General features: G+C 46.0%; 12 protein-coding genes, 2 long non-coding RNA genes and 1 other non-coding gene across 16 annotated transcripts; 5 read left to right on the top strand and 10 right to left on the bottom strand.

Annotated features, from left to right (window-relative positions):
- Positions 1–2,232: 2,232 nt before the first annotated feature.
- On the top strand, positions 2,233–6,975 carry LOC117858492 (uncharacterized). The gene is made up of 16 exons (XM_034741565.2): positions 2,233–2,552; positions 2,669–2,865; positions 2,967–3,046; positions 3,135–3,239; positions 3,639–3,762; positions 3,868–3,926; positions 4,034–4,105; positions 4,888–4,955; positions 5,047–5,143; positions 5,227–5,301; positions 5,390–5,488; positions 6,008–6,145; positions 6,236–6,265; positions 6,337–6,399; positions 6,477–6,554; positions 6,646–6,975. Exons 1-16 carry the CDS (start codon positions 2,413–2,415, stop codon positions 6,700–6,702), a joined length of 1,482 nt encoding a protein of 493 aa, XP_034597456.1. The 5' UTR covers positions 2,233–2,412; the 3' UTR covers positions 6,703–6,975.
- Positions 6,976–8,624: 1,649 nt separating this feature from the next.
- LOC117855177 (uncharacterized) lies at positions 8,625–9,694 on the bottom strand. The gene has a single exon (XM_034737470.2). It carries the CDS (start codon positions 9,437–9,439, stop codon positions 8,888–8,890), a length of 552 nt encoding a protein of 183 aa, XP_034593361.1. The 5' UTR covers positions 9,440–9,694; the 3' UTR covers positions 8,625–8,887.
- A 3,955-nt stretch (positions 9,695–13,649) lies between these two features.
- LOC117854456 (large ribosomal subunit protein bL27c) lies at positions 13,650–15,412 on the bottom strand. Its single transcript, XM_034736646.1, has 3 exons — positions 15,059–15,412; positions 14,067–14,168; positions 13,650–13,967 (listed from the first exon to the last, which is right to left on the bottom strand). The coding sequence occupies exons 1-3, from the start codon at positions 15,353–15,355 to the stop codon at positions 13,791–13,793; spliced, it is 576 nt and encodes a 191-aa protein (XP_034592537.1). The 5' UTR covers positions 15,356–15,412; the 3' UTR covers positions 13,650–13,790.
- A 5,983-nt stretch (positions 15,413–21,395) lies between these two features.
- On the top strand, positions 21,396–25,018 carry LOC117857164 (F-box only protein 6). Its single transcript, XM_034739676.2, has 2 exons — positions 21,396–21,701; positions 23,391–25,018. Exons 1-2 carry the CDS (start codon positions 21,613–21,615, stop codon positions 24,631–24,633), a joined length of 1,332 nt encoding a protein of 443 aa, XP_034595567.1. The 5' UTR covers positions 21,396–21,612; the 3' UTR covers positions 24,634–25,018.
- A 641-nt stretch (positions 25,019–25,659) lies between these two features.
- Positions 25,660–29,112, bottom strand: LOC117857163 (uncharacterized). Its single transcript, XM_034739675.2, has 2 exons — positions 28,763–29,112; positions 25,660–28,269 (listed from the first exon to the last, which is right to left on the bottom strand). The coding sequence occupies exon 2, from the start codon at positions 28,265–28,267 to the stop codon at positions 25,898–25,900; it is 2,370 nt and encodes a 789-aa protein (XP_034595566.1). The 5' UTR covers positions 28,268–28,269; positions 28,763–29,112; the 3' UTR covers positions 25,660–25,897.
- An 11,158-nt stretch (positions 29,113–40,270) lies between these two features.
- On the top strand, positions 40,271–42,971 carry LOC117855893 (uncharacterized). Its single transcript, XR_011898270.1, has 2 exons — positions 40,271–41,215; positions 41,393–42,971. It is a non-coding gene; the product is annotated as an uncharacterized lncRNA (long non-coding RNA).
- Positions 42,972–49,352: 6,381 nt separating this feature from the next.
- Positions 49,353–55,369, top strand: LOC117856976 (probable histidine kinase 3). Of its 2 annotated transcripts, XM_072293961.1 has the most exons (12): positions 49,353–50,601; positions 50,701–50,967; positions 51,214–51,380; positions 51,453–51,662; positions 51,776–51,962; positions 52,089–52,140; positions 52,223–52,452; positions 52,565–52,663; positions 52,791–53,899; positions 54,038–54,392; positions 54,671–54,739; positions 55,019–55,369. In XM_072293961.1, exons 1-10 carry the CDS (start codon positions 50,161–50,163, stop codon positions 54,294–54,296), a joined length of 3,021 nt encoding a protein of 1,006 aa, XP_072150062.1. In that variant the 5' UTR covers positions 49,353–50,160; the 3' UTR covers positions 54,297–54,392; positions 54,671–54,739; positions 55,019–55,369. The 2 variants fall into 2 exon arrangements, with proteins under 2 accessions (XP_072150062.1, XP_072150063.1); XM_072293962.1 differs by lacking the exon at positions 54,671–54,739.
- Positions 55,370–55,968: 599 nt separating this feature from the next.
- LOC117856977 (calmodulin-binding transcription activator 4) lies at positions 55,969–62,529 on the bottom strand. The gene is made up of 11 exons (XM_034739436.2): positions 62,038–62,529; positions 61,265–61,390; positions 61,043–61,158; positions 60,716–60,804; positions 59,999–60,044; positions 59,341–59,803; positions 59,080–59,207; positions 57,877–58,580; positions 57,039–57,585; positions 56,601–56,937; positions 55,969–56,456 (listed from the first exon to the last, which is right to left on the bottom strand). The coding sequence occupies exons 1-11, from the start codon at positions 62,048–62,050 to the stop codon at positions 56,452–56,454; spliced, it is 2,574 nt and encodes an 857-aa protein (XP_034595327.1). The 5' UTR covers positions 62,051–62,529; the 3' UTR covers positions 55,969–56,451.
- Positions 62,530–68,630: 6,101 nt separating this feature from the next.
- Positions 68,631–72,712, bottom strand: LOC117858720 (CBS domain-containing protein CBSCBSPB1). Its single transcript, XM_034741846.2, has 14 exons — positions 72,341–72,712; positions 71,661–71,829; positions 71,432–71,564; positions 71,180–71,350; positions 70,911–70,989; positions 70,696–70,809; positions 70,542–70,608; positions 70,334–70,439; positions 70,180–70,238; positions 69,720–69,838; positions 69,511–69,644; positions 69,353–69,438; positions 69,168–69,257; positions 68,631–69,086 (listed from the first exon to the last, which is right to left on the bottom strand). Exons 1-14 carry the CDS (start codon positions 72,499–72,501, stop codon positions 68,910–68,912), a joined length of 1,665 nt encoding a protein of 554 aa, XP_034597737.1. The 5' UTR covers positions 72,502–72,712; the 3' UTR covers positions 68,631–68,909.
- A 1,243-nt stretch (positions 72,713–73,955) lies between these two features.
- Positions 73,956–76,667, bottom strand: LOC117854784 (uncharacterized). The gene is made up of 3 exons (XM_034737036.2): positions 76,050–76,667; positions 75,061–75,181; positions 73,956–74,964 (listed from the first exon to the last, which is right to left on the bottom strand). Exon 3 carries the CDS (start codon positions 74,455–74,457, stop codon positions 74,221–74,223), a length of 237 nt encoding a protein of 78 aa, XP_034592927.1. The 5' UTR covers positions 74,458–74,964; positions 75,061–75,181; positions 76,050–76,667; the 3' UTR covers positions 73,956–74,220.
- Positions 76,668–77,851: 1,184 nt separating this feature from the next.
- Positions 77,852–78,548, bottom strand: LOC117854783 (uncharacterized). Its single transcript, XM_034737035.2, has one exon. The coding sequence runs from the start codon at positions 78,407–78,409 to the stop codon at positions 78,032–78,034; it is 378 nt and encodes a 125-aa protein (XP_034592926.1). The 5' UTR covers positions 78,410–78,548; the 3' UTR covers positions 77,852–78,031.
- A 914-nt stretch (positions 78,549–79,462) lies between these two features.
- Positions 79,463–82,849, top strand: LOC117856113 (uncharacterized). The gene is made up of 2 exons (XR_004640613.2): positions 79,463–80,018; positions 80,147–82,849. It is a non-coding gene; the product is annotated as an uncharacterized lncRNA (long non-coding RNA).
- Positions 81,007–90,937, bottom strand: LOC117856112 (MADS-box transcription factor 51). The gene is made up of 5 exons (XM_034738548.2): positions 90,753–90,937; positions 82,840–82,921; positions 82,553–82,608; positions 82,374–82,470; positions 81,007–81,434 (listed from the first exon to the last, which is right to left on the bottom strand). The coding sequence occupies exons 1-5, from the start codon at positions 90,935–90,937 to the stop codon at positions 81,354–81,356; spliced, it is 501 nt and encodes a 166-aa protein (XP_034594439.1). The 3' UTR covers positions 81,007–81,353.
- Positions 90,938–93,856: 2,919 nt separating this feature from the next.
- TRNAT-GGU (transfer RNA threonine (anticodon GGU)) lies at positions 93,857–93,928 on the bottom strand. The gene has a single exon. It is a non-coding gene; the product is annotated as a tRNA-Thr (tRNA).
- Positions 93,929–96,524: 2,596 nt separating this feature from the next.
- LOC117857747 (squamosa promoter-binding-like protein 2) lies at positions 96,525–101,169 on the bottom strand. Its single transcript, XM_034740583.2, has 3 exons — positions 99,628–101,169; positions 98,118–98,248; positions 96,525–97,256 (listed from the first exon to the last, which is right to left on the bottom strand). The coding sequence occupies exons 1-3, from the start codon at positions 100,059–100,061 to the stop codon at positions 96,652–96,654; spliced, it is 1,170 nt and encodes a 389-aa protein (XP_034596474.1). The 5' UTR covers positions 100,062–101,169; the 3' UTR covers positions 96,525–96,651.
- Positions 101,170–120,656: the final 19,487 nt, after the last annotated feature.

Genomic DNA, 120,656 nt, shown 5'->3' with positions numbered 1-120,656 from the left:
CTCCGCGGCGCCTTGAGCTCAACATGTCCGGGTCAAGGACGATGGGTATGTTGGCTTCAGCTTATTCAGCCGGCTTATCAGCCACCAAACAGTATTTTTCTCTCATAATAAATCAGTCGTTTCAGCTTTTCAGCCGACTTATAAGCTGAAGCAAACAGCCCGGATGAAGGATCGGAAGCAGCAAACACAAGGGGATTGGTGATTGTGCGAGGCCACAGGCCAAGGTCTGAAGCACCAAGCACGGCCACGGCACGGCGGGGAGGGACGGACAGACGGCAGGGTAGCAGGGAGACCGACGTCGCCTTTGCTTTGGCGATCGACCGACGTGCCAGCATGCGAAGTGACTCAAAGCCCTCCAGCTACTCTGTGCAGTGCGGCGATCTTCATTGGGATCGTATCCACGTCGCGTGACCTGCTGCGTTTTCGCCTTTGGTTTGATGCGATGGATGAGAGGAGAGAGTCGCCGCGAGGCGCGGGGGAAGTGGGAGAATGGCACGCAGGAGCGGAGGAAAGAGGCGCCATCATACTGACCACCGCCACAAAGAAAGAGGCAAAAGTCACCGGCGGGTGATGGAACGGACGGAGGCACTGCATTGGAGCTTGCATCCAACTCTCGAGATTCGCGCCAAATTTATCGGAGAAGCGTGTCTGCGGCATCTACGACAGGGAAGGGAGCACGCCTGCAGCAGCAGCAGCAGCCAATAATAGAACTTGGCAGCATAATTGCCAGCCCGTGACTGACAGGGGCGATGCCCGACCTAGAAAGCGACCATGACGGTCCTGATTTTTTCCTCACCCCTGGCCTGAAAAATACATATAGCGAGATGAATTTATTAAGCCTAATTAGTTCATGATTTCACAGTGTGTTGCTCCAGTAAACATTTGCTAATGATAGATTAATTAGGCTTAATAGATTCGTCTCGCCATTTAGCCTCCACTTATGTAATGGGTTTTGTAAATTGTATACGTTTAATACTCCTAATAAGTATCTAAACATTTGATGTGACACGTGCTAAAAATAAGCAAAGGGAACCAAACGGCCCCTAAACTTTAGAGATGCTAATTAGATGGACTAAATACGAGCTAATTACAAAACTAATTGCACAGATGGAGTCTAATTCGCGTGACGAATCTATTAAAGCTAATTAATCCATCATTAGCAAATGGTTACTGTAGCACCACATTGTCAAATTATGGACTAATTAGGCTTAATAGATTCGTCTCGCGAATTAGACTCCATCGGTGCAATTAGTTTTGTAATTAGACTATGTTTAATACTTCTAATTAGTACCTAAACATCCGACATGACAGGTGCTAAAGTTTAGCGGGGTGTATCCAAACGGGCCCTTAGGCTTAGTAGATTCGTTTCGCGAATTAGACTCCATCTGTGCAATTAATTTTGTAATTAGACTAAATTTAATACTTCTAATTAACATCCAAATATCTGATGTAACATGTGCTAAAGTTTATTAGGGTGTATCAAACATCCCGTAGAGAAGAAGGAAAGCACTGATAGTGGCGTTGGTAAAGAAAGGGACAAGCATGCATGCAAATGCAATGCGGCATCTAATCACCTGAGCTCATCCGCAGCCGGGCTAAGCTGACAGGGACCTGAGCACCAGCGTGTGTCGAAGAAGGTAGCTGGGGTTAGCCAATCGAGTGGCCGACGATGATCACAAAACCACAAAAAGGTTCGGAGAGCAAATATGAGAGTCGCCATGCTCCAAGAATCCGCCTCGTGCTCGACGTCGACGCGGCTCGTCGATGCCATCTTTCGCTCGATTCCTTCGCGTCTCCGTCTCAATCCTGCCTCCATGTGCGGTGTGCGCCCTGCTTTGCCTGTGGCATCGTCTTGCTCCCGTGGTGTCCGGCGCTGCACCAACACCTGCCAGTCTGCCACTGCCCACCTCCGAGCTCCGGTAGCCGCCGGCGCCTCGTCCGCTTCCTTGGGCAGGGGTCCAAGGCTCCAAGCACTGCCTAGTACGGCGAGAGACACGGCCTGTGCTGAGCTTGTGCGCGGCCCGGAGCTCATCCTCGCCGTCGCCGGTGAAGCAACGTGAGCGTCGCGGCCAACAGTGGGCCACATACTACTCTTTCGTTCCTCCCAAACCGTCCAAAGAGTAGAATGGGCCCGCGTCGCGTGCTGTGTCCTTTCCAGCCCAGCCCGTCGGCGGCGGCGGCGGCACCCATCCTCAAGGCCCAGCCCAACCCAATAGAAGCAGCAACGCTCGGCCTCGGCGCGAACCAGCTAAACCCTAGCCCCCTTCATTCCTCCGTCGCCACCGCGCACAGGCACAGCCATCAATCAACCTCCTCGCTCGTCTCCCTCGCCGCCGGCCGCCTCGCCCCCACCGGTCTCCTCCTCGATTAACCCAATAGAAAGGCTGCGATTTTTTGCTGCGCCTCAGCCCGATGGAGGACTCGCTGAATGGGATGATCTCGGCGATTTCCTGGGTGCCCCGGGGCGCCGCCAAGAATGTACCGGTCGTCGCCGAGCCGCCCACGCAGGAGGAGATCGACGAGGCCATCAAAACCTTGGCCTTGGGCGGAGAGTAAGCCCGCCCGGCCCCTCTTCCTCCCCCACGCTTCCTTGCATTGCTCGCGTTGCTGTAAGTCTTGTGGTGCTGACGAACTTTGTTTGTTACCGCGAATGTAATTCTGTCCCCAGCGGCGGGAGCGATGTCGACGAGGATGATGATGCTGGCACCATGGAGCTTGACGGCGCCGAGGCCGAGGAGGAGCTTGATGAGGTCGCCCGGGCCAAGGCCGTCGCCAAGGCGCTCGCCAAGGGCTCCAGTCAGGCGGACGACGTCGCCGATGAGCTTCGCGAGCTCAACATGGATGCTTACGACGACGAGGAAGAAGGTGCGCGCTTTTCTTCTCTTATTACTTCTCATCCTCCTGCGGATTTTTTAATCGTACCAGGTGTGGGTGATTGCTGAATTGTGAGCTTGTGATTGTGTTAGGAATCGAGATTTTCAGCTCCGGAATGGGGGACCTGTACTATCCCAGCAATGACATGGACCCCTATCTCAACAACAATAACGTAATCGCGCTTTCTCCTCTATTTTGCTTTTGTTGTTTACTGATACAATAAATGGATGCAAATTGATCCCATTTTCCTATCTTATTAGGATGAGGATGACGATGACGATGATGAGATTGAAGATAAGATGATCAAGCCTACTGATTATCTTCTTGTGTGTGCACACAGCGATGAAGATGTCTTTTCTCTTCAGGCAAGTTTGTCAGTTTTAAACTTTTGTGATTTTGCTAGAGATGATAATGGTGGTACTGTTTTAGTTGATTTCATTTGTTGATAAGAATCTAAAGACATAATCTTTCTTGTAGTAACGATATGTTACCCACTGATTTATCACATTCACTCCTTGTTGCCTCCTTGTTGCCCACTGATTTATCACGGGTTACATTATGGCAATGCTGGCTGTAGCGAGTAAATCTGTGTTGGGAAATTGATCCCAGGACTTGCAGTGCTCTTTAGTGTTTACCAGTGTGTGAGCATGTGAAATATAGTCAATTCTTAATAGATTCTATTCTCACCCTGGCAGGCAACTTCTCTGGCTGTTTTAAATGCTATCAGTTTTGATACCTAGTGGTTAACTAATTATCAATCACAGGTCAACATACTTGAAGAAACAGAGGATGGTGAGCAAAATATGTTTGTGCATCATGATGTTCCTCTCCCTGCTTTTCCGCTCTGCACTGCTTGGATGGATTTTAATCTGAAGGGTGGTGACAAAGGTAAAACTGTGACTGTCACCTGAGCTACATGCGAGGAGTGCAAATCTATCTTTAGAAGAAACTTTATATCTCATTCTGTTTCTTTCTCTGTTTTTCATATTGCAGGGAATTTTATTGCTGTTGGAACCATGGATCCTGCTATTGAAATATGGGACCTAGATATGGTAATGTCTCTTGAAACGTATACGAATGTCATTCCATATAACCACGAAACATCTCATTGCTAAACATTTTACATATTCTTTGGTGGTTCTTTGATTTTTCTTAATAGGTTGATGAGGTGCAACCTCACATGGTTTTAGGAGGACTTTCAAAAAAGAAGAAGAAAGCAAAGGGCAAAAAGGTTTGCTTCCATTATTGAACTAGATTTGTAGTTTTCATATGTCTGTAGGTTATTTTACTAGTTGCAATATCGAACTAGCTTTGGAGTTGCCATTGCTTACATAGGTTATTTTACTGGTTTCTACACACATTCTCTTGCTCAATACTTCTAGCATTCTCCAAACTAACACAGTTTCTGTTCTAAAGCTGTTGATAAGTGCTGGTATTCTTGTTAATGTTGCTATTTACATGTTTCTTCTATTTATATTGCGACATGAGTTTAGCTTACCATGTGGTGCATCTTGCGTCTGGTTTATTGGCAGCTAAATTTTAGGTTAGATTCACAAACAATTTTGACTTATCATAACCCATTTAGCAGCAGGCTGTTATGCTCTCAGATATGCTAAAAGGAATGTACATGAATTTCTGGTTTGAGATCAGGCCTCAATTAATCTAAGTGAGTGCATGTGAATCAAGATGTTTTTTTTTCCATCTTATTGGTCGTCTCCTTAAATGCAAGTGAGACCGCACTGGATTCTTCTTAGGTTCAGTAAGGTTAGTGTTTGCTTGGTCTAGTTGCTTTCGGCTATCAGATTACAGTAGATCCAGTGGTTCCCATATGAATTCTTAACAGCACGATGCTAATTAGATGAATGTGCTTGGTCAGGACAATTGTTAGAATGTTTTTCTTTCATATTATTATGATGCGCGTATGGATGTATGCAAGTGGGCACCCATTTATACTTTTTGTTCAGTCTTTGTTAGCTATGCTTATATCCATGCTGCATGAATTTTCTCTTGCAGGGGAAAAAGTATAAGAAGGGAAGTCATAGAAATTCTGTGCTTGGTCTTGCATGGAACAAGGAAGTCAGGTGAGTTTTCATTTCAACTTAAGTGATGGCGCCTCTCTTCATCTTCACTTATTAGCCTCTCTGATGCATGACTTATTGTTATGAACTCCAGGAATGTTCTAGCTAGTGCAAGTGCGGACACAACTGTTAAAATTTGGGATTTAGCTGTTGGCAAATGTGCAGTTACACTTGAACATCATGATGACAAGGCAATGATTACTGATACCTGTTTTCTGTCATATTGGGCTATCATCTTGCTGTATAATCTTGATTTCCCTTCCTCGGTTTGCAGGTTCAATCAGTTGCTTGGTGCCCACAGTCACCTGAAGTTCTTCTCAGTGGATCATTTGATAAAACAGTTGCCATGGTAATGCATATGCCAGTTATAATGGATAATTGATTATTAACATTGAATTACTCTTTCTTGATAATTGATCCAACATTTTTATCTACAGAATGATATGAAAGATGGTGGACAGAGTTGCCATAAATGGTCTGTTGAAGCAGATGTGGAAAGTTTAGCTTGGGATCCACACAATGAACATTCATTTGTGGTTAGTACTTGAAACTCATGATTTGTTTTCTGCATACCTTAAAAGTTATGTCTAGTCCGAAACATGTGAATCAAGGACTACCTGAGGCCTTAGGCTATTCATTTAGTGAATCTTCTATCAGAAAACAGCTTAGTTGAAATCTAGATGGGTAGAGTCAGAGGGTCTCTTTGACATGTAGTTCTGTCTAGAGTCAAGTATACTGTAGAAAATAGTTGGTAATGTTAGCAGAGGAGGGCTAAGGTCTCAGAGCCATGATATTGTGAAAATTGTTTAGATTCATCTCTAGTGCTTTATGCTAATAACAATCCAGGCTACTTACTGTTTTTGGACCCTATAGGAATGACCCTAGTGTTGGTTTTGCGAAGGCATTTGATCTGCAGTTTTCTTGTTATATCTGGTGAATATGCTTTCTCGATATTATGAAATTAGCACTTGTCCTTTTTGAATGTTCTGTATGGTCTCTATTAACGTTTGAATCAGTCTGGGGCTCTCTAAGTCAAAAGCTTTTATATCTTCCAGGTAAGTCTTGAAAATGGGATGGTTCAAGCTTTCGATAAGCGAACAGCTTCATCAAGTTCTTCTGGCCGATCCACATATACTCTTCATGCACACGAAAAGGCTGTTTCATCCATCTCCTTCAACCCATCAGCCCCTAATGTACGTATTATTTTGGGTATAGTTGTGTACTAAAAAAGAAATAAACACATCCACATGAATAGATTGCTTATGGGGCTTCTTTTCTTGCAGTTTCTTGCAACAGGCTCGACTGATAAAATGGTAAGAACCTTGCAATATTTGGATGACATATAGATACTATTCAGCCAGTGACTAAGCTATTTGTAACACAGGTGAAACTCTGGGATCTATCAAACAACAAGCCATCATGCATTGCCTCTCTGAATCCAAAGCTTGTATGTTTTCAAATGAAATTGTTCTTTACTGGGAGTAATTGCTTTAGACATCTTGCTTATACATTTGGTTGTTCCAGGGAGCTATTTTCTCGGTATCATTTTCACATGACAACTCCTTCTGGTTAGCCTGTGGAGGATCAAAAGGCAAACTAAAGGTAATCCACCAGGCTCCTCTCTACAAGCTGTTGAAGCTCTGCTTGCTATGTATAGCTGTCTTTATTAAACATTGTTTTGCATGTTTGACAGGTCTGGGACACACTATCGGAGCCAGCGGTGGCTAATAAATTCGGCAGACAGAAATGAAGGAAATTTTATGGCACTGAAAAGCACTGCTTGTGGCGCCACAAACACAATAGAATTTGAAATCTGCTGGCACAAGTTTGTTCCCGGCGTACAAATGTTTGGGTAGATTGAAGTCGTAGGAGTTTTGTGCATGTGAGATGTATGCCCAATTTTGGTGAATAAATGAAATCAAAGCAATCACTTATGTATCCTAGAGCTTTTACAGCAAATGATGGTAGCCAAGGTTTTGGAGTGGAACTTTCAAGTTATAACCTGTTGTGAGTTGTGACCCCATTTTTACTCGAGTAAAAAAGGGCTACCTGTTAATATAGTCTTAAAACAGAGCGCTCTTACCCCATTTGAGCACAAGAAGGCATTACGTCGTGCGAAAACTAAGTCTCGCTGAATCTTTGCGTACGAGTATACTAATATCAGCTGCACAGCAACAAGACTAAAAAAAAGGATAATTGAAGTGTCTACTTCTGATTGTTGAAGGTTGAGCAAACTTGTTAACAATGTGTCTTGTTACCAGAGGCAGGTTGACGTTGGTGAATACGATAGGGAACAAATTTCTGTTAAAACCAACCTCCTCTTTTTTTAAAAAAAGAAAAGAAAATGGAGATGCTACAACGATATGGTGTAGGCTTTACTTTCCACGCTCTAAAGAAGTCCACTTGGAGTATTCTACGTACGCTAATCCGATCATCTCACCGTGGACATGCAGCCGTGCACTCCCTTTTGCCACCATTTTTTCACTTTTCAATGTTATTCTAAAATTACTTTTTCGCCGTCATGTCGTGTGCCTCAGAAAAGAATATGTGATCTCATCTCGAAACCGCCGGCAGGCAGAAGCATGCATCATGCATGGAACTGACGCCGATCCGATTCAGCAGCCGCAAAAGTAGCCGAGCCCGGGGACAAGTGGTTCCGATTGCTCGTGATGATCCACTTGGTTATTCAAATTAAATTGATCGAGTTATTTTTTGCAGTACGTATCATTTTTAAAATATTCCAGTGAGTGTATAAGTGTTTCTGCGTGTATTGGCATCATTTGGCAAATCTGAATAAGCACGGTGTGCGCGCGCACCGCTTTTCATCTTTTCGCCTTTTCGTTTTTATCAACATTCAGCATTGCGTGTGATTGATCCTACTTTATCTGATCCAACACATGCGGCGTTTTTCATCATATGCACGTATAGTGTGCAGTGACGAAGCTAGAAAAGCCCATCTGATTACATTGTCGGCTGAGAAAAACATTCCAAACAACACACGAATTGCAAATTTACAAGCTGTGTGTAGAATACATTAAAAACATTAACGTCATTAAACGCCAGAAGATATATCAAAGTTAAAGTGAATTGCTTCAAATGAAAGATTCAATAAATCTTAAAAAAAACTCTGTAAAATTTCAAATAAATCCATGTAGCACTTATCACGAAAATGAGAACATATTTTGTTGATTTTGCATTATGTAAAAACCTTGAGGACTCGAACTTGGGTGATGCCACACCTCCCAACATATTTCTTTCTAAAATCTTTGCAGTTCAACAAGTGTACATACATGTGTCAGTTTTTGAATTCCAGGTATTCGCTTCATATAACTAGGCTTGGTAAAGGGTCTAAAAAATTAGTCTCCAAATTTTAAGGATTGGGCTAAAAAAAGGCTAGGCTAAATTTTATATATTTGTGAGCTAAAAATAATTATAGACTGAGTACGATTGTGAAAAGGCATTTAGGGCCATGATCCAATACAACCCAAGTCGTCATCCAACACTCTTGATGAAACTATTTCTTTTCAGTTTTCAGTGAAGTTGTGGTAATCTGTTACTCGACAACTTTATAAACATCAGGTTGAGAGTACAGAATCTCTTTGTTCCCCAGTACAGAAGTGCTATAATTATCATCATGGCAGCATGCCAACTGAGCCTTGACACAAAGCAAGATAAGAGAAGCACACCATGCATCACTTTTCTTATTTTGTACTTTTCTCAAAGGTCACACACATTCCATGTCTCTCCTTTCCCTAATACTTGCCAAGGTTACACCTCAGTTACACTGCAATTCCTACAGTGGAATGGGTTCATCTCCAACTCCTCCTTACCCCTGACCTTTTAACCTAACAAGACAGAATCAAGGATAGCAGCACAAAACCTTACAAATCCTTTGTATGCAATCTTGCTTCTTGTTTGCACCTTCCAGATCATAGTTATCGATCAACATCGAAGAAGCTCTTGGCTTCCAGCTTCCTTTGCTTCTTCACCCTTGCAATGAAGTCCTCCACTCTCTTGTGCAGCTCCTCCTCTTCCCCTTCCTCTTCCTTCACCTCCACTTCCTCCCCCACCGCTCCAACAGAGGCACTGTGGTCAGACACCACCACCATTGAGGTTGTCACCTTTGTGACCATCGCCATGTTCCTCTTCACATGCTCCTCGTGTATCTCATTCACCAATAAAGGCTGATCGTCGTCCCTCCTTGGTGCCAGCCAAGACTCGCCGACCAGGAAGGCGACGATGAGGTTGCCGACGATGAAGAGGCACTTGGGGCTTAGCAGGAAGGCCGTGACCAAGTCAGGGAGGGTGGTGAGGAAGAAGAAGCTGAGGAGTGAGCACAGGCTAGGGAACCAAGCAGGGCTGGTAAGAAGCAAGCAGACGACAAAGGTGGTCACCAGGTAGATTGAAAGAGTAGGAAGCTTCTGCTGCCTCCTGCTCTTGCTAAACTTGTTCATGGCCCTGATCTTCTCTATAGTAATGGGATCCATTTGGACACCAGTTGAACAATCGGGTTCTTGCGATGAACAGCACAGGAACTGCTCACTACTCGGGATCTATACAAGATTGTATGTACAGAGAGACTTCAGGGGGCTCTAGAAGCCACGATGAGATGCGATGAAGGGGTGATAGGGTTTTATATGTGGAGGAGGGGATGGTAGGCCATGGAAAGCCAGGAGATGTGCAGTGTTAATGCATGAGGGTGAGAGGAACAAGACACAGATCTGCTATTGGTGGTAGAGAAGAGGTGCAATGCAGACACATGCTGCTTTTGCAAGGGGGCATCTGGGATTTGATAGTGCTTTGTGTGTTGTGGGTGGGGGCAGCTGGTTGTCAGAAAAAGATATGCTGCCTGCTTTTTACCTCAAATCCCTTCCTTTTGCTTTGGGTCTCTTTGCTCGTATGATCCTGATCCTTGACTCGATGCATGGTCTCCATTTTGGAATTTGGATGCCTACAGAGGGCAATGGATTCCATTTAGAAGCCTCAGCAGCTAGTGTTTGGCGCCTGCGCACTTGTCTAACTTGTTTGGCGGCAAATAGCTCATCTTCAAATCTACAGCTACAAACTGTGCCCATACCAAAGCAATGCCATGTTTTACACCTTAAGTTTAGCAACTTCTTCGTACTTGACCGCAAACCAAGAACTATGTTCTTAGCCTGGCATTGGCAACCTTGTGTGTAGCTTGTTCTGTTTTTATTCTTTTCCTTTTAAAAAACACATGAAAAGCATGACAATATTACTGTGACGCCTCCAAATTATGTGCATATGGTGGATTCACTATGAGAGAGAAAATTGTTGGGTGTGCGTGTGTGCTATGTAATGAAGCAGGTTTGGTTATTCATTCTCGTGGTAGACTGGTAGCCAGTGCAAGTGCGCCTGTAATCGATTTGTATTATGTTGAATAGGTCTTTGTGTCAGAGGCTGAAGTGGACATGAGCAGGTGCTCAACAGTACAATGGACTGACACATATGTTTCCTCTTAGAATGGTATAGTAATCTGGAACTTGATTACAGCAGGTGGGTACTTACTCTTCAGGCAATTTGCAACAAAAATAAATTGTAGCATCAAGTTCAAATATTCAATTCCTAGATACCTCCTTTGACTGTAAGGTTCAACAATAGGGTGATACCTTTTCATCGAGTAACAGTCTAAGGATTAAGAAGTCAAGATTAACACACAACGGTCTACACATTAAAAGTTCCTACCAGAATATATGTGTGCACTAGCTCGGGGGATCTGAACCATTGACTTCTAGAGTTACCAAGTTCCATTTTCCCCTCTTATAGGCTAATGTAGCATCAGAACTAAGTCTGATCTTGAAATCCAAATATTCTCTGAATTTTAAGAATAACCCATAAATTTATCACTGCATCAGCAGATGGTATCATCAATTCTCAACATTGATTCATCTTATAACAGGTGATCGTGCAACCATTGCAACATCAACTAGCCAAAGACTTAAGGACTAAGGAACTATGAGGTTAAACTCGGCCCAGTACGTCCAATCCAACAAAACCTAGTGCAGTAGTGGCCATTATCCTCTCCCAAGGACCCAGCTCCTCTCTTTAGCAAATCAACCGAGGAGCCTACCAATTGAGTGCAGTGTAGAACTTGTCAACCTTGAACAAGGCAAGCACAAAGGTCTCTCTATGTATCTGCAAATGGCCTGTCACGCAAATGTGACATGCATTGAAAAGACAAGGAGGGCTGTGGAATTATGGCTCAGACCAACAGAATATGCTTTAGGATAATAATTGAGCAGAGAAAAGAGATCACAATCGTTGATAAAAAGGGTTTCATTACCAGTTGGTTGCATCATAGCTTTACTATTATGTGGTGTGGACTGTGAAGTCTGCAAGCAAAAGCTTAACTTGTGATAAGCATGGCTGCATGGGTCATGGATGGATGATTCTATTGGTCTTTTCTTGGTCATGAACACAATTTTCTTTTAACTGCCCATTCATTTACACTTTGCTGTACATTAGGTTTGCACACTCTCAATGAATGAATGAAGCCATCTTTTTCCAAGGCAAAGATGTTCTCCACCAAAAGAGATTCTTAATAAAGATTTCACAAGCATCTTAGAAACTCTACTGCTCTTGTTTCACTAAACGGAACCTAATAGATGATTTTCCATGTGAGGTGTAACTGTTCGGGAGAGTCTGCAAACCTTATATATTTTTTTAGGTTTATGCTATATGAACATGCAAATTAGTGAAAAAGAAATTAGAGAGTTTTTAGGAAGTGACTACACCTCTAAAGTCTAAACAGCAAATAAAATGCGATTACTCATATGTACTTTTATGTTCAACATGTATTACTGTCGGCAAGCAATAACTGGGAAGTTTCTCTCAAATCTATATCCAAAAGATTGACAGGCAATAACTTTTACAGCACAAACAAATGCTGCACTTCATGAGAACAAGATTTCGCCCAGAAACAAATTAGAATAGCTCGAGCATGCTAGGTCAATTATGATCTTTGTGAAAAAAAGAGATATTCTTTGAGAAGATCTTAGCAATATTCTACTCAGCTAAGAGGGTTAACATTAATTAAGTTAAAGGCACCCGATGGCTATGACTTCCTTACAGCAATCAAAATCACATGAAAACAACAATTGGAAGGTTCCTAGAAATGTGAGAAGGGAAGAAAGATATATGACATAAAGTGCTCAGTGAGTCTGTGGTACAGCTATTTCAGACATTATGCACATGCTTAACCACCTTACCTACAGCTATTGGTCTCTTAAGGTTAGCGAGCAGATGTATGGCCTCGACTATTTAAGCTTCGTTACTTTAAATGAACTTTGCAGGTAATATTGATGGACTAGTATTTCTTACCCTGCAAGTTGTAAAAGATCATTATTGTAACGAAAATTGGAAAGTAAGTCCATTAGAAGATTAAAATGTTTAAGGTGACCCAAGGTCTGCAAAAAAACCTTATTGGCATAGTAAATACTTGATGTCAAAAAGAAACCACAACAAACGATTTTTCACTTCAAGTAGAATGAGATGAGCTGTGAATGTTGATCACTTTCAAAGATTCCACAGCACAAAACGATTCTGCTTCTTGGGAACATTGAAAGAGAAAATGTTCCAGTATCTGGTGTACTTTCTGCCCCTCTCCACGATTCCACTTGCACAAAGCTTGAGGAAAAACAAGGTGGGCACTCAATAATGCTTGACTTGGCACCATCATTCACCAGTGCTACCAGCTCCTCCGATGCAGGATGAGACATGGAAGAGAGAGCAAACAGGAATCATGCTTCCTGATCTTAATTGTTCTTTTCTTCATATTATGTTTTTGATGAAGACATGCTATTAGAGTTGAGAGCCAATGAAAGGTCCCAATTATCCTCCGATAGGCCAATTTTGGAAGAGAGAGCAAACAGGAATCATGCTTCCTGATCTTAATTGTTCTTTTCTTCATATTGTGTTTTTGATGAAGACATGTTGCATTAGAGTTAACAGCCAATGAAAGGTCCCAATTATCCTCCGATAGGCCAATTTTATATTGGACAAAGGCCAACCTGAGGCTCATGCCCCTCTTTGACCAGAACGGCAGAAATCACGAGAAAGAAAAACGGGCCAAAACACTATAGAAATGCTCATTTTCCTTTTCTTTTTGAAAGGATGAAATCAATACCTAATCCACAAGGTTCGTTAAGAAAAGGCATAAACTTTGTTCTTAGCTCCAATAATTAAGGATGTTATTCTCCTTGTTTAAGCTCAAGTGGTGTACACTACTATTTTCATAATCATTTTGGTGATACCAGAAAGTAATGGTATTATTTTGGTATGAGGAAATAGGATCTAGCATCCATAGGTTATAGCAAAATGACATCTTTTTTTCTTGTGCAAAAATTGTACTAGTTGCAAGAAAACTGTTTGGTCCCTCATGCATATAATACATGAAGAGTCTGATAGAAGGCCTGTGCCCACCAATTAAACCTAAATCCCTTTGCTGCCCTACCTGTCAAAAGGATCTTTTTTGCACAATTGCTTCTAATAAGATCTGACCACATAGCACACCCCTTGATGACATTGTTCATCAGTTGATGGCTTGATGAATCCCAACAATGCCGCCTCTCTTGGAAACCACTAATTTCAAGATTCAGGTCAGCTTGCAACAACATCCATCACAAAATTACGTGGATTTTGTGGTGGATAGACCCCACAATGACTCTAAAGCATAAGTGCCAGAAAAGGTGCAGCTGATAGAACATATCTAAACAACATCGTGTAATATGACCTTGTATGGATCATGTAGTCTTACAATTCAGGGAAAAAATATCAAACATGGATTATGAAAAAGAGAAATACTACACAGGAATCTTATCAGCAGTCTGCGCTGACCTCAGAGTTTTCATCTACAACAGCTAATACCAATTGAGGCTCAACGTATCCCTCTGCTCTTGCCTTCTTGCGTTCACGCTGCATGCGGAAGTACTCTCTCTTTCTTGCTCTGTAACTGTTTGGGTTTTCAGGCTGTTTCTCATATGGGTAAACACTTACCTGTAAAAGAAAAGGTAATTAGATTAACATACATTAGGTATTCCCCCAAACCTGCGGGTAAAAGTAGATCCTGAAAAGTAATAACCAAGATCCAGCTACCTTTTTCTTGTCTGGTCCATATTTCTCAAACTTGACTAGACCATCGATCAAAGAAAAGAGTGTATGATCCTTGCCCATTCCAACATTATTTCCAGGATAGACCTGAAATTTCCAAAACAAATGTAAGAGAAACTACAAAAATGAAGGCAGAACATGAACAGGTCAACCATAAAATGGGCTTCATAAATCAAAATGAAATCCTATAAAGGGCACGGTGGCATGCACCTCATATTAACCCTAATCTATAAATATAACATTGGCAGCAAGGTGCCAAGTGAATTAAGCTGCTTAACGAGATTGCATGGTCTGTAAGATTGTAAGAGGGACCTTATCAAACCTCAAGCCATTAGACGGTATTCAATTGTCAGCCATGTTAGTTCATGCATTTTCCTTCTTTTTACAAGACACACACAATTAAGCAACTTCCAACACACCTCATTTTGAGCAGCTATGTCTGCTTATATGTGTAGAGGAAGTTCATCACCGGTTGGCTCTCTAGTGCATTAAGGTAACACTGCAAATAATTTCGATGCAGCTAGATAGCATATATGAATAAAGGCTGGTTGTTCCCCTCCCACTATCCGAGATATGCAGAAATGACAACCTTTTACTTTGCATGGTGTTAGATTTGAGTTGGGAGGTGCGGTTATGCAAATTGCACAATTGCAACATCCCAGCACGTCAAATGATGTCCACACAGCCACTGGTCTGTGTTTCTAGGTCCATCATCAAACACCTACATAATTCATCATCCTTACAAAGCTAGGTAGCTAATTCAGGGTACCAGCCTTAGCGTGTATAATGCTTAATGCTCCAACATTTACAGTACAACTTGCCCCAATTCAACGGTAGTTAAACACTTAAGGAAATGAAGTTATCTGACTGAATGATAAAAAACACACGCATGCTCTAATCAGGCGAGAAATCAAGAGCTCAGCTCTCCCTGATCCAAGAAGCAGTAATGGGGAAGGAGAGCAAGAGGAGGGCAGGACCCTGGTGCCGCGCTGGCGGATGATGATGGCGCCGGGCTTGGCGACCTGGTCACCGTATATCTTGACTCCCAGCCGCTGCCCCTTGGAGTCACGGCCGTTCTTTGTGCTTCCAGCTCCCTTCTTGTGCGCCATTTGGATCGTCAGACGCCGCGCCGGCACCGGCACACCCACCGCGGCGCCGCCGACGGAGAGCGCGGCGCGGTCTCCGCCGAGGAAGGAGGGGCGCATGGAGGACGAGGGGGACGCGAGGGAGAGGCCCTTGAAGGCTCCCGCTAGTGAGAACGCCATGGACGCCATGAGCGGAGAGGGCTGGAGAGAGGCAACGGCAGTTTCAGGACTCGGAGGGGAAGGAGATGAGGCGGTGAGGTGATAACGAAGGAGTGGAAGGGGAGACTGGGGTTGGTGTCATGGGCTACTAGTGGGCTCAAAGTTTCGGGGTTCTGGATTTTTGGGCCTTTAAAGACGGGCCTTGTGGTGCTTTACAGAGTGACTGAAGAAAGAAATGCGCGGACCAGTTGGCATGGGCTCGTAGTACTAGGCATGTTGTTTTAGGCCCATTCCCCTCCTGTATGCCACCTGGTAATATTTTCCTTTTTCTGCGAGGGCGTAAATATTTTTCCTAATTTTTTTTCGACGATCTTGCGCACGAAGTGGGCTTCTGTCTCAAAAAATCAAAATTTATAAAAACTGAGATTACACTGGTTATTGTCCAGACAGGCAGCAGTCCAGTCAAATGGTGCCTCGCTTTGCCTAGAGATTGATCTTCTTCCTCCTCCGTCTGCAGTTTCTTCACAAACAAAGCTGATGGCAATCATAGCATGGCGATGCAAGGCAATCGCTGGTACTCATTAGCTTTGGATTTCGAAGGCGACAACAGGCGAATCGAAAGCTGGAACCGTGTGGTGCGAATCGATGTCTACTTCCAACTAGCTGAGGCGAAGTGACGGTGAATGTGAAGGCAAGGTGAGGAGGAGTGGAGTTTGGGCCACCGGCATGTGAGATGGCCGGGGAAGCTACACAGGCAGGCAGGCTACGGGCTCGGCTCTCGTCTCCTGTGGACGCGGAGGGGAGCAACAGCCAAGAACATGATGATGGCCTTGACCGGATTCGGGCAAAGGCGAAGCCGGAGGACCGATTCCTTGCATGGACCCGAAGCATCATTGAGATCCTTGACCAAAGCGTTAGGAGTCGAAATCATGCCCCCAAAGCCCCACCACCACCATCCCGTAATCTTCTGTTGCTGTTGGGACTCTTGATTCTTCACAGGAAATTTTCCCTCACGGCTTGTGCTCAGAAGCATGGCCTGGAAAGCCCGTACGTGTAGTTTAGTGCAAGCACTGCCTGATGGCGATTTTCAGTTGGCAGTCAGTCACTGAAAGCCGGGTCTGATGAACATTATTTTTCTATTGACACTTTTGACGGTCAGTCAGCCTGAATCATTCACCACTTCGGCGAGACCTGAAAGTGATCTCAGCAAAATTTTGCAGGCAAATAGGCAAATTTGGTGAGAATTGAGATCACTGAGATGACAATGCAGTGATCTCAATTCTCACCCTCATGAATCCTGATGGTGGATTCTTGAAAAAGGAAACCGGAGATTTCGAAACCGAGGCCTGCAGCAGCAGCCATCAGTCGTTGCCATCATCAAGATCTCGGTCGAAATGAGGCTGCGCCACCTCTCCTCAATCAGTCAGTCATGTCGATCCGTCCGTCCATCTGTTCGCGTCCGCCGTGCAGGGCCGCCCATCAGCTTTACGGTACACCCTCCCTCCCTCCCGCTGTTTTGACGGTGCCGCGCTGCCGGCGGTGGGTCTCGGACGCTCACAGCGACATTGACCGGGTGGGTATAGGTGATGCGACGGCGGCGATCATTGCCTCGTCGGACGATTAGCCGGCGAGGACCGACACGATCCGGCAAAGCGTCAGGTCCTTCTAGGACACGCGGTCGCCACCGACGCGTCCCCGCTCGGTAATTCTTCCGCCACGGAGTTTTTCTTTTTTTTTTCTTTTCTTTTTTTTTTCATTCAGCTCCAAGAGTTAGAACAGCAAAATAATGTTGTTGTTTTTTACAGAAACGTCGGTAAAAAAAATGAAGGATCAATCTTGCACGGTGGATGGGAAGAACAATGATCGTCAAAAGGCAATTAAAAGACGTGGGCGAAAAGGAAAAGGCTGTCTGGGTCTGAACGAGAATGATGGGGAATCCGATAATTGAAGCCCTGGCTGTAAAAAAAACAAAGAAAGAAAGATCAGGTAAACACACAATCGATGCGTGATGGGTTGCACTGCACCAGCCTTTATTTGGTCTCTCGGAGACATTAGTCACCAGCCATGATGGTCGATGTGATCCCTCCATCTTAATCACTGTCACTGAGGCTTGATAATTTCTCTGGAATGGCATTTCAACCTCTAGGTTGGTGTATCGGCACGGCCATTAATACCGACTTACCGAGTTGTTCGGTTATTTGTTAAACATTACCGTTCCTTCGTTCCAAACGAGCCATGGTTGAACATAATCGAACCTCGTCTCGGCCCAGCCCAGCCCGGCCCATGTCTTTGAATACCCCTGGCTAGTCACCAACAGTTCAATCTTTTTTTTTTCTTTAAGATAGTGACCAGCAGTTCAACCTGGCTTTGCTTATAAGCTTGAGAGATCCCTAGACCCTAGGACCTGTGGTGTCTGTACCAGAAAACATGTTTTCTGCATAGTCATGCTTTTCTTGTGCAGTATCCCTTATCCACACACGAAAATAGCTGTGGATGTGTCTGAAATAGTAGTGGTAGTTGGATGCAAAGGATTATGTTTCCCATGTCCTTCTAGATGCGACCGGATGCAATTTGAAACGTGACGCAAAGCAACGATTAACTACCAAAGAAGAAGGTAGGATGGATGGCCACCGGCATCAATTCCCCCAACCATACGACAAATTTACCTACCGAGACCACAACTCCACCATATGAGAAGAATGGTTGGGTTAGCTGCTGCCGCCGCCTTGGTTGGGTTAGAGAGAGCAGAGAAAATATAATGGAGGGTGCTTTTGTTGGCCTGGCCATCATGATTCTTCATCATCATCATATCCATGGTTAAGCTACTAGTAGGAGAATCCTGTGAGTTGCAACCACTGCTAAGTCCGGTTTGTGTTCTCAGCTGGTTGGGTTTTGCCCAACCCAACTTTTCTGGTTGGACTCAACCCACCACCAGTAGGAACTAAGAGTGTGTTTAGTTCCAAGGATGAAACAGGACGGGACAATCCCTTTTTTTTTGACATGTTTGGTTGGGAGAAAAGGGAGCAGGGTCATCCCTGGGGGGATATTCCCTCCAGATACGGCATGCCCCCGTCCCTCCAAATCGAGCGGACGGGGGCGTCCCACTTCGTCCCCGTCTCCCTCCGTCATGAGCTGGGGCCGGGAGGCTGCGGACAGCGACGTGGAGGAGGTTGGGGTCGCGCCGGGAGGCTGCGGACGGCGAGCTCTGGGCGTGGCGAGTTGCCTCCATGGTCGGGGGGGGGAGCTTCGGGCGTGGTGGCCTCCATGGCTGGCGGGGCGAGCAAGGTCCGGGTACGGTGGCCTCCATGGCCGGTGGGGCGGGTGAGCTCTGGGCGCGGCGCCCTCCATGGCCGGCAGGGCAAGCTCCGAGCGGGACACCCTCCATGGCCGGCGGGTTGAGCTCGGGTCCCCAGCGGCCACGGGCGCGAGCGGCGGCGTCTCCAGGAAGAAGATAGGCTGGCAAAAAATAAAGAAGAATGTGTACATATGATAGGTGGGACCTTAAATGATAGATCGGGTCCACAAAATACTGTAGTTAACGGTGTCAAAAATATCATCCATACCACCATCTCAACCCCATTCAACCAAACAGAACCGTTCCATTCCGCTTCAACCAAACATTAGATGGGACCATCCCATCCCACAAAATTAGAACCAAACGCACCCTAAGAGACTAGTATAGTGTACATATATAAGTATACGTAGCAGATGGACTTCAAGTTAAGTATGGTGGATGAAACATCTGAAGGGAGAAGAAACAAATGTGCAGCTAAAAAACACTACAAGCGACTGATTTGCCCAGAGTGTGGCTAGGAAGTGTGGAAAAAAGCAAGGCAAATTTGGGGGAAAGCTACATTTTTTTTAAAAAAAAATGTGTTTCTCCGGGAGGTAAAAGAGAATTATAGCTAGTCATGTTGTCGTCAATAGAATAATCAGTGGCTTTAATTGTCTTACCAATGACAATAATGTGTCATGAGGACATAGGCCTGTGAAAGAAGTACTTTAGTAAAAGCAGGAGGAGGAGAATTATCATTGCTAATTATTATTACCACAGGCTAGCTAGGGAGTGCCAGGCAAAACCTTCAAGAATGCAACGATCCAAGGCATCCATCCAGACAGGAGATGGCACAGTAGATCATCAAAGGGGAAAAAGGTAGTAGGGAAGAAAATTCCCAAGAAGAAAAAAGGGGAGAAAGAAAATGATAGCTGGCCATGAGAGTGAGAGTGAGAGAGTGCTGAGAGCGAGATTCAACAATGCAATGATCCCTACCATCCCAAAGGAAGCTGTATCAACCGTGTTAGATCCGAGAGCAAAAAGAAGTGCTAGCATTGAGCAACGAAAAGAAGAAGGCTTTAGGGAAAGTAATCTTTGGATCAGGCCCTAGTAATCAGCATCCCGGCCGTGGTTAAGGAAATCTACCGCCACGGGCAGGCGGGGGGCGTGTGAAAAGAATAAAGCAGGAAATAAAAGGGCTTGTACGTACTGTTCGCATCACAGCTATAGCTGATGCTGATGGCACCTCGGCATCGGCCTCCACACGTGTGAGGGCCACCGTGCGGAACTCCCTTTTGCTTTGTGATGTCTCGTCCTAAATTCCTCTTTAATTTGCACGAATCTATCGTAAAACTCTCTGGGGGCCATGGAGGAAATATGAAAGAATTCTGCTCCATGCAGTTTATCAATTAGCCTGAAAATTCAAGTGTCTGGGAGCCCACCAAAACACTTGAGAGAGCATTGGCTTCCTGTGCAAAACATATACAAAATTAAGAGGAAGGTTGTGAATCGAGTGAAAACTATTAGGAATAATTAGAATTATTGCACTTGATTATTATTGCGCAGCAGGAGAAACGTGACGAGACCAACACATTATGTATTATTATGGCAATGCCACGTACGTATCATTGTATCTTGGCTAGTACTGCATCTATCTGTACTGAGTCTGAGTGCATATGGATGGTCGACCTGCTTGCCGTCGTCGTTGCAGGTATCATTGTATATGCTGCATGCATGGCTCGTATTATACCCAGCTGGTGTTTTATTTGCACTAAGTAATTTGTACGCAGCTGGTGTTTGTTCGTTGCGTGGTCGATCATGTCGGATGGTGATGATGATCGCTTTGGGCTAGCGGGAAGTTACCGCTGCTGTTCCATTTCCAATCTGCCATGATGGCCAATGAGTAAAATCCGATCCATCCGCAACGACAAGGGGGTTTCCTTTAGCTGATGCCTGCCGCTTTCCTCATCATGGAAAGCTCCCTTGGACGCTAGAACTTGGCCATCAACCACCTCCTCTCTATGCAATATGCTCCTCTAATTTACCATTAGGCATAATTGCATCTGAAATCAAGGTACCACGGTACGGTAGGCGCGCGTAGAGAATCGGGCTGGATGGAGGTAAGTCTCTCACTCGATCGAAAGCACTCAAAGCTACGCAACAATAATCATTGTGTCCATCGATCCATACCCAGCATGAACAACAATAATCACGCTACTTGGCCATTTATTTATTTTCTCTCTTGTGAATCCATACCAATACATAAAAATGGTTAGCATGTATTAGCAGTTAAGTGGACATATCTCAAATTATATAAGATTATATTACGTAAGATTAGTATGATCAAGAAAATGACTAAATTAAAGAAACTTTATTTATTTGCTAAACAAATACTATTGATGTTTTCTCGTGAAGCCACATGTGTTGTTCACATTACCTATCATCTACACCATGGTCCAAACAAAACAAAAAATAAGCGGATAAAAATACCCCCGTCCATTGTACACAACGACACTCGACACCCACCATAAAGACAAAAAGGACCATGTCTATTGCCGTTTTCTATCAACCTACATGGCCAACCACACACACCCATTCTAATCCTAATCCTAATCCTAATCCTATCCCCCATTTCTAACTCCTCCACACAATCCATCATCCACGAAACAAAAAAGGCATCATGCTTACTTAAACCGCACCACACCCAACCCAACCCCAACCGATGCTACTAGTATAAACCCAAGCAAGCAAGCCAAACAGACCGACCCGACCCGACCCCGACCAACCACGACACGAGACGAGCATATAGGCAGGCGCACACGCGACGCACGCCCAGGGGGAGGAGGGTGCGTGATACGCGCACGGCGTCAGCTGCAGCCGCATTTAGCGAGGCGGAAGGGGAGGCGCGGCCGACCCGAGCGGAGCCCCAACCCCAACTCAACCCGGGAAGGGAGAGAGATAGAGGGGGCCGGCGGCGGCGGCGCGCTCGCGGCGGCGCCGGCGGCGGCCGGAGATGGGGGAGGTGGCCGCGCTGCGCCAGCTCGTCGGACAGGTCCAGGAGCTCTGGGACCTCTACGGCGCCAACGCCCACCCGCTCCCCAGGTGAGAAAAACCTACCTCCTCCTCCTCCTCTCTCTCTCTCTCTCTCTCTCTCTCTCTCTCTCTCGTTCCTTGGTTACTCCGCTCCTCCTCTCTCTTCCTCTCCTCCTCGCCCGCGTCCTCCCTCCCCCTCCCCCGCTTCCGCTTCGCTCGGATCTGCTTGCGGCGGGGTTTACCCGCGGGGAATTTCGCTGGCCTCGTCAGTTGTTTTTGTTTGTTGATCTACCAGGTAGCCAGATTAGTTCCGTTCCGACCAGAAAAAATTAGGCCGGGGTAGATCCTTGGATGGTATGTTCAGCACGCATGCTTTTTCTCCTGTCTCCACAACACACGCTTCCACACACGCGCACGCTTTACCTTTCCGATTCCACTGTCTCCACAAATTTGCCCACCCGTTTCACCCGCTTCGCTAGATTTGCCCCTCCTGCCAGCGTTACTCAGGCGGAGGGACATGCCGTGCGCCCCGTAGAAATGGAACATTCCGTGGCTTCTCCTATAGTTTTTTTTTTTGGAGCTGCTGCTACTAGTTTATTATCGCCCGGTTTTGCCGTTCCCGTGGCCACAGGTTTTGGCATTGCCCCGGGCATAGGGCAAGATAATTTACGCATACCCGTGGAATGGAGCACGAGAAAGTCCGCAGAACCCGATGTTATGCTAGAGTATGCGACACCGATACTAGTGTTAATAAATCCTGGTCAGTTTGACTTCGAAGCGCATCTTTTGCACAACTTTGTTGGCAAGCGACCGAAACAAAGGGAGCGACGAAATCGACTTACCTCATGTGTAGTTTTTTAAAGCGGACCTGGTAAGCTTGGTTGCTAGGCTTAGCTGGAAATGCGACGGGAACACGATTAATCATGCTAAAGTATCATTTCCACCGTCGAGACTGATTCCGGCTCTTATGTCACTGCTATCGTTCCTGTGTATATTATGTTTGAATGCCGTGCTTTGTAGGAACAGTACTTCTCTTTGCTAAATTGTATGGACATGTCATATCAAATTTTACATGCCAATCTGTAGCATATAAATCCAATTTTCTACCTGAACTACTCATACTGCTTAAGAAGTTTTAAGTGGTGGTTGAATGTCTTCTTAGATCATGCTGTCAACTGCATTTCCATTGGACCATAAAGAATACCCTTAATTTGTTTTCACCAGGTTCCCTCTAATTACCATGGCAAATAATAGAGGCATGATGGATAGTAGTGGGAAAATGTACAAGAAGCCTGATGGTTGTTTACTACAGAAAGCCAACCTGTCAATCTGTTTGTACTTCCCATTCAACAAGCCAGAGGAACACAGTTGCAAAGCCCTTTTCTTTTTGTGTGCTACTGCACCTACGTGAATCGGTCATACACGCAGCCCCCTTTTTTTGTATGTAACCACGTCTATGTGAATGAATCCTACATGTAGTTCGTGATTTTGTCCTTGTATGAGCCGGTTTGTCGGAGTCACAAGCTTGTCGTTTTTCATAGCCAACTGTACATGAAAATGGTATTTTATTACCTTGGTGCTTTTGTACTGTTACTCCCTTTTTTTATCCAAAAGAAATGCTTGAAATGGTAGTCTGGGAGCCATAGCTCATATTATACCCTTTCCTTTGTGGCCGGCTGAAATTTCTCGTTCAAGCACTTTCCAGAACTGTTTCCTCATAAATATGGTGGACTCATTGGGCTTATGCATGTTTTACAGATGGTATTTACTTGACTTTGAACATGGTTCAATCAAAGATGATTATTGTGGAGGAAGGACTGGGTACAACTCGGAACTACTGAAGATCATGGGAACTAACCAATCTCCTCCTCGCAAGCGACTGCGGAGGGATCGAAACCGCGAGAAGGCACCCTGCTCAAATGCTACTGAAGTGATGCAACATGAGATTTGGAAAGAGTTCCCTGAAGATCTTTTTGAAACTGTCATTGCAAGGCTTCCAGTTGCTGCAATTTTTCGATTCCGCACTGTCTGCCGTAAGTGGTCTTCTCTGTTGGGCTCAGACAGTTTCTCTCGTCAGTACTCTGAAGCTCCCCATGGACTGCCATGGTTCTATACAATCACCCATGAGAACGCAAACAACAATGTTGCAATGTATGACCCATCATTGAAGAAATGGCACCACCCATCTGTTCCTCTTGCTCCTACAAAAATAGTTATTCCAGTGGCGTCTGTGGGTGGTCTTGTCTGTTTATTGGATCTGAGCCACAGGAATTTCTACATTTGCAACCCTCTTACGCAATCACTCAAGGAGATCCCACCCAGATCAGTGCAGGGATGGTCAAGAGTCGCAGTAGGGATGGTGTTGAATGGAAGAAGTTCTAACGATGGCTACAAAGTAATGTGGTTAGGAAATGATGGGACTTATGAAGTTTATGACTCTACAAAGAACACGTGGTCTTGTCCAGGAGTTTTTCCTCCAAGCATCAAACTTCCACTTGCTCTGAATTTCAGGTCACAGCCTGTGGCGGTTGGCAGCACGCTATACTTCATGTGTGCAGAACCAGATGGTGTTTTGTCATATGATGTAAGCAACGGGATTTGGAGACAGTTTGCCATCCCACTGCCATTGCATCTGGCTGACCACACACTTGCCGAGTTCCAGGGAAAGGTCATGCTTGTGGGTCTGCTGTGCAAGAATGCAGCGACCTGCGTCTGCATATGGGAGTTGCAGAAGATGACTCTCCTCTGGAAGGAGGTGGACAGAATGCCAAATATCTGGTGCTTAGAGTTCTATGGTAAGCACATGAAGATGACATGCCTGGGCAACAGTGGTTTGCTCATGCTCTCCTTGAAGGCGAAGAGGATGAACCGCCTTGTTACATACAACCTTTTGAAAAAGGAGTGGCAGAAGGTTCCTGATTGCATGCTCCCATGCAGCCGTAAAAAGCAGTGGATAGCATGTGGCACAGCATTTGATCCGTGCCCCTCAGCCTTGGCCTGATAGGTCTTTTTACCTTCTTCGACCAAGCATGTCGAAATTGTAGCCATTTCATATCATTGGCCTATCTTTAGATATTTCGAAGTTGTTGTCACAAGGTTCTGTGTTACACACAAATCCATGGCACTGGTTTGTTTTGTATCGCGCTCAAACAATCAAACTATTTCCTTATTCACCTGTCGGAATTTGGGTCGGCAAGCTACGATATCAACTGGGCAAGCCGACCTGAACATGTTAATGGTTATTGTAGTCCAAATTGGAATAGTGGTTCTGTATGGTCTTGGTGTTGGTATGTTTGGTTATCGTTTCAAGTTTGTAATATTTCTGGATGTGCAGTTATCTGCCCAGAACTGAGTTTATACAATAATAACCGGGATATTAATGTTTTGATTCTGGTGCATCGGGATGTAATGGTACTTGTTACCATTAAAATATGTCTGTCTTATGTTTCAGTCAGCCTGATACCTGTGGATTAGCTGAAGCAGTTGTGACGCATGAGCTGTTTGGTACGGCTTCATACAAATTTGGTTCTTAATGAGAGAAGTATTGTGATCCCCGTATCTGATACTGTCTCCCGCAATGCAGCATACGCAGATACCATTCCACAGTGCAAAGCCATGTGGTTAGCTGCTGTTATGCTGCCAGATTCTCACCTGTAAGGCTGTAAGACGTACGAATTCAGCATTCCACAGTGCAAAGCATTGTGGTAGCTGCTGATATGCTGCCAGATTATCACCTGTAAGACGTACGAATTCAGCAGCTGCAGGATTGCACTATCCCTGAATCAACTGTTCCGTAACAAGCGTAGCAGAATTAAAAAAAAAATGCTCTGCCTGAAGAGAAACCTGCCCGTATCGAATTGGCTGTTTGGAAAAGCCCACGCTAGCAACTAAAACGAAACGTGCTGAACTAGGGAGAACAAATACATTTCACATCAACTGCAGCAAGCATCAATCACGGAAACAGGTTAACCGCATAATTAACAGTTAAAAAAATATGGCGGAAAAAACTTCACAAACTGAAGCGGAATTGTGTGCAGAAGGCATATTTGTCATGTATTTCTTCAGCTCTGATGCAAAAGCATCGAGAACGAGAACATTTTGGGTCTGCAAACTCTTGACAGGAAGCTGCTACATCAGCACAAACTGGGGTATATAATGTACAGTTCAACAGACACAAGCATGACCTAACTGATGACAGGTTTAAAGAAGAACAGTTTCTAACACAAAACCAAAATACAGACCAAGCACCAGCTTCAAGTGCAAAGTTATTTAGCATGGCCAGACGGCGGAACCACTTGAAGAAGTTCCTGTGGAGTTGAGCCTGGATCCAGTTCATAGCATCCCTTGGGAGCATTAGGCGCTTCTTCTCCGGTAAGAACATGGAATGGCACTTGATGTGAAAATCGTAGCATCTCCTCTTTTGGAATCCTCCGGCCTTTTGTTGAGTCATAAAAGGGCTTAAACACTGACACAAACCCAGGAACTTTCATAATAGGAATTACAGAAATTCCTTCGTCTGGGTTGTAGCTATCAATGACCTTTACCAGTTCATACTTGTACATTGTATCATCAGGTGTAAATTCATTCCAGTCAGGGGACCAGTTCTGATAAAGAGCCCAGATATCACCTTTTTGGGGGAAAATTCTTATGATGCCACCTGGACCTTTCTCACACTTGACCTTATGTGAGAACATATTCACTTGGTCAATACCTTTGGATGCACCAACCTTGAACTCACCACAAGTCTTGGAGTATCCATATGAGATCCAATTGGAAGATCCAAATTCATTGCAGTCATTTGCTTTGAGGTAGGCCAGCCTAGCTTTAAAAGGACGAGCAGAGAGAACTTTTCTAATCAAGGCGTAGTAGCGAGGCATACCATCTTCTTCATCATACATGGCCCATACTTGATCACTTTGAAAAGAACTTTCAGAATAATCACCGAAATTGAAGAAATCTGCATCAGGAACAGACATTTCACCAGAGCCTTTATCAGGAGATGATTCCTGGTCCAAACAGCCATATTTGTCAACCACATGGTGCTCTGTTGCTGGATTGGAACCAGTTGCACCATCTCCTAGTTCTTTCTTGTGTGCCTTGCGGTTTCTCCTTGTATATACTATACGCACTTCACGTGACCTCCACTGCCATGTCTTCAATTTTTCTTCTAAACCAACATGTTTACTGCACTTCTCCCTCTGCTTTTCTTCTGAATCAACTCTTTTGCTAACCAACTTCATGACATCATCGTCTTTAGGATCAACTGAATTGATGCTTGGTTTCATCTCAATTTTATTGACTCCAATTGCTGTGTTGCAGACACTTTTTGTGCTGCTTTTCTTGCTATTCTGCATCTTTTCTTTACTTTTCACATTGGCCTTCTTGTTGTTGAACTCCTGCAATTTCTTCTGAATATGTAATTTCCCACTTTCAATTAGGATGCTACGGACATCTAACTGCATGAGTACTCTGCCAAAGCTGGTCCCTCCAGCATCACCAGAGGATTCACAGTTAAGATCAACAGAAGACACTTTGCGTTTCTTGGCACCTGATGTTTCAGCTGTAGATCGAGGCCTTCTTTTTGCTGGGCGCATCGGTTTGCATCCATCGCCATCAGGGCAAGAGCTTGCTGACTGCCAGGTTGCTTTCTTGCCACTATTGACACGCTTTCTCTTAGCTGCTTCATGTTCCCTTGTTTTTGCATTTGCTCGTTTGACAGAAGAGACTGCATGTGCATGTTTCCTTACATCCTGCATAATCTTTCTGGAATCCGCTTCTTCATTTACAGCTGTATTAGCCTCACCTGCATCCTCTTGGACAGTATATCGAGTACTATTTGCGCATGTTGTAGATTTGAGCACTGCTGGATAGCCATTCTGGTTGCCACATGAAACTCCTTCCTGTACTGGTGTTGCCATGCCAGGAACTGTATTGCCACCAATGTTGTTATTAGTAGCCGTTGGTGTTGGCCCAGTAGGGTACATCGTAGTACTTGAAGTTGGATGTGGAACTTCAACAGCAAGAAACACATCATAACAAGTAGTACACCTCAGAAGCTGGTTGACATATTCCCTGGAGTACTGAAAGGTATTTAAACATGAACCACAGTTTGTCCAGAATGTGTCTGGCACTTGGTGGGGCGCCATCTTTCTAGGTTTGTCGCAGAAACCATTCACACTTGATGTGGAGGAATTGGAAGTGTTACGGGCACTTGCTTTGTTATTATTCTGTAGGCCGCACATACACCTCTTCCGGTCATACACCATCCTCTTGGCAGTATCTGACAACACACTCCAAGCATCTGAGATGAGGTTAAATGCGGCTTCAGCACAAATAGACCTGTTCTTGTCAGGATGAGTTTGGAAGGCCAGCTTCTTGTATCGCTTCTTGATTTCCTCCTCATCAGCCAAGGGTGATACTTCTAAGAGGTCATACCAGTCATTTTCCCCTCCAATCTTTTTCTGTGCCCTTATGTGGACATCCAAGGCTACAATCATCTGATCAATGCCCTCAAGAGGCTTAAAGAGGGCCCTTGCTTTCAGGGCAAACTTCTTTGCACCTGCAAGATCATTCTCCCTGAACTTCCTTTCAGCAATATCCTTTGATCGCGCTGCGTCATCTCTGTTGCACTCCATATCTGCAGATAACCTCATGAGTGTCATCACTTCATAAAGCAAAGAATATCAAGAAAAAATGACACGACATCGAAAGCAAGTCCCAATCAGAATGACGAAAGAAGTGGATTCAACACTCAATGAAGAGGGTGCACGAAATGTTCAGTACACAGCACATACATGAATCTGAATAATGTCAAATACAATGTTCACAGGAACTCCACATTTATGGAATATATAATCAGGCTTTCACACTTTTCGCTGAAAAAATATTCATGTTTCCATAAAAATCGATTCTGTTTCCATCAAAATCAGCAGGAATTGGATTCAGACATCAATATTCATGTGTTGGGTGCTATCTGAAATTTTAGTAAGAAACTGTTTCCCCCAATTTCACAATGTAGAAAAAAAAACAATGCAGCAATCCGATCAGAAAACATTCGACTTCCAAACAAGATCAAAGTCCAAACAGACTACGTATCAAGATAAGCAAGAGTATTTTGGATTGCAACGAACCGAATCGGGGAGGAGCTGAATCGGCTGCGCGGTTGAGGACTCCTAGCACCCGACGGGCACCGGCCTGGGCGCGGCGCTGCGCGACGGCGCAACAACAGTGATCGAAAAATGCGAGCTTGACAGAGAGGGCGGCGGCGGCGGCAGGGGACGACCATGAGGCCGCTGAAGCGAGCGGGGGGAGGAGGGATCTCGCGCTCACCTCGTCGGCGATGAGGAGGGCCTCATCGTCCGAGGGAGGCAGGGAGGAGGAGCACTAGGGCGCCCGCGTCGCGGGGCGAGAGCGCCGAGGACGAGATCGATTTCCTGACGAATTATGTGGGGCAGGTATCTGGGCTATGGCTAACAGAGATCGGGTCGTTCCAAATTCCAAATTTAAAAGCTAAACCATAATTCGGACTCGGAGAACACTTAACCCCACGGCTTGGAGAAAAAATATCTTTGGATGGAGATTCTCCAAAATTCTAGAAAACACTATTCACTGGTTTCCAAACTTACGACATTTGTTGCTAGTCTTCCCAGCTAAAATGGCAATTTATTAATTTAGTTGGTTTGGTTTTTCTGATTCGTTCTGTTGCAACGTACAAGATGAGATCTTTAATTTGTGTGTCTTGCATTACATACTTTCTCCTTTTTTATACGTGCAAGTCCAATAACACAAACACTTTGTCAAGTAGGTATGGGACAAATGGTGAGCATACTTCGATAAAACCACTTAGTTGTTATCGCGATTCTACTTCCACCTTCAACAAATAATCACCAGCAACTTCCATAACACTATCCTCATATTCATTAAGACATCTTGGATTATGTGATGCATGGTATTTAGCTTAACTGGATTTGATAATATTATATCATCTGGTTTCTATGTGAACACTTTCGGTTCTAAATTTGTTTAATGTTGTTGTTTTTAGAATAAATGTGACTCATATAGTCTGCTTGATTCTTTCTATAAGTACAATAGATGTGCATATTTGATAGTCGGTAATTTAGCGACGCCATGTTAATGGGTGTGATGCTTTGCGTTGTATCAGGTGATAAATGCGTGTACCATGAACCTAGTGCCTTCATGTAGACAACCTTACACTTGGTGTTTGGACGTGCTATGAACGATGGTGAAGCCATTTGGTGTGCATTTAGCCTATATTCAACATAGAGTGTAGGTGGCGAGAAGAATAAGTTGATGGTTTCACCCTCATGCATGCATATGAGCTAGTAGCACGAGTCATACTTCAAAGATCCACATTGTGCCTGGATTATTGTGATCTGGCATGGTTCACCCTTGGACACGCTGTCAATATTTACTAAGCCTGATCTAGCATCTGCAAGACTAAGGTGTTGCTAAGGGTAACAGGTAACCTTCATATTGGATTTATAAGTCCCTTTCATCACCCGACTAACCTCCACTGAAGATTTCATAGTGATAGCTTTCTAAAACCGTACAAGCGGCTAGGTCATTTAGAGGCAATGATATAGCACACCTAGTGTTACTGCATACATGGCAAGTAGCTTATATTGGATCTTTGTATGTGATTTCTTAACATTGCTAATGATAGCAAGGTAAAAGATACTGTGCATGAGCTCCTTCATAATCTTAATGAGCGTTCTTTCCTAATAAAATGAATGCATATTCCACTTTTCAAAAAAAAGTATATCAATACTGTACGGATTCACTTAGCCACACTAAGTATGAATATTTGTTACGCTAATATGGATTCACTTTTTTTTTTTGCGAATATAACATGGATTCACTTAGCAACACTAAGTATGAACTTTTACGTGGCATTACCATTCCACCGATCCTCCTCCATTGCAGTGTCATCGATGGCATTAAGGTAAAGGATGTCACAACTCAGACATGAGTTGCCTTCCAAATTTGGTAACGATTTTAGCTTATACTCTACTTTATAACCATAAGATCTACTTACACTCATTGGGTAACCACAAGATCTGGTACGAGGACGTTACCTTATTGCGTAACCACTATATGAGGTATAGTGTAAATGGCACTCTTTTTTTTTAGTGGCGCGGGAGAGAAGGAAGAGCACGTCTCCATCACCGCGACCGAATACTTTGCAAACCGTCAGCCATCGTGCGCCGTTGGCGCCTTGCAGGGAAATGAACGAAGAACCGGGCCTTGTATAGCCCATCATAGGCCCATTCCTGACCCAACGAGTGGGCTGGGGGAGGCAGGCGCTCACCCCTGCCTGCCCACGTAAGCCCAGTATCTCCGATTCGCCGTCGTCCTCCGCTCACTCGCCGCCATTCGCCAAACACCGCCGACCGTAAATCAGCCCATCAACACGGGGTGCGGCTGCAGCATCGAACAAATCAGTGGATCCTCTCGTTCTCCTGCGTGCGATCGGATCGGGTCAGTTTCCCGATCGATTTTTCCGTCGCGGCACACAAAGTTTCAGGATTCGGCCCATACGGTACGAGTGCTCTGCCTAAGCCCAAACCCATAAATGGGCTTTGACGCGTATTCTAGGCCCAATATCCTCCCCTAAGCTCATTTATGGGCGGGGAGTTATTCGACGACGCTGTCTACTCAGTTCAAATTCAAAAAAAAAAAACCCTAGTAGAGTAGACAGACACAAGCAACACGAGCACATGTGGCTATTACAGGAGCAAACCGTACAAATCAGCCTAGAATTCTAATAAAAACACTATCCTCTTTTCAAAAATAAAAACACTATGAAACACGCGAGTGAATCTCAGCCTAGAATCCTACTAAAAATACTACCGCACAAACGCAAGATCCTGTCCCCTACACGCTACACTGTTACTCGAAATCGGAGCAAGGAATGCTGGAATTCTGAAGAAAACAAACAAGGGAACACTATACTAGCAGAATTGTAAAAGACAAGGGGAATGCTAGCTAGTACGAAGCTGATCGAGCAGGGCGCTCACCTCAGCCTCAGCTCTTTCTCCTCCGATCCCAGAGTCCCGGCAGGCCAGGACCGCCGTCACGGTTTTGCGGAAGAGGGGGGAAATTTGGTGGTTGGTAAAACTTTGGAATGCCTATCGGTTTCCCCCCTTAAATACTTCGTGAAATATAAATGTAAACCCTAGCACGTTTTTACTCGCTAGTTCGGCCGCCTAATTTCCTTGCATACATGTAGGCAGCCGTCGTTGGACCTTGGGCTTAGCAAAGCAGCCTAGCTAATTGCCTATTTCCGGCCCACAAATCCCAGACTAGCCCAGCTCAGCCCAGCAAGCATTAAACTCACGTGGACTCAAGTCAAACCAAATTCCACCCTGCCTATTTCCTGTAAACTCCTTAAAAAAAAAGAACAAGAAGAACATTGGAGAAGTCTCTTCAAACTCTAATGGGAGTATATTGTAAAAAAAAATCAATGTTAGTTAAAGGAAAACGATAGCACTCATCGATGCTCCTCTCCTGTGTTAGCACATATATGCTTATTCTCCTAATTACCTGTAGCTTAGCTAGACCAAACTAAAACAGTATTGCAGGCTTGCAGCTTGCACTCCGAAAAAAGAACGCACTCGATCGGTAAGGGGAAAGTAACCATGGGTCGAGGCATGGATAGATGATGCCCATAAAGTTATATATGATTAGTGCTGAAATGTGTATTAGGACGATGTTGTCCTTGGACATTATTGCCATGAGTCTGATCCCCATTTCCCACGATCTTCTTTTTACGCTACGGAGCTTCTTCTCTGCTATATGGCGGTGCTCCATTGAGGTTATTCAGCGACAGATCTCTACTACTTCTCTGTAACCTACTATAACCTGGACATTGCACGCAGCAGGCACGCATGCAGTTGGAATTGGATGATGTCCACGATTTTATGAGAGACTTGCATGTAGCTCTCCTGTGCATAGTATACTCGTAGCTACGTGCACTAGATCGATACAGGAGCTAGGACGACACGGCCGATCGCGATGGATCCTCTGTCGGCACGCGCGTCTCTAGCTAGCTAGGCTGGCCGCGCCGGCCGATCGCACATGGCAGGCATACGACATGCAGTTTCAGTTCCTATATGCATGCATGGCTATAGGCACGCGTACTCGTGTCCGTGTACACACATGCGCGTACGTACGTGCGTGTCACGACCGCAAGCCGCGTATGCATGTATACGGCGACGTACGTGTGTGGCGAATGAATGAAATATGCAGTCGTCCATGCATCCCCTGGCTGGTGCCTGCCTAGCAGCTGCCCCGGTGCTCCCTCCCCTGCCGACTCCCCGTCTGCGAGCGAGGTCGTCATCATGCACGCTGACTGCTGACCCGGGGCAGCGGCATGCCGGCATATGCGCAGGCGGCCGCAGGCCATGGCTTGGTCTCCGCGCGCGCCCACCCAGCAACACGCTAGGTGCAATCCAAAGCCAAGCTAAGCCTCCTCGGGCTCGCATGGTAGTGTGGTACGGTCTTCAACGGTGGCCGGGAATTTCGAGCGAGGCCAGAGGCATACGCATGCCTTCCGCGTGCAGGCCCTGTACGTATCGATGGCTGCTGCTGCTGCCGCCTTGTATTACATGCATATGTACCGTGCAGGCCCCTGCTGTATCTTCAGCCGGATGGATGATCCCTCCGTCTCCGGCACCGGCAGGCCGCTACACGTATGCCTGCTCCACCACCAGGGCGTGTACGGCGCCCGCTGTGTCAACCAACTTCAATAAATGCAGCAGGGTTGATCTTTGTCGCCGCTGATGGATGAGCTGCAGCCTGCAGGGATCGATATGGTGCATGCCTAGAGTCTGCCCGGCGACCCGATCCAGAGGTCCAAATGTCCAATGCAGGTTGCAGAGGCGATGGAGAAGGCTAGCTTCATTTCACCACCTTCATCCTGCGTTCAAATGCAACAATCATCATCTCGATCTCGGCGCATGCAGTGGCCATGGTGGCAGTGGTTAGTGCCTGCAGGTGCTCTCGCATGTGTCGGCACCCGGCCGCCCCGCTGAAAAGCTACCCATCGAGTATGGCCTTGACTTTGGGATCCTTCTTCAGAGTTCCATCACGGTCTGATGAAATTAAGGAGGAAGATGTACAGTGCTCTCACTACTACTTCTCTGACTTGAGCTGCGGCCTTTCCCGGTCTCCCTCCCCCTGCAAGATCCAATAAATCTCCTGCGCCGTAGTATGCGATAGCTTACAGTTATTTCACAGATCGTCCTCTCGATCAGCTCGAAACGGGGCAGGACGTGCATATGCCATTGCCGTGCATGGGGGTTAAGTACTAACGTACACTGCCTTTGTGCATGTCTCCGGAATGCCACTGCACAGTATAATATTCCTCGTGATATTAATTGTGCCAGTTTTTGCAAAATTTTAAAACTTTTTTTGAATTGCATGCTCATTTTGAAAGTCAACTTATATTTCCTCTCCTAAAATCCATAATAAATAAATTGTACAATTATTTTTTTTCAAAACTTGTGTGATAGTTTGATTTGGTTCTTCCTGAATTTAATTTGGATTTCAAATTTGAGTGTGTTTAAATTCTGAATCTAATTTAAAATTCAAACTAAAGATGAAAGCAAAACCCAAACTAAACTAACCAACACAACCCAGCTAACCCACCTAGCAGCCCACCTAACCAAATCAGGCCGGCCCGTCTAACCTCTCTTCCACTTCGGCCAAAGCGGCCCAGCAGGTCGGCCCATCAAGACGGCCAAGCTAGCCCACCAAACCCTCGACGCCACCTCTTCTTCCCTTTCGCCCACCGATACGCAGGACCCGCCAGTCAGCCGCTGCCCTGTTCACCGTCTTCCACCTCCGGCCGTACGCACCACGCGCCGCGCGCATGTGCACGTGATGGGATGGGCTCGCCAGCCTCGTCCGTGCTGGCGCGCACTACCACACAGCCGCGCGTGCCCATGACCTCGCCCCGCTCCCCTCGCTTTTGTGCTGCCATCGCGAATGGCCGCCATGCCACCCCGCCAAGCTGCCGCCGCATTCTAGCCGCCCGCTCCCTGGCATCGCACGCCCTGCAAACCCTAACCCTAGCCTCGGCTGGGGCTATAAATACCCTGGCCGGCCGCAGCCCTCGCCATCCCAAACCACCCAGGGCTACCTCGCAAGCCGCCGACGTTAGTCCGTAAAGGGGGAAAGAGAAAAGGAGAGGAGAGGTGAGAAAGAAGGAGGGCTGCGTCGGGAGCAAGATGCCGCTGTCTCAGAGCCACCGTCACCGCGCCAGGAGGCACCACCGCCGAGAACCGGAGCGCTTGAACCACGCCTCGCCATCGTCATCAAGCTTGCGCCAGATCGACTACTCCGACGTTGTTGCACGTCGTGCACGGCAATGACTTGCCTCGGCTTCGCCTCGTCCTGCTCTGACGTGATACCACCAAGGCCACGGGTGAGCCTCACAATCCCCGTTCTGCAGCGCCGCCCATCACCATAGCCAAGGCCGCGGCCGTGGAATATCATGAGCTCGCGCACCTCGGTTTGCCGCACGCACCGCGCTCGCCTCGCCTGCTGCGTCGTCGCGCTGCACCGCATCGCGCCTGCCTTGTTGCGGCCTTTGGCCGAGCTACAGCCCCGCACCACGTTGCACCCTGCCGCTGCGCCTGCTTCGTCGCACCGCGCTGCTCGCAGCCGCCGCCCTGCGCCAGCTTGCGCCGCGCCTGCCGTCCCGCCGCGTAGATGTACTTGTACCGGCATGTGCCGGAGTGATGTACTCGATACTTATGATATTATTACTCTGTTGCTACTCTATATTTCTATGTTGGAATGGATTTGTACTATCTAAGACAGGTATCCACATGTGATAGCCTTCCAGGGACTATCACGGAAGTGTGTAGGCTTGAATTGTCAGAAATAGGAATTCAGGTCGTTTCAGCTGATATTAGAGCCATACTTGACCGTAGGACGATCCCTAGCAATGAACGTTAGTTTAGGACAGCCTAAACATCCTTGATTGAGTATATACTCCTTGATTGCTATATAAATCCTTTGCTTTTTATTAACTACATCCTTGATTTTTCACTAACTGACTTACTAACAACCCTTCACGCAACACTTGCCTGATGGAGAACAATATGTGTCACCTGCTCTACATTAGGACATCAAGGTCATGCAACATGAAGGAAGGGTGTCTGATGCAAGATGAAGTCAACAACTGCAATGACAGCTATGAAGGTAGAGTATGGGAAAAGGCGAAGATAACCCTACAGGACGCATTTGGATTATCCCCGTAGACCCTTCACTACCGGACTACACCACCACTATTGTCTCTGCCTTGAGTTCAGACCATCAAAGGTTGATTATACTTCCACCAGGATGCTACGTCAGATCCACATACGGATGAGGCTACAACTACATGATATACCTTGCCGCCTCTAGCTCAGGCCAATTCAAGAACCTGGGGGTTTTCAAACCAGATGGTCGCCCAGATCCAAACTATGAAGAGAATGAGAACTTTGATATTTTAACTCGATGTGGGCCAGCATAAGGACGTATGATAATATACTACATGGAATCTGCACACACGAGCTCAAAAGCAGGATTTGGAAGCTCCAGAGATGTCGTAGCTCAGCATGTGGATGAAGATCTATATACTTGAAGCTACGTGTGTAGCCAAGTTGCAAAGGATCAAGATATTGTAACATGCTGCAGATATACGAGGTAAAAGGATTGATTGAATGAAAAATTGAGGACACCCTGCGAGGAAGCATCGCGTACCTGGAACGAGGAATCATGAACAAGGACTTGTTAATTCACCATAAGAAATCTCCCATTGCGGATAAATGTGAGAAATTTGGGGGTATGAATTTAATGACCTAGAGAAGTGGTCCCATTCGAAGGTGTAGCAAGCTAAGTTAATCATGCATGTGTGTTCCCATCTGCGAGACACAGTTAGCAAATACTCTGCAGCTACTACGTACCAGGAGTACATTATTGGTCAAAGCTCAACAAGACAGCGCACTTAGTAGTTTATACACGCGTGCCTCCCCTAATGCCCGCGGCTTGGACGGTCGGTCGTTTGGTTGGTACGAAACTGACAGGGATACACACAGAAACAACACATGATCCATAATGATGATGATGAGATGAGATGATATGAGGAATCTCCGGCCCTAGCCGCCTGAATTGCCGGAGCCATGCCATTGACCACAGTTTTGTATCACGCACATAGACACGCACGCGCTGGCTGGATCACATCTCTCTCTCTCTCCCGCAACCAAACCCAAACACGCGTGTTCTTTATGCGGACATGACAGGAGTTGCTCAATCTTATGCCCCCAGCAAAGATGCCACCTTACGAAAGACGCACACATCATGTGCCAGACAGCTCCCGGCTGAATCACTGTCAGCAAGTGTTTACCATCGAGTTTTTTAAGAATGATGATATATGTGCATCTAGCTGTACTACGTGTGATGTGTGGACGACATTCCTGTTGCTGCTGAACTGGGGCCGGTAGCTGAGCTGGACGAGAAAGAACGCATATGGTGATGAGAGAGACAGAGAGAGAGAGAGATGGGGGGTCTTCTTCTATATACATCAATTCCAACAAGGTGCTGCATTATTGGCCACATCCTAGCTACTGTTGGATTGCACAGATAATGTACGCTATTTGTTTACTCCTTTTGCCAACCAGCTGCAGCCTGCAGGAGTAGTGCAATCCTGCAATGCATTCGTTTGGGGCTGGTACATGCTACTGCCAAATAAAGTCTATGAGTTTGAGGAGTACTCATCAGACTCACAAGGGCACAAAAAAAAAAAGTCCAACGCAAAAGGAAGCTACTACATACTGCATCATGTTGGATTGCGCGGGGAGAGAGTGAACTGAACTGCAAAAGCATTGTGCATTCAGCAGCCAAATCAAAGGAAAGGCACTGAGACAGGAGAGAGGAGTAGGTTAAGCTTTTGCTTGGTCCTTGCCATCATTGCCTTGGATCGAGTCCATCATCTGCCTGCTTTTCGGTTGTCAAGCACAAGCAGTGATGGATATATAGGAATTGAAATGCACAAATATAAACAATACAGTGGAGCCGAATGCTTCCTGGCCGGCCTAAATCCAAATGGTCCATCCAACTCCCGGCGGTCGGTCTCCCCCCATCTTTAGGTGGCTTGTCCCTGTTCGCTTCACCACACATGATGATATACAAAAAAAGAAGAAGAAGCCCGAGGACGGGAGGAGAGCAATGAGGTGAGTGGAGGGACCCTCTCACCTCCCGGCCTATAAACCCTCGGCCTTTCCCCCATCTCTATCTCGCCATCGCCGTCTGCATCCCCATCTCTTTCTCGCCATTATTATTACCTCTTGCATGATCCTGTAGTTGCATTGCGCATCAGAATTCAGACCAAAAGCTAGGCTAGTTGAGTGCAAGGGCATCGGAAAGAGGGGGATGCATGACTGATGAGGAACGTATGCAACTAACGTTTATCCTCTGGGACTACTCGATGGATCATCAGCATATGCATCGTCTTGACACGGGAGTAACAGTAACACGCTTGTGCATGTACATGTGCTTCGCATGCGTTTATTTGCGTGGCCCTGGACGACGACGAGCTAGGACAAGCTAGCTGCATGCTCGCTCGTGTACTTCAACTATTTGTCTCACGGAACGCAATAAGCTAGAACGACACATATGCACAAAAGAAAAAGGAACATGCTGCTTGTTGTAATAACGCGTTGTTTGCATCGGCAACCTTTTTTCCGCGCCCTAGCCACTAACGATGTTGACACTGCATGTGTAGTTGTGCTGAAATCTTTCTTATCCTCCTCTAGCCTGCATTGGATCATCATCCACCACTAATTGAGTTGTGTGTAGCTCTAATCTTATCCTGCTATATACATATTTTTCCATCTGGTGCTTTTCGACAATGGCCACTGGGTAAGTTAATATAATTAAACCTCTAAAATATCGGGTGTAGAAATGATTTTTGTGGGGTCACTCGTTACAGTGGACACAAGACTAGAATTAGTGATCTCTCCTCATAATTTGATGCTGCCTCCTGTTACTTTCACACTATTAATCTTTTAGACATCACATCATGCCATGAAAGCAAGCCTAACTTGGGGAAGATAACTAAGAAGAAAGAACTTGCTAATGCTTTGTAGACCATAGCAGCTACTTTATGGCAAGTTAGGTACTGGAAGGAACATTATTCTTATATTAATTCTAATGTAGTGGGCGAGTAATGCAAGTAATCCATAACCACGTGTCATAATTCGAGTCGAATGCCCGCCGCTTTAAAGCATGCTTTTACATCCCTATCATCACTTGGGCATTAAGACACGTACTTAATCCAACCGCTCCCATGACGTGTACTCTAATGCTTGCTGTCGAATGGATTCCATTAATCCAATGGGCACTTTGTTTTCTTAAATCCCAAACACCATCAAGACAAAAGCAAATGCTACAGGTCTTGAACAATTCTCGTGGCTGCATACATTTTACTAATGGTAGTACTAGAATAATATCTAGGACCCTAGGAGGTTGCATATATGTGTAGGTCTCCATTGGAAGCCAAGGTTAGGTTTGATAAAATTTTGTAGGGAGTACTCGCCTCGTTGGTTTTTAAATTTATGCCCAAAGACCCAAGGCAATGGTCTTGGATCCACTATATGTAGAGATGTCTTGATTTTGGCCGGATCAAAGTAGCCTTGTATCCTCATGGATGCTTGTGAAAGCAACAAGTATGGGGCTTTAGGGATTAACAACATGATTAGCACTAATTAATTGGGCTTTCTTGGAAGTGAGAGGTCCCTAACTTTAGCATCAACATCTTGAAAAGACAAAGGGGTTGGATCAATAAATAAACAAGCGAGGAAAGACCCATATGCGTGCTTATTAGCTAGCTAGGCCTAATTAGCAAGTAAGCATCATGGATGGCCCAAGTTTTTCCAAGCTAAAGAATACGGTTTCCGTGCCTTGCTGTTGCTTCCTTGCGAAATCTGGTTCCAAACACACCAAACCGCTTGGCCCTACACAGGGCCGGGAGAAAAAGCCCCAAACACCACTGCTTGGATGGAGCAAAAAGAATGAAAAGGAGGGGATGAATGGAATGCTGTAGCTAGCTCAATAATACCATAAATCAATGACTAAAGTACACGAGGAATAAAGTTGAGACCTTACAACAAGCTACAATATATAAATATACTCAAAATTAAATAAGAGTACAAATTTTAATGTAAAAAAATATTGATCGTGGCCCAGAAAGAAAATATACTACGGTATCTTTATTTCTTGGGGAGAAGAGAGGAGCGCACTAACGTAATTTATTGATTCTTATTATATTAGCAGGAAATTTAAGAAAAGAAAATTTCAGGAACATTATTTTTAGCAGAACATAGGATTGGTAGAGGAAGCTAGCAAGCATGACAGAAGCATGCTTTGGTGATGGAAGAATCCTTGTCCCTGGACACGGATCCTTTTAGAAGTACCATCTTCCACAAGCATATATTTCATGCTAAAGCTTTGCGCTGTAATGCGTGACTAGCAACGGACATCAACCTATCGGCATCGGCGCTAAAGGCGCGTGCGTGTTTGGGCATAAAGGGAAACTGGTATGGAATTCTCCCCCTTGTTGCAAACGAAACGATGCAGGAGAGAAGGGATTCATGCGGTGCAATTTGGTGGATAGGTTATTCTTCTTTGTGGCGTAGCATGGAACCATCAACATCACGTCACTGACGGCCTCCTCCTCCTCTCGCAATTAAATGCCTTGCAAGGGACTCAATCATCACGCACAGCGGCAATTGGCGGGAAAGAAAGCTAGCAACCAACCAACCAAGCAACCATGGCGGCAGTGGTGCTGAGCGCATAAAGGCCGCAGGTTCTGGGTCTAGGGCTACGACGCTAGGGTTCTTCTCCTTCCTCCTCCTCGATTCCTCCTCGGCTTCCGCTGGATTTGAATCTCCCCGACGACGCCCGTGTCCTTGTTACGTACCTGTGCCGGAGTGGACAGTATATATCCTATCCATCCCATCGTGTTCTCGATGCGAGTTCGCATTCGCAGGCCGCGACAGCGACGCGAGAGAGGCCACTTGGAGGCCGGACAACGAACCAGATAAGCACGCCGGCCGGCCGGCCGGCCGCCGTCTGTCCCCGTCCGCGTCAAGCTAAAATAAGGCCACACGGAGGGGCACAGGGGACTGGCGGCGCAGCGGGATCGGTGGATCCGTCCGCCTCGGGGCGGTGGCGCCACGCGTCACGAGGCGAGTGGGCGGGGAGGTGAGGCGTGGACGCATCTGCGGCCGTCCCGGGGAGTCGCTGTCCTGGATCGGCTGCGCGCGATGAGCCGAGCTGGGCTGAGGTGCGCTGAGGAAGATGGATGGATGGGTTGGTGATGAGCTAATCATGAAGCAGGACCATCAGCTTCCCAGCATTTATATGAAACCTAAAAAGAGAGGCTTTTTTTTGGAAAGGCAGCAGAATTATGCATGCCGTGAGCAGGGGTTGACAGGGATGATCTCATCTCATCCATCGGCCTTCTGCGTCTGCGTGGAAGAAACCATGTGCTCATTTCTATATGTCCGAATCAGGTTTGCTACTAGTACTATTCCTGCATGTTTCATCAACTTAAGGCGAGTTTGATTATAGGTTCCGTGTTTGCAAGGAAAAAAGAACACCTAATAATCATAAGGATTGGTAGGGTCATTTTATTGTAAAAAAAATGGCATGTCTATCATTTAAGATCCTGAGCAAAGACTGATTATTAGGTCTCAGACGGCGGCTCTCTGAAGACCTTTTCTACCATCGTCACTGCAATCATCTGGAATATCTGGGAAGGACGCAACCTATGGTTTTTCAAAGCGACCTCGTTCTGCCACGCGACTCTATCAAGGCTATTGCTATGGACCTCCAGCTATGGTCCTTCCGCGCGCGGCGCGCGTCCGATGCAGCTTTCCTTCAATTACGAAGTACATTGTTGCATTGTGTGTAACGTAGCTTCTGATATCTTTTCTCCTATGAACCTTACCTCACAAACTTGTTCGTAACAACTTATCATATCAATATAATCGTTCAAGCTAGCTTCTTGCCTACCTTAGTCCCCCCCAGAAAAAATTGGATCCCGAGTAGTCAAAATCTAGAACCTAACTATTTACTTGTCAAGATTTATGAACGAGATATGATATTTGTACGTACTAATGCATCGAATTGTGTGCAGGACTAGAAATTTAAAGAGATGCAAGTACTCCCTCAGTTTCAAAATATGATTTTTTTAATCAAAATATGATTCCTTTAAGGTTACTTTGCGTTATTTATTGCATATAGTAGTATATTGCATTGATTTCGAAGCAAATTAGAACCAACAGATATTGTTGCGAACAATAATCGAGTCTACAAATTTGGAAGTTGGTATGGTTCACGCTTCACCATGCCTTGTCCAGCACCAATCCCTTAACCTCATCCGTCCATGTGTTTACTATTCCCGCCAGCTTTTCGTGCATGGTACTACATACGTGTGCGACCAGCGTACCATGCTTGCGTGCTCGCGCTTTTTGCCTCGCACCCGGCAACCTTATCCGCGCACCAAAGTGAATCCAGAGCTGCATCCATCCACCTGTTGCCGATCCACTGGGCGCACCACACGCCGCGGCGGCCGCCGGCGTCGGCACGAAAGAAAGAGGATGCCGTCACCACCGGCGGGGTCGGATCCATCTCCGCCCCTAACGGCCGCCGGATTATATATCCCGGCGTTGGCGGTGATCTACCGGCAGCCGTCGCACTGCGACCTCGCCGCGCGCCGCCGTTGAGGAGGAGGATGAGGAAGAAAGACAGAGACTTGCCGGCGGGGCCAGCCATCTCGGGCACGGGGCACGCACATTCAGGAGGATGGGAAAAGGCAGGAGGAGTGCAGAGAGCGCACACACATGCAGGAGGATGGGAAAAGGCGAGGAGGAGAGCAGAGAGCACACGGCAGCCACGCAGAGGAACAGAGGATGTGTCATCTTTGGAGGCGGGATGCGGCCGGCCATGCTCTCCTCACCCAGCACGGGACGCGGTACCCTTTTGGTGGCTTTCCCAAGTTACCTTGCTGCCCCTGCGGCGATTTACCGTTCTGCCCCCTCGACCAAGGGTCTCTTCTAGTTGCGCACGTGACAGCGCTGAGCAGCCCTCGATCGTCGTCTCCCGAAGGAAAAACCAAACCCTTCCCTGTTCGCTCTCCCTCATGTTCTGCTCTAGCATTCCGTTTCACCTACGTTGTTTTTTCCTTTTCTTGTATGCAAGTACGTATGATCTTACATACAATAAGCAACATGATTACGACGCGCTATGCTATGCTACGGCGCTACATTTATGCCCAACCGGGCATTGACTTTGTGCTTCACCACATTAAATCAAATCATCAGGCACACTAATAATTCATTATGGTGCATGGATCCATGGATGTCAAAACAAGATAAGGTGACGACGACTTCGACTTGAATTAAGAGGGGGTTTGAGCGACCTCTCTCCATCTCCGGCTAATTAAACTACTACCCGTTCTGAAATGTTTGCCTATAGCATGTCATGTACACCGACCAATGAAAATAGAATCAGTTTTTTTTTCAAGTAAAAGTCAACGAGAAATTTATATCATGACACTATAACTTCTTTTCTTTCAAAACATTTAATTATAAGAGGAGCACTTATTAATAAAAAAACTATTACCAACGAGAGCAATACTTTTAATTTCCTCACTAGATAAACTGTGTGAAACAAAACAAACGTTTTCTCCTGAGATCGTAGACAAACGGCGTGCAATGGAAATAAAAGCCAGTAATAAAATAACAAACTGGGCTAGCTTGTACTCGTCCGAGTGCAAGGGGTTTGCCGAGTGTAATCCTTCAAGCACTCGGCAAACAAGCTCTTTGCCGAGTGCTGCAAAAAAAAATACTCAGCAAAATGGCAGCTCTGCCGAGTGCTACTCTCGGCAAAATCCACTTTTTTTTGCCGAGTGCCGGTTTAGCACTTGGCAAAATCTTTGTCGAGTGACCGACAAAAAACACTCGGCAAAATAATGTTTGCCGAGTAAATCGATGCCGAGCGATGTTTGCCTCGGCAAAGGCTTTGCCGAATATTACACTCGGCAAAACCTTTGCCGAATATTTTTGAGCCTTCGCTAAGTGCCTAGAGCACTCGGCAAATCTACTGTTTAGTAGACGCGCTCGAACAATCTTCTCTCGAATTTAAAATCGGCACGCAACTGATGGGCCGGCCGTCTTTAATGTTCGCTTGTTTGTTCCCCGTTGTTTGGTTTGCCCATCCTTGAATGTTCCGTGATTTATGCGTTTGCTGAACCATTTCCATTTTTTATTTTGTGACGATTTACTCATCTTTCGTGCTTGCTTTTCTGTTTTCGCGCCTCCTCTTCCTCGTTGATGTGAACTAGATCGAACATGCACATGATGCACCAATGGGTTGATTTGATAGTCAACAATGTGTTCCAAAAAGGAAAACGACTGTACCAGTGCTATCCTGCGTCATGTCATTAGACCTCCTCCAATGGTTGCATCTTCAATAATTGCATATGAACTGGCTCATAGAATATTTTCTCATATTTTAACAGGAGAAAGAGAAGAGCTATCTCTTGATCAAGAGATAGTCAAGAGATAGTCTCGCAGGCACTTTAAGATTGCGTGGGGATGACGTGTGAGATCATTTCATATTATAAACTATGTGCTAAAGGTAGATCATTGGAAAGATTATCTCCTAAAATGCTTAGAGGTAAGTACTACCTCGTATCATTGGAGGACAGCCATGTGTTATTAGACCTGTTGGTCAATAAATGAGCAATGGCTAAAGTGTTTTGAAGAGGACCTGTGCAAGCAGGTTTCACGTACAGTGGAAAAACTTTCTTCTGTCGAATGATTTATGCTGTCATTTATTTTGCACTACCGCTACCGTACCACCTCAGTTCATTTTCATAAGACACTAACCCTATATGAAAAAAACTGTTTGGCTTATATTAAGGCGCTCGTATAATTCCTGGATCATAGAAATTATTCACGAAAGCGAAGACACTATGCTAAATTGGAGAAAAGAATGAGCAAAAAAAAAAAAAGTCAACGAACGAACTAAAACACACCGTGTGGACTTCTCGAAGTTGTCACACCCGTGTAAAAATCCAAGCTTTTCGGTTATAGGTACCGGATCGGGGCTCCTAGTGATTGCGACCTCCAAAATCTAGCCGCGCGGTTGCACGGCCTATTCTCCACATGTTTTCCCTTTGATGAGTAAAAAAAAAAGAGAAGGGCAGTGAGATATTAGCAAAGACAATTATTCCCCCTCAAGTGATTCCTGCCCAAAAGAAGAGAAGGAAAAGAGAAGAGAAGAAAAGACCCTGGTATCTATCCATCCATCTAATCTAATCTATCCGTGGGCTGCCACCGCTGGTATCATCAGGCAGAGCTATGAGGCTTGAGGGTGTGTGCAGATTATGCAGCACCGCCGCTTGGTCCGGGCAAAAGGGGAAAACACGAGCATGAAAGCAACACCACCTGTCCTCCTCGCCCAACAGGATAATGCGAGGGGATGCATCTAATTGGAGGAACAGCCAGGGCAACACCAAAGCAACCCAAAGCCTCCACAAAAAGGCATCCATGATTATTCCACTCACATTACTTTCTCTCTCCCCCTCATTCATCATGCTCTCTTTAACCAATCCTCTACTAGAATCTCTACTGGTTGAGAGCCAATTCCAGACGCCAAATCCTTCACAAATGCGGCAAAAAATTACAGCCCCCTAGCTAATGAATTTGCATCATGGATCCCTGTGGCACAAGTACTGGTGCACTCCAGGCTCCACTGCTCCTGTGGCCGGCACCATCAATTTACCGCGCAGCCTTTCCTACTCCCACATGTGCTAGCTTTTCAATGCCTTTTTCCCCCCTTGCTGGGATGACACACCGGGTAATAATGGTAAAATAAACCCCGCGTTAATTACCGTGCAGAAGAGTAGGAGGAGAAGCAGCAGCCGGCAGTTAATTTTAGGTCTTTTTTTTTAGAGTAGTTAATTTTAGGTCTTGTAGTAGCTAGTAGCCTTTTTTTTACCGGATCTTAAGCTGCAGGCTGCGTGTGACCGTATGTTGATCCTGGTTGCAGAACGGTAATATCCCGGTCTTGTGTCAAAAGCTGGCGAGCACGAGTGCTTAATAATTATTGACAGGGGGGATTAATGCAACAGTGCATGTCCTTTGAACTGCAGGGTGATGGCCCAGCAAGCTGCGAATTACAAGCTCGGATCGGCAGCTGAGTACTGTACATTTCCGCAGGCCGTTGGATAGCAAATCAACGACGCGGATCGTTGACCGCGATCGGATGGCCTTTGACTCATTCCACGGTGGAGCTCCCCCAGCTTATATTTTGTAACACGAGGTTCCAGGGCATACCAATGTATGGGTGCACCCTTGGTTCTAAGGTGGGATCCAACAATAATTTGATATCACATGTTATATTATCTCTGATGTATAGAATCAGGTTAAATCTATGAATATGGGACCTGCAGCCTCCATCCCTCTCTTCTCTCTCCCATTCTCCCTATATTATATTGCATGGGACTTGGTTCTATGTATGGGATCTGGTTCCATATAGAATCAGCCTTACAGTGTATAGGACCTGGTTCCATAAGAGAGAGAAAAACGTAAGACCAGCTAAGAACCACACATTGAAGATCTTGTTATCAATTGGGCAGTAAAGTTTGATCAAGAAAATATTTGAATTATCGTAAAAGAATGTATACGATGAGCCATAATAATACATGTACGAGCAGAACTGACAACAATGCAATTAAATTGCATTATTATTTGTTTGTATATAAAACAGAAACAGAGATGAGAATGGCCCGTGCATGTTATCTACTCCAACATGGTACTAAGGTTTACTAGATTCCACACACACATGGCCTTGTAAGATATCATTGACAACTGTAACCAACGGCACCTGATGCTAACAATACAAAAGACCAGCAAAAGTAGGCCCAAAATCAAATCAGGTGCCAAATTAAAAACCAAACCCTAATAAAAGGAAGCACGACCCATCCAATCCCGAACACTGTTGACTACTTCCGCCGCTGGTCGCGTGCAGAGCCGCCTTGATGGCATCATCCACGGCCGGCAGGGCAGCCATACGCAGCACGCACTAGCAGCACAGGATTAGTATCTAATGGCAGCTTTGATCCTTGGTTTGGCGCGCTTGGACGTTGCCATTGGACAGGCTCCGAGTGAGGGGAGCAGGCAGCTTAATCGCTTCTTCCCGGCATTGATGAAGAACAAATCCGGATGGATCTTTCGTTGGTGCAATGAAGCTTTTGCTGTACGCCCGGCCAGCTTTTGTCGTAGCCTGGCGCCTTCCCTGCACTGCATAAAGCACGCGCCATTGTAGAGGGGAGTACTGGCACTATCAGGGAACCACAGCGCCTTTCTTCCTTGTTTGAGCTTGAAGAAGAAGAACAGCTGCGACGCCAACAGGGTTAGGACTTAGTAGGAGCACTATTCAATTTTCTGGCCTCATGCTCGTGGCGGTTAAATGATGCTACTAGTACTGCCGCGCAGTCGCAGAACGCAGCGGGAGGCGGTGCGCATATACTTAGAAAAGATGTATGTATGTATATATGTATGTATGTATGTATGTATGTATGTATGTGTGTGTGTGTACTCCTATATATTTGGAGGAAGGGGTAGGGGTCCTTTTTTATCCTGGCGTGCACAGTGCACATGCGGAGCAGTTTCGTTCCACCCGGAGGAAGCAGGTGGTCTCTGGGCATTCAAGCCCACCCGGGGGAATTAATTAACTCGTAATAATTGTAACTTGGGGGATATTACGATTGCATTACTGCTGCTACTGCATGGGGGAATTAATTAATTCGTACCGCAGGCAGCGGCGCGCGGACGATCGATCGGTCCGCTGCCCACTGCTGGCGGCGCAGGGGGCGTTGCTTTCACTTTCATTGACCGTCCGAGTTGGCATGGGCGCCGATTTGACGGTGGAGGGATGAACTCACCAGTTTTTTTTTTTTTGGCAATGCTTTGTTTTTAACCTTTCCTGGGCTAATCCCCAGGACAGAGAAGTTGCGTTTTAGGGCTTGTCATCTGAAATTCTACACGAGAAGAAGCACTTTTGTCGGCACGTGGCAGGGCCCGGCGCGTGAGTCACTGTGCGCGCTGGATCCGTCCGAGAACCAAACCAAGCAAGAGAGGCTCCGGAGCCGAGCGACCCATCCACGGGTCGGTTTCACCCTTCGATCCCTTTCACGATTTCACCTCGCACGCACGCACGCCTTCTCTCTCTCTCTCTCATATAATTGGGGGAGGAGACGAGACGGGCTGCTGGCTTCTCCTCCGGCTCCGCTAGGGTACAAGGCGAGCTCAGGCCGAGGAGAGGGAGGGATCACTGGATCAGGATCAGGGATGGCGCGGCGTGGCGTGGCGACGACTGCCCGCGGGGCGGCCTAGACCGCGCAGGGATTGGAGGGGAGGAGGAGCCCGCGCTAAAAGCTAGGGAGGGAGGAGTGGAGCCGCAGCCAGGCAGCTAGCAGCGGGCAGCAGGTGATCGGCGTCTCCTCCTCGGCTCCTCCCTCCCTCCCTCCCCGCGCGCTGTGCACTGTGGAGTGGAAGGAAGACAACAACTTGTCCCCCAGTGCTGGCGGCCTTTATGCGGGGACCTCCCCCTCCCCCCCACGCGGTCGTCTCGTCCGCTTCCTCGCCTCACCCTTGGGACTTGGCTTGGCTTTGGCTCCGTCCACCACCAAGCTCTACACGCCTGAGAGCTCCTGCCCTGAGATCCTCTCACATTGACGAATGGCTGGCTTTGGGCTACCATCCGTGCGGTTTCTTTCGCTGCTGCTGTCGTTGATTAATGATAAAATAACAGTCCATCGTATAAGTACGGCTATGCTGTAAAATAAGAGTTTCGTCATGACACATATTATACGTGGAGGCAGAGACCATTGGAATCGCACTTTAGCTTTGTTTTATCACTTTCTCTTTAGCATAAACAATACCCCTGGTGGTCAAACGTCAGCATAAATAATTCCTAGACAATTGTTATTTAATATATTTCGTTTAATGGGAGCATTATATATTCATTGACATGTGCGGAAAAAAAAGAATGTTTATAATATACGTGTGAATGCATAAATGCCTCTAGATATTTTAGAATTACAATTCGTATATTCATGCTTACTCTCAGTGAACTGAATACATGACATGTTTTACCAAATCCATTACTAACGTAAAATATCATTTGTAGCAAAAGAATATACTGTAAAAATATTTTGAAAATGAATCTATACGTATAATTTTAAAAGTATTTTTAAAATCGGTTTGCACTTTGTACGGATGGAGTACTTAGCTTTTTTTTATATGGATTTGTTATTTTTTGTGAAATTTACTCTAACATAAAAAAGAGTTACTCATGAAATATTCGAAAGAACACGGCACGAAGATATTAAATCCATCACTTGTTGATCGAAGAGCGGTTAAACCGTGCTAACCAAGCACTACCGGGTCACTGGATCTTTGTTTTGAGGTGGATCGGGGGTGGGGGGTGGAGGGGATAGAGCCAAAGGAGGGAGGGGAGGCCCACCCCACGGGGAGGAGAGAGAAGGAGAGCAGCCACTTGCGTGCTGGCCTCTCCCACTGTTGTGACTGGTGCCACCTCCCCTCCTCTTTTCCCTTCCTTTCTTCCCCAATCCACCCTCCCCTCCCCCTCTCCCCTACCAGCCTACTGCGGCTGCTCTGCTCCCCTCCCCTGCCGCTCTGCTTTTCCACCTCCCCCACCCTCTCTCACCTCTCACCTGCTTTTCTCCTCCCCCTTCCAATCAACCCAATCTCATCTCCACCCTCCCAATTCCATACCCGTCCCCCGTGTCCTCCCTCCTCTGTTCCGGTGTGTTCCCCTAGCTTAGCTTCCTGTTCAGTTCCGCTTGCTTGGGTGGGTGCTTCTTCTTTTTTGAAATGGAGGGTGGGTGCTTCTTGGTTCCTGTTGCTGTTCTCTCCCTCGCTGCTCACCTATCCGTGTCGTCTCGTCCCCTTCCTCCCGCCTCCTGCTACCGCTTCCCTTGAGGAGGTCAAAGCGCCTCCAAGATTAGCTTTGCTGCTGCGTCCTGGAGGAGAGGAGCCCGAGCGGCAAGAATCAAGAAGAAGAAGGGCCGAGAGAGACAGGAGGGAGGAAGGGAGGCAGATACTGCTGGTACGGCTGGACAAGGGTGAGGCCTTGGTGGAGGAAAGGAAAGGAAAGGAAGGGAAGCCCTTGCCTGCTCCCTCGGGGCATTCAATTGGAGGCTACAGCGGGCGGGTAGGCGGCAGCTACAGCACGGCGGCCGCCATAAATTAGCGAGCTCCCCGCGCCGGCCCGGCCCCTGCCCGTCGTCTCCGTCCCGATCGACTCCTCGATCACGCGGACGCCCACCGGAGCATGCGCGCGGCGGGCCTCGGCCGCCGAAGCAGCAGCAGCAGCAGCAGCGCCGTCGGGAGGGCGATGTAGCTCCTTGTCCCGCGACGAGATGACCGGCACGGCTCGCGGGGGCAGGCGCGGCGGCGGGGCGGGGATGGAGGAAAAGGGCGAGGCGGCGGGGCTGGGCTTCCTGGGGCTGGACAGGATGCGCCTCCTGCTGCCGCTGCCCATGCCGGAGAAGCTGTCGGCGAGGACGCTGCGGACCCACCTGTCCAGCCACTTCATCAACTGGCGCTGGCGCTGGGTGTGGGATCGCTGCCGCTGGCTGCTCACCTTCTGGGTGCTCCTCTGGGTGGCCATCTCCGTAGGGATCTTCTGGTACATGAGCAACCAGGCCGTCGAGAAGCGCCGGGAGTCGCTCCAAAGCATGTGCGACGAGCGCGCGCGGATGCTGCAGGACCAGTTCAACGTCAGCATGAACCACCTCCAGGCACTCGCCATCCTCGTCTCCACCTTCCACCACTCCAAGACCCCATCCGCCATCGACCAGGTTGCTAATCCAGCTTCTTCTCGCCTTCTCCCTCACTTCCCGCGGCGAATCGATTTGATTTACGCCATGGATTTTTGCCTCCTCCTGCTGCTGCTGCAGAGGACGTTCGCCAGGTACGCGGAGAGGACGGCGTTCGAGCGCCCGCTGACGAGCGGGGTGGCGTACGCGGTGAAGGTCACGCACGCCGAGCGGGAGCTGTTCGAGCGCCAGCAGGGGTGGAGCATCAAGAAGATGTACTCCTCCAAGAAACAGTCGACGGGGGCGGGGGACGCCGAGGTGCGGGAGCCCGCCGAGGAGTACGCTCCCGTCATCTTCGCGCAGGACGCCTACAAACACGTCGTCTCCTTCGACATGCTCTCCGGCAACGTGAGCACCCTCCTCCCTCCGCCTCAAGTCTCAAGATTTCATCTTTTTTTCACACCGAAGGCCCAGCAGGGTCGGGGAAAATGAAAAGCTGCAATCGTTGGTGTTCACCATGTGCTCATTAGTCACCATGGATTTTTGCCCCTTTGAACTCCGTGACAGAATTACGGATGGTAAAAAAATGTTGGTGTCATGACCAATGGTTTATCTATCTACTAATCTCTATGCCTCTTTTGCCCTTTATTACAGGAGGACCGCGAAAACGTACTCCGAGCGAGAGAATCTGGGAAGGGTGTTCTTACTGCACCTTTTAAACTGCTCAATAATCGCCTCGGAGTGATCTCCACCTACACCGTGTACAAGACTGAGCTTCCCCCAAATGCCAGGCCGCAGGAGCGCATTCAGGCTGCTATAGGGTGAGCTTTCAATGAGCACGGCCTCCTATCACGAAGCTGGACTCCCACTGACTTCTTTTCTTTTGCAAACAGCTATTTGGGCGGCATTTTTGACATTGAAGCACTTGTTGATAAGTTGCTTCACCAGCTCGCAGGCAAGCAATCCATCATGGTGAACGTTTATGATACTACTAATGAGAGCCCAATCAGTATGTACGGTTCGAATGATACTGGTAGTGGCATGTGCCATGTCAGCACACTGAACTTTGGCGACCCGTCAAGGAAGCATGAGATGCACTGCAGGTGATTTATTTGTTCCCCTACATATCCTGTAACGGAAATATGTTCGCAATAACCTTTGTCAGTGTAGTCTGTTCTTTGAAAGATTATGTGTCTGATCTGTTTCTCGTTAACAGGTTCATGCAGAAGCCACCGTGGGCGTGGCTGGCAATAACGTCATCATTTGGAACTCTTGTGATTGCTTTACTGATTGGATACATAATTCATGCTACTGTCAAACGGATTGCCAAAGTTGAAGACGACTTTCAAGAGATGATAGAGCTCAAGAAACGTGCAGAGGCTGCAGATGTTGCCAAATCACAGGTGATTAGCTTCACTGCACATAATGGCTACATGTGTTGCTGTTGCTCCTCATGATCAGAGGATTACATATTACTTATCTAAGTTAAAATGGCACCTTGTTAATTCCAAGTCATTGTTTGGATGCAGTTCTTGGCTACAGTTTCTCATGAGATCAGAACTCCAATGAATGGTGTTCTAGGTGAGTGCTTAATCTATCATCCGTACAATAATATTCATTCTTAATTAGAGTGCAAGGATATAAATGATTCCCAACTTTTCAGGGATGCTCCAAATGCTCATGGATACTGATTTGGACACAACACAACAGGATTATGTTAGAACTGCGCAAGCTAGTGGAAAGGCTTTGGTTTCACTCATAAACGAGGTTCTTGATCAGGCGAAGATCGAGTCTGGTAAACTCGAGCTTGAGATGGTGCCCTTCGATCTTAGAACAGTTTGTGATGACATTTTGTCTCTCTTTTGTGGGAAAGCTCAGGAGAAAGGGCTAGAGGTAATCAAAGACTATATCTATCCATGCTGTCAGGCACCGCAGTTTTACTCTATTTTGATCGCGCTGACTTTGTTTTCGTTCCTTACTATGGCATATCATACAATGGGAGCAGTTGGCAGTGTATGTTTCTCGCCAAGTTCCAGAAACACTAATTGGCGATCCTGGCAGAATAAGGCAGATCATTACAAATCTCGTTGGGAATTCCATAAAAGTAAGATATTTGCTGTACATGGATAGCTAATGAAAAAAATAGGACAATATCGTTTGTACAAGGCAGATCATTATATGTATATTTTTTATTGAATCATTGTTGGCTAAGAGTTTAATATGTTCCACAGTTCACAGAGAGGGGCCATATCTACTTGACAGTTCATCTCGTTGAAGAGGTCATGCATTGTTTAGAGGTTGAGACAGGAACTCAGTATGCAAATACCTTAAGTGGCTATCCAGTGGCAAACAGGAAGCACAGTTGGGAAAACTTTCGAATTTTTAATATGGAACTGAACTCATCTGAGATGCCTTTTCTACCCGCTGCATCTGACTCAGTAAGCTTGATAATATCAGTTGAAGATACCGGTGTTGGTATTCCATTCGAAGCTCAGTCCCGTGTCTTCACCCCTTTCATGCAAGTAGGTCCATCCATTGCTCGCATCCATGGGGGCACTGGTATTGGATTAAGCATCAGCAAATGCTTGGTTGGTCTCATGAAGGGAGAGATCGGATTTGCAAGTAAACCCCAAGTCGGTTCTACTTTCACCTTCACTGCAGTGCTTACGAGAGCCTGTTCCAGCGGAAATGAGAATAAATCATCAGAATTTAAAGAGATCAACGCATTGGTGGTTGACCATAGACTGGTCCGCGCCAAGGTAACCAAGTACCATTTGCAGAGACTGGGAGTTCAGACCGAATTGGCAACTGACCTAGATCAGTATATTTCTAAAGTAAATAGTGGATTACGGATTGCAAAGCTTGTGCTGATTGACAAAGAAACCTGGCTGAAGGAATCCCATTCCATTCCTCTGTTGGTTAGTAAATTGAGGAACAAAGATCAGCCAGACTCTACGAAGTTATTTCTTTTGGAGAACCCTAAAAATTCTCTCAGGAGCAGGTCACATATATCCAGAGAATACAACTTGAATGTAATTATGAAGCCGCTTCGTGCAAGCATGCTTCAGGTCGCTCTACAGAGAGCATTGGGGGGGATAGATAAAGTGCATTGCAGGAACGGAGTAGTTGGGAATTCAACATTGGGCAGCCTTCTTCACAAGAAGCAAATCATCGTGGTTGACGACAATATTGTAAATCTCAAGGTTGCTGCAGGTGCTTTGAAGAAGTACGGTGCAGAAGTAACTTGTGCTGACAGCGGAAAAAAAGCAATCGCACTGCTGAAACCTCCTCACAATTTTGATGCTTGTTTCATGGACATACAGATGCCAGAAATGGATGGGTGAGTCTTATCCTTCGCTAGTCATCATGCAACCCTAGTTTAGCTATACTCAGTTGATACACAATACTTTCTCTTGTCATACATTGCTTATGTTTCTTGGCGGGAGTCACTTTATCATGCATTTGGTACATTTTGCAGATTTGAAGCCACAAGAAGGATTAGATCGATGGAAAGAGATCTAAATGAGCAAATAGAACGTGGAGAGGTCCTGCAAGAGTGTCCAAACATCCGGCGGTGGAGAACCCCAATATTGGCCATGACTGCAGATGTCATTCAAGCAACACACGAACATTGCTTGAAATCTGAAATGGATGGTTATGTTTCCAAGCCATTTGAGGGTGAGCAATTGTACAGTGAAGTAGCCCGCTTTTTCCTAAATCAAGACGAAGTTCAGTAGGTAGGCTCATATGGAATGTAAAATAGTGGAGGATATCGCCACCAGTTCACCCATCGGGGCACAAACAGTTTTGTCAAAGATCCCATGTTCTCAAGAGTAAGTGCTTGACTTCTCTAGTGTCTTGGGAGTTCATTTCTGATTTCTGCCTAGTTCGCTTTTTCTGCTGTAAGATGTCTGATTGCTAATACCTCGCACAGAACGTTATTCATAATATTTCGTGAAAAATGCTTATCTTTTACCTTTTTTTTGTTAAGTTCTGTTTTTTAAATACAAAAACACTTGACACATTGCTCAGTAAAATATACATGACTAGTAACATGGTTAATGTCATTAATTTTTTTTTACATTACCTTTGCTTTCACATTGCTATACAGGTGGGCAGCAATTTGCAGAGTTAGGGGCCCTATTAAAACGCTAGAATGCTGGGATGTGGCTGCAGTTAGGTAAACTTATTTCAGACGCACTGTTTAATAGGCATGTCAAGGCAGATGTTTAGCTAAAGCATGACTTCATCGATTTAAGAATCAAAATAGTGCTGCTAGATAATTGCCAAGATACAAAATGCTTGATGTATCTTAGCACTACCTTTTTTTTCTGTTGAAGTTGTTGGTAGGGGTTCTAAAGAAATGTGACACTGCTTAAAGCAAGCTCTGGTGTCAATATTTTTTAGCTCATTATTATAAGTGCACGGAATCATGTCACTAATTTTCTCATCCTTTCAGGTGGAAACATTTCAGGCTGGAGATGGAACCATCAATGTTCAATTCCTTGGTGCACCATCTGACCGGGCTGCAAAACTGAATGTACAATTTCTTGAAGGCGTGTGAAAAGTCCAGCAGCATTCACTAACTGCAGATGTCCTCTGCCACTGTAATATAGACATAGGGGGAGATTTTCGTTCCAGCTTTTCGCCCAGGAACTTACAGTTGTACATATTAGGTCTTGGTTGTTTGTGCAGGCATTTTTGTATGCATCTTCTTCGCCGTGTATGGGTGTCGAAGCTGTAAAATGTAAATGACACATTCAAAGATGGAAGTTTTGTTTGACAAAAACATCGGTCGCCATCGTCACCACTCAGCTTGTCGTCCTGAAGTTCTCTCCTGTTGCTGGTTCTCTCAACCACCCGATTTTTCTACTGAAAACTGCCTGTAGGGGTGGCTTTATCTGATGAAATGGCTTTTGCCTGATGTCACGGAGCTTGTTTAATGTGTGGTCTGGAGCATATTGCGACGGTACCTAACTGCCGCAATATGTTAATCTCCCCCAAAAGGTCCAAAGTGATGCACTTGATTGCTGCTGTTTAAACTAATGCCAGTGGTTACAGGCGCCTAATCCTCCGGTTCTTGCACCATCAATGGAGCTCGTCAGTCGCCTTGTGTTTGTCTTTGTCCAGTCCGGTGCTTACACCAGTCGCTCGCACCCTGCCTTGATTGTTTATTCTGTTGGTAGTTGCTTGAGCCATCTGAATTCTGATCACGAGAAGTTTAATGCTACGAGGCTTCGTTGATCGTTGCTCCGTTGGAAAGCTGATGCCAAAAGCTTGAAACCATCGGTGTTGAACTGTTGGCGTGTCACTGTCTTGAAGAACTGGATTATTGGAGTTTACATATTTAATTATGTTAATCTATAGTGAAAAAATGCAAAGGTGATCATCGCTCATCATCTGATCCCATGTTCGAAAGATGCATTTTTCATTAGCAAATGGCAATTAAGATTCCTTACAGGATTCATTATGCTGCAGCTATGCCCATATTTACTACCATATAGTACAAAGTTACTGCAAACCTACTGCGTCAAGATGGTACATACGGTATATACATCGAATGAGGTGGGCTTCAACTACCTTGCTATCGAGGCCTTTGAAGCTTCTTTATGGACAAAGCACTTCACTTTTCTCAAGTTTCAGCCAAAAGTCAGCTATTGCACATGACGTTACTATGTACACTCGAACAGCGTTCACCTTGAATTGGAGCCGGTACTGAATCACGTTCAGTTTTTTGTTCGGGATCCACCGTGTCCTTTCAGTCACCACGGCTTTACTCTTCACCAAGGCAAACTGTTGTTCAGATCCTTCAGCAATGGAGAGAGGAGAATAGTGGGTGGCTTGCGCTTTGCTCCGTCACTGTAGGCTTAACACAAGCACTACTTTTCATGGTCACCCTGCCATCGTGAAAACCTCCCTAGTTAGTCCGAAGTGAACAGTAAAGGTAATTTTTCAATTGAAGAATCATTTTATAAAACTTCTCATGCAAGTTTTTAAAGGGACACCATTAGTAGATTTCAAGCTTCTGACTAGAAATTCACCTTTGCTTGCTGGAACCTCTGAAGCATCCTTCTGTATATTCACCTTTGCTTCTTGGTACCTCTGAAGCATCCTTCGGTACTGCTGCATTGCTTTAGGACTACCAATGATGCATGATACCCTTGAAACAGCTTCATCAATGGCTGTTTCCACTCTTAGCTTCCGGAAAACTTTGGCAACGTCTTCTTCCACCTCTTCATCAATTGGCATTGCCCCAGAATTGAATCCTCGCAAACCAACCCCTTTTCGGTGCCATCTTAGCATCACCTTCTCAAGGACACCCACACTTCGAAGTAATTCCCTGTACTTCTTTCTTCCTTGATGAGCTCTCACCCGTGCCTATCAGGATCAAGATAAGGATTAGCCTATCAGCTTTTGATGTTTCAAACAAAGTAGTATTTACAGTGATCCTTTGCACATGTTTTATTGTGCAAACTTACCTGTATCTTGATGACATTTTTCCGCAACTTCAGGAATTCTTTACGTTTTTTCCAGCACCTGAAGTTCTTCTGGATAGATAATGCAGCTTTCTCCAGCATACCATGTGAAACTGGAACTGTCTCATGAACCGACAAGCAGCTATTCTGAAGAGCTGCCTCTTTCTTTTTCTTAAAGGAGAACACTCGGTACGCAGCTTGTATGCGTGCTGCAGCTTGAACAGCATTTCGGACAGCTCCTAGGGTATCCTTGAGCGCAAGCTGATCGTCAGTCCCACCATGCACATGGGTGCTTTTGTCCGATATTCTGTCCACAGCATTACGTATTCCGCCTCCACTAGCATTGCCTTTGCACTTTCCATTTTCTTTGGATTCAATAGAATCAAGGTGAGTTGTTAATTGTGCTTCTGAAAGGAATGCAGAAAGGCCCTTGAAACCATATGCCAAAGCTATTGAAGCAGGTGTTTTGGCAGCGGGGTCTTCTGATGTTGGATGTGAAAGTGCACCAGCTGCAGCATCGGCAGTAAGAAGAGCCACCACCATTTCTTCCCTGTATTTTTTAATTACAATGAAATCAGGAGGAAACACGGATTAGAGAAAGCCATAGCCCATACACAAGAGATCAACTGCCAAGATTATGCAAGGAATATTTTGTGTCCAGGTGCAAAAATAAGAACGTTCCTGGCAATTGATACATGGGAATGGCAAACAGCAGAAAATACGTAACCAGCACGATCCCACTTGAAACTTGACCGTGAAAAAAAACGTTAGCATTATGCTGCATGTGATGTAGAGAGTTTTATATCATTGTGCCACATATGATGTAAAGAGTTTTGTATACCTGCCAAATCTTGCAGCCCAATGTAGAGCAGTCCATCCATTTGCATCACGGTAGTTTATAGGCACTCCAGAACTGAGCAGTGGCTTCAAAGCCAAGTCATATCCCAAGGCCGCAATTGTATGTATAACACCATGGTATTGCTTAGGAAGCAAATGATCTCCATTACTATTTTGTTCACATTTGGATAGCAGCCATTGCCTAAACTTGTCATTAAGCAATACTTCCATGACACTGTTCACTGTTTTCTCTTGGTCCAGCTGCTCGTATGTCTTCCTCATAATATCCATTTGGTTAACTAGGAATCCACAGCCAGGATTTGGGAGTTGCGGGCTAAATTTTGCAAATACATCACAACCTTGACCATCAAAAAGGATCTGCATATAAATGAGCAGCAGCAGCAGCTCATCATTACTTTTCATAGGTGTCTGATGGGCTTTGATAGCTTGTGCATCATTGCACAGTTTCCCATTTCCATCAATCATGCTCTTGGTAGGCTTCTCATGGAATTCAAATACTCGTGTTTCACTGCAGGGTTTCCCGTTCCCATCAATCAAGCACATTGTCACTTTTCCAGCATTAAGGCATGGAGTATGGCAACGGATGGCACCTTGCTGGATAATTTCCACAGGTACCTTAACATCACCAAACAGCATTGCCCATGAGCTATGAGAAGGATTGCAAAGGAAGTCTCCTAAAACGATAACCTGCATCAAATTTACATAAGTCTCCAGCCATTGTAGCAATACCACTGTAATAATAGCCTTGATGCAGGTTTGCCCTAACAGGTTCTTTTTCATGTCACTGAAGGCCATATATGAACTTAGGCTTCAAGCACACTCAGATCATGATAGTTTATATATAGTATTACCCCGTTCGATTCTAAAAGCAAGCCATTTTTTACTTCGCCACTCTTCTGTAAATGTGGTCATTAAGGATTGTAGCTACTTGTCCCCCACATTTATGCCCTTGCTAACTAAATGCTGTCAATCTTATGAACAAATGAGGTATCCTTTCTAATGTATCAAAATCGCAAAGGCAATGCCCAATAAGGTCTAAAATTACATTTGCAATCAGTGGGAGTATACAACTACCACATGAGCAGGTGAATGCATTTTTCAATATCTTGCCAATAGAAAAGAAGAAAGAAGGATGCATGTTGCAGTAATTTCATATAGAATATCAGCTTATAGTTACATATGGTACCTTTGTAATTTCAGAAGAAAACGCCGATTCTGGAGAAACCTCATGAATGTGGAACCATTGGTTTTCAGTCGGTGTCATAGAAGCTGGATGCAGAATTCCCACAAGTTGATCATCCTCCAACCATGTCTCTGATTATCAAGGAATACAGGCAAAAGCTACCATTTTAGGAAAGGTTTCCACTATCTCTCAGCCATTTTATGGGATCTTAGCAATGAAAGAATTTGAATACATGGTGTTTACAAGCATATAAGATTACTTCACCTGAATTTTTTAACACATCGAGAACACTGGGATATGGATGGGTTCCAGTTTCTTTGGTATGATGTCCACTAAACTCCTGTATATTGAAGATATCCTTAAGATTCCCACAACTGTCTGGCTCCCCATTCTGAATGCCAGGGAAAACAACATGCTCATTATTTGTTGGAACTTCCTCAGCTATAATATATGAATCTTCTTTGTCTTCCAGACTCAGCTGCATTTCAAGTTTCCGCAAGGCTGCCTTATGTTGAATCAAATCAAATCTACTTGTGCTATTTGTTTCATTGTTTATGGTCACAGTTTGGGAACTAACTTCTTCTGCAGATCCTGGACTGGATGAATTGGGACATGGTAAAATTGACTCACTTGTCCAACCGGGTGAACTGTGTACTTCAGCTCTGCTAGCACTGCCATTCTGATTCGATGTTGAAGAATCATTTCGTGCTGATACTGAAATGCTGCCCTGGTAAGCAATAAAAATTAAGGTGAGGCACAACTCAAACCAAAGTTCAAAGATGCATCCAATGCAAGTCTTGATCTGTAATATTGTTGACTATCAAAGTAGAACGATGTCTGGCTAAAAGAGAAAAAAATCCTAATTATTAAGCATCGAGGTTGCATATTTTCATTGACAAAAGAAAGAGAAAAGTAGTCAAACCTCTAGAACATCTCTATAGTGGACAAAAACAATGTGCTCATAAGCCCTGCAAAGATGAATCGCTATTATCAAGAGGCAAATTGATTTACATACTGGCCAATGAGATTCAACAAAATAAAAGAACAGATCATAACCAAAAGTAGAAATCATAAGTCACAACAATGGAAGGTATAATACCATCATTTCAGCACTGCATTATGACTGGTATACTACCATCAGTGCCTGGAATTTGTTAGTTCAAGAAAACACCTGGTTGGAAGGTCCTAATGAATGTAGGCTCTAGATTTTCAAAAATATAATCTCCACACCGTTTTGCAGCATCCACAAAAGTTTAAAAACCTGGTATAATACTGTATAAATCACAACGGTTCTACAAGGCAGCGCACGATGATCCCGAATGGTTTCTTCAATAAAACCGACTCAGGATGATTTCTAGCTCTCAGGAATGTCGCATATAGAAGTTCAAAGTAACACAAGTGCATCAAGTCGACAAGCCATTGACATGAATAACTAGTGAATGTGAGTTAATGCGACAACCTATAACATAGGACACGAATATGAGTACTCCATGGAGTCATGAAGAATGTAAATACTGCATGTAGTTATGAAGATGATATGATCATATTTTTCCTCCACGAGTGAAGATCCAGAGGACAAGAAACATCTGTATGAAGTCCAGAAAGAACACAAAGAGAAAAGAGAGTAAATAATTCTTACGGATCAAGCATCCAATATATCCGCCTCTGAAATGTAGGATTTTTGTCTCCACGAGCATAGTAGCAATTCAGTGCTTCCACGTTATCAACCTGAAATTTCCAGCATCAAAACAGAAATGGTCTTAGCTAGACATCTCATTATGGAAGTGTATATCGCCTATCCACTTGGCCCAATTCAGTTCTAACTACAAACACCTCTAAATAACATATTTACTCATCAAGCTGATGATTCCTGAACATATTCTGACTAGCAGAACATATTAACTTTTTGAAAGATCTTTAAGCTAGACACAAACATGACCATTCAGCAAAAGATAAATGAACAGACCTTGAGGCGCTCATGGGCTTCATTAATGGTCTTCCCATTCTTCTTCTTTTGCCATTCGAATCCATCATTTCGGAAGTACCGAAGTACTCTTCGGTTGAAAAGAAACCAAGAACCACCTGCAGTTTCGGGATTGGTTCGATGAATCACATTCAGGGCTAAAGCAACCAAGCGCGGGCTTTGATTGTATATTTAGAGACTAAAACCAAAGGATGCATTTATTACTCGGTGGCTTCTGTGGGGGCTTATGTGAGACCATGAACAGCTCATGGTTCTGTAGTATCTGCAGAACTTCTTGAGGCTTCAGCCAGCGGGTCTTCACTTCCTGTTGTAGCTTGTGTATGTCTAAGCCTGAAACAGTAAAACCATAGGCAAAATTTGCTGATAAGAGATAGGAAATGACAGCACGCCAATCGCATAGCAGTTGGCAACTAATTATATCACAGATAGAAGTGTTAAGTGGATGGTTAACTACAATTCAATTTGGTACATTAATTAATGGCCAAATTCGTAACCCTAAATGCCCTAAAAAAATTCATAACCCTAAATTCCTGTTGCTACTCTAATGGCCGCTTGACAAGGGAGGCGCCGAGCCACTAAAGTGAGCATGAGAAGTCCATCCTAAAACCACCCCCCTTGGTCTCGCTTATATAAAAGAAAAAAAATATCTTTCTGTTTTCGCAGCAACTACACTTGCTATCATTGTCCGTCAAGAACTAAACTTATCAAAAGCCACATATAATGAGTGAGTTGTAGCATTCCCTGCTAATAGCCGAGCAATAAAATCTAAGACAAATCGGTTTGCATTTTTCGATCATACGAGGCAGCCAGCCTGGCATAATCTCCCCCTCCCCCTCTCTCTTCCAAGTTCCAACCCCCACATCTTCACTTCATCTAAAAAAAATCTGTTCTTCAGGCCCGAAATCACACTCGGAGATCGCCCAAAAGCATCGAAAGATTGCAACTTTGAAGCGAGGCGCCACGGGATTCGGCCTTACCTTGCTGCTGCATCGCGCTGGCCCGGCCGACGAGTCCGCGCCCCGCCGCCCCCAGCGAATCCAGCAAGAACTCAACCTGTGTCCTCTCCTCCGCTCGCAAGTCAAGTCGGGAGTCGCCGGGTGGCAGTGCCGCCTGCCCAGTGCCAGTGATTCGTTCCCCGCGACGCGCAAACTTATCGTTCGTCCCGCGACAGCGACGCGCACCACTGACCGCGACCCGACTGACGGGGAAGAAGAGGGATTGCGATGGGGGCGGGCGGCGGAGCAAGAGCCAACGACGAACACGTGAGCCCGCGGAGGGAAGGGGAAAGTGCCCGACAGATTCCTCCCGGCGCAACGCGGCGGTTGCTAAACATGGGGCGATTTCTTTTTAGTTAGCGGAGGCGGATAACTGCTAGTATACCAACAGCATCGATCTGCTGGTGGTTACACTAAGCTCGCTGTCACGGCCGCGTACTCGCAGCACACATGCTCCCTTCTGAACCACAGAATAATGCTGCTCACCTACTCCAGCTGGAGGCGAGTGCGCTGTGCGCAGCTCTTGGGCCATGGCCGCCGTCGCCATGAGAGGGACAGTAGGTTAGGTGACGGACATGCTTTAGTTTAGCGAAACCTTTTTTGTTTGCAGGCGTTATCTGGTGCATAGTAGTAGCGTATTAAAGCTCGGAAAAGAAAAAAAAAAGAGAAGAAAGCATACGAAGGTGGAGGATAAGGTGGTTGCGGCGGCCGCGGATGAAGTTGTGTTTAGGTGTTAATCCTTGAAACATCTGTGGTTAATGATTTTTCACACGGAGATGCATTTAGCCGCTAACCATTTCGTGATGTTTCATACCCAAGTATCCAACTGCTGCTCACGTCTGCAAGAAGCTGTTGCTTTGCTCCGACCGTGTCCATGATCCATCCTCGTCGGCGTTGTCGCATTGAATTCATGTACCCGCATGATTGCGGTGTCGAGATGAAATCCATGGCGAGGGAACGCACTGTCCTTGTCCGACTTCGACGACGACTTGAGCCGTTGAGCGAGGGGCACGATCTCTCTCTCTCGCTGCCCCTCTATCTGATGCGCATCACTGCTAGACTGCTAGCGGTCTGGAGTGATTGGAGCCATGCACTTACGCAACGATATCGCTCGTCACATCGAAAGCGTGCGTGGACTTTGCTGGAACTAGTTGATTCTGTCAAGTCTGAACTGGATCGACACGCTGAAGGCTGCAGCAACAACTTGAAGTATGAAGCTTTCAGTACAGCGGACTTGCTGGAACGAGTGTGCATTCTGAATATCTGAACTTCTGAAGTTCTGAAGGAGAAGAAGGGCACACACTGTGCACTATGCAGGCAGGCAGAGACCGTTTCCCATTTCATCAAAACTTGGGAAAATTAAATCCGCCGCCATTACGAGGATGAACGCCATAAAATTTGTTACGATGGTCCACTGTCAGTGACTCAGATGGACCTACCTGTCAGTGAGATAGGTAATTGGAAAAAAAATGGTTGGAAAGTAAAATACGGCGATCCTCAGGCGTTCCCTTTTAGTAACATTCCGTCTCGCCACGTCCACATCCACTCCAGACAGTAGTAGTACAGGCCACACACACAATTTTCTACCACGCGTGTTCCCATCCGTTCAAACACTCTGCATGCTGCATGCCGAGAGAGTAGCTTCTTCCGGCCCTCGGTTTGGGATTCTCTGCCTGTCGGTTCCTCAACTTGCAATGTAAAATCCGTGTCCGCTAGTCGATCTCAACGACAATTTGGCCGCGTTTACGTGATGACTCGCCTCTTTTTTTTTTTGATTCCGTTCCGACCAAGTCGGTCTTGGCATCTCCACGTACGTCACTACTCCTGTCCTACTACTGCTACATTTCACCATTTTACAGTGCTGCCCCTCCTGGTGTACTGAGATGGGGTCCTCCTGGTCAATGATCTGCCGACGACGACTCCGACAGTTCCGTTGCCATGCAGCCATGCCATGTGTTTGGATCGCTTGCACTGTATGCACTTGATTTTCATTTCTTGGCCATTCATCTCTCAATGTAATGCAAGTCGATCCCGATGATTTTCTTCACCTACTCGTGTTTCTTTTCACCAGATCCCCAGCATGAATGTCGGAGACCAATAAATGGCGATGATCAGGCGTGTGTGTGGGCCACCCGTCGTCGTCAGTCTAGGTAGATAGTAGTAGCAGCCAGACATATTCAATTCAGACAAGCAAGGGTCTTCAATTTCTTTGAGCTAGTAGGAGCCTCTAGGACGACAAAAAAAATTAAAATGCAATGCATGCACGCCCGATCGAGCAATGACTACCGACCGGCAAAAAGGGAAGTAAAAATTGCTGCCCTGATGATGATTGATGATGCATCCAGGGCTGGATGAAACCTCAAGGCTAGGCTAGGTGAGGGTTTTTATCTGCATTGAATGATGAGCTTTATAATTACTTATTTACAGCTACATCTCATATTCTCATTGTCTGTATTGTTTCTTCATCGACACAGGATCGGATTCTACCATGGCGTACGTAGAAACTGCGAGAGGAGGGAGGTAATCAAGTTGTAAGCGCACAGATGAGATGATTGGTAGCTCTAGCTACCTGCTCGTTGTCCAAATATGGATATCCGGGCAGGACGACAGTCGGTCCGATTAAAGGGGTGGTTGGACCACCTGCTAAACTTTAGCACCTATCACTACATCAGATGTTTGATACTAATTAGAAGTATTAAACATAGTTTAATTATAAAATTAATTGCACAGATGGAGTCTAATTCGCGAGATGAATCTATTAAGCCTAATTAGTCCATAATTTGATAATGTGATGCTACAGTAACCATTTGCTAATGATAGATTAATTAGTTTTAATAGATTCATCTCGCGAATTAGACTCCATCTGTAATTAGTTTTATAATTAGCTCATATTTAGTCCTCAGTATCCGAACATCCAACATGACCTGCTAAAGTTTAGCAGCACGCTCATCATCGTAGTACGTCGATTTCACGATGCAGAGACCGTGCCCCAGTAAAAAGTTTAGGTTCTGCTGCTCGATCTGACGTCCTTGCATTGCTCAATTATTGCGAGAAAGCCGCCGTGCGCGACGAGCAGAGCAGCGTTTACTGATCGACATGGTAACTGACTACGGTTGATTTCAGCGAAAGTGCGTCTCGGTGCCTCCACGTCACTAGCTAGATAGCATTTCACTTTTCGTCACCCCTTGTCAGCAGTGTACATATTCTGATCGGGACCGGTCGAGTCAATGTCAATGATACGTATTCGATCGTTCCGTTACGCAAAATGGCCCGGTACGTTGCTACGATGAAATGTGGTTGTATTTTCTAAAACTCGTGTATTTTTATTTCTACTACTATATTTTATTATAACGGATACATTGGCTAGAAAATCAATAAAATTTTGACTTAACATACTTTTCTGCTCCTACTTATTACACTTTTTATTTAAGCAAGTGATACCTAGTAACAAAAATAGGTACAAGCATAATAATGCAACCATTCTGATTTTAATCTTAGAGGACGTGAGGATTATATTTCACACATGGTTCAGTCTAGCAAGCACCACAATTGTGTGATTGTGGTCTACATGCATTATTAGCAAGGGTGAACCTATTTCTCAATATAAGCAGTAAGCAGTGCATGGCCAACTTGCACCTACGCTACTCGGTGTGCAACATTTCTAACCTTATGTACTCCCTATGTTCCAATTTAACTGCATTTGTACAGTTCAAAAAAGTCCCAAAATAAACATACAAACTGGAGCCTATCGGTCACCAATATGTAGGCCCCATCTGTAACAAAAAAGCCTGAAGCACCCGTATATCAACATCCGTGTGAAAAGTCTAAAACGTTCTTGTTTCTTCTCCAACCGCTAGCTTCCGCTTACCTCGCATCCAGCGCTGTTTCCTATGCTGCCATTTTCTATCCATACTAATTTTTCTTTCAAATCCTACCAGTGCACTTGTACCGGAACGGAGAGAGTAAATTTGTATTCTAGTATGTATCGACTCTCATACATATTATATTTCTTTAACATCGATAAATGATCCTAAAGTTTGCAAACTAAATAGCTAATTTGAGTTAAAATGCATATATGTACATCCATTGCATGCCAATTTTTTTACCTCCGATGAACCTATATGGGTTGTTTGGTTGGACAACTGGTTTGCTTTACACAAATGTAAATGTGTTTATTTAACACGAACAAACAGTAGTCAAGGTGTGGTATTAATTCTTGGGAAGATTGAGATTGTGGGTTCAAACCCCACCGTGCCCATATTTGACGGTCTTTACCAGGGATTCCGATTTGGCTCCGGTTTTTACATCGAGTTCTTTACTGTTTCGGTTAACGCAAAAAAAAAAAAGTTTGGCAGAAGCATTACTCTCTTTAATATTAGATGTGTGTGTATATATGCATGGACGCGACGGTGGTCAGTGGTCACCGCCGGCACGTACGGTCGCCGGGCCGGCAACAGCACACATTATAACAGCCGGCGGACAAGGAGGACCGTACCGGATCCGACGACGACGACGACGACGCGCATGCGAGCAATTGCGGCCGGCGACAGCACACATTATTGCAGCCGGCGGACGAGGAGGACCGTACCGGATCCGACGACGACGACGAATTAAAGCTTAAACGAGACTAGAGTGGTGTTTGGATACTCCTGCCAAAGTTTAGCACATGTCACGTCGGATATTTGGATGCTAATTAGGAGTATTAAATATAGACTAATTATAAAACTAATTGCATAGATGGAGTCTAATTCGCAAGACTAATATATTAAGCCTAGTTCATGATTTGACAATGTGGTGCTACAGCAACCATTTGCTAATGATGGATTAATTAGGCTTAATAGATTCGTCTCGCAAATTAGCACAGGGGTTCTGCAATTAGTTTTATAATTAACTTATGTTTAGTCCTCCTAATTAGCATCCGAACATCCGTTGTGACACTGCTAAAGTTTAGCACCCAGTATCCAAACATCGCTATTATTGTATGTCTGTATGCAAACGCTCGAGGTACTGCAGCAGCTAGATACTACTCCTATGTAGTGTGGTGGTCACTTCATACATTGGCGGCATGTATGGGCCTTTCAAAATCCCAACTTTAACACTATGCAAAAAGAAGATTCCCCATCACATCAAGCTTGCGGTACATACATGGAGTACTAAATATAGACGAAATCAAAAACTAATTGCACAGTTTGGTTGTACTTCGCGAGACGAATCTTTTGAGCCTAATTAGTTAATATTTGGACAATAATTCACAAATACAACGAAATGCTACAGTGTGCTACAGTGCTAGCACAATAATTTTGGATATAAAAAACAGGCAACTAAACAAGGCCTATGATCAATGCATGCATATGCATGCTATAGTGCGTGCTCGCCAGCAGCGCGGAGGGGCCCATTTGCAATTGGTCCCGTAGATTTTAATCTGGATCTGCTCATAACTGGTTGCTCAGGCTTGGATCAGCTCGGTCGTTCTGTCCATCATCGTCGTCGCCTCGTCGTCACTGCGTCTGCGAGGACGCCGCGAGGTGGGTACGAACAGCTAGCTTCGTTCGGAGCCGGCGGCCGGCGGCACGTACTGTACTGATGATAGCTTCATGAGGTGGGCACGGCCTGCTCCATCGATCATATCTATCGGCGCCTGCGACGATCCCGTAACAGAAGCGGTGGCCGTAGTAACAGATCCGGGGGGCTCGCTGCTCCGCTACACATCTGGCCCCCGGCCTGCTGCTGCGCGTGCAGCGGCTCCTCCGCCGGCCTTGTCGTTCTCGGCGTCGCACGCCCAGTTCCTGCGCTGCCAGAGCAACGTAACGCACGGCAGGCGCCCCGCGCGGCGCTCGGTCAGTGGGTGGTGCTGCTGCTGGTCCATGCCAGCCGGGCGGCACATGCATGCAGCGACTAGTAGTAGAGAGTTGCTGCGCCTGCATTTCCTGGCTCCGGCTCGTGCCGTTGTGCTGGGATCGTGGAGCAGGCGCACCGACGAATGCCGATGCCTGAGCCCTGCCGGCGGAACACGCGCCGCATCGTACGCCCATGCCAAGTTGGGCTAGTGGTTCTGCCGCAGCGCCGTGGCTGGCACCAGGATGTATATCGCCCCCACTGTCGTCCGTACCGCGCGCCATGGATAGGAGCAGGAGCAGCAGGGCCATGCATCATGGCCGATCGGTGCCCAGAGGCCAGAGCAAGTGCAGTGCAGGCCGGCATGCTAATCCCAGCCAGCCGTGCAGAAAACAGCTACTACTACGGTGACCGGTGAGATCAGCGGCGCCTAGTTCTCGGGGAAATGGAAAATGAGCAAGTGACGTCCCAAGTTGGGCCATATGATGGTCATGTAAAACTTGATACACAAAGGCCCAGGTCCGGTACTGCTCAATGCTCATGCGACTTCACGTCCGTATAACAACCGTTCCCCATAAAACTGCTGCTAGGAGTCAGAGACGACTGAATTTGCAGTCAGGATCAACAAGACACTGAATTCGCAGCCCAAGGAGCACTTGCCACAGAAAGGTCGACCAGAATTTGATCAAACAGACGTCTTCACATGCATCAGTGATCAGCCTGACGGTAAACAGCACAAGTGAAGGCACAATCATGCTTCTCTCGCTTGTATAGTCATCATGTGATTTTATGATACACTGACAGCCATGGTAAGACTTTGAGACTCCAAAACTTTGACCAACACCGTGTACACGTATGCAGGCGGTCATCCACTGCCGGGAAGTATTATTACAGTTTTTTCTTTCTTCTTTCTTTTCCCTCACAAGAATTAATTACACAGCCATTCTGGTCATTTCAATGATATTTGTATCACCAAGACGATCAAATGCGTGCTCCCCTGTCGTGCTTGACTTTGAAGCCTAACCTGATCGCTTCAGGTAAGCCATCACCCCAAGGCCTGCAACTAGAGCCGCACCGGCGGCAACAGCACTGTACGCGGATGCCCATGCATCCTTTCCAGCGTACTCGAAATCTGAAGAACCGCCGCCTCTCTTCCGGCGGCCAACACCAACATAATCCAAGTGCAACCTCAAACTCTGCAAGAGGAGCCTAGATATGAGCATCCTTGGCAGGAAAAACAGCCATCTATTCATCTTTGCTTGAAAATAGGAAATTACCTTCCAACCGATCTGTCTTGCGTGGTCAACAGCAGCTATAAGGTCACTGTCTGATGAAAGTATGACCTTATCATGATCCTCATCTTCATACTGTGAAACGGTTCCACAAATGAACAAAACTTAGATATTTGAAATAGCGATGAGGGTTACATATTGAGAAAGGCACGTAGATTCAGCCAAATTACCAAAATTTGTGGTAGATTTTTTCTATCAATGTCATCGCCGAGCCTCTGAAGAATGCTAGTTATCAGGTCCGTCAAGCTGCTCGTGTCTGACATTCGAAACGCATGAAGTTCAGAAAGCAAGTTAAATCACCGAACTAAAAAGATTATTTAATTTGTACCGCAGTTAAATCTGTGCATCCTTCCTTGCTTGTCCTGAATCTTGAACCCGAACATGTTTGATAAACCAGAAGCTGGATAAAAGGCAGATCTTGCTATATCTGTTGCCTCAGATGCCACTTTTGTTGATCCTTCACTGAGAAAATGCCAGGTAAATTAGTCACACAAAAGCCATTAGAGTGTAAGTTCAGGATGGAAGGGCAATACTGACCTTCTGGAGTCATCGTCATCATCTAGAGGTCCAATGGACATTGCTGAATCCCAGAACCTCTGCATCATGGCAGATGCTGCCTCGGATCCAGCTGCCCCAGCTGCCCCGGTGTTTCCGACCTAGACACAAAAAGGTAATAAGGCATTCAAGCACGCCCCGTAGAGTAAACATACACGAACATAATGGTCCATGAAACTTGCAGACCTTGCAGTCTACTGAAAGTTACTACAGTTACTTCTATCAAGCAGTGTATAATGATTAATACAAATTGCAATAAATTCACGAGACTTTACTTTGCAAACTAAACAACCAAGTATTGTGGGCACTATTATCTTACAGCTAAAAATGGCTTCTAACCTCAAACCGAAAAGCATGCGCATAGGAGTAAGACATAATTTATATGCACAAGATAACCCAGACATTCAGAACTAGATCCAAGCAGAAGGAAGTTGCCACTCACCGTTGCAATTGCAGCATGAGTTATGTGAAGAACATCAACAACAGTCACAACATTCCCATCTGGATAAATACAACACACATCACATCATGCATACTTTAACAATCAAACAAAAGACATCAGCTGGATTTAGCTCATTCATGGTTCATAGACATACCCCTGTCTAGAACAGGCAAATGTAAGAATTTCCCCTCATGCATTGTGTGAAGAGCATCAAGGATTGGGGTGTCAACTGTAGCACATTCAGGACTCTGAGTCATGACCTGTGGAAAGGAGTTTCAAACATGATGGTGGTTAGTTGACGAAGGTAGATAATAAGAAATGTGACTGCATAATAATACAAAGATAATTATAATGAGACTTGCCTTCTCGACTGTAGTGGACTCAGGAGGAAGATTCTGGGCGATAACACGCATCAATATATCTCTGGACCTGTCATAGAAAACAAAGCAAGGCTTTTAGTTTAACACAGATCTAGAAATAGCTGTTACTATAATTAGGTTGAGAGAAGGTACTCACGTCAGAATTCCCCCAGGTTTGTTTTCAATGGCTACAACTGCTGAACTCACTTTTAATTCCAGCATCTTCTTTGATGCTGTCAACACCATGTCTGTTGGTGCAACAGTGACCACTCTAAGCAATCAAGATCAAGAAATAAGTTGTTCTGAACTGGCACTTATATTTCTGAATGCTCAAGAAGGCACTTAATTTGAAAAGGAAAGGATATTACCTACTTTGAATTCTCAGAGATAATGGTCGACAGTGCTGGCCTAAACATCCGCTCTCGTAGAGTTTCAATAAAATTGTTAGGACCTGCAAAATAAAAGGAGAAAAGATTAAAGCGGCACACTGCCAAAGACATGAAGGCAAACTTTATACATAACACAGGTCGTCAGTACAGGTGAAACATAAAATGAGAAGGGTTGGGTGAAGCTGAAAGCATAATTATTTTAAAAAAATAGAATGAAGATGGAAAAGGTAAGGGAGTATGTGAACTACAGACCAGATGCAGCTGTTCCCCAATGCTTTTCTACGCCCTCAACAGCAGCAGCAATTGCTCTTCCTTTCTCCGCTGCCCTTTCCATCCGTGCAATAGCATCATACAGGCACTTGGCAATATCCAGTAGTGCAATGACTTCACCATTCTCCACAACAGGCAGATGTCTGAACTTACCTGGAACCAAAGGAAATTTTTCAGGGAACATTAAGATAACCGCAGGTAAGGTGCGCGAAAAATGTCAAAGCATTCACGTACCTTGCACCATCTTCTGCAATGCCTCAACTGCAAGCGTGTCTGCAAGCACAAATACAGGGTTCCTGGTCATGACCTTCGAGACCGGTGTCTCTTCCATCTTCAATTCACGAGCAATCACCCTTGTGGTTATATCCTGGTCAGCATTGTCAAAAGACAGCATATACAGTGAGAAATCAGGAATCTCTAAAGCAGCAAAGACATGTAGAGTGAAGAGGCACATATTCCTCACCTTGTCAGTGAGGATCCCACAGAGCAAAGCGTTGGAGTCAGTCAGCAACACAGCGTCGACTCTTCGTGAGGCCATCCTCCGACAAGCCTCATGCACGGTTGTGTGATCCGGTATTGTCAGAGCCTTGGACAATCTCAGCCTTTTCACAGTTCTCTCGCCGGTCAGTGACCTAAAAAGCATTACATGAGGAGGCATTTTTCAGCTGTGGGTACCTGGGCACAAAGTTTTTTCCATTCCACAGCAGAAACATGGTTGACCAATCAGAAAGCAGCAGCAATCAGTGTCGTTTTGGTGCCAGGCAATTGCTTCTGGTTGAAATGTGTACAGTTTACGCTACACAAAACTCCAAAAACAGAGCCATGCGTATGTGCATGGTTTAACTTGTAACAGCCGAATGGGATTCAACAGTTTGTATTGCAACTGAAAGTACAAATCTAGATGTCGTAACCTCCATCGATTCCATAAAAATAGAATCGAATCTAGGCTAAGGAAGCTCCTATAGGTTGCAAAGGAAGCGAGACATGGAAGCTACAGCAGGTCATCACGCAACGCTCGAACCGAACGCTCCTCCTCACCCAACCACGACGCAATCAGAGAGAGGCAACCAGCTACGGTCTACGGGTAACAAAAACCTAGCACCGAAAAATGAGCAAGGCGACGCGTCGGGTCGGAGCACGTACGTGGAGTTGCCCCGGGAGATGGAGGCGGAGGACCTCCTGGAGGAGGCGGCGGCGCCGTCATGGCCGTGGCCGTTCTCGGCGGGCGGGAGCCTCCTCCTGGAAGCGGAGGAGGAGGAGACGCTCCTCCGGCCGTGCCCGGCCGCCCCCGCGCCGCCGTCCATCTCCCACCCCGCGCGCCGCCCACCGGGGGGGAAGCGAGGGGGCCCTCCGATCGGCGACGGCGCTGATCCGCGGGCGGCGCAGGCGGGGGGGCGGCGGCGGCGTGCGGTGCCTCCTCCCCCGAATCGGGAGCTCCCACAAGATGGGGAGGGAGGGGGGGGAGGCGGAGACCGGAGACGGGAGCGGAGGTCGCGGCCTGCGGCTGAATTTTTTTCGGCCAATGGAAATTCTCGGAAATTTCCTTTTTCCTGCTCGAGGGGTGCTGGAAAGGTGGATTGATTTGGTTGGGCTGGCTGGGCCTCCCGTGTACGTGTTGATGCGCGCAAAAGGGTTGGGCCACGTGGGTCCGCGCGTGTGGATGGGGAGGCTGACGGGTGGGACCGGGCGGTGGCCAGTCTGCGCGATGCGGGGGGAGGAAGGGCACGGACACACGGTACCGTTTCGTTCGTTGCTGGGTTGCGTCGGGTTCGTTGCTTGTGCCGGAATCTCACTGCCTCGGAGGCCGCCGTTGCTTCCCACCGAAACGCAGACGTTTGAATACGCGGATCTTGAAATTGACGAAATTCATCATAAACAATTCGCAATTCATTATATAAAAAGGATATATTGCTTTTTACTATAAAATGCTGTCATTTATTCAAATCAAAACAAGTTACTGAAATTTAAGCTTATGGAACAAAAAATCTAACCAGTTAAACTATTCTTAGTTCCATTGCTCATCTTGTTTTACAATGAGTTTGTTTAGCATCATCCTTTTTATGACTTTGTTATACGACACCTACAACTATCTACGTACGAGTATTTTTCTCACTAAAAAATTCACCATTCTTTTCGACTGCTACTCGATTCGCCTCTTTGTCTTTTACCTTTGCCGACTTCAAACCCCTCCGTCAGAATAGAGTTAAAGGATTTGGGGATTTAAAGAAAAGATTGGGGAAGGAAGGCAAGGCTAATGGTGGAGGTAGCCTGTGGGCAGGGTGGTGATACGGGCGGGGTGTTTTTTTTTGAGAGAGAGAGAGAGAAAAGGGGGGGGGGGGGGGGGGGGGGGGGTGGTGGTACGGTGCAGCAAACGAGGCCCAGCCCGGTCTGAGCCTGATTCGCTAAAAGGACCAGGCGTGGTGCCGATTTGAAAAAAAAAAAAACAGTTTGCCGAGCTCAGCCCCAGATCCGATTATTTATTCAATTATTTTACACGTAAACATGGTGGTGGCCCGGCCCGGTAATGGCCCGAAAGGTTTCCTCTGATGGTCTGTGGTGGGAGTGAGCATTGACCTGCCTGATTTTGCTTCCAGTGGAAAAAAAAAGTGCATTTTTTATACTAATAAAGCAGCAGACCCGCAATCATTTTATGCTGGTTCGGTCAATATGACCTGGCATTTTGGAAATCTACTCTCCTGTGATGGTGGTTGTGATTTGCGAAGCGAATTAACACTAAGCTACCATCTGGCAAACAGTATGAAGGAACAACAGAACGCACAGCATCCTCTAATTCTCAACAGAAACATTGGGTTGCCAGAAACAGAAGCCAAGCAAATTGAAGTTTGTGTCCATGAACAACTAAATCCTCATCGGACAACTGCACTGCCCCCAGCTCAAATGAGTGCTAATACAACCGGGCAATTAAAACGAGCAAATTACCAAGGGACTACACAAAGCGCACACCATCACCGATTCACCATGTCAAAAGCAGCCTGAGAACCGAGCTGGCCGCGCGAGCTTGGCTAGGCGGCGTAGACGTGGACGCCGATGGCGACGACGAAGATGGTGAGGAGGCAGAAGAAGATGACGGCGTGGACGAGGATGGCGATGGCGCTGGTGCCCATGTTGCCGAACTCCACCACCCGCGTCCGCGCGGGCAGCTGGAAGAGCAGCCCCGGCGAGAGCACCACGAACAGGATCACCGCCACGATGATCGGGCCCCAGTCCGTGCTCGGCCGCGGCGACATGCCGGCGTTCATGTCGACTCGATCCCTTCCTCCCCCGCTGAGAGGTTCGCTTTTCTCGGCAGCTCAACCAACCAGTGTATCGATCAGCCGGTGTATCTGTGTGCCAATGCCAATGGATGCAGCAAGAAGAAGGTAGCTACAAGAATGTACAAGGCCAATATGTAGTGAGGTTGCTTAACGTTAGCTGGCTGTGTGGAGAAGGAGAAGGAAGGGGGGAAGAAGGAAGGAATGCGTGCCCTGCTTGTGCTTGAAGCAAGGTCGAGAGAATACATCTGGACAGGAGGCATGCAGCGAGATGCCTTCGCGCGCTTTACAGTCTGAAGAGGGCTCCAGAGAGGTGCTCCTTTGCAGCGGTTTAGGGCTTTAGGCCAAAGGAAATAGTTGTTCAGCAAATGGCTAGCAAGATTACCAAGGAGAAAAGTGATTAAAGGCAACGCGTTTTGGCTGGCTGGCCTTACAGATGAGATGCTTGCTCCCTTCCTCTGAGACGCCTGGCACAGTGGAGCAGTCACCTGGAGCCTGAAACCAGAAGGGATGCAGATGATGCAAATTGTTTCTAGCTCGGAGCTCGGACTCGTAGAGAGCCAGAGAGGAATACGTGATCACACAACTCACCTGCATCAGGTAACTGATTCTCAGACAACTAGGCTCGTTGCATTTGTTCAGAAACAGAGGAACCTGCAGAGAACAATGTCCTCCTACTGCCAAATCTTCTGATTGCGTGCCAATAGCGGCCCTGCAACAAGCAATGGATAATGCTTGTCGATCAACTCATCTGAAAAATTCCAAGTTGTCCACATGCAACTACTGGCGCCCATATCAACCTGAAGATATACACTCCGTAGAGCAACTCCACAATCTAAGAATATTGTGGAGAGGTACTCCCGCAGATTGATTTTCCGAATACCCTTTACATCTCCTCTAGCAGGTGGGTCCAAGATGTCAGTGGCACATTCATTTTTCTTTTTTTTCACTTTTTTATTCTCCCTCTCTTCTCTCTTGCCGGCAGCACACCAGGCCAGGAACTCCGGCGTCCCGCAGGTGGCGCGGGGGTGGCTTCGCCGGCGGGGCAAGGCTGGCGCGGGGTGCTGGACGACGGTATGGTATGGAAAAGGGATTGGAAGATGGTTTTCCTCAATTGAGAAAAAATTACTGGGAAAGGGATTGTTTTCTATCTGTTGGAGGGTGTCCTTTATATCAGATTATAGGAAAAGAGGGTTGGTTTTCTCAATCTTTTGCGTTACAAAATACGAAGATATGGTCAGCGCAAAGCATATCTCAGCACATGCAGGAACTAAATAAACTTCTTCAGAAGCTGGAATATGCCTAATACTGAGCTCGAAACCAAAAGTAGAAAAAAAGGAAAACAAGTGAAGTGAAACATTACTGAATCGAACTAGCCAGTGTGTTAAAGAAGAAAAAAGAAACCAAACCGATGTTAGAATTCTAGGCATATTTCGGTATATTTTAATTCTAAAATATACATATAAAATATTATCATGAATATGTTGAGTGATTCAGTGATAAAATAATATGTGCCAGTGTTCAAGTTTAAACATCTAATAAACAAGAATAAAAATAGGCACAGATGATTTAGGATGTACCCTGGGGCGGGGCCAGTGCCGGAGGCACCGGATGCGCCGATTAGTCGCACTAATCGTGAAATGGCCTCAGTCGATGTAGTCGTACAAACGAGACGCCGAAAGAGGTCGATGCAGTGTAGTCCCTTGAACGGCCTCCAGGAAGTAGCAGGAAGAAGAGGACGTAGTCGATCAGCGCGGCCACCAGGAAGAAGACGTTGCAGACGAACAAGTCCTCGGCCATCAGGAAGTAGACGTTGCAGGGGTCGGCTGTAGAGGTTGCAAACGAACAGGGAGGGAGCGAGCAGTCGCGTTGAACGCTCCCAAAAACCTTATCGCCCACCTATCCTGAGCAAGATCTCCAGCTGAAGGCGAGGTTCCGGAGGCTCTACTCTCGTTAGAACTTATGCGCGCAGTGCCTAGCCATGGGAATGCAAAAGATAGGGAGAAGAGAGATCTCCTGAAGAAGAGGAGGACGTCTTATACAGGCGAGCAGTGAGAGAGGAGGGATGAGCCTTGACGCCAGTAGTCAACACAGTCATCAAACACAATCAATTCGTCCAGCCATCAAATGCAATCAAACCAGGCAATCAAACTGCTGCAATCAAACCAGTAACCGTTGGAATATTCCAGAGTTTATTCCTTAGCGGTTACTGGAGTGAATTCTTTCAATTGATGACTCTGATGATTGGCAAAAGGTTCACCGCACCGCAGCACATCACGTCGCATCGCTCGCTCGCTCGGCTCGTCACGACACAGCCACATCGAGGCAAGCGAGCGCGCGCGACACGCCAATCTCCTTTATTGACTTTACAATTGGTGTACACAGAGTCCACCATTTAAATCAATTAAAATCCTCTTCAAATTCCCACGTTGACTAAACACTTAACTCTTTAGTTTTTATTACTGAACTTTTAATTCTTTTAATTGAACAAATAAATGGGCCAAGCCCGTATATTCCAACGACCGATGCTTCATCCCGGAGCACCAAACATTCAGCGCTACTCGATGAACGCTGAGACGTGCTTCTCAAATCAAACATTTCTTCCTCCTGCGGCCGTGACGGAAACAGGTGGCTAGTGTCACATCCTGGTACTCTACGTCAAAGATGCTAGTCGTCAGTCAACGTACAATTATGATGCCCCAAAACTAGTTACACAGGTGACAGTAATTCACACTACGCTGTCCAAGCAAATAACAACATGATCAGGTTAACCATCCGGAGTTCTTCCCCAAGCGAAAACCAACCGTGAGGGATCGCTGTCATCCCTTAACAACTGCACTTGTGTTGGGATGAGAGATTGCATCTTATCCTGACCTAACAAGTGGTGTTGCAAAGAGCTCAGGCAAGACGCATGATCCGATCCCTACCAGCTACCATCTGATGGCGACGAGCAAACTATCCCCGCTACACTTTTACACGTAATCGCCAGCTCGTGAGCCACATGCTCGTTACTTCTCTATCACAGCTGACGAACTCGCTCAAAACACTCGCATCACTGTCCGGCAGGTCCCCTCAGCACAGGCTGCTTCTACACACATCTCTCTTTTTTATGTACGGACAGAGGTAACCGGTAGCAAATTCGTACTGCTCCGTAGCTCACACGCTACCATGTTTCGTGATCCTACTGACCAAGCAACTGGCAGATGAACAGAACGATAAGATTTGTCACCCTCATCTTTTGAATCTTTTCCTTAATAATCTAGGTGTTCACTAGTAGCATATCATTGGTGTTGTCATAGAAAAATGGTATTAGCATCTTGATTTCTCCTCAAGAACAAGAAAAAAATAAATAAAGAAATGCTTGTGGTAACAAATCAGAACATGGGGTTAAACAATCACTTAATTCTTGTGACGTTTCCTTCAATCAACAAGCAACCATCTCCGGGGATTTAGGTGTACAACAAAAGGGTGCATTTTTACAGGGATCATCAACTCTGTTTGACTCCTAATAATATTCAGGGACAAAGAAATCAAATCTACCCTGCTGCTGCTGCTGCTGGAGCTACGCTACGAGCATGTCGGAGCCGATCGGGGAGCAGATCCGCCCCCGCGTCTCGTCCTTGCATGGGAGCGCGGCGTCCTTACCGAAGAATCCGGAGGAGAGGGTGGAGACGGCGCCGGCGAAGCCGAAGAGCAGGGCGAGGCCGGCGACCCATGGCATGAGGAGGAGGCCGATGGCGAACGTGACGGAACCGCAGAGCATGAGCGCCATCGACGCGCCGAGGAGCATGGCCGCCGCCGCGGCCGGCGACATCCCGGGCGCCGGCCGCCCCAGCGCCGCCGGCGAGGGGGAGACGATCGTGAGGAGCAGCGCGCAGAGCTCCCGGATCATCCGCGAGTACTGCTCGCCGCAGCCGTCGCCGCCGGCGGTGCCCGTCATGTTTTTGGATGGAGAGGCGAGGATTCTGACTCGAGCTTCGGCGAGCAGCGACCGATCAATTGAGCGCGTGGGAGGGAGGAAGAGGAATCGGAGGAGACGACGCGACGCGGAAAGGGGGAGACGAGGGAAGCAGGAGGAAGAACAGAACAGGTCTTTATAGAACCCCCGTGGGCTGTGGTCCAGTGGACAAAACCGGGCCCGCCTACTGCTCCTCCCGGTGTCAGAGCCGGGTCCACGCACGGAAGGCGAGGCAACCGAAAAGCTACGCCGACGCCACCGACGGGCACAGACACGTAGGGAAGCCAGTGCTTGGCCCCACGCGTCGGTGGGGTGGGCTGCGGTATGGGCCAGACTGGGTGGGCGTTGGGAGGGTGGTCGTGACTGGTGGAACGGATTTATAAAAATGGGACGCGGCCCATCCCTATCCGGCGCCGAGTCATGGCCGCGCCGCATCGTTTGATTGGTGTTATCGCTTATCTGACAGGCCGGCCCATGCCACCGTGTTTCGCGCGTTATTTTTAGCGTATAGAAGATTCAGTTTTTATTTTTTTGATGGTGAGAATATTCAGTTTGGGTCGAGGGTTAAAGGTGAGGGCGTGAGGCCTAGCCGCCTAGGAAATGATGATAAGTGAAGAGGTAGGAGGATGACGTGTCGGGACGCAAGCGCGAGGTGACGTGGAAGATAAGAGGACGGCTCGACCTTTCCGTTTTCGCGCTTTTTTGCGCTGCATTTGGTTCCTTTTTTTGGTCCCGGTCGCTTTTCCTGTTGCCTAGTTCCACTTTTCTCCATTTCGCCCTCGGTGGTGTCCCCCCTAGTCCCTACGACCCCACGTCGGGTATTTATTTTTTGGGCCGGGTCGGGATGACAGTACCAGGCGGGCCTGTACTGGACAACCATCGCTTCGAGAGAAGTTAAAGTGGGCCGGACTAAGCCCAGAAAGATAAGATTGGACCCACGACCGAACAGGCAGGCCCGTCGTGAGAACTGAGAGAGCATGGAAGAAAACGAAAACAGAAACTGAAGCTTCAAACCGCTTTCGAGGTATCAAAAAATGATGATGATATTGGTAGCGGGAGCATGCCGCACTGTCGCACCACATGCCGGCGGCGACCGATCGAAGCCCTGCTCCATGTGCTCGGCTCCACTCCCCGTGATCGCCAAGGGTTAACGCGGCCGCCGCCTTCCTCTCCTCTATCTGGCCGTCCGTCGACGTGACGACACCACCTGCCGAGGGAGACCAGCTGCGCGCGCATCCCCGTAAAACCCACCGCTTGGACCGGGTCCAAGGCCAACGTGTCGCGGCGGGCGCGCGGGGCGGGCGCGGTCCCACGCCACCCGTCGCCGCGGGCACTTGTGCGCCAGAAAAGCGGCCGCGGCCACGCAATGGCGCGCGGACACCGCGGCGAGCGCCGTACCCCTGGCCTTTTCGCGTGCCGACGCAGGGGAGCGCGGCGGGACACGGGACCCATCGCACGGCGCACCGCATCACCGCGTCGCGCGAGCGGCCTGCTGTACATAAACAGAGGGGGGGCACTTGGTGCCAGCCGCCGGGGGACAAATGGGACGGCGAGGGGCTTTGCCACCGCCGCAGCAGGCGCAGGTACCGAGGTACGTCGTCGCCGGCGGGCGGACGGTTTGCTTGCTCGTCGTTCCTTCCCTTTGATTTGCGCCGCGCGTCCGGCATGGCGTTGCGGAGTCTTACTATTACGGTCGTGATGGGCGGCATTCTTCTTCAGGCAGGGTGGCCAAGCATCAACTGATCGACCTGCTGCGCCGGCTGAGGAGAGAGCTCCCACTCCCAGGCGGTGGTGGTGATTTGTCGCCCGCCGAACGAGACACGGGCGCACGCTTGTCACCGCGTCGCACTGCCAGAGTGCGCGGTGTACCTATATATGGTGCGGCGTCTCCGTCTCGCTCTGCTCTCGCACGATGCAGCGTTCCACGTCGGCATCGCACGGCCATGATGGATCAGGGAGTCAACCAGGCAAGGGTGGGCAAGCAAAGCGTCGTCGCCGGGCATCGCCATTCGTTCGTTCTTCCTGCAGCTCTATGGTGAGGTGCAGCGTCAGGTATACATGAGGTTCTTCCCCAACCTTTCTCACCCAAACACATCTCAGCTTGTTTAATGTGTTGGTCAAGACTCAAAAGATGAACTCACCTGGAGCCATGTTCGAGAAAAAGAAGTCACCTGGTGTGCCAGGACCAGGGTTATGCTTTCGCTATCTTCCGCATGGCATCATGCTGTTGCAGTTCATGTACGGAATAGGTGCAGATTTCCACCCCCCCCCCCCCCCCCCCCCCCCCCCCCCCCCCCCCCCCCTTCCCCAGCTGTTAGGGAACCAACGTGCATACTCAAAAAGCGCAACATGTTCATGCTCCCCGCTCTTGTCAAGGTAAAGTAGTAATCCAAAGAGACAACGACTGCCGCTAGTGGTAACATGTTGACAAAATTTGTGCTGGAAGAAGATTATGAGGGGGGAAAAAAGAACCTGGTCTAGATGTTGGATTCGACGGCAACATCAAAGTAGCCCAACTCACAGCCAGGCCTGCTAACCAAACGTTGCTAACCACCTGCTATCACAGGAGACAAGGAGCATGAAACCACGGTTCCTTGAGGGTCACTGCATATTTGACAGATCCAAGCAAACATCACAAGGTTACATAAGCCCACAACCAGTAAAAAAATCACTCGGCAAGCACAATTCTAGGAATCGCATGGTACAACATAAGGTCAGGTTTGGCAAGGCCGCAACCATTTGCGAATCCTGTTATTGAAATTCCCTTCCCGGCACACCTTGCCAGCAGCGAGCGACCTCAACATATCTCAGCTACCCAGCGATAGTAGGAGATGCTGGTAGCAACAGACGCACACCCCATTTCATTTGCCAGTTGCACAGAAGTCAGGGCGCCTTTGCTCTGTGCTGATTTGCTGGGAGCCACTCCTTAATCCTCTCTCCTGGGTCCACTGCTGTTCTGGCTGCTTGTACTTCCACCAGCACCACCATTATTTTGTTTCGTCAACATCTGCATTACATCAGAAAAGGCAAAGTCTAGATCAGAATGCCTGGAGGACCTAAACTGCATCTAGTAATTAGGCAGAATGATCCAAAGTAAGCAGTAGTATCCTTTCTTGAGGTCACTAAAAAGCTTTATACTGATCAATGTTCCAGTGATGTAGTTTCAAAGCTTCAGGCCAATATCTTGTGAGTGCCATTTCTTATACACCTATACCGTGTCTAGCTTACCAATGTTCTGGAATAGTAAAGGCAGCCTAATCCACTTGTCATCGCAATCATACAAAAAAGAAGCTCAATTAGAATATAGTGTTGGCATTTTGGTTCCTAGATAACCAAAGAGCTGAGCTCTCTGATGGGGCTTTTCATGAAAATTCCACCAGTTCTGCATTGAGATCAGGTTTTCTCACTGCATAATTGAGCAGAACTAGCATGCCCTTTTTTTTTCTTCTCCTTTTCTTTAAGGAGGTCAAGAACGTACTCACATTTCCATAAAGATGAAACTTGCACATATACAAGGAGCTGATACATAGGCTACATTCTAAAAAACTGTCAACTGAAGGCGAGCTAAAGTTAAACAAACATGGCTCCATATATTCTCTTTTGCCAGCATATCACCGGCCAAAGTTTAAGGACCAACACTTAATGTCTCTAGGTGCAGTATTTCTGTTTATTAGATGATTATTCTCATGTCCGATTGAAAATTGGGAAGGAGGAAACATTAGCAAACAATGCACCGCAGGATAATAGCAATATCTGGTCAGCAGGATATCAAATAAAGTGTAGACAAACCATCAGTAGATGCACAGTTAGTGTCCAGAATGAAATGAAAAGCACAAAGCCAAAATAACAGCTGCGTCATGTCATTTTCGAACATACTGAACTAATGGAGTGACCCTTTTCTAAATCAAGTGCAATAGTGACAGAAAACAAAGCCACTTAAGTGTACCTTTTTGGTTGTGGTATCCCTCAAAGCATTTGTCAGCAGTTTCTCCAGTTTCTCTAGTTCGTTGGCATCTGACTCGTTAGCATTGTTTTGTTCAGACCTGCAGGTTTGTTACATCTCAATTTTTGCCATTGATGGACAAACAAACAAAGTCGGTAGAAATAGTGGAAATTTAGAGTTACCATGTTGCGATCTCCTTAAGCCTGGTTTGCAAGTCTGAAGCAGCAGCATCCTGGCTCTGGGCCAAAAATTTTAGTCAGCTACATTTATCAGAACAGTCATATTATAGCTCTTTTCTGCTCTCATACATAAACTGTACAGGTACTTCACTAAAAAAGAACACAGTGATGGGCTGATGGCAAGTGTAGCAATAGTGACTGATGGATTTCATAATACTATCATGTCTTGCTTCCAAATATAAAACTGGATTGTAAGTTATGCATATAAAAAGCCATATTGAGATCTTTACATCGTTGTTATTTCGGTCTCCTGCATTCACATTTCTTCCTGTTCCCGCAAATCGCTGATATCGTTCATATGTACCTTCTATGCTGAAAATGAAAAACATGGCAGCAGGGCATCAGCTCTATTTGCATCCACCTCTCTGAAAAAGAGGTGGGATTAGATCCTAAACCAATGTGGTACCCTTGGTTTTAGTTTGACGTATGACATAGGAACTACTAGGCACCATGTAAATGTTTACGCTCTATGTAGATAAGCTTAGAGAGAGAGAGAGTATGTGTCAAAGAGTATTGAATATTGTGGAACCCTATATTCGATCAAACTAGTACATTATATTCAGATTTCTAAAATAAAATTTGTGCACGTTGAACCTTGGATTCCCTCCTCTTTCTTCTAAAGAGACCCTTGATTCAATTATCATAACCCGAGAACAACAATTTGAATTTTGCACTATACCACCTAGAAATTGGTTTTAGAGGCCTTGAGTTTTGGCAATAGATGTGATAGGTATTATTGAAATATATCTTGTGACAGTTGAATTGTTTTTTCAAATGGATTCGAAATCAAGGCAACAAGTTTTTATCAAGTTTTTAGAGTTGATGGAAGAAGCCTATATTGAAAAACTCAATGGTGGGAACCTTGAGAATCCTAGAAAATGCCCATCCAATTTTTAGAGTTGAAGGAAGAAGCCTATATAGAAAAACTTGGTGGGAACCTTGAGCATCCTAGAAAATGCCCATCCCTGCGCTGGCAGGCGGACTTGAGAACCTTGTAGCATGTGGCTACAAATTATGGCTTGGAGGATTTGAATCTTTTTGAATGTCATAATTGATCTAACAATCCGTGCTTTTCTATGGCCAAAGAACCTAAAATGGTGTGTCGCCATCTCAGATGAGATGTAATCAGACAAAGACCAATAAGATGATGGAATGCTATCGTAGCATCCATACCGAGTATAAAATCAAGAGATCCATAACAAGAGAGTAAGGCAAAGACAAAAACTCCATACTGACACATGTACGACAAAGGATAAAGGAGATTTTTCTTTCATCAAAGACTTAACCAAGGAATTGGCCTAAAATAGAAAACGAGAGTCCCATTCATATTGCAACAAGTTTTTCAAAGATTTGTCAAAAAAATGAACTACACCAAGAATCTAAGCAACCATTGGAGTCGTCAAGAGGTATCAAAGTGAAATATGAAAAAAGATTTCATGAAATTTTCTCTAGAAGGAAGCCTCTTAAAGTAAAAGTTTGGATTTGGATTGCTAAATCTATGGAGTGCACCAACAAATTAGGAAGTTGCAATACTTGGTTTAGGGACCTAAGGTCAATAGTATAAATAACAATGTGACCAGATTATATTTAACTTCTAAAATTTTAACTAACCGTGAACAACATAGGCTCGTTCTACATAAACAAGACTAATCATATGCTACATAAGCAATAGGAAGATCCATAAAACTTTTAAAGAACATATTCATGGTGCAATGCATAAATTCAGATAGTATAATTCTAAATTTTCCACAATTGGAAATTTTGTCTTTCCCTATCATTCAAACATCCAACCTTAGGTTCTCGTGAATTTACAAACTAGCTTCATATATTTGTCTTAACTAGAATAAGAGAACCAAAATAGAGAAGAAAGAACCATAGACGTGAAAACAATCACGCTTGTTAGCAAGGACAAAAGACTTGATGAAATAAACTCATAAAATTCAAATGCAAACAAGAAACAAAGATTATAATCTCAAATTGAACTTACTCATAGTGGTGGTGTGAACTACTTTTTTCCAGTTTCACACAAAACTGATCACTAACTTCGTTGTTGCGATGTGATGTTTTGCTTCAATTTTCATTGAATGATGCATATCCATTGTTTTGTTGTTAAAATTCTATGCGTGTTGTGCCAGGCATAGGTACAAAACATTTTTGAATGTCTTTTTGTGTCCACTTAATATGGTTGCTAACAAAATCTTATATTTATCTTTTATTCAAAAATGTCTTTTTGTGTCCACTTAATATGGTTGCTAACAAAATCTTATATTTATCTTTTATTGTCAAATTTCAGCATAACATGGTGATGCAGAAAAAGATAATTTTATTTTATGCTTAGCTATGTGAGTCATTGGACTCACACTATTCTCACATAATCTAGTGGAAGTTTCATTTTTACCTTATAATGCTATATATATGTTTTCTACTTGCACTCGATATCCATCCTCTTCAAACTTTTTAGTGCTATATCGTAGGTTTGTGAAATGGGTCCAACTTAGGTCATGAAAACACTAAAAGCGGATTTTATAGAGTTCATGAGTTAGCATCAATGTTACTTTGACTTATACGTTTGTCCATTCGATTACGGGCACACATGCATCGCTCGTTGGATATTTTGTCCAATCATGCCAACATTGAGTACCACGAATGCCGAACAAGCAAAAAAATGGTTACTTATAAGGGAATGCGGTGGGAGAATAGACAAGTTATATGGTCTGTGGTGATTGAGTACCAAGAAAAAATAGTATTCAAGCTCTGTTGTTTAGTAATGTTCATACAATATTTTATAAGAAACTAGCAATAATATGTTTATCACATAAAATCTTTAAAAACAACATAATGGTATTTCTATCACTGGCCAAGCTGCCAAGGTGTATATATATGGATAATTTTTCATTTAAAATGTAGATTTGTCATGTGCATGTTGCAATTTTGTATATGTATACATATTAGATTTATTTAATAGGTTATGCTATATGTGCATTGTACCTCCAATAAAGGTGGTGTTTATATGGCTAAAGTGTTGCAGTAGAAAATAATTTAAATTCTTTATGGAGAATGGGTTAAATGGTGCAGTAGTAAATAACTTAAACTTTTAGGGCTTATTTCTTTGTTAAAGTTAGGTTAAGTGAATCTACGCTTAGCATAACTTCAATTGGTACAATTTATAGTCATTTATGTGTATGTAATGTTTCAATAGAATGTAAAATTAATGTATGTTAGAAAAGTTTTACAAAATGTATAAATTACATTAGTTAATTTGAGTACCTAAATAGTTTTTTAGTTAAAAAACGAAGTGCTAACCGAGTCACAATTTAATTCTACATGGTGGATGGCTTAACTACAGCAGAGTATCAAAACAATTTCGTGGATGGAAAAAACATATGAAAAATATTCTATATTATACTAAAGTCCTATCATAAACACACATAGGACTCATAGTAATATATTTTATTCAACTTGGAAAAATATTAAATGCCATAGTCATAGATTTTTTTTTACATTTTGTATGTTGTAGCATAGTGTGATTTCATAGCCTTTGGTAAACTTGAATATAGCTATAAAATTAAAGTACTAAACAAATACATGACATCGTGTAATGACCTATTTTATCTTAGCTGCACGTCACTTTTCGATAACCAAGTGAAGCATTAAAAGAGTAAAGAATCCCCTTTTCACCCATTCTGGTGGTAATCTACACTAAATGCTTCACAACTTGTATAACGAAATTGGTGTTCCTCTAGTAAGATATGATTTGAAAAAAATGTATCATAATTTGTTTTCAATCGGCGTTATGTGGCATAGATTAATCAGATGATATGATTTATTTTATTTTTCTCAAACGTGTAAGAATAAGTTTTAGTTTATAAGTAAATTTGTTCAAACACTTCTCTTATAATTTTTAAGGTATTCGAAAGAATACTTATATTCTTACTAGGTTAGAATCCTTTTATCCAATACGCTGGGCCTTAAATTAAATCCTCCATGATCGATGCTCAAAAGCTATAGTTTGTACTGCATAAAATTAGAGGCGCAGTATGAGGCTTGGTATAACTTATAGTGTATTTGTGAGACCTAACTTCTTACAAAGTCAAATATACATTTTTGAAGTTCAGGATGATATAAGAAAAATTCTTCTTTAGAGTAAGTTTATTAAACATGGAGGATACATGTGACTTACATTAAAATATCTAGAGGACGTACATAACTTATATTAAAAAATTTAGAGGACATACATGACTTATATTAAAAAAAATTTGTTGTTTTGATAGATTTTAATTGTAGTTTTGCATTTATGGACAAAAATTCTTAGGCCCTGTTTGGATGTTAGTATTGGAGCTCGGAATGGGAATTGGAATTGGTAGCTCCAAATGCCAACTGTTTGGATGTCCTCAAATTCAGAATTGGAAATCAAACTCAATACCACCCGGTATTCATCCCACCCTCACCTCTTCACCCTCGATACCGACCCAAACCGCTCGGTATTCGCTGAAATCAGTCTTTCCCCCGCCCCTTTGTCTCCCTCGCACCACAGCTCCCTCCCTCCACCCGTCATCTAGCGGCAACGCGCCGCCCTCCTGGCGAGCCGCCCCTGCCTCCCCTCCCTCCACCGGCGGGCCGCCCCGTCTCCCCTCCCTCTGCCGCCGCACCGGAGCGGGAGGAGGCGAAGGCCGCGCGGCTCCTCCCAGTCCCGTACCGCCATCCTGGCGGGCCGTCCCTACCTCCCCTCCCTCCACCGGCGGGCTGCCGACGTGCCGGAGCGGGAGGAGGCGAAGGCTGTCACCTTCGCCTGGCCTCCTCCAGTGCTGTGGATCCAGGAGGGGCGCCGCCACTCTCCTCTTCATGGGTCGGACAACCCTTTGTGCGGTGACGGCGGCAAGAGGTTGTCGGAGTAGTGGTCGTCGGCCATGGTGGAAGAATCCGAACAAATACCAATTCTGCTTTTGTACATCCAAATAGAAAATTGAATTGAATTCTTTCCTAAGATTCCAAACGCCAATACAATGACATTCAAAGAATAGAATTGAAATTGCATCTAATTTCAATACCATGGCTGATTTGGTATTAAACCCAATTCAATTCCATGCCCTCCAATATCGACATCCAAATGAAGCCTCAGTGTGATATTGCGTGCTATGAAATGTTTTTTAATAGGAATGTACTCCGGTAAAATCATATTATTATGGATCTTAAAAAGATGCTCCCAACCATATCAGATTTGAGAAAATACTACTACTATAACGACGACAACAACAAAGCCTTTTGGTGAAGAAGTTCGGTAGGCTAGAGTTGAAACCTAATCAAGGTCAGGGTTTCAAGCACATGGATAGGTTTTTTCATGCACTCTTATTTAAGGATAAATATTTGGTTTCTACATCCTTTCAAGTCTCTTTTTGTTACTCATGTCAATCTTGACCTTCCTTGCATCCCTAGTACCATTTTAGGAAAAACTGCTACGCTATCTGGTTTCCAAAAAGCATTAATACCATCTTAATGGAAAAGTGCAAAAACAATGTTGCAAATTGCGGGCTATAGAATTTAGCGGAGTGCTCCTGAAAAAGCTATAGACATTATAGCGCAGCTATAGCGGAAGCTATAACCTTTAGCGGTATGAAAAAACTAGCAAGATTTAGACCTTCATGAATTTCAGCTTATGTTTCATAAGAATATGGAGGCATAAGTGCAAACATAAGCAAATAAGTTGTGAATATGGAGGCATAAGTGCAAACATAAGCAAATAAGTCACAACTCAAATAAGTCACAACTCACATGATAAGTCATAAATTATAACTCGTAGTTCATAAATCACAACTCGTAGTTCATAAATCACAAGTATACAAGTTCATAGCTCAATCATTGCAGTGTTAGCGGTGCTATGCTATTGAATTTAGGTTAGCGGCATTAGCAGTAATATTTGCAATATCGTCGCGGCATCTGTCTCAAAAAGCTATAGCCGCGCTATAGCGGGGTATTAACGGGCTATTTGCAACATTGCGCAAAACTAATCAATGAATTTTGGAAATTGCGATTGTAATTGTATGTTGTTGTTTTGGCACCCACCATTCAACGGCCAATATGCTGGTATCCGATATGGGAGCCTATAAATAGGTCTAGCCGGTCTCCTTATCAACCATTGGCACTAAACCAATTCGGGATCCTATTAGCTCTATGTGTAGGAAAAATCAGAACAACACGAAACAATAAATAACGTGCCTTGAAATTCATCAAACTTTGCAAGAATGTTATTCAAAATGTGTGCATTCTATTTTGGGTAAATGATCATTAGCTAGTGTTATATGATTAATGTTATTCTGTTTTAAAAATAGTTAAGAGTGCTTGACATGCATAGCTAAGTAGGAAATTTTAGATAATATGCTATTGTTTAACCTTCCGAAAGAAATAAAATATGACTTTAAATTCATACTCTTTGAGAACATGTCATTTGAATTGTGTTGGTCCATTTCATATATATGGTCATCTAACGGTACTATATTATTATTGTTCTTCGATTTTAAAAATAGATAACTATTTCCTTGACGTGCCCATAGTCGACATGCTTTTGGGCTTAAGGCGGGCCTTGTAAAACCATGGGTTGATGACGGCAACAAAGGCTAGCCCATGCAAGCACAACAAAGGTGTCAACAAGACTACAAGAGGCCGACAGCTGATATCGCGATTTTCAAAATTTAGTGCCTATTTTTGGGATTTTCTGTTAACATAGTTATTTTTTTAAAAAAATCTAAAGATGTCTCTCATGATGGCTTTTGTAATTGTAAGGTCATAATCCTAAAGGGGTGCTATTCTTCGTGTGGTTGGATTTAGTAGATGTTCATGGACATCGGATCGTGATCTAACAATCCAATTCTTCAACCACCAACTCCACTCGCGATGCTTGCTTTCTTGAGTTGGCCCGCCTCCTTTCATGCTCGCCCTCATCGTGCCGACCTCCATCCATCTTTGGCAGTGCCTCTCCCGACACGTCCACCCTTACTCTCTCCCCTAATCGTCTGGCCAATCCAACATCCTACACATTTGGCGATCCTTCCCTTCCTGCTTACCCATGGACAAACTCATCCCCGTCGCCTCACCGACTACCCTCACGCTTGCAACCACTGTCCGCCGACTAGCCTTCCATGCTTCCCTTTTAAGCTTTGAAAATTCAAAGACCCCTTACCGAAGCCCTAACTCGCTCGTGAGCTTTAAAATCGATGCACCTGACACACTCTATTGACTGAAGAAACCCCGCGTGATTGAAATATAGGACACTCGAGCTCCATTGACTCAAGAAGTCCCGCGTGATTGAAATGTAGGAGGTGTGCAATTCTAATCTTAATAACCTCTCCTATTTCAGTAAAGGTAAATGGCAATTGGCAAATACATCCCTAGCAATATTTGAAGTTGCAATTAACGTTTACAAGAGCGTGACTGATTAGAGATTCGGAGTACCTCTTATGTGATTACTCTATCCAACGATTGAGTTGATGGCATGGCGTGGATGCTACATCGTAAAATAATCTAAGAGTAAAAGAAGACGAGTAGCAAAACAAGTTTGTCGATATAAGGCAACTTTTCCTGCACGCAAGAACAGGGAAATTCCGAGAGACACCGAAACCGGGGTGCAAGACGTAGGGTGTGTGCTTTGTTTGTCAGTGCCTGTGTTTGGGACAGTCGTGCACGAGCGAGACGTCCTCCCCTGCATCCTTGCTTGTGAATCACGTGCGGAAAGGCTTTAAGAAACAGCCATACTCGACGCCGTTATAGAGCCAGAGGAGCAGCCAACAGGACGCTCCGGGCAGGCCAAGGTCCAGAACAAGCTCAAGGAGCAGGTGGCGAGCGAGCGGCGGCAGCCAGGACAGAGATCTCGAACAGGGTCATGCAAGGTGGCACAAGGTAGGCCTCCTGGCCATGGGGATTGTCTCGAGCACATGGCGTGCACGAGCAGGGCGGCTGCGGATTGCAACGCGCGCGAGAGGCCCCGGAGCAACGGCGAGATTTCAAAATGGGATCGGAGCGAATCGGAGATCACCCTGCTCTACCGCTAGATTGGGCGGGGGCTATTTCCCCTGCTTTCGTATAGTTCGATCGACGACCGAGGGGAATTCTAGGAGCAGGGAGGCGGGAATGGGGGGCGGGGGATGCGAACCTGGTGGAGGAGTACTCATAGAGCTTGCCGGCGGGGGAGAAGACGAGGAGCGCGACCTCGGCGTCGCAGAGGAGCGCGAGCTCGAAGGCCTTTTTGAACAGGCCCGAGCGGCGCTTGGAGAAGCGCACCTGCCGGCTCGCCTTGTCCTCGATCCGCCGCAGCTCCACGCGCCCGCGCCGCGCCATGAGTCGCCGCCTCCGTCCCTGCGGTGGGAAGAACCCTAGCCTCGACTCGCCCTTGCGTCTCGACACGTCGGTGATGGAAATGGAGGAGGGGAGAAGCGCGGCGGGCGAGGTGTGGGGAGCGGGCAGGGGATGACCGGAGGGGAGGAGCAGGGCCCACCGCCAGGCTTGGTGGTGGTTGTACACCTCGGGGCGTCGCTCCTGTGTGTACCACTGTCTTGGGCTCCCAAGCGCAGCTGCGAGTAAGGTCGGTTTTTTACCACACCATTTGCTCCGGCTACTCCCTGAGTGGATGCCCAATGTACTTTGTTTTGTTTTGCCTGATTTTAGCCGGACCTCCTCTGGTCCTACTAGGTAATGACCAAATATAACTTCGGTGTCATCGCTGCCACAAAAGTCCAGTGTTTTGAGGAATTGAAAACCGACCGTGTAAGGAAAATATTTAGTTTGATAGTTGGAAAGGACCATGACTATATCCATTTCAACATGTGCATTGCTAAATCTTATTATTATGTCAAAAAAAAAACTCAAATTTATGCTTACATTGATGCCCAAACGTCCAAACACAATAGTAACACAAGTTTACTGCTTCTAAGGTAGATCTCTAAAGTATCTCCTTTTTTAACGTATTAAGTTTAGAACATGCTAATTAGTTTGTCGTATATTTAAAATGGACAAGTATAACAATAACAAAATATCATGGTGTATAGCTCTCAAAATAAAATATGCCAAACTTAGTATAAACAACTCTGTTGGTTGGTCACCCGAAATAAAATATGTCACACTTAGTACAAACAATTTTGTCGGTTGGTTGCATTGGCGTGCTTTTTTGATATAATAATTATTGCTTTACTTTTTCAGCAAGATGATATCGCGCTATCTGTATGAGGATATTTTAGTCATTTATCCCAAATCATTTTTTTTCACATGAGTTTATATTTGTAACATGGAAGGTTTGAAGATAAACAAATACTCATTGGATCGCTTATTCCAATAGAAGTGCCATTTGTGGCCTTCCGTCTCTCGAACTACTGTCCATTTATTTCAAAATTCTGTACAAAATGAACTCTCACATATACATATGTACGAACACTCGCTCTTGATGTGTCTGCAGATACGCATTCAAGTATACGAACGTCTCCAAGAAACCGAACATGGTAAATTTTAATACTGACAAAGTCGTATAACAAACCAAATTGCCAAAGCAACAGCCCACAAGGTAGTTCGTTCGCAGCTTTGTACTGTGGCTGGGCTCCACGCTCTCTGTGACCTTTTGTCACGGAAAGCAGAGTCGGTCGTCGGTAAACATGGCTAAAATTTTCGTGGACCGGGCAGCGCGAGCGCGCGACGTGGACACCCCCCAGGGGACGCGTGGACCCGCCGTACACCCGCGCCTCACGAAAACTCCACTTGCCTGGGCCCTGGGAATCCTGAACCGCAGCCGCACACGGCAGCCATGCGCGGTGGGCACGGTGCGTGGACCCCGCCAGCCGGATGCACGGCCCGTGTGTGTCCGCGTGCGGCTAGTTGCCATGGCGGTGCGGTAAAAAACAAGAAAGAAAGCTGTGTGAACGGGGACGGTAAAGGGCATGCGCCGCCAGCACGCAGCAGCAGAAGCAGGTGTGGCAGCCTGCAGCGGGATCAGATTAGATGACGCGGAGCTGAGTCGGTGTTGGAGGCCAAGATCGTAGCGGTTAGCCGGCCGAGCAGGGCTCCCCGAGGAATTGGAACTCGGGTAGGGGTAGGCGGTCGCGTCTTGAGATCCTATACCAGGCGTAAACGGACAGAATATGCCGCCACATCCTCCGCCGATCCATTGGTGCAGATAAGGCTCCGGTTCCACGTACTTTAGTCCCTTATATATCATATAGATACTAATTAGAAATATTAAATATAAACTAATTACAATATGATAATAATTAAAAATATTAAATATAAACTAATTACAAGATCAATTGATGGAGGCTAATTCACGAGACGAATATATTTCTAGTATGTTGTGATTTTTTATCCCTAAAAATAAACGATAATCTGCCTTTCCATAAGAAAAACTCTTTTCTTTATAAGATAAAGAATCAGAGAGATATGGATTAAGAAAAAATTTCCCCATTTTTCTTTATCCTTTATTTCTACGGATCAGACATTTTTTTCTTCCATACAGAATAATGGATTTAGTTCATATTCACGAAGCCCTAAATTTTTAGGCCGAGCTGGATTTGAACAACGTAGATATATCGTCAACGAATTTACAGTCTGTCCCCATTAACCGCTCGGGCATCGATCCAGGAAGATTTTTTCTAGGCTTTTTGATAATCTATGATTAACCTCTTTTTATAATACTCCCTACCCCCAGGGGAAGTCGAATCCCCGCTGCCTCCTTGAAAGAGAGATGTTCTGAACCACTAGACGATAGGGGCATCAATAGACGATAGCGCCATATACAACCACTCGTCATTATACTATAATGATAGTATGAGCAGTTTTTTTGGAATTGTCAATATACTCGAAGAGTATAACTAGATCAAAGGAAAAGGTCTTTACTACTTTTCTGTTATGCTTTTATAGGATTTTTTTAGTTGAGGGTTAGGTTAATTCATGGATCATCCCCTACTTTTTAAGGAAATTCGTTTAAAGGGTATAGAATAAGAATACATTAGGAGTATAGATTAGTTCATTACAGGTATGGATTTGATTGCTCTAACAGGAAAAACAGTCCAATTTCATTTTTTTTTGCAATTTAAACTCTGTGCTTTGTTTAGTGTTAAGACCAAAAATATCGGCATCTTGCACTAAACAAAGTCATAAAATTCATGAAAAATGGAGACATTTAAAAAAATGAATGGATTTTGTAGAAAAGTACTTTCTCGGATTCAAACCGATGACTTCCATCTTACCGAAGCATTACTCTACCACTAAGTGAAAAGCCCTTTATCGGATTTGAACCGATAACTTATGCCTTACCATGGCATTACTCTACCACTGAGTTAAAAGGGCTTTTTATTCAATAATTAGCCACTTTCGTTTACTATTATTGGTCTACTGCATAATGTACATAATATATGTATATATTTAATATGTGCTTAATAGATTCGTCTCGCGAATTAGCCTCCATCTATGTAATTAGTTTTATAATTAGCTCATATTTAATCTTCTAATTAGCATCGAAGATTCAATATGATAAGGATTAAACTTCAGCTTAAGAATCTAAATACGCTAAACTTTAGCTAAGGATCAAACAGCCACTAGTAAGTTCGCTCGCTGCAGCGGCGGCGACGCTTTCTATCCTCTCCGTGAATGATGATGGATCTATCTATCTGCCAGGGCTGCACCTCTCCCATGGATTCCTACCACTGCTCTGCTCAGTCAGGCCGTCGCCAATGGTACCGGAGCCAGATGCGTATGAGGATCAACTGCTGCTGCTAGACCGGATTGGAGTGGACGAGTGGTCGACGCACCACGCTGTAAAGCGCCCCCATCTTTTGCCGGCCAAAAAGCTTCAGATTTTGTCCCGGCGTCCGGCGATCAACTAGGTAAGAGGCAGTAGTGGACGTCTCTCGCAACCTGTACTTTTGTCCTCCTAATAATTCCAAGTTTCAAGAAAGATATTTCAGCTTCTTTGCATCGCCTGTTTGATGCGCTCGTGCCACTTGGTGGTGCACTAATAGGCATGCAGTGAGACTTGCTAGCTTGTTGCCTGCCTATGGAAATTACCGCAGGCCAGTCAGAACCTCAAAGTTGCTTTTGTGAAGAGCTTCAGTTACTTGACAAGTTTCTCTCGTCATTGTTGCTGAAAAGAACTGCATGAATTACTGTGTAAGTTTAGTTGTTTGTTCTTGGTTCCCAAGTACTTGTGCACTGCCAGTCTGCCCCGGAAGGCTGGAAGTCAGTCCATGCATGGCAATCGGCAAACCGACAAAAGTCACTTGTGAGGATTAGAACATATACTCGGAATCAAAACTATTAGTGACCAAAGTGATGTTTCATGGATGTATCACAAAGGATAGAGAGGAATCTTTTGATCTAGGATATGATAATTAAAATTGCTTCAATAATCTGTTGCAACGTATTGTCCAAAGGTATATTCAAATCAAAAGATCTTTTCTGATCTGGAAAAAAGGAACGGGGCCAAAGACCTTGACCCGGATCTTATCAAGAGGACACAACATGGCCTGCCATGGTGACTGGTGAGCACCTGCAGACTGCAGTTACAAAAGGATTACTGAGCTTTCCTGACTACTCTCGCTCGCTCGTCACTGGACCCTTCTCATCTCGGGACTCGCTTGTCAGTCAATGTTCATCAAGTTCTCCCGTGCGAAACACGAATACACGGATGATTAAGATGCGCATATATCCAGCATCTTGGAAAATGTATGGAAAATGATTCATTGATTCTTTCTGCATGCAAGATGTTATCCGCTGGCATACATGGGCAAAGTTTGTCACTCGCATCCAATGGATCACACACCAACCTGCATATATATACAGGGCCTCGCTCCTGCATTGCCAAGCAACCACCGCAACCAACCAACCAAGCAAGCCAACAGCCAACAAATGGAGGCAATGACGAAGACTAGTGCTAGAGGTGCCAAGGGCAAGGTGGCAATGGTCTACTCCAAGTACGTCAAGCCCCAGGGCAACTCTGCTGTAAGTGTTACACACCAGCTCAAGCCCTCTCCTGTAGGTGCAGCAGCAAGCGCCTCCTACGTCGACGACATCGACGAGAGGGCGTCGGCTTTCATTCTGGCCGTCCGGGAGCGCTTCAAGAATGAACATAATATGTAGGAGGTGAAGATGAGTAGAAACTACAAAGTCCAGAAGAGGTTATTATTTACAGCAATGTCTTCTGGATTGCCATGGATCTAGGTACAAGTAGGGCAGTAGCTCCTGCAGTCCATGGCCTCATCTTTTCTTCTTTTCCTGTTGTGAACTAGTTTTACAAGAAACTGGATGGAAGGAGGACTCAGTGTAGCAGTTTCATCTTCTGAGCCCTTGTTCCGATATGTACGGTACTTTGTTGGGCTATCAAGAGCTTCTTAAGGCCTGGACCCAATATTAAGCATAATCTGTTACCACGTGTGGAATTGATCTATCGCTTTGGCCTAGCTATGCTCCACATCATCTATTGCAGTGTAACATATTCTTCAGTACTACTAAATTGTTTTCAGACACAAGGAACAGAGAGTAAAAATATGCACAGTGTAGCATAGTTGTCTGAATCTCCAACTTGTTTGTCCCTAGAACTCAGGCTACAGAAGTGGTCCATCAACATTCAAGAACACTTAATATAATCACTATTATTCAGCATGACCTATACATGTGCCGCATGCGAAAAACAAGCAGATCCACGTGATTAGAGTAATCAGGGACATCTGAATTTCGGGCGATTTCTTGACTTTCAGTACAGTTTGTCTTTCACCAGTCTTTGCGACTCAACTAGTTTTAGTACCAAGCAAGTGGATGGCCAAACGAAATAAATAGAATTACCTCCAGAATTTAACAAACACAACCGTGAAGGCTATGAAAAGCACTCATTTGCGAGATTCTGAATCGTAATTTGGTAGATTTCCATAAATTAGAACTATTAGGATAATTAAAGCTGAAAGAATGGACATTGCTTGTCGAAGTTTTCAGTATCATCAAGACTACTTAGTATTACAACCGATATATTTGGTGAACAACAAGAGCGACTGCCTAGCACCTGATGGATCAGAGATCGTCTACCACGATGAGTAGGGAATGGCCTGAATGGCGGCACCATCCGGGCTGTTGCCCTGATCGCCACCGCTCACATGGTAGTAGTACTGCAGCTGCGTAGCAGGGCCAGGAGAAGCAACTGTGGTGTGGCTGGTAGATGTGGTCAGGATGGATGCCTGCTTGCTGTCTCCCAACCTCACGTACGACATCCCGGCGAGCGAGACGTCGCCGCCGTCGGGGACCCGTGCCGCGCCGCCGTACTGCAGCGTGGCGCCGAGGGGCTGCGCGGTGGGGATCATGGCCGTCTGTGCCGGTGTCGGGTTGTCTGACAGAAGAGAGAGAGCACAGTTGCCGTTGCTTTGCTTGCTGCAGCTCTCTGAGGAAGCGGTGGTGATGGTGAATGGCTGGCTGCCGAAGGCCCCTGCCGATTCGCCGCCGTGGTGGTGGTTGGTCAGGAATGGGAAGTGCTTCCGGTCCTTGCCGTGGAAGAGGGAGCCGGCGCCATTGAGGTGGACGGCCGGGTAGTACTGGTCTTGGAACACGTCGGCCTCCGTCTTGACGACCGGCCATTTGGGATCTGCCAAGGATGAAGCGAAGAGCTGTGGGTACGCCGCGAATCTTGTCACTCCTGGACATGGCAAAGTGAACCGCTGTTAGATTTCTGGTGTTGCAAGTGAAAGATGATATTAGGCCAGATCAGCAGCGAGCCAATGCATCAACAGTACATGTACCAAGCATAAGTTTGTTCATGGGGGTATTCGATTTGCGATAGAACCATGGTATAATGCAGTAAAACCCATCTTTCAGATATTATCCATGGTTTTTAAGACTTTGGGTGTTCAGAACTGCAGAGGCCAGCATATTTCGATCAGATTACATTACTAGCTGGTAAGGCCCACAGAGCTTCAGAGAAATTTCAAGGTCAGACATGTATCTTCTGGATTGATCACTAAGACAGGTATTTCTCGGAAATGGACATCCATGTAGACTAATTAAACTGCGGTAGCTTTCCACCACAGCCTACGTTCATCATGTAGAGAAGGACTTAGGGTAACCATGTTCCTTTTCCCCTCCTCTCGGGAAAGAAAATGAATGGCTGGTAGCACTTGTAACGTGTGAAATGATTTGTTGCATGGTACTGACAGGCGAGGAGCACATGATCCTTCAAATGAAAGATACTGATCCTGTAATAGGTTCAGTAAGCCGTGCCTCAGATCACAAACTAATATAATTATAAGCTGTGCTTCCCGTTGTGCCACATAATGATCCTAATCCAAACACACCCTTAAAGAACAAATAAATGTCTGAAATCTCTGCTCTTCCTTCCATCGCTCAACTTACTCAGTGTTGTCAGCTCTAAACAAGGTAATATTCCTCCCGTTAAACTTTGTGCTCGATTGCTCATGCATGTATGTTCAATGCCAGTTGACATGTGTTTGCTTTGCATAAAGATAAAAACTAATTGCCGTGTAAGGAGGAATGGATCTACCATGGTGGTTAGCAAACAAGCCTCCAGGGTTGAGAGGGTCCGGCTGCGGCTTGCGGCGGCGCCGGTTGTGTCCATCAAGGCGCTTCCTGCAGCTCCTCTTCGTATCATCGAACTCCCCGAGCGAATGAAACCTGCAAAGAAGAAACAATTCCACCGACCGTAAGGACTCGGCAGCTGAAGCTGGATTCGCCACACTTCAAGAACGTTATCAAATACTATCATCAAGTTCAAAAATGGCAAGTTGGCTTCTTCCCTCCGATCTGGTCAACTCATGGCATCAACTACAGTAAACCAGCTACCACCACATGGAACACACTGCAGTTGACCACAAGAAGACCCGAAACTGAAGCCATGTAACCTTCACGGCACACGGCACGCCCTAGGATATTTGGAACTTGATGATGAATCTGAATGTGGAGAAGACAAACCGAGCTACTCCTACCTGGGGAAATTTCAGATCCTTCTCTTCTAGAACACCGGATGCAACTGATTGAGGCCTTTGAAAACAAGCCCACAGAATGTGGAAAGCATGGGCGAGCCACGCGGGACAACGACGACGACGAAAGGGACGCACGCGCACACATCAGAGAACAGAAGGGAAAAATTGTTGTCCGAGTGAGCCCTGACAAGGATGGGGAGGCAAGGCATGGACCTGAGCTCAAAGTCCAGTTCCATTGCACCTGCCTCCCGGCCCATGGCTGCGTTGTCGTAGGGACACACCCTGCGAGCACGGGCGCGCATGCAGCGGCAGCCGGCTGGCTTGGCGGTGGTGTCACAGGACGTGTTCAGACCATGACAAATCCAGGACCAGGAGCTGAGTGGTGAGTGCTCAGGGGTTAATCTCATTCCCGGCCCACGTTTATATTTTACTTCTGTAAAAAGGCCCGGCCGTCACGCTCAATTCTACTGCAGGTTTGGCTGTCCAAATCGAGTTTCTGGCAGAGTTCTGTTTCGACTTTTGCAAAGAAATTGGATCTTTCTTTGGTCGGCGTTGCTCGCAGTGTTTTAGCAGGTTGATTACTTACTTTTGCTTTTGACCGTGCGTGCGAGACCGACGGATGCCGGAAGTTTTGGCTGTCGCACGTCGTTCAGTCAATTGCAAGGCGCCAAACATCGCGATGGCAATTAAAGGAGTTGCAGGTGCAGCTGACAGCGAGTTCTTGCAGCTCTAGCGCTGCTAAACTAACCACCATGCTTAATGCAGAGCAGTAGACTGCAGACAGACAGTGGTGTTATTGTACTTGGACGTGATGGTAATTACTAGGGAAAAAAAATTCACCGCCCCCGGGGTAGGAGCATCAAGCAGGGACGCGTCCAAGGAAAAACACGCGTGCGACAGCCATGGACAGACAGAGCTGAGGTATCTAGAGAGCTCCGGATTGAATTATTCGAGCAAGAAACCAAAAGAGAATCATGAGTTTTGAGGAGGGGAGAGGGGGATCCAAGAATAAGCAGGATGGATGCATGCGCGCGCGCGGCGGGCGTCGTGTTATGGTGTAGGAATACGAACCTGCTGCACTGCTGGCAGAAGCGCTGCTGCTGGCCGGCGACGGTGACGACGGGCGTCTTGGAGTGCGCCTCGCAGACCTTGTGCCGGCGGTGGTAGTCGCGGCCCTTGGACAGGTCCGCCGCGCACCCCTCCACGGAGCACGCCGGCACCGCCTGCTGCGCCTGCCCCGGGCGCGCCCGCTTCGCCGGCGCGGACGACGACGACGACGCCCGCGGCGGTGGCGCAGGTGGGAACGGCAACGGGGCAGCCGCCGCGGTGGTCGTGCTCGCCGCCCTCCAGCTCGTCGGCCCGCCCAGCTTCAGGTCCAGCGCCCCGCCTCCGCCTCCGCCTCCGCCGCCGCCCGCGGCCGCGACGACCCCGCCCCCGCCCCCGCTGCTGGGGCCGACCACCGTGCCGAGGTCCCACGCGGGGAGCATCTTGGCGTCCCAGTCCATGGCAAGACGAGAACGACGCCTCCCGTACGCTGCGTACCTCGGGATCTTCTCTTCCTTGTGTCGGGACTCACGGAGAAGCAGGATAGCTCGCGATGGCTGCTTGAAGCGAAACGGCTTTGTGGCAGCGTCGTCTGTGTGCACCGAAGCAAGAAGGTCGTCGGAGACAACCAACCAACGGCTGCTCAGCCTCAGCGAAGAGCGAGAGGCGGCGAGTACAGACTAGAGGGAGAGTGAGAGACCGAAAAGAAAAGTTGATTGCGAGGAAAAGCTTGTGGAGGAGGACAGGAGGGGCAGAAAAGGAATGGATGATGAGCAGAAAGAGAGAGATCACAGCAGCAGCGACAGCATGCAATTAAGAATCCAAGAACAGCAGCCACTAGGAGCAGGAGGAGGCAGCGGAGGAAGGAAGGCGGGGGAAGGGATCAGGCACAGGGAGCGAGCGAGAGCAGGGAGGTCGGAGATGGAAGGGGAGGAGGAGGGACAGTGGTTGCTGCAGACAGCACAGGAGGAGACTCCTATTGGAGGACTCCAAACTCCAAAGGTGGCAATAATTGCCCAGAGCGGGGGCACCTCACCGCCACTGTTCACTCGCTTTATTTACCAATGCCAGTAAGTAACATACAGGGAGAGAAGGTGCGTGTGGTTGGGGAGAGTAGGTGGGATGGGAGGAGCATGAAATCAACAAGCAGATGGACGTGCCAAAAGATTCAGATCAGAGAGAGGGAAAAGAGAAGCAGCTACTCCATATATGGATTCTGGAGCAAAGGGAGTGAGGGAAAGGGAAGAAGAGCCAGAAGCCAATGAAGCAGAGGGAGGAGGATTCCCCCTCTTTGGTGGTTGCTGCTAGCTACTAGCTGCTGCCTTTCCTTCCTTTTGCTCCTCCAGCAGCAGCCAAGCAGTAGCCTTTGCCTCCTTGAGGATTGGTTTCTTCTTTTTAGGGGGTGGAAGGAAGCTCAGCTCTCAGTCAGTGCAGCTTTTCCATCTGTTGTGCACCAACAAATGGGCAAGATGAGCTACCAAGCTGCCTGCACCACTCCTCCCTTAAAATACTAGTAACAGGGACTCTTCGTAGAGGGAGAGGAGGCACTGGGTGAGAAGGACTACTTAAGTGCAGGGCTCCTCCCTTCACCTTTTGTAGGGGGGGAAAAGTACAAAAGTTAGGAAAGGGATGGATGCCTGGGGGGGAAGAAAAGGAGAGAGAGGGAGGGTAGGCAGCCACAGCTTTCTTTTTCTCCCTGTGTTGTTGTGTTTGCTGGCTTGCTGCTGCTGCAGCTGCTGCTATGCTGCCTCATCTCAGCTGACATGATCATGTTCACAAATCGCAGCCACAGCACCATCATGAGGCCGAGTATTGCTTCCTGCACTTCCAAAAGTGTACATACATTCTCAAATGCATCAGGCTATGGGCACACGCAGGCTTCTTTTCATAGTCCCTAAGGTTTGCCTACTGTTTAGAGTTTCAAACATTTAGCCATGTGATTTTTTGTGATTTTTTATCACAGATTTTGATGCATGAAGTATAAAATAGCTCCCCTAGTTGACAAGGGAATTGTCGGGAAGGGTGGTAGAGGTGAAAAGCAATACGATACTATTTTCAAGATTCGCCCCGACATATAGTACATGTACTTCTCGGCTTTTCAAAGATAAAAGTACAGGTTCCGCGTTTAGAATACAGGGACTAGCAAATTAGCTTTCATGGAACTAAAACGAACTAGTAACTTATTCATTGTAAGCAGTAGACAAATTTGTTTACAACTACACCAGAAAAGTAACACATTCTTAAAGCACCTAACCTAGGCTGAAGTTCCATGCCCATGGGCTGGCTGGCTTATGAATAATGCGGTGTGTCCTACTCGCTGCCACCTTTGTGTTCATGATGTGGTCCCTCTAGCAAAGCAAAGGTATTTGCGCCTTCTTTAGCATAGTTTTATTCCCCTAATGAGGATTATTTATCTCCACTGCCGATGCACCTACGTGAGGTCCAAGTTCCAAGTCTTTTCCCCTAACTTGTATAGCTACTCCTACTATTCTTTCCTAGTTTTCACAGGTTGACCTATGGTCAAGAGTCGTATCTTCCTCGCGGCAGTACTAATCTGCAGTTGAGAGAGAGAGGGAGAGGGAGAGTTAATCTTTGTGTTTACCTTTACCCCACCAAGACCTAGATTTTGTACAGGGTGCTGTCGAGGGGTAGGACGGTAAATAAAAGGTCTAGGCATCCGAGAGCCAGCCCTGGTCAAAGCTTCGGTCGAAGGAGATACGCTACGAGGCAAATTTGGGTCCTTGTTTATTTTTGTTTTTCCTACGTCCAGCGAAACTTGAACTCTAAAAGAAAGGCAAGGTTTCAAATTTGCAGTCTCGTGGGATGGATGGAAGAATCAATGAACTTTTTTTTTTGAAATAAAAGAATCAATGAACTCAGCGGGGGGGAAAAGATGTGAGTGTGAGTGAGTGAGGTCTATCCAGGGCCAGACCAGATGGATGCAAGTTGTGCCGCAGTACTGTGCTGATGCTGCCACTGCAGACAGATACAGTAGAGAGTCAGCAGGAGGCATGTCAGCTCCCAGCAGAGATGTACATGTACAAAACTACCCATGGCGGGGTTCTGTTACATACAAATATCTAAAATTCTAAACTGCTGCTACTGTGACGGACTGATGCTGTAGCTGTAGTCGTACCAGGCGAGTCTTCTTGTTTTTTTTTTTTTTTGAAAAAACAGAGTCATCTTTTCTGTTGATCGATCCTTTTTCTGTAAACGAGCACTGCTAGGAGTGGTAGGCTGGTAGCCAATTTGAAGGCTGCTGCATTGCATTGACAAGCAGCATGTTTTTGGGTTTGACCGTTATACAGTGTGGGGCGAGAGAGTGACCACCGCATTCCGAAAACAAGAAAAACGCAGCGGGCATGTGAGCGACGACGCACGCAGGCGCAGGAATGGAGATCCGTCACGTTGCATCCATGGCATTGACCCGTGCAAGCAAGGCTCGTCTGGTCTGGCTGCGTGCTTGGGTTTCCCCGCTGCCATCATGCATGGGAGGGGTTGTGTACGCCGCTGGTGTTGCTGCTGCAAGCATGGAAAAGAAGAAAGCTTGGCCCTGAACTGACAGGAAAGAGCGGTGGCAGATGAGATGATGGATGGCGTCGCAGTCTGCGCTGCGCTGCCACCCCAACTGGCTGGATTGGTCAAGTCAGCCAAGTCCCATCTCCATCTCGTCTCGTTTGGCCGCTCGTGGTCGGACGGACAGAGCGGAAAACAGTTTTTAATAAAAGAAACTCATGCTAGAAAAAGAATGTGTGCCGTTGCCTTTCGCCCTTTCCGCCGCGGCCTATTGCAACTCTGATTTTGCTTAGTGGGTATTTGGTCCCTCAGCAGTGTTTGATACGATGTACTAAATTTTAGCATTGTCACATCGAATGTTCGGATATTAATTAGGAGGACTAAATATGAGCTAATTATAAAATTAATTGCAGAACTCTGTACTAATTCGCGAGACGAATCTATTAAGCCTAATTAATCCATCATTAACAAATGGTTATTGTAGCACCACATTGTCAAATCATGGACTGGCTTAATAGATTCGTCTCGCGAATTAGACTCCATCTGTGCAATTAGTTTTGTAATTAGCCTATATTTAATACTCCTAATTAGCATCCAAACATCCGATGTGGCACGTGCTAAACTTTAGTAGGGTGTATCCAAACACCCCCGATCTTCTAAAATTCCTATCACATCGAATGTTTGGATACTAATTAGGAGCATTAAATATAGACTAATTATAAAATAAATTGCACAGATGGAGACTAATTTATGAGATGAATCTATTAAACCTAATTAGTCCATGATTTGACAATATAGTGCTACGGTAAACATGTGCTAATGATGAATCAATTAGACTTAATAGATACGTCTCGTGAATTAGTCTAATTAGTTTTATAATTAGCTCATATTTAGTTCTCCTCATTAACGTCCGAATATTCAATGTTATATGAATTTTAATCAACGCCATGCCACGTGGGCATGTATGCCATGCCAAATTGCCCATGTGTGGACAAGCTACTTGACAAATAAAAGTATTTACTTGACATTTCAATTCACCAGCACATGCATGTCACTCATCACCTGCTGCGTCGGATAGCAAGAGAGGATGGCCGGCAGCAGGGAAAGGCTACGGCGGGTGATGCCCAGTAGAGCGTTTGCTCCTGAACAGTTGTTTCGTTAGCTAGCTCGTGGAGTAGAATAAGGTAAAGGCTGCTGCGTGACGAGACATGGCATGCAAATTCCCAGGAACAGTAATGGTAACAAAGCAACAAGTCATTAGCTAGCTTTGACAGCCAAACGTGCCAAGAAGAGCATATGAACGTATACACCGCTAGCGATCGGGCCCAGTCTACAGTCCCCTTCAAAGCCGCCGTAGATAGTTCACATTCTGCTTTCCTAGCCAGTTCAAAGCCGCGACCGACAGTCCTAGGAGATAGGGTGGTCCGGCCGCCGTTGCGGCTGGTACACGGCTGCCGGCCGTCCGGCTTGTTCGGCCCCCGGCCGGTCCGACGTGTGCCTACTGCCCAACACGCCGGGGGACCTCGTTGAATCGCTTGCCATGCAGCACACCTGACGTGCCAGACGTACGGATCGGAGCTAGCTCACGCACGCACGTACACGGTACACCTCTCCATCGATGCCATGCCACGACTGACGAAATGAATGAATTATTGACGACGACAACGACGTTCCATCGCTCGTACTCGTATAGTCAACACGCCCCACACAATGTCATGACACAAAGCATCGCATCTCTCATCCCTTTGCACGACCCCCGGTGCTCATCGGTCAGCTTCTTGGCCGTTACGTTCGTCGAACCATGCATGGTGCAAACCAAAACATGGGTCTTGTTTAGTTCCCAATTTGGGAGTACCAAAGTTGGAAGTTTGTCATAAATGCGCAACTGTAACATTTCGTTTGTATTTGTGAATTATTGTCCAAAAATTAACTAATTAGGTTCAAAAGATTCGTCTCGCAAAGTACAACAAAACTGTGCAATTAGTTTTTTATTTCATTTACATTTAGTACTCCATGCACGTATCGCAAGTTTGATGTGATAGTGAATCTTTTTTTTGTATAGTGTCAAAGTTGGAATTTTGATGGAAACTAAACATGGCCATAATGTTGGATTGTTTTCCTAGCTAGCCGTGCGTCCGTGCTAATCCGGCCAGTTGCGACGTGTGCGCGTGCCGCAGCTCGCACGTACGGCGGCGGCTCATAGGAAGTTAGGGACAGAACAGGTGCCGTGGCTCCGCGCACGAGTGCGCCACGCCGTCGCCGTCGCCGTCGCCGTCTCGTGGTTACCCGATCTAGTACGATGACACCGGTGTCCGCCGAAGCATAATACGGAGGAGGAGGATGGCAAAGCGTCGTGCTCCAAGGAAGGAAGGTCATGGCCGCCGGCAAAATTAAAGACAAAGCACAAATTCCGCGCCGCAACTGGGGACTGTCCCTCCTCCCGGTAGTTTCAATCTCCAGACCCGAATCGGTTATATTTTCGTACTACATCGTTTCAGCTTCAATCAAGCATAAAAAGGACACTATGGAGTTTAAGATGTCAACATCCACGACCGTTCTAGCGTGATTACTATAGCGTGTAGACCATCATCACAAGTTAAAAAGGCATATGGATTTGACTCGAGACTTGCAAGAACCGCGTGATTTCCTAGTTCATCGCGTGCCGATTGGCGGGCAGAGGCCCGAGGTCCCCCTGCTGTCTCGCTGGCAACCAATATGCAACGCAAATCCGGCATGGACAAAGGACAACGAGCACGCGGTGCACGCCTGCATCTACGTGCTCTGCGCGCGCGTATGCCTCAGGATGGAAGGGAAGAAGAAGTTGGCCGGAGTTTCGCCGCGAGATTCCATCGTCGTCCACTTCGGCGCCTGGACCATGCAGTGCATGCATGTGTACGCCTGCCGATAAATGACCATGGAACGACGACGAAGAGAAGAAGACGCATCAGCATCTATAGATGACGGAGACCAGGACCTAATGTGAACCGACGATGCCATGCGTCGTCGTCGGTTAGGGCCCATCGATGACGGTACGTTCACGTACGCACCCAAGTCCTGGAATAGAATGATTCGGTGCAGAATGTATGTAGAGATATAATGAATTCATCGCACTCTGGTCTCTGACCTTGAAATTTTTGTTCGCCTGGCCTGCATTTGCCTGCCCTGCAATGATCATTACTTGGACTGGAATCTGGATCATATAGCCCGCGTAGTTTTCTTGTCATCAGTATGAGGCAAGCGATATGATTCTGCTACTGTTGTCAATATGAAGAAGACTCCGAGCTTGGCACATAGTACTGCATATGCAACCATTTTATACTTCTCCTACGACCGGCCGGTTTCAGATCCATCAAATTCGAATTTTTCTCGTTCACTTGCAGTCACCGACTACTGGACCCGGATCGCAGTAGGGAGACTCCAGGCAGATGGAGACCCCGATAGATCGAGCGAGCGACGACCTGCGTGCGAAGCCTGCCAGCGAGACCGGCCGACCGGCCGGGCCACCAGCAAAGTGTAAAGCGAACTGAAACCCGGCCGGCTCCAGCGACGGGCAGCGCACTTCCAAAGCAGCAGCAGCCGCCGCCGCCGGGGACGAGACGGCAGCTGGATGGGCAGGGCACGTACGCATAGGCCGGCCACACTTCCATGCGGAGCAGGAGTTCGGATGCGTCACGCACCCGGCTTCCAGTTCCAGCACCCTAGCTTATGGAACATACGCGTATCATTGAGCGAGCGATGATGGTGACGTAAATGCCCCTCCAATAATCGGTACCATCAGGACACACAAACGAAATGCCCCTCCAAATGAAGCTGATTTTACCACTCCAACATTCCGCATGGTCTCCATTATCCAACGCATAAACGACGTTTCTTTCATTCTTACATTATTCATCTTCTTCCTCCAGCCAACGCCCAATGCAAAGCGCTCGCTCTACCGTACGTACCTCTCTTCTCCGTGGCGCCGGCGCGCGACTAGTTTCCGTCAAAGTATAGCTCTACGGCCATGCTTTGCATAAATGCTCATCGATCGTGCGTTATTCAGTTCATGCATCCGTCCCTTGCTCTATGCCGTATACGTGAGTGATAATAATACTTCATCCGTCCCAAATTGTAGGTCGTTTCTGCATTTCTACATTTCTAGATTTATAGTTTTACTATTTATAACAAAAATTATTAATATAGAAATGTCAAAACGAACTACAATTTAGGACAGAGAGCAAAATGGTCCATGTTATGCCAACCGAAAAATCAAGGTAGATTGGGAATTGCTGATGATGTATATATATGTCAAAAGTAAGTGTCTTTGCAGCAACTGGCTTTATAAGTTACTTAACGGGAATGGGCTTGGCAGAGGCTTCTAAAAAACCCAAGTATCTATGTGGTAAATCGCTCACTCAAGTGCCTGGAAAACTAAACAATATTCTATGTCGGGACTTATGAAAGCCATCGATAGTTTTTGAGGGCAATGGTATTGCTCTTAATAATAAATCAATGAGCTCTTTTGAATAGGCAATTTTTGAGGGCATATAGTGGCAGATCCATGATGGACATTACTGTAGAAGAAGGAAGAAAGAGCAGATATCATAGGAAGTACTCCCTCCGTTCCAAATTGTAGGTCATTTTACTTTTTTAGGTTCATAGATATTATTATGCATCTAGATATAGTACATATCTAGATGCATCTAGATATGTACTATATCTAGATGCATAATAATATCTATACACATAGAAAAGTCAAGACAACCTACAATTTGAAATGGAGGAAGTAGTGACCAAGAGTTTCCTCACCAAGAAACGGGTAGAGGCTTCATCGGAGGCTAGGTGGTTGATGATGCATGACCTTTTATATTTTAAATTGCTTTGTTACCCCGTTCTCTCATATCGTCTACTTGAATGATGCAATAAGCCATGATGGCCATATGCATTGGAGATGTAAAAGCCTAGATTTTTTTCTAATATCTAAAAATATGCATCACCTGTTTTTTTTTGTTTTGAAAAACATACTATGCCATGCTTTGGTACAAGTTGAAGTACATCAGACTACAAACGCTGCAACATAGTCGTAATAGTTTATTACCACGCAGGCAGGGCATGCGTTGGCCCATTGGCCCCTACTAGATCGATCACAGCAACTAACACCATGCGTATTAGTGCTAGCTTTCAAAAAGTATAGCATGCTCTAACTAGACAAACAGCGTCAAGTTAAGATTGCAACTTGCGTCGATAAAATATGCATAGGGCGTGAGATGAAAGTACCCTCTCATCTCCCAGTTCAATAACAATATCGCAAATGGATTGCGTAGCTCATTGATCAGCTCATTGTATATATGCTCCTCATCATCTCTCCAACACAATTATTGAACACAAGCTAAGTCACTCGATCGGCCCCAATCTCGCCACACATACATGCAGAGAAAGTACACACCACCACTACTACTAATGGCATATAGTATGTGCAGTGCAAGCTCACTTTATGTCGTGAGTGCAGAGAGTGTGTTGCTTGCTTTAGCAAAGGAAGCTTTGCAGAAAGTGGCTTAGTATTTCGTTCTCCAAAGTAGCTGGATATATATTGTATGCATATAGTTATATATAGTCGTCGTTCATCCCCAGCCTCATCTTTTACGGGCTACTACGGGCGTGTTTGCTTCACAGCCACCGCCTGCCACGCTTTATTTGTGGAGCCGCCGCAAGTAAGGCGCAGAATCTGGGCGCCGCAGCCATGGCAAAAAATATGAAGCGAAAAGCTGCCACCGCCTAAGCTCCGTCACCAACCAAGCAGCAGCCTCAGACTCGTGTGGCGTGCCAAACTGACGGCTTGGCGATTTTCGACGGGCAACCAAGCAGCCCCTCCTTTCTCTGTTCCAAATTATTATTAATCAATTTAATTTTGTTATAAGTCAAACCTCTCTAATTTTGAGCAAATTTGAGAAGAATGATGTTGTCAACGTTAATTCTCACTATACTTAATAATTACACTGTCAATACATATTACATGGTGGATTTAATTAAACTAAATTGATGTTGTGGACGTTGATACTTTTTCTATAAATTTGGTCAAACAAAGTTTGAAAAGTTTGGCTTAGGACAAAACCGAAGTGGCCAATAATTTGAAAGGGAGGAGTATCCAAATCAATCAAGATCACTGAACTCTAGCTTGACAGTGATGATGATCCACGGAACAGGGCAAAGGCAAAACATTAACTACGGTTTCAGAGAGTTGTTTATAGTAGTGGTTAGTGCCTACTTAAGCTTTTGGTGGTACCTAGAAGCTATAGCCCTCAAAGAAAGAGCACCCTAGCTATAGAATAACTAGTGATAGTCGTCTTTGGCACGAGGGCCGGCCATATACTAATCGCCTTTCTTTTTGTTACTTTTCTTGATTAAGACCTAGGCAACGTGCGCTAATCAGCTCGCGCCCGTAACAGCTGCACTTAATTTGCTTAATTAGGGCCTCGTCGTGCACCTTACTTAATTACGTAATTTGTACTGTGACGGTGTGACCTACCTATGAGAAGTGACTTTTCAAAGTCACCCATCTGAGTAATCTGTCTGTATATGACCACTAAATTACAAGTACAACAATATCTAAAATTGCGCATCGATCGGTTCCATGCAGTTTAAATATTGTTATTGTTTGGGTAACTATTCTTTTTATGTAAACTTATTACTAGCTATTGCTTTGTCTGTCTCTTGAGTACTAGCATGCATGTTTCGCTCAAAATTTGAAATGCAAAATGTATGCTAATTTCAGAAATAGGTCAACTTTTTTGTTAATTTTTTTATATGTGCATGCAGACAAGCAAATCAATTCGCAGCTGCTTGCCGTACTTCCTTTGCCAACTTTTGTTGGTGTATTTATTCATGCAGGCATTTTGTTGAACCACCTGATACGTGCGTGTTAGTGTGCCGGTTGATTATGTTTAGGTGGTGCATACCGGCCTGTGTGTGTGTGGTCCATTTGCTGGCTGGCTACTTGCCGATGAGTAATTGGTTTTCTTTTTCTACAGTTGATGTGTATATGTATATGTAGATGCCATGTGTGTGCGACCTCGTACGTACTAACACGCGAGATCAGCGAGCTCTCATTGGCTCACACGGCTTAGACAAAACGTAACAGGGGGACCATTAACGGTGACAACGGCCGGATGGAGGCACGCATGCAGGTAGAATTATGTTTGTGAAAGTGCACTGGTGTCTTCATGCTGCTAACTACGTGAGCAGTCGGCCAGGTCTGGTCGTTCTTTAGAGCACATCTCCAACCGATGCCTCGTTCGAACTCTCATCCCGGTTTTGAGAGTTTTGGGGTAAAAAATCGTCTCCAACCGAGACCTCAACTGAGCCCCGACTCTCATCCGTTGCCCCGGACTCCTACATGTAGGAGCTCCTACTACTCGAGCTCTCATCCGGTCGCGGGAGCAACTGCCAGGATGCGCGCCATGGCCCGGAAACTTCCGAGGTTATTGATTTTTTTATTGACGCCTAATTTATTGATACTTGTAGATGCAATTTTGTGCTTTGTAAATGAAATTTTACCAGTGCTTACTATTGTGCCCATGGAAATATTGAAATATATTAATAGAATAGATGGGAATAAGGTCACATGTTAGTTATAGGATATGAATAAAAATAGAAGTGGGTGGAAAGTAAGGAGGCCTATGAGAGATCGGTTGGAGTTAGGGGCCTGGAATATGGATGAGAGACTTTCATATGCTCTTAGTAGGGGCTCAAATATGATTACAGGACGGGCAGCATTTCTTAATCATTAGTTATTTGACAATGTATTTAAGTATATACTATGTCTATGCTTCTGTACTGAGCTTACTAACGTACGCACTATCGTGCAAGTACTAGTACAATACTAGTGTAAAGTTAAAAGGTAGTACGACGTGCTTTCCTTTATTTTTAGTATTTTTCTCCACTTTGTTATGTTTACATTTTCTCGTATCTCACGCTAGAAATTTCAAAAAAAAAAAAGAATCACCCAGCCATCAATTTCATGGCTTCAATCACCATTGACAACAATAACTTGTGGTTGTGGATCCAATCTATTTCTAAATTACCCATATTTTATTTACAAAAAAGGTTAGCCCGAACTTCTAAATTACCTCACTTTTCCATTATAAAAAAGTGAGACCAAAATAATGAATATCAAGAAATGGAAACGAAGAAAAATAACTTTGTGTAAGCCTCTGTTTCAGTAGAAAAAATGGTAGTAAGGAAACATGGTTAATACACGCATCAGAAACAACTAAAAATCATACGTCATGGTTATTCCACGAGTTTTTGTTTTCCGTGTTTTTTTTAAAAAATATTGCAACTTGCAAGTCCACTCAGACCCACGGGCCACATGTTAATATATTAGTGCAAAATAATCATGCTGATGTAAAGATATTCAGAAAGGGGTAATCCTACTGTATGTTAGAATCTTTTACTGTCTTGTATTGGAATGATTTAAGCGTACCAAAGAAAAAAGAGACGCTAGTATGGTCGGCCCTCAACTCCTTTAGTACCGGTTGGTACTCATTAGTACTGGAATGTGTTTTTGCCTAAAAAATAAAGAAAAAAATCTGACGAATAGTCGGGAGGTGCCCGCACACGCGCATCACGCTCCGTGGGATTCGAACCTTAAGCCTCGTGGAGTCTTCCTTACCATCTTACCTACACATCACATGTGATAGAGGTAGATATGTCACTTGTAGTACCGGGTGGTGTTATGACCCGGTACTAATGCTAACATTAATACTAGGTCAAAATACAACCGGTATTAAGGTTGACGACGAATGCTCATATTTTTAGTAGTGAGAGGGGAATATCATGAGAACGTGAAAGACACTAATAATGAGCAAAAACGAGGAATCACCCGCAGAATTTTCGTTGATTCATCCTTTTGTCCTTAATATTATTTAGGAAAAGTTGTCCCTTCTTTTCTTTTATTTTTTAAATGCGTGAATAACTTGTTATAATTATTGTGCGGAATCTGGGGTCTGCCGTTTTGCATCGATCAGTAGTTGATATATACGAAATATAAAGGTCATGTTTGTAGCTACTTTTCTGGACCTTGCTTATCTGGGTAGCAGGCTTATCTGATAAGACCGCTGTCTAGAGAATTTGCTGTCTGAATAAGCTGTGTGTTTAGCAATCCGGATTATTTTTCATCGATTATTTGTTCTGATTGGTAAAATGACCTGAATGCCCCTAGGCTGATAATAGCTCATTTTTGTTGTGAATACGAGGCGAAGTCAATAATTGTAATGTCTTTTGGGTTTGTTAAATTAAATAGAAATTATATTACAATAGCATCACAAGTCATGTATGGCTGCAGCAATAGCATCCACGATCAGGCACGGATGATTTCATCTACGGAGGCTGTGAACCCGGTGTCAGGCAGACGTGAGGCTCGGTGGAGCACAAATTGCTTTGAGAACTACAGTGCTTTCTAATTTGCGTGGAATGCCAAATTGTTCAGAAAAATGGAACACCATCTCTTAAAAGTTCCAAGTAGTGTTGGCAGCATGTTCCCTCGAGTTTCATGATGGGATCTGGGCACTGGGCAGAGGGATGGCAGGGAGGTGACGGGCCGGTGGGGGATGGACTAGGAGCTGGCGATGGGTAGGGACACGAGCGGAGGGCAGGGAGGCGGGCGACGGAGGCCATGGAGGTGGCGGCCGTAGACGGACGCACGGGCGTCGGCGGTCGTAAGGGAGGCGGCGGGTGGACGTGCGTCGGCGGAGGGAAGCGCGGGAGGTCAGAGGGTAGGCGTCGGTGGAGACTGGCAGACTGCAGGGTATAAGGAAAAATCGGCCCGCTCGACGGATAAGCGTTCCTGAGGCCCTGAGGCCGTGTAGCGGAAAATTGGAACGCACGTTGTATTCTAGATTGTGTGTTAAGCAGCTTAGATGCTAAGTGTAAAGTAAGCAGGACATTTGGGTAGGATTATATCTTATTTTTACCGATAAGCAGGAAATAAGCGGAACAAACACGCCTAAAATGGTATAGGCATGAGAACGCAAGTGGTAGTACATGAAAACTAATCCCAAGTTGAAATAATATAATGTGGGAGTATCATCCTGTGAATGACATTGGTGCAAACATCAGACAGGCCAGCCCAGATACCGTCAGATCGAAACAGATGCAGGCTGCATGGTAACGTGTGCACCTCCGACCAATCCACACTCACGAACGCAGATTTCTCCCACGGTTTGATGTTCGCACTGTCCCGCGACATACTGCTCAGGCTTCATGCATTGATTCTGCAGCTAATGACCCAGTTTACGTGGGAGAAATCTGATGGGTTGCCAATGCACTGACTGAATCTGAATGATCTTTAGTTCTTTACGATCTGAAACTCGTTCGGAAAAGCCACGTATACTCCCTACGTTCCGAATAATAAGTTATTTTAACTTTTTTTAGAGGCAACCTATTTTATATATATGTTAGTTTGATGAAAATTATAGCGAGGATCACAAAGGTCTATGACACCGAATAAATATGCTATGAAATTATATTTAATGAAAACTAATAGTATTTATTTGGTATCATGAATGTTAGTATTTCATTGTATAAATTTGATCAAATTTAAGATATTTTAACTTAAAAAAAGTTAAAATACTTATGATTTGGAACGTTAGGATGGCCTCGAAGGGGCTCGCGGACTAGATACAGTGTTTGTAAGCCTATAAACAATGCATGGATCAATCTGTCGGGTGAAACAGTGCGACACTGCACTGCTGCTATACTGGTAGAGCGGTAGTGTAGCACGCATCAGTAACAGCGACAACTAGCAGTCGCCTGAAACAAGCGATGAACCTAGTGCAGTCGCAAATAGGATGTCACCATTTCTGATCTGTGTACAGTACCGTCTTGCATCGTCAGAATAAACCCTTTCTGTACTGGCTCTGGTCTGAAAAACCTCACAGAGTCACAGTAGTGTATTTCTCGCGCGTCTCAACCACTGCAACTGCAATGCATGTTTGTATTGTATATGCTTTGATTAATTAGCAATACAACATCTACACTTCATCAACGCCAGAAAGTGTCACCCAGATCTGCTCTAGCTTTGGAAGCATACGCAATTTCGCTAACCGTGCACAGGTAAACAAGGCTACCGCATACCTAGCTGCTACTCATTCTCAAATGAAAAGTTACCTGTGCATTCAGCGTTCAGGCTATGGTGGAGGCATCAAGGCATATGTTGCCAACTTTTCTAGGCTGTTTTAAGAGTTTATTCATGCATGCAGGCATGTTATTGTCGAACGACTCGTTCTGCATCTGAATGCAGCCGGTTAGCCTCATTCAGTTGCTAAAGTCGGCCGTACAGACCTACGCACTAAATAGTGTGGTCCGTTTCTTACTTCTTGCCGCCTGATTTGTTCCTACGGCTGTCACGTACGGGACCGCACACACATGCATGTGTGCTGCTCCATTCTAGGTTACTGTACTGTCTGCACACACACTGGCCGGCATGCATGTGATCAATGAGAATAATCCTTATTGGTTCTTCAGACGTGGGCTCGATCAGACAAAGTAGTGCAGATCAAGCTAAGGGACCATGCATTATTAACGGTTGCTACACCATCGTGTAAGCAATTGGCAGGATGGATTTAGTTTTACACAGCCACGTTTCATATACTACCAGTCAGCTTCAGTTGATGTTTCAGACAAGGAATGCGGTGGCATGACTTGTATGCACTAGCTAGCTTATTTTTGTTGTCTGAAACATCAAGCTTTGCTGAACGCTGGAGTACAAAACTCCCATTTGGTCCTAGCATTTTTTTTCTTAAAAAAATGATCTAGCTTCTTTGGTTCTGCTAAAGTGTTTCCCCAATTTTTGTTTGGTTTGCTTTGTGATTCAAGGTTCTGCATACGTACATACACTAGCTTTAATCAGGAGTTCAGGACCTTATAAAAGCACACCATGCAGATGAATGCAGCTGTAAATACATAGTATTTATCATGTTGCTATAAGCCAACAAAGCTGTCCACAAAGAAATGCATTCGCATCTGTTGCTATTTTTCTTCTCTTGTATTGCTGGGATGATTAAGCATATATACTTTGCGCTTTCTCCCTGAGGGCCTGATGCCAAAGGATACTCGGGGCTGGCATTGATTTTAGCTAAAAAAATACAGGGGAAAAGAGAACGAGCGAAAGAAAAGGTGAGCAGCTTAAGGACTGGTGCTTTAATTTAAGTAAAAAGCAAGAAATTAAATCGGCAAGAACGAGGAATCACCTAATGCAGGCAGAATTTTGGCAGATTCTTCCTCTCTTTTGCTAGACATTATCTTGAGAAAAGTCGTTTTAATTTTGGATTTATATATGTGCAACTAGGGCACTCGTGTACTTTTGCCGTGGAATAATTCGTCCTTTTCCACTTTTGGATTAGAGAAGCTTCCTAGTAGATTCCAAATGATGCAATCGTCGTATAAATGAAAGAAATGCAAGTGGCATAAAAACTAAACCTGCATGCGTGAGACTAGTCGTTGGAATCTGATGAATCACCACTCATCATCGTACTATGGAAAGCTATTCCAGCTTGCCATTGGTACAGCACCCAGGTTTCAGTTGTTTGGACACGGTTCTAGAGAGGCTATTTAGGATCAGAACAAGAACATGAATGAAAGATGGCATCATGGTGCCGACGTACACAGAGCGCACCTACAGCCGGCATATCGACTATCGAGTATCATGAGCCATGAGGAGTATACTATAGTATCCTACGACGTGGCGTTAGTCTGTGTGTGCAGGCATGAAACAGGCGCAGGTATCAATAATAAATTCGTCGCAAGGTTTGGTGTTCCCTACGCGCGTATGCACGCCACCACAGCTCGACGACGCTGCTAGAAGCAGGCAAGCGTCGTCGTTGGAACTGCGGAAACCCTTTCAGCCAAAATGAGCATGTGCGCACGCACCGCGCCGATCGATGAGCATCGGCGGAGACCGGAGAGCATGCAGCTAGGCCTCGCTGATGCCTGATGGCTTTGAAACTGGCTTTGCGAGTCACGAGTCAGCAGTCACGTTCACAGCATCGGTTACTGATCTCTCACGAGCTGCAACCTGCAGCAGCACTGTGTATCTCGTACGTGCCAAATAAAGGCAGCGGCGCTGTGCCTGCCTGACTGCCTGCGTGGGTTCGAGGCAGCACACACCTCTGATCCGACACCAGTTTAGCGAGATCGAGGGCCTCTGTGTGGACGGCACGGAGGTACTACCCAACAAGCCGGGCGGTGGGTGCAGTGCATTGGTCAAGCATCAACCTGCACTGCATGCACTCTTGGAACCTGAACCTGCAGTGACTCTCAATGCAGGGCTACTAGTCAATCCATTGGACAATCCGATCCTTCCTCAACGGTGAAGGCCTGCAACCATTGATGGTAACGTCGTTTATGATGGCAGTAAAACATAAGGCAATGCAAACGCAAAGGCAATCCCCGCAATTTTCAACTCCGCAATGGATTGACCACACCAGCAATGGAGTACAGTGTATGCTTGATTAGCTAGGTTACCAGACACATCAGTGACGTCAAAGCTAAGTGTGCCCCAGCAGATCTGCTTGCTGCTCGATCTAACCTTCAGCTACGAATTTTTGCCTAGTAGTCTTTGCATCGCATAAACAATGGCTAACCCAGCAGGTCGTTCTCGCAAGAAAAGTTCACCTGCATGCGGCAGGTCCGGCCGGTCGCGGTCGGCGACGTCGCTGTAAACCTGCGGACGTGCGCCGATCCGAGCAGCCGGATCCGATGGCGCCCGCCTGCCTGCCTCATTTCAGGGCGTGGTTTGGTTGCTGATGACTGGCAGGCAAACTGCACACACATGCCTTTTCCTCTTCCTGGAGTGGTGGTTGGAACAAATCAAATCTTGCTTTTCTTGCACTGCATTATTCGCCCATCGTTTTCGTCACCCATCACGCACCAGGCTGCTTAGAATATCCCGACACGATTCTGGCCAAAGCCGCCGGAGCCGATAATCTTCTTTAGGGATCTCAATTCACCCTAGGCAAACTAGTTCCTGCTGGTCTGAATGATCAGCTGGGTGGTCTCTGACAAGGCGACAGCTGATCCGAATGGCGAGATATACTACGGCATCAATTTGGACGAATTTCGTTGCATAAATTGATGATCCATGGCTAAATGACGCGAGGGATGCTCCGAATTCTTGGCCAGATTACCATATTTTTTTAGGACTTGCGGAAGATTAGTTGCATCTTTAAGTACGCTGTGACGCTTGTTGCTGGGCTACGGACGTGCAGGTAAACCACTCACCATGGTCGATGGTCTGGCAGCCTGGCAGGACGCGAATAGAAGGTTTCCAAGCAATCGTAATGTGACCACTCATGCTGGGCCATGATCAGGATTTGGGAAATTTCGCTAGCTCGTAGGCGCTACTGGCTACCGAAAATAGGAAAAACGCGACCAGACCTACTCTCCAACAATCGCCGGAAAAAGAAATTAACCCGCTGTCTGCCTAGCTAGCTATACAGGCCTGGAAAAGGCTCTATAGCAGTAGCAGGTGATGGTTAAGCAGCAGGAAAGCGATGTTCGTCTGACGAACTCAAAATGGGATTTCATGAAGATATTGTCTCGGTTGTTTTGTTTGGATTGTGACGCAAGTGAACAGCTAACCTGGCTGCTTCTTCCTCCTGTTTCCTTGTTTTTATGCAGGGCATGTAACTGGGCCTGCGGTTGGCAAAAATACGAGGAGCCCAAGTAAGTATTAGTTGAATCGAGAATTTTTTTATTTTTATTTTTTATTTTAGCATTTTGCAGAAATATATAGTCAAACAAAAAAATTGTAAAATTAGGCTATTGTCGCCGACCCAGCCGGCGGAAGGGCCTCAACACCGGCCCAGGTGGCGGTAAGGCCGGTTGGGCCGGCGGAAGGGCCTTACCGCCGGCCCAGCCGGCGACAAGGGGTACACCCCTCCGTACCACATTAAAACTTGTGTCGATTATTTGAGCACTAATATGACATTAAATGAAAAAATTTTAACTACAAATTGTAGATCTCGTCGAGATCTACAAGTTTCATATAAAGTTTATCTCCATCCGAGTTGATATGAATTAGTTATGATTTTTTTAAACTGTGGTGGGGAGGGGTATACCCCCGGCGGTAAGGCCCTTCCGCCGGCCCAACTGCCGGCTGGGCCAGCGATAATAGTCCAGTTTTGCAATTTTTTCATCCAACCATATATTTCTGCAAAATTGAAAAAAAATATACAAATAAAAAAATTCCTGAATCGACGACAGGTATGGACCAATTTTATTATACAGCAGAGCCCAAGCAAGAATTAGCTGAATCGAGGGGTATGGGCCCAAATCCTGAACGCAACTGGGCCTCTAGACAGTGGAAGGAAGAAGAACTCTGGGCCAGAAATATCCGGCGAACGTTTTTCATGACAAAACTATCGGGCTTCTTTTTTTCGAAAAGAAACTATCCATACGGCCGGCCGGCTTCTGAACTTGCGTCACCTCCGCGGGGTACAAAAGCATGGCCCATGTAGGACCCAACAAGGAAGCAAAAAGCATCGACGTGACACAGAATTACATGGCAAGTTGGCAGAAGATACCTGACACGATCTGCTTGACGATCCCCCGCTCCAAAGAAAAGATCGTAACGCCGACCTGACACGATCTACCTGACACGAGCCTGCACGGAATCATCGTAAGCAGGCAGTGAGAGACTGACGCGAAAGCGACCCGACGTGCTGCGGGCGGCAGGCCGCCCGGCCCGGCGCCGCGAACTGCGAGACGTGTGCTTTGCCCCTTTCGGTGGCGTGCTGCCTGACTGCGCGGGAGATCGGAATCGGATAGCTACCTCACACGACACAGGGGCGTTTTTGGTAGGCCGCGCGGGCCTGGAGCCAACCCGGCGGGGTGCAACTGGTAGGTCGGAGCTAGACTGGAAAAACGGCCCGCCAGTCTCCACCGTGTGGAATGCCAATTTTGGCCATTTCATGCGGTGTAGGCTCACGCGGGCGCCTTTTCGCGTACGCGGAGGGAAGGTGGGAGACCGAGCGGACCTTCACGTCAATTTTTGGGGCAGCTAGGTTACCTCCCACCTAAAATAGCGGGCATTTCCGACCACCTCGCCTCTCCTTCCCAGATGCGTCGCCTCCACTAGCGACTCCTCCGTTCTTCTCTCTCATTCCCACTCGACCCTTCCTCTCCCCTCCTCTCCACCCGACAAGTTAGGGCGAAGGTGACGACGCAGCTAGTGGTGGGGCACCTGATCCGGAGGTGTCCGTGGTCGCCGTCACCGGCGGGGGTGGGGTCTTCATCCTCGGCGAGCGTAGGTACATCTCCACCGGCGATCGTTGGGTCTCCGTCAGCAGCGAATACTGTATCCGTCCTTCATCTTCATCACCGAGCAGATCTGTTACCTCTTCATCCCCAGCCACCCGAGCAAGCTCTTCATCCCCGGCGTGACCTGCTTCTTCCTCTCCATCGAGTAGATCTGCCCCGTGTTCTTACTGTTCGAGTCCTCCCTCAGGTCCTCCACCGGCATGCGCTAGTTCCTCCTCTTCCCCACGACGATCGTCTTTGCCTTCGTGCAAGTATGTCCCGAACCTCCTCCCCTCATGTCCTTAGGTTGTCGTTATGCGATGGGATGTGGGCTCCTACGATGGATCTTTGCTACTTTGTTTCGATCTGTTGAGTTTTATTTCATGGAAATGCAATAGATCTGCCGTGGGTAGGGTTCTAGGGAAGTTGTACTTTATCCTAGGGGTTTCTTGCGCGATTAGTAGGGTATCGTCACCGGATATGCATACCTTCGTGTACAACTGTCATGCTTTGTTGTTATTTTCACTTCTTTACGATCTGTTGGTACTGTTATTCTATTTGTACCGGTTAATTTGTGTGAAATCCACACGCTTCTTACCTTGGGTTCTTGGGGTAACCTCATGTTGGGGTTTCCTTTCGCACTTAGTTGGGTATCCGCGTCGGATAAGCATGTGTACTCGTAGATCTATCAGTTTCTTGATATTTGCAGTGGCTACATTAACTTATTCATGATCTGTTGCACCTGTTGTTCGACATGTCGGAGTTTAATTCATCTCTTAACATGTCCTGTGTAGACAATGCGTGGAGGTGGAGTTGTTGGCATGAAACTGTGTATATTGCTAGTTATGTTATGTGCAGTGAGCCTCTGGGAGGCTACCTTTCGGTAGCAGCCGTGGCGATGATCGTTTTTATCTAAGTTCAATTCGAACTATTGGATGTTGTTCAGGATGAGGCTCTGGAAGGCTACCTGGACTAGCAGTTGAGGCTATGATCCCTGATTGATATGTTGAACTGGATTTGGAGTTTGTGTGCATGGCGCTGATGTTGTGGAGGAGCCTCTAGATGGCACTAGTTTCACTAGCCATCCTAGCTATGATCCCTGTGTTGTATGTTCAATTGGATGAAGGGTTTCTTTTTTGGTCGATAATGTTGAGGAGGAGCCACTGGTAGGCTAATTTTGTAGCAGCCGTGGCTATGAACCCTGTACTGCGCATTCTGTTGTAAGCTGCCACACCGTAGGAAGTCTTAAGTTCCATTATTGTACT

Source organism: Setaria viridis, chromosome 5, assembly GCF_005286985.2.
Source record: "Setaria viridis chromosome 5, Setaria_viridis_v4.0, whole genome shotgun sequence".
Classification (NCBI taxonomy): Eukaryota; Viridiplantae; Streptophyta; class Magnoliopsida; order Poales; family Poaceae; genus Setaria; species Setaria viridis.
Note: the sequence above shows the minus strand (reverse complement) of the source record. Positions and strands in the feature narration are given on the sequence as shown.

Coding starts and splice junctions, on each gene's coding strand:
- LOC117858492 (XM_034741565.2), top strand. CDS start 2,413: ATGGAGGACTCGCTGAATGGGATGATCTCGGCGATTTCCTGGGTGCCC. Junction 3,047..3,134: donor CCTATCTCAACAACAATAAC/GTAATCGCGCTT, acceptor CTATCTTATTAG/GATGAGGATGACGATGACGA. Junction 3,240..3,638: donor AAGATGTCTTTTCTCTTCAG/GCAAGTTTGTCA, acceptor TATCAATCACAG/GTCAACATACTTGAAGAAAC.
- LOC117854456 (XM_034736646.1), bottom strand. CDS start 15,355: ATGGCGTCCATGGCGTTCTCACTAGCGGGAGCCTTCAAGGGCCTCTCC. Junction 14,169..15,058: donor TCCGCCAGCGCGGCACCAGG/GTCCTGCCCTCC, acceptor TGGAAATTTCAG/GTCTATCCTGGAAATAATGT. Junction 13,968..14,066: donor ATGGACCAGACAAGAAAAAG/GTAGCTGGATCT, acceptor TTTCTTTTACAG/GTAAGTGTTTACCCATATGA.
- LOC117857747 (XM_034740583.2), bottom strand. CDS start 100,061: ATGGACTGGGACGCCAAGATGCTCCCCGCGTGGGACCTCGGCACGGTG. Junction 98,249..99,627: donor TTCTGCCAGCAGTGCAGCAG/GTTCGTATTCCT, acceptor TCTTCTTTGCAG/GTTTCATTCGCTCGGGGAGT. Junction 97,257..98,117: donor CTTGTTTGCTAACCACCATG/GTAGATCCATTC, acceptor TGCCATGTCCAG/GAGTGACAAGATTCGCGGCG.
- LOC117854784 (XM_034737036.2), bottom strand. CDS start 74,457: ATGAACGCCGGCATGTCGCCGCGGCCGAGCACGGACTGGGGCCCGATC.
- LOC117856112 (XM_034738548.2), bottom strand. CDS start 90,937: ATGGCGCGGCGCGGGCGCGTGGAGCTGCGGCGGATCGAGGACAAGGCG. Junction 82,922..90,752: donor TATGAGTACTCCTCCACCAG/GTTCGCATCCCC, acceptor TTTCATTTTCAG/CATAGAAGGTACATATGAAC. Junction 82,609..82,839: donor GAGACCGAAATAACAACGAT/GTAAAGATCTCA, acceptor TTTTTGGCCCAG/AGCCAGGATGCTGCTGCTTC.
- LOC117857164 (XM_034739676.2), top strand. CDS start 21,613: ATGGGGGAGGTGGCCGCGCTGCGCCAGCTCGTCGGACAGGTCCAGGAG. Junction 21,702..23,390: donor AACGCCCACCCGCTCCCCAG/GTGAGAAAAACC, acceptor CATGTTTTACAG/ATGGTATTTACTTGACTTTG.
- LOC117858720 (XM_034741846.2), bottom strand. CDS start 72,501: ATGGACGGCGGCGCGGGGGCGGCCGGGCACGGCCGGAGGAGCGTCTCC. Junction 71,565..71,660: donor GTGGGATCCTCACTGACAAG/GTGAGGAATATG, acceptor AATGCTGACCAG/GATATAACCACAAGGGTGAT. Junction 69,645..69,719: donor GATGACGATGACTCCAGAAG/GTCAGTATTGCC, acceptor GCATTTTCTCAG/TGAAGGATCAACAAAAGTGG.
- LOC117856977 (XM_034739436.2), bottom strand. Junction 61,159..61,264: donor GCCCCCACAGAAGCCACCGA/GTAATAAATGCA, acceptor CCGAAACTGCAG/GTGGTTCTTGGTTTCTTTTC. Junction 59,804..59,998: donor ACTATAGAGATGTTCTAGAG/GTTTGACTACTT, acceptor ATTGCTTACCAG/GGCAGCATTTCAGTATCAGC.
- LOC117854783 (XM_034737035.2), bottom strand. CDS start 78,409: ATGACGGGCACCGCCGGCGGCGACGGCTGCGGCGAGCAGTACTCGCGG.
- LOC117855177 (XM_034737470.2), bottom strand. CDS start 9,439: ATGGATCCCATTACTATAGAGAAGATCAGGGCCATGAACAAGTTTAGC.
- LOC117856976 (XM_072293962.1), top strand. CDS start 50,161: ATGACCGGCACGGCTCGCGGGGGCAGGCGCGGCGGCGGGGCGGGGATG. Junction 51,963..52,088: donor CAGATGTTGCCAAATCACAG/GTGATTAGCTTC, acceptor GTTTGGATGCAG/TTCTTGGCTACAGTTTCTCA. Junction 52,141..52,222: donor TCCAATGAATGGTGTTCTAG/GTGAGTGCTTAA, acceptor CCAACTTTTCAG/GGATGCTCCAAATGCTCATG.
- LOC117857163 (XM_034739675.2), bottom strand. CDS start 28,267: ATGGAGTGCAACAGAGATGACGCAGCGCGATCAAAGGATATTGCTGAA.